The 139,691-nt window shown below is 52.7% G+C and overlaps 5 protein-coding genes across 14 annotated transcripts in view; 4 read left to right on the forward strand and 1 right to left on the reverse strand.

The window, feature by feature from the left end:
• Tom1 (target of myb1 membrane trafficking protein) overlaps positions 1-3,195 on the forward strand; it is a 12,952-nt gene extending 9,757 nt beyond the window's left edge. For 3 of the 5 annotated variants that reach the window (XM_063244538.1, XM_063244539.1, XM_063244540.1), the window contains exons 11-13: positions 948-1,023; positions 1,952-2,011; positions 2,577-3,195. In XM_063244538.1, the coding sequence (XP_063100608.1) occupies positions 948-1,023; positions 1,952-2,011; positions 2,577-2,834 (394 nt within the window). In that variant the 3' untranslated portion in view covers positions 2,835-3,195. The remainder of the gene's footprint in view (positions 1-947; positions 1,024-1,951; positions 2,012-2,576) is intronic. The other 2 variants (XM_063244541.1, XM_023561268.2) reach the window with 2 other exon arrangements.
• A 10,242-nt stretch (positions 3,196-13,437) lies between these two features.
• On the forward strand, positions 13,438-18,339 carry Hmox1 (heme oxygenase 1). Of its 2 annotated transcripts, none has more exons than XM_063244543.1 (5): positions 13,438-13,612; positions 15,038-15,153; positions 16,117-16,608; positions 16,985-17,084; positions 17,732-18,339. In XM_063244543.1, the coding sequence occupies exons 1-5, from the start codon at positions 13,561-13,563 to the stop codon at positions 17,863-17,865; spliced, it is 894 nt and encodes a 297-aa protein (XP_063100613.1). In that variant the 5' UTR covers positions 13,438-13,560; the 3' UTR covers positions 17,866-18,339. The 2 variants fall into 2 exon arrangements, with proteins under 2 accessions (XP_063100613.1, XP_023417043.2); XM_023561275.2 differs by lacking the exon at positions 13,438-13,612 and adding an exon at positions 14,813-14,946 and having other exon boundaries at positions 15,033-15,153.
• Positions 18,340-20,796: 2,457 nt separating this feature from the next.
• Mcm5 (minichromosome maintenance complex component 5) lies at positions 20,797-33,435 on the forward strand. Of its 3 annotated transcripts, none has more exons than XM_063244536.1 (16): positions 20,797-21,122; positions 21,888-22,014; positions 22,088-22,216; positions 22,872-23,044; positions 24,766-24,921; positions 25,974-26,140; positions 26,298-26,469; positions 27,079-27,190; positions 27,769-27,912; positions 28,162-28,227; positions 28,383-28,559; positions 29,172-29,284; positions 30,192-30,320; positions 30,626-30,768; positions 31,687-31,814; positions 32,579-33,435. In XM_063244536.1, the coding sequence occupies exons 1-16, from the start codon at positions 20,965-20,967 to the stop codon at positions 32,858-32,860; spliced, it is 2,376 nt and encodes a 791-aa protein (XP_063100606.1). In that variant the 5' UTR covers positions 20,797-20,964; the 3' UTR covers positions 32,861-33,435. The 3 variants fall into 3 exon arrangements, with proteins under 3 accessions (XP_063100606.1, XP_003462366.1, XP_063100607.1); XM_003462318.5 differs by having other exon boundaries at positions 20,799-21,122; positions 32,686-33,435; XM_063244537.1 differs by lacking the exon at positions 20,797-21,122 and adding an exon at positions 21,202-21,690.
• Positions 33,436-68,096: 34,661 nt separating this feature from the next.
• On the forward strand, positions 68,097-76,390 carry Rasd2 (RASD family member 2). Of its 3 annotated transcripts, none has more exons than XM_005000145.4 (3): positions 68,097-68,169; positions 71,737-72,016; positions 74,520-76,390. In XM_005000145.4, exons 2-3 carry the CDS (start codon positions 71,746-71,748, stop codon positions 75,047-75,049), a joined length of 801 nt encoding a protein of 266 aa, XP_005000202.2. In that variant the 5' UTR covers positions 68,097-68,169; positions 71,737-71,745; the 3' UTR covers positions 75,050-76,390. The 3 variants fall into 3 exon arrangements, with proteins under 3 accessions (XP_005000202.2, XP_003462367.2, XP_063100614.1); XM_003462319.5 differs by having other exon boundaries at positions 68,157-68,539; XM_063244544.1 differs by lacking the exon at positions 68,097-68,169 and adding an exon at positions 70,407-70,430.
• Positions 76,391-95,723: 19,333 nt separating this feature from the next.
• Positions 95,724-102,380, reverse strand: Mb (myoglobin). The gene is made up of 3 exons (XM_003462320.3): positions 102,168-102,380; positions 98,284-98,506; positions 95,724-96,171 (listed from the first exon to the last, which is right to left on the reverse strand). Exons 1-3 carry the CDS (start codon positions 102,260-102,262, stop codon positions 96,025-96,027), a joined length of 465 nt encoding a protein of 154 aa, XP_003462368.1. The 5' UTR covers positions 102,263-102,380; the 3' UTR covers positions 95,724-96,024.
• Between the last annotated feature and the right edge of the window lie 37,311 nt (positions 102,381-139,691).

Raw genomic sequence — 139,691 nt, forward strand, 5'->3', positions numbered from 1 at the left:
CACTTGCTTGGCTTGCAGACCTCCAGGATGGGCATAATGTCCACCTTCGGCCTTGCTCCCCCACCAGCCCTCGACATGCAGATGGCTCTGCCCTGCTCAGCAGCCCACTTGTCAAACTGGGAGCCAGTAACAGGTGACATCCATCATGTTCACAGCATGGGGTAACAGCTGTGCTCCTGCCTGGCTACCTGGGGATGTGTGGTGTCCTCATGGAACCCTAGTGAGAGCTTCTTGCACCCTGGGGAATGCACTGTGTGGCTCCACCCCTGACTGCCGGCCTTCCTCTTCTCCACACTGCCCTGTAGCCATTCAGAGCAAGAACAGGGTTTTGCTAGCACTGGGCTAGGTCCCACTGCAGGGCGGGCGGACAGATACCTGGGCCCCAGTGACTTGTATGCTACACTCTGGATGGTCTCCTGCTGCCCAAGTCAGCCTCCACCTGCATACACCACCTTCCCTACCTGTCAGCAGCCAAAGGCCAGCCCCACCTCCCACCTGTGGCTCTCTCCTCGGGACATCCCTGAAGAGGGGCCATGGACCAGAATCTCTCCCCCAAGTGCAGCTCCTGCAGAGCACAGTTGTAACATCTCAGCTGGGGATGGGGCAGCAAGGGTCCCCAGAGCCATCTGCATGAGGATGTGGCCACTGAGTACTCTCTTGAGTCCCTCTGCCTGCCCAAATCTGGTCACAACCATTGGCAGTCTGGTGCCTGTTTCCAACCAAGTCCTCTCCAGATGCTCGTAGCCTTTGCTGGTGTCTATCCTACTATTGTGTGCCAGGCCCAGTTCCCGGCACCAGAGCTGGCCCTTGTGTGCAGGCCTGGCCAGTAGGAGTGCTGGACTGAGCCTATCCCACTCCGGGTTCTCGCCCTACCTCTGCCCTGCATCCCCAGTCTAGCTTGCTTTGCAAGAGCAGCACCTGATAGCTACATGGCCTCTGTGTTTCAGGGTCAAATATGAAGCCCCCCAGGCAACAGATGGACTGGCTGGGGCCCTGGATGCACGGCAGCAAAGCACCGGAGCAGTAAGCAGAGTACCACATTTCCCTAGGGGACACCAGGGGAAGGCGGGGCTCAAGTCAGACCTGGGATTCGCCATCCGGCAGAGCACCCAAGACTTCTCCTGAGCCACTGGAGCCGCTCAGAGGAAGGCACTTGAGGGCACATGGCTTTCAGGTGTGACGGGTCAGGGGCCAGCTCTTCTGGCTCCCACACCACCACAAAGCAAACCACAGGGGCACAGGTGTGCACAGCTACAGGTGCATGTGAGCACACGCATACAGCTCCACCTGCACACCTGAGTACCCCCATAACACCACCTGTACATGGACACGCCCGCCTGGCTCTACCTGCACACAGACACACTTGTGTGGCTCCATTTGCACACAAAGGCACACAGAACTCTACTTACACATGTGTGTGCTCATATAACCCCCTGCAGACACACATGCACACATGGAGCCAGGACCTAGGGTATACCCGCTGCTTCCCTGGCTGCTGAAAGTGTTGCCTGCCTGGTGCTAGGGAGCAGGCCGTGTCCTTTCCAGCCCTGGTCCACATGGAAAAGGACCCACTATCTTCCCATAGGGTTGCAGGTGCCCTCTACATCTTGCTCTGCCCTCACCTCACCACTGTGCTGGGTACCAATGCAGAAGCCATCAGGGAAGGAGGCCTAGCCTTGCCCAAGAGGCAGCCATCATGACAGAGGCCATGTCTCTGGGGAGCCTGCTGCTGGGGCCACCCCACCTTGCCACCCGGAGGAGACACTGGTCCTTGCTTGGAGCCCCTTGGAGACCTCAGCCCCCACCCATCTCTGCCTGAGCTGTGCACCCTCACATACAGCCAAGCCCCACAGTCAGAATGGAGTCTGAGGTCTGCATCCCAGCAGTACAAGTACAGGGCTTCTGCAGGAGGAGGGGCACTGACCTCTTGCTTCACCCTGTCTTCCTCCAGATCCCTGCTACCCAGGCCAGCCTCATGGAGGACATTGAGCAGTGGCTATCCACGGACGTGGTGAGTCAGGCATATTCTTGTCCATCTGGGAATGAGCTGCTAGGAGGCCAGACTGGCTCATCCCTGCACATAGCACACTGCCTGTGAGCTGCTTGCCACTCTGAGACACTGTGGCTGGTTGTGTCCCATCAGAAGCCAGGTGGCTGCTCTGTGGGCGCTGTCCCCTCTGGGAGGAGACGGCAGGAGGTGCCTGGAGACAGGTGCTGCAGGATAGGCAGCCCCCAGACCTAGCCTCAGGGAAAAGGGCACGGCAGGGTCTAAGGGGTTCTCCGAGGCCCCTGCCCCAGCTCTAGCACCACAGCCGTGGGGGGGGGGGCTCGCCTCTGTAGGGCCACACCAGGATTGAGGGTGCACTGGGGCCCATGAGTCAGGTCCAGCCTTCACATGGTAAAGGAAGGACCAGCTGAGGCTTGAGGGTATCAGAATGCACAGCTCAGAAAGGGGCCAGGTCCGGCCATCCGGGGTCAACCTTACATAGTGTCAGCCCTAGTTCAGTTGCCTGAGCCCTGCGTCAGTCCCATGAGAACCATCACCCTGAGCTGCAGCCATTCCTTCTGCGTTCTAGGGAAACAATGCAGAGGAGTCCACCGGGGGTGTCACCAGCGAAGGTAGTGACCAGTCTGTCTGCCCACCCCACCCCGGCCCTGGCCCCAGCCCACCACCGTCTTTCCCCTCAGAGTTCGACAAGTTCCTGGAAGAACGGGCCAGAGCTGCCGACCGGCTGCCCAGCCTTGCCAGCCCCTCGGTGCCAGGGCCCCCTGCAGGTGTGGCCCCAGGCAAGAAAGCCCAGGGGAAGGAAGAGGACTCGCTGTTTACCCTGTGAGCTGGCAGGCTGCTGAGGGGTTGGGCTGTGCAAGGAACTTGGGGGCCCACCACTCCTGCCTCCTCTCCATCCCAACCCAAGACTGCTGAGAACTGGAGGCTTCTGGGGGCTACCCCCCCCCAGCCTGGTCCAAGGAAGCCACATTTGATACAAAGCTTCTCGTGGTGCCCCCATGGCAGGAGGCCTCCAGGATGCCAGGCTGCTCCTGCCACTGCCCTCACCCCTCTCCTAGGGGTTCCCGCTGCCCACCGAGCCTTGGAGGCAGAGTCTCTCAGACATGGACAGGTGCCTTTTGTACCCTAAATAAAAGTAGAAAGCCATCCGCCAGCAGGGGTAGGCTGTGGCTGGTAAGGAAAGCCAATTTCCCAGCTGATCACATCCTATTACTGCCCTCTCTAGTCTTGGGGTACCAGCCTTCTGAGTCAACTGTGCCTAAGACTCTGGAGCCATAGCTGGGGTGGTGGTAAGCCCCCAGGTGTGAAGACCAGGGCTGCCCAGGCCCCCAGGTGAGACCTGGGCTGCAGGCAGTTGTGACAGAGGCCCCGGTGGCCCAGGTGGTGACGCATCAGTGCTGGGGCCAACCCACCCATAGCCAGGCCAGGTGCATACCCAGCCTCGCCCTTCAGCCCTGCCCCTTCACCCCTTATCACAGCCCCATTCTGTCTGTTGTTTGATAACAGGGAAAATGAGGTTTAGGCAGGGGCCAAACTGGCCACTCCTTGTGTCATGAAAGAGCAAGTGTGAGTTCCCAAGAGCCCTGAGACTGTCCTTGTGCCGTGGCTCTGCCTGGGACAGATGAGGCCAGAGGGTGTTCCAGGAGGGGCCCAGAGTCCCCAGATTGTCATGACCACTACAGTACCCCAGCTGTGTTCCCAGACTAGTTACCTGACCATTCTGTGCCTTGGTTTCCTGTGTGTGAAGTGGACTGCTCCTGGCCTCAGCCTCCAGGGTCCTGGAGGTTGTGAGAGGCCTGGGCGGCAGCTGCAGAACAGCCTGAGAGCTGTCCCTCTGGCGCCCACTGCTCCAGCACGCCCATGTCCCTAGTGACCATAAGGTGGCAGCAGCGATGGCAAGTGCGGAGCCGGTTTCCCACCCAGCCTCCAGCGGCCCCATCCCCTCTGCGCTCCACACTCTGCCAGACTCCCAAGCTGGATGGGGTGGGGTTCCGAGAGCTTGGGGACCACATGTTCCTTGGGAGGGCTCCTTCCTCCAGACATAAGTGGATGCCTAGCCGCTTGTCTTTGCCTATGTCCCCAGCATCCAAGTTCCCCGGGCTGGGCTCGTACTTTTTTTTTTTTTTTTTTTTTTTTGCTGTGAAAGGCTTTATTTTCTTTTGGTCCAAGATTTGGGAGGAGACTCTAAAGAAGTGAAAAAATTGCCTAGTGGCTGGAGGGAGAGGGTCCAGCCAAAGCCCTGATGCCAGTGATGCAGGAGCGCCTCAAAGACTGTCAGGCTCTTGGGCCTCCTAGTCGTGCTTAAGGGTGAGCCTTTCAAAGAGGTACTCATCCAGCCCAGCCTGGGGACCGTCCAGCCTGCGGAGGTTAGGAGGTTAGAGAGGTGGTCACCTATCTTATTGATGAGCTTCACTTCCTCATCTAGGAAGTGGTTCTCCAGAAAATCACAGACATGGGGGTCTGTCTTGGCAGAGCCCAAGGCATTAAGATCCAGAAGAGCTTGGTTCAGGCTCTTCTCCAGAGTCAGGACACTTCCATAGCATCCAAGGTTTTACCCCACTCATCCTTAGAAGGCTTCTGCATGTCCTAGAAGAGCGCACGGCCACCGCGCTGGTTTTGCATTTTCAGGAGATGCTCGGTGGCTGGGCTCATACTTGTGACTCCCCTCCCTCAGCCTCCCTGAGTACTGATGCTGGCTTGCTGCTCCTCTCACCCTCCTTCAGGCTCCCATAGGCTGCCCTGATTGACACCCCCCACAACTGGAAGCAAGGTCTGTGCCCTGCCATCCACATGCATACCCAGTGCCCACACAGTCCTGGACCTGGCACCTCCCATAACCCCCATCCTGGACACTCATGGGTGAGGCCCAGATGGGCCTGGCCTGCAAGGGAGACTCCCCACTGTGTGTCCTTTGACCTCAGTTTCTCTCCAGTGCCTGAGAGCTCTGCCCTCCAAGGTCCTGATGGTAGGGCCTCTAAACAGCTCTGGGGACACAGCAGGTGGTCAGTCCCCACAGTCTGCTCAGGGGGTTGTGGACAGGAGGAACAGTGGAGAGAGTCCCCACAGCTGCTGCCATGGCTTGGGGTGACAACAGATCTCTGTGCCCCAAACCCAGGCAAGTTACATGCACCCCCAGAATCTGTACAGAGGTGGGAACCAGAACTGGGGTGCCCAACCAGGGCACCCTCTGGTTTGGGGCTACACACCACTAGGCAGCATGCAGCCACCTTCTGGCACACTCCTCAGTTTGGCCAAGCCTTTACCAACTCAGCCTCGGTTTCCTTGGTCCCTCAACTCTACCATGGTGGCCACTGGGCCCCTGACCTCCACATCCTCCCATCTGGAAAAGAGTAAAATGCAAGTGAAATGGCATCAAAAAGAGAAAGAGAGAAATAGCATCTCCAGACAGAACAGGGGCTGAGAGGCCATGCCAGGAGCACTCTGCTTCCAGCACCCACAGCCTGGAGCAAGTTAGCACTGCTTAACTGCACAGAACATTAGTTAGCTCTGAACCAGTACCACTCCACCCACAGAGGAGAAGCCTGGGGCCAGAGCTCAGGCCGGCAGCCAGGCCCCTCACTGTCCCCCAAACTGCTGACAGCTCAGGCCTCTGCATCACCCCCAGTAAGGGGAAAGTCCTGGCTGCTCTACTACCCTAGCTGTCTGTGGCATCCGATCCTGTGACCCCCTTTTCCAGTGGCAGAGTAAACTGCCCATGGTACAGAGGCTGGGCCCAACTCAGCCCCACCCTGTGCCTGAGCCCACCTTCCCAGCCTGCCACACCACACGGGACAAGACCAAATGCTTCTTGGGTCTCAAGTGGGCACCCTGCACCCACAGAGGTCACGACCTGTCCCAGTACACCCCAGCAGATCATGAGCAGGTTCAGAGTGGAGAAAGGAGAAGTGGTTGGGCTTGTCCTGGCCTCCACAGACCTCAGTTTCCCCAACAGTGCTGGGTAGAGGTGGGCCATCTCCAAGGTCCAGGGCAGACTGTGACAGGAGCTGTGCAGTCCCCATGCTCACCTGTCTGGTCCCCAGGGCAGGGCAGGACCTTTTGTAGGTCAGCAGTCATGGAATTGCCAACCATCACTTCATTTACTTTTTCTTCTTCTTTTTTTTTTTTTTTGGTACTGGGAATCCAACTCAGGACCTTGTGCTTACCGGGCAGGCATTGTGTCACTGAGCTATATCCCCAAACCCTGAACTTTTAAGTTTTAAAATAACACTTTTAAAATTTTTTAGACAGGCCCTTGCTATGGAGTTGAGTAGGTCCATGAACTCACCATGTAGGCCAGGCAGGTCTTGAACTCATGAAAATCCTCCTAGCTCAGCCTCCCAGGTGCTGGGATTACAGGTATGTGCTACTACTCTTGACTAAAAATAACATTTATAACCTACAGCTATGCCAGAGACATAGCAGACATAGCACAGTGCCTGCCTGGCAAGCTCAAGATAGTGAGTTTGATCCCAGTACAAAAAAAAAAAATGTAGTTATGAAATTAAGGCATGAGCCATTGTCCAACATTTAAACCAATAACCCCTAAACCAAGAGACAGCTCTGCTGACACTTCAGGTGTCCCTCAGGTAGAGCCACTGGCATTGTGGTCCTACCTCTTAACACAGCTTTTCTTTAGTCGACATGTTTCCCCAGATTACTAAAAGCTCTTGGTGGACATTTCAGAAGTGCTGTCCGGGAATCTACTGAAGGATCATTTCTCTGCACAGTGCTTTGGCTTTTCTGTCACCCTGGAAATACTTTATTTTTTTAGTTTTTTGAGACAGCATCTCTCTGTGTAGTCCAGGCTAGCCTTGAACTCACTGTGTAGCCCAGGGTAGGCTTGAACTGTGGAGATCCACCTAACTCAGCCCTGAGTGGTGGGATTACAGGTCCCAGTATCACTTTTCTGTCTGTGCCCCGCCTTTTGTTGGCATGGACTTTCCCGAGCACAGCTTCCCACAATCTTCAGTAAATGCTGCTACCAGCTGTGCCATGACAACCCTTTGCTCACCTTACAGCGCCCGGGGCTACGCTCTCCCATTACTGGGTGACAGGGCTGCGAAGGTTGGATGGCGGTTTTGGACAGGCTGGGGTGCAGCTCAGAGCTCTGGCCACACACACCTGGGACCCTCACTCCTCCAGCACCACAGGAGAAAGTGAAAAGGTGTCTGCTTCGGGGCTGCTCCGTGAGAAGTGACAGGGCCAGGATATAATACACGTGGTAACAGAGGACGTCACAAAGCAGAAGCAGAGTCTTCGGGGTTTTTATTCATGCTGGTGCTGGGGACTGACCCCAAGCCCCTCTACCCCGGACTACATTCCCACATGGGGACACTGGGCCTCAGAGGTGACCCTGTGTGCTCATCGAGATGCGGGCCACGGTACCATCAGGCAGGCAGCTGCTACCTTGCTGTGTGCAGAAGGCCTAGAGACCACCCCACTCGGGATCCCCTGACCCGCCCCATCTCCGTGCCTTCCAGGCGGCCCGTCCCCCCTCGGAGGAGCCATATGCAGTGCAGGATGGGCCAGACAGCGCCCCCTGCCTGTCTCTAGCCCTGGGCAGCTGCAGCTGAGGGGCCTCGCCTTCCTGCTGAGTCACGGTCAGTCCGCACCTGCTGAGTCACGGTTGTCCACCCCGCTGAGTCAGTCTAACCCAGGAAGTGGGGCCTGCTGACGTGTGGGGCCACACGTCGCGTGTTGCCAGGCCACGGCTGCGGCCCAGCCCAGCCCCACTCCCGCTCTAGGGAGCTGGAGAGCCGAGCCAGCTACAGGTCTGTATCAGTCCTCCAAGCTCCTCTGAGCCTTTGCAGTTGCTTTAAACAGAAGTTCACTTTTCCTTAGTGAACAGTAAAGATGAGGACCCTGAGGTTCCCAAATCCTGGTGGAGAGTAAGGCTCCAGGTTCATCAGATGTCAGGGCGACCCTACCCCCACCCCGGAGCCCCAGAGAGGGCTCCACAGGAAGTTGGCAGGGTCCGGAAGGGGAACTAGGGATCAGCCCGGCACAGAGCTGTCACCAGCCTGCCGTCCCTGCACTGTGTCCCCAGCCCATCCTGTTTTTAATTCTCCTTTTGTCAAATGAGGAAACAACCGTGGGGGTTCGGGGTGCACAGCTGGTCAGGCTGCAGCCAGCACTGCAAGGTGGAACTTGAACAGATTTTTTCCTTCAAAGCTAAGTGGCTGCCAGCTTCCTCAGGCAAAGGCATGAGCAGCTGCCCCACTTCTCCTCTCACCCAAGGACTGGACACAGAGGTCTGGGTCCAGGAAGGATGGAAGTAGCCGGAAAATGTTCATAGTTTTGTTCTCTTCCCTCCCACACTGTTCCTTGTTTCTTTTCCTTTTTCCCTTTTTTGAGAGAGGCTATCACTATGCAGTGCAGGCTGCCTTGAACTTACTATGTAGCCCAGACTGACCTTCAACTCACAGAATCCCCCTGCCTCAGCCTCCTGAGTGCTGGGATTACAGGTGTTCGCCACCACGCCCAGCATATCGTTTGTTTGTATGTTTTGTTACCAGGAATCAAACTCAGGAATTGGCACTTGCCAGGCAAGTGCTGTGCTGCTGAGCTGTGTCCTCAGCCCCTTTGCCCTTGTAAAGGGACAGACCCAACCACCTAGACAGGTGAGAGGCTGATTTGAGCCCATCTTGCCATAGCTTTGGGTAAATCCTTTGTCCTGTTGACTCAAGTATCTGGCCTCCGACTTGGTCCTGGGGACAGGACAAACCTGAGTGCCTGAACCCAAGAGCCCTAACATGTTGGGGCCACTGCTGTCTCTGCCGCAGCCACTCCTTCAGCAGCCTCCATTCCGCTGGGGACCCTCAGGTGGCTCAGGTGGCCCCAATGACCGAGGCCTCAGGGTAGTGGCCAGGCTCCATCCAGAGGGCCAGCTGGGAGGTCTGAACCTCCTGCACCCTGTCTGGCTGTGCCCCCTGACTGCCTTACCCTGGGGTCACAGGGTGCCAACGGCACATACCTGGCTTGGGGTCATGGGAATGTGGGGCCCTGGCTGGGGTACAACCCCCAACCGGCCCCCTTTGTTAACTAGGTGGGGCCTGGGCCTTCGCCTTCAGGATCTTGTGGCACAGCCGGGGCAGCTCAGAGCCACAGGCAAAGAGGACCAGGCTGGGTCTGCCTCACAGTCTTCTGGAGACCGGAGTGGCACAAGACACCCTATTTGTGCAAAGTACACAGCATGCTGAGCTTTAACATACACACACACACACACACACACACACACACCACGTCAAAATCCACAGTCCCATCCCCAGGCTGGCCTGTGACACCTGAAGCTCTCCCAAGGCTTCAAGGCCCAGCCTCCACCTAGAGCCCATTATCTGGAATTTTACTTAATTTTTAAATTTTTACCTGTTTATTTATGTACTTACTTTTTAAATTTTTTTATTGGTACCAGGGATTGAACTCACGACCACGCACTTGCAAGGCAGGTGCTTATGCCGCTGAGCTAAATCTTCACGTGCCCCCCCCCCCCCGTGTGTACTTACTTTTTGAGACAAGGTCTCACTATGTAACCAGACTGGCCTCAAATGTGCTGTGTAGCCCAAGCTGGCCTGGTATTTGAGGGGTCCTTCTGCCTGTGCCTCCAGGGTGCTGGAGTTACTGGCATGGCCACCACACCCAACTCCATTATCTGGCATTTTAAGACAACACTAGACTTTCTATGTTTTATGCATAATCTCCCAGACAGGGAGTTTACAGTGGGTTTGTAGCTGTGACAGCTGCATGACACGGTGGCACAGATCAGTTGCTCTCCTTAGCACTGAATTTCTTAGCCATTCACACTACAAAGCATTGTCCACGTGCCTGCCCCCGGACACACTAGGACTCTCACCGTCTAGGACATCCTGCACACGTCCACTGTGGAACTTGCCTCTTACTTCCCATAGGTAAACACAGAGGTGCAGGATCCTGTCCCCACACTGGGCATTTGCTTAGCCTTTCAAAGGACTGCCACATGTCTACGCAGCAGTTCCACTCCAGGAAACTGCCCCTTGGCCTCCCAGCTCTCTGGCTAAAAGCCATGAAATTGTACTGACAAAACACATGAGAAGGCTGGGGATACAGCTCAGTGCTACAATGCTGCCTGGCAAGCATGAGGTCCTCAATTTGATTCTTGGTACCAAAAAAAAAAAAAAAAAAAAAAAAAAAAAACTTAAAAAGACATGAAAAGTTCAATTCCCAATACCAGAAAAAAATAAAATACAAAAATTTTTTAAAAGGTGTGAAAAGGCCAAGTCCTGCCTAGGCAACTTCCTGAGACCTTGTCTTCAAAAAAACAAAGTAAATAAAGAAGGCCTGGTGGCCAGGCTGGACGGTACACACCTGTAATCCCAGCATTTGGGAAGCTGAGACAGAAGAATCACTGAGTTTGAGGCCAGCCATTACTACACAGCAAAACTCTGTCTCAAACAACAACAAAACCACTGCAGAAGTACCTCAGTGTGAAGGTCTTGGGGTCAGTCAATGAACACCTAAACAGGACCAGGGATCTGTCCCTGCCTACTCCTGGGAATAGCTGAAATGGGGGCATACCGGCTGAGCAGGTCCTCCTCCCAGAAACGACAAATAGCAGGGCCCATAGCTTTGGGGTCTGCTGCTCCTCACTCAAAATAACCCTTGTGCCAAGGAGGATCCCTTAGGGCAGCTGCCCTGATGGGGAGGCACAGTGTGCAGCCCGAGGCCCTCTCCACTTTGTCCACCAGGTGCACAGTGCTGGAACTACAGCTGTGCAGTACTGTACCTAGCTGTTGGACCTAAGTTTTTTTTTTTTTTTTCCCTTTTTGACTTTCCTTTTTGACTTTTTTTTTTTTTTTTTTTTGTCTTTTTCTTTTTATCGGTACCGGGGATCAAACTCACGACCACACACTTGCAGGGCAGGAACTTAATGACACTGAGCTAAATCCCCAGCCCCTGAGTCAGGATCTTGCTCTGTAGTTTGGGCTGGCCTTGAACTCACTTTGTAGGTTGGTCTCAAACTCCCCACAATCCTCCTGCCTCAGCCTCCCGAGGGCTGGGATTACAGGTGTCCGCCACGATGCTCAGCTCCATTGGATATAAATTTTGCAAACATTTTCTCCTAGTCTCTGGCTTGCTTGTTCTCTGTAACAGTGTGTTTTCAAGAGCAAGAAATTTTCATTTTCTATTTTCTGATGTGTTGTGTTAGAGAAATCTTTGACCGATAGACAGCCCCTGAGATTTCTCTTGTGAGCACCTGTAGTCTGCTCTAGGCCGTAGAGCCAGAGCCCAGGGGCCAGGCTCTGAGCCGCCTTGGTCCAAGGCTGTGGGGCTTTGGCCATGGTCTCTGCGTTCTCCGAAGCGATAACCGATGAAGAGGAAGACCAGGGCCCACATTCAGGACAACATCTCCTAGGCACCGCCAGGGCCCTTTGGCTGGGACTTCTGCCCAGCCACGGGCCCTGGGCTCCGAGTGGACTCTGCTGTGGAAGGCGAACTGTTTCCCCTGCCCCCCTCCCCGTCTGTGCGTGGCCAGGCTTTCCCAAGCCCATTCAGGTCCTCCCTCTGTAGCCCCACCACCCTGCCCGGCAGGCCCCACCCCCACTGAGGCCCCTTTGTCTTCTTTTGTTGTTGTTTTTTGATTTTTTTTTTGTCTTTGTCTCCCCTCCCCCCACCCTGCCCCAGGCTGGGAGCACAGCTGGCCCCTCCCACAGCCAAACCACTTCTGTTTTCCAGCCACAGTGCTGAGTCGCGATTTCCACACCAGATGCTGTGTCATGCTTGGGGGGGGGGGAAGCAAGATTTTGCTGAGTCACGGCAGCGCCTGCTTGGCTGGAGTGGGTGAGAGGGCAGTCCTGCAGGGGTCAGGAGCCAGGCTTCTGGACGACCCAGCTCTGTGTGCATGGTGGCTGAGCCCTGTCCCCTGCCCCCAGGGCTTGGCCTGGCCTTGCAGCTGACCTGTTCCTCCTTCTTGAGCCTTTCCTGCCAGCTACACCTTCCATACATGAGATGCGTGTGACCATCCCCCAGCCACAGAGCCTTCTGCCCAGTGCTGGGTGGACCTGGGTCATGAGCACCCTGAACACATGTGCATGTGCACACACATACACTTGAACCCAGCAGGACTGTGCACTTCCCAGGCTGGGGTCCCTGACTTGCAGCCCCCACCCCTACCTCCTGGAGCCCCTGTGAGGGGCCAGGCAGGTGGACAGTGAGCGGGTGGGGCCGGCCTCCAGTGGCTTTGTCTGGGACTAGCTCTGCTGCCCTCAGCTGTGTGATATAGGGAAGTGTCTCAGCCTCTCAGTGCCATGGTGCTGATGTGGAGAACAAGGAGGGGAAGTGACAGCTGTGCCCATTGCCCAAGGCCACAGGAGGCCAGCTCTCAGCCATGATAGCCTTACTGGTCTGGATCCCCAGCAGAAGGCCCTGTGACCTGCAGCCCTGGGTTGAAACGCCAAACCAGCGGGCCCTGACCTGTGCTCTCCTTGCCACCCTGTGCAGAAGAGTACTTACAGGCCATGCCCACAGCGGGCAGTGGGGTAGTGACTCGTCTGTGTCAGCCCAGAGGGATCAAGCAGCTGCCTGCTCCCCAGGAAGGTTGAAGTCCCTCCACCGGGCGGCTGCCCAGGCCTTTGCTGAGCCTCTCCACCTGGCTTCCTCACCCATACAGCCACGAGGGAATGGTGCAGCCCTTGGACTGCTGGGAGTCTCCAGCTCGTGCCTGGGGTGCTGAGCTGAAACCCCTGGCTGCCCACTGCTTGTGGGTTTGGAGGAGGCTGTGTGTATGACCCCAGGGGTATGTGGGGGCAGCGGGCCCTTGTCCTCCCAATGGGGGCCCTGCTCTGTCCTGGGCCTTTGCTCCGCAGTACCTCGACTGCACTTGCACCTCCACTCCCAAGCAGGGCTGGTCCCTGTGGAAACCGCCTCTCCAGGCAGGGAGCCTTGTGGACTGCAGCAGCTCAGCCTTGCCTTTCTACCTAGCCCTCTGGGGGGGGGGTGGTGAGGGCCCAGGTGAGAAGGTGCCTCACTATGCCCTGACAGAGCATCCAGTGTCCCAGCAGCCATCCTGCCTCCGCCCAGGAGCCAGGTGCTAGGAACATGTGCAGGACAAAGGCAAAGACTTCCTGCCAGGCCTCAGTTTCCCTGTTAGCTGTGTGACCCAGGGCAGACCTGGTGTAGCTATGGGCTTCAAGAGTCTGCAGCCTTTACGACTGCTTCAACCCAGCCCACGTGATGTGTGGGGCGCAGGGTGCAGCCCCTTCCTTGGGGTGTGGGAAGGAGAGACCCCTGTGGTGGGCACTGGGGAACTTAGGGTGCTGAGGATGCATCCGTCCCACCCACCCGGCTGGCTGAGATTTCCTGCCAGCCGGTGCTCCGGGTCATATGACCTCCCCTCTCCCCTCACTGCTGGGCGGTCCCAGTGTCGCAACGTAGGCGGCGGGGAGGGACATGGGCCTCCCTGGAGCAGGCGCCACGTGATCTGCCAGGCTTAAAAGACCGCACCGCTCGACCCTGACACCAGCACCCCAGCTGCCACCTCCAGAGCTTCTGAGCCCAGGGAGCCAGCCGGAGCCACTTCGATGGAGATGGAGACGGGGACCAAGCTGCAGTGCCCGCAGCCCAGCAGGCAAGCTCACCCTGGCGGGACGGGAACAAGGACTGGACTGAGGACAGGAAGGGGCCGGGGCAGAACAGCTGTGTGTTCAGGCAGCTGGAGGCAGGGGAGGTGTCCTTTGGCCGCACCTCAGGTGATCAGGCAGGAGTGTCTGTCCCTCTGGGAACTTTGGGACGACTCCACACTTGCCCGGGGCTGGCCCCCAGCCTGGATGGGTGCTGGCTCTCTTTGGGCTCACACAGTTCACCACCTGCCAGACCCCTGAGCAGACGTCCCTGTCTCAGACCCGGGTCCCAAGTGCCCAGGGCTGCTGGCTGCTGGCTGCTGGCAGGTGAACAACCCAGTCCGAACCTGGGTTCTTCTCTTGTCTCACGAGTGCCATTGTCTCAGAAGGACTGGGGAGAGGAGGGAGAAATGACCATAGGCGCTGGAGTGAGATACTCCCAGAGGGATTCTTCCTTCCTTCAGGAAAGCAGAATTTTGGGGGCTTTTTAATGGAAGCAGCTTGATAACTAGCATAACATTGGAGTCATGAAATTTGATCTGAAACCAGCAAAAGAAATGAGTTAAATATTGAGTCAAATCAAAGCTGGGTGTAGTGCCGTGCATTTATGATCTCAGCACTGCAGGAGGCTGAGGCAGGAGAATGGCAAGTTTGAGTCTAGCCTGGGCAACTCAGTGAGATCCTGTCTCGTCAAAAATGAAAAGGGTTAGGGGTGCAGTCAAAGGTAGAGGCCCTGGGTTGGATGCTCAGGTGGAAAGCGACTCAGTGCTGCACCAGGGTCCCCAGGGTCCCCTTTTGTGGAATGACAAGGCAGTAGACTCCCTGGCTTGTTTGTGAGATGGGTTCGTGAATAACAATATAGGAATCCTGGCAGCCAAACTGATAAATTTGGAATTTAATTAACTGAGCTCAGGACCACTTGTATACAGAGACACCCCCCCACCCGAGCCCACCCCCACTTCAGTGGCCCCCACCCGAGCCCATCCCCAAACAAGTGGCCCCGAACTGGAAAGTTATAGTTTATACAAGAGGGAATCACAAAAGGCCCCCTGTTGGAAACAGTTTAGTTAGAATCTTACATTAATTTTCAGTTGACACCTGTATCCTGCTTCTTTTGTTGAGCAGGTTTATTTTTCTCCTGTGGGTACAGCTCATTCTGCTTTTCTCATGGGACTTATTCCCTGAGTAATTTCCCACTTTCTTGGGTCAAATATAGGGCACTAGTTAAATGCAGGGCTCAAGATGGGGTCAGTCATGCCAGGCTACAACAGTTTGTTGGTGCTGTTTTTACAGATCTGGGTATGGAGTTCAGAACCCGACCCCTCAGTTCCTCACTGCCCTGCCTAGGTTTGGAGAGACTGTACCTCAAGAGCGTGTGGGGACTGCTGCCCCTGGTCTCACCCATCCCCCACTCACCCCGCCCCTCCATACAGGGCACCTCAGGATCTGTCTGAGGCCATCAAGGAGGCCACCAAGGAGGTGCACACCCAGGCAGAGAACACTGAGTTCATGCGGAATTTTCAGAAGGGCCAAGTGACTCCAGAGGCCTTCAAGGTAGGTACTGTGCACAGCACAGGGTGAAGGACCAACAGTGTGACACCCCCAGGCCACATGGCGAGGCAAGGCCTCCATGCTGGTGACCGAACAGCGCAGAGAGGTTCATCTCCAGCAGGATGTCACACAGCCACACGCAGGAAGAGCTGTACCCCACCCTAAGTGTCCTTAAGCCTAATGTGGTATGGCCAGTAGGACCCCTGGCAGACAGTGGGTGCTGATTCTGCTGTCTCCAGGAGGGGCTGTAAGACTCACTCCCAGACAGCCTGCATGGCCAAGCCTGGCAGTGCTGTGTCTGCTGCCAGCTGAGCTGGGGTTTAGGTCCCCCTGCACCTCTACCCCAGCCCAACCTTGCACCCCACACATGCCATTGTGGCACGATGGAAGTCTCCACTGCCCTCTCAGAGTTCAAAACCAGCACCCAGAACTGGGGCCACAGTGGCTGGCCCCTCTGGCGGGAGCACCCTATGGACCAGGTCCTGAGCTGGCCCTTGACCTGTGCCAGCCAGGGCAGAGGGTTAATTTCCCTTCCACAGAGGAGGGCTGACCGCTGACACCAGAGAGGGTGTGATGCACCCTCAGCCACACAGCCCAGGGTGGCTCTGCCTCTGAGAGCCGTGTGCTCTGTGCCAGCTTCCTGCTGTCTGCCCTCAGGAATGGGCCTTCCACGGCTGGCCTCTGAGTCAGAGTCACCTGGCACCCACCCGGCCTGGAATGTGTGACTTTGTCCTGTGTGCAGGCTGCGGGGTTAATGTGCTAAGGGTGTCCCTGAGCCAGTAGGGTGGGGCCAGTTCGGCCTGGAGCCCCCAGCTGGTGTCTACAGGAACAGCAAGGCTGTGGGTATTCCTGCAAAGTGCTTGAGTTAGGCAGAGCAGCATGGGCTGACTTTCCTCCTCTGGGAGTGCCATGCTGGGGAGATGGGTTGGGCAGCCGCGGTCTGACGCTGTGGCACCTGCCCCGCAGCTGGTGATGGCCTCACTGTACCACATCTATGCCGCGCTGGAGGAGGAGATTGAGCGCAGCAGGGACAGTCCTTCCTTCGCACCTGTCTACTTCCCTGAAGAGCTGCACCGGCGTGAGGCACTGGAGCAGGACATGGCCTTCTGGTACGGGCCACAGTGGCGCCTGGCCGTGCCCTGCTCGCCCGCCACCAGCCGCTACGTGCAGCGGCTCCACGAGGTGGGGCGTGCAGAGCCGGAGCTGCTGGTGGCCCATGCCTACACCCGCTACCTGGGAGACCTGTCAGGCGGCCAGGTCCTCAAGAAGATTGCCCAGAAGGCCCTGGGGCTGCCGGCCTCTGGTGAGGGCCTGGCTTTCTTCACTTTCCCTGGAGTCCCCAACGCCACCAAGTTCAAGCAGCTGTACCGTGCTCGCATGAACTCCCTGGAGATGACGCCCGAGGTGCGGCACAGGGTGCTGGCCGAGGCCAAGGCCGCCTTCCTGCTCAACATCCAGGTGAGGCCTGGCCTCATCCTCCTTTCTCCGTCTGTGCACAGGAACCACAGCAGCAGCCCACCTTGGCACTGTGTGTGGGTGGGGTGGAAGCCCAAGTGGTCCCCAGGGAAAGCCAGGCCATGGTGACTGCAGGGCCCAACAGCCACGGTCTGTGTGGGAGGACATTACGGAGGGGAGTACACCTGACCTGGGGGAGTCCGGGATGCACCTTGGGCACTGACGCACGAATGGGGTCTCAGCCACCCTGTTCCCCTGGGTGCAACCCTGGCTGGGTGGTCACAAGGGCTGTGTGTGTCCTCATGTGGGGCGTTTCCAGAACCTTACACAGCCCTGCCCAGGCCCCACGTCATGCAACACCTGGACTCTTGTCTTCTAGCTGTTCGAGGAGCTACAGGGGCTGCTGACCCCCAAGTCTCAGGACCAGAGTCCTCCCCAGACACTGGGGCTCCACCACCGGGCCAGCAGCCAGGGACAAGGTGAGAGCTCGGGGTGCAGGCTGGTGGATTGCTCACTCTGTCTTCTGAGTGCTTCTAAGTGAGAAGAGGGCCAGGCACTGTGGCACAGGCCTGTAACTCAGCACTCAGAAGGTTGAGGCAGGAGGGTTCCTCTGAGACTGAGGATAGCCTGGGTCATATAGTGAGTAATGCAAGGCTAGTCTGGACTACATATCGAGACCCTGTCTCAAAAAACAAACAACTGGCCTGGCACGGTGGTAAAAGCCTGTGTAATCCCAGCACTTGGGAGGCTGAGGCAGGAGGATTGAACTGTTTTAAGTTTGAGGCCAGCCTGGGCTATAAAGTGAGATTAAGGCCAGCATAAACTGCATAGTGAGACCTTCTCTCAAAAAGACAAAAAAGGGCTGGGGATTTAGCTCAGCAGCATAAGTGCCTGCCTGGCAAGAGCGAGGCCATGAGTTCAATCCCTAGTACCAAAAAAAAAAAGTAAGTGGGAAGTGGGGCTAACCTTTTGTGGGTGGCTCTGGTCACCAAGAAGCTCCCTCAGCCCACGGCTCATGGGACCCTTGTGAGGAAGCCTCATGTAAGAGGGACTGGGCTGGAGGTGCAGGGCCTTGGCCTCATGACCCCCCCACAGCCCACTGAGCCCACTTCTCTTGCTCTTACAGAACCCAGCCTGGACGAGGTGCCCCAGGGCAAGGCCCAGCTCCCCAGCCAATCCTCTGGGCCCCTGCTGCCATGGGTGCTGACCCTCCTCACCTTCCTGGTGGCCACGGTGGCCATGAGTCTTTATGCCTTGTGAATGCTGGGGCGCTGGCCTTGTGGCCGTGAACTGCATCTGGGATGCCGGAGTGGCGTTCGCCCTGTCCTGGCTCAGCATGGGCCTCTCAGTCCCTGTCCTCCTCCACGTCCCTCTTGGAGCAGAAGGCGCCCCAGCCTCTGCCCACCAAGAGCGTGTGCAGCAGCTGGACTCCCCGACTCAGCACCCTTCCTGCAGCTGAGCCTGGAGGTCACAGCCAACAGGCCATGACCTGAGCCTCTGGTTCAGTGACCACACACCTGTGGGCATGGACATTTTTATATCAGTGTTGTCTTGTGTCTCTGTCTTGTTTCTGTGTGAGCCACTCCTCGATCCTGGTTCATCCTGAACTGGGGACTTTATTGTGTGGGTTTTTTTATAACAGGGGTAGGGCCTTTGCGGGTGGGGTGGGATTCACCACACTGTGGCCTTGGTGGCACTTCTGTGTGGAACAATAAAAGCTGTGGAGTGATGGTAGCCCAGAGTATTTTTTTCAGTACCAGGAATCAAATGCATGCCAGGCAGGCCCTTTTCTCATGGCTCCATTGCCTTCGGGCTCAGCCCTCCCCTCTGTTCTCTGGAGGTGGGGATATACGGTCACATGTATACATGTGTGTGCTCAATGTGTGTAATGGGGCTGGCAGGGGCTCTGCGGGCCTCCAAGGGTTGAGTGTGGACACAGTGGCAAACCACTGTGTGGACCTAAGCCCATCCTCCAGAGGCTGGGATGGCCCTTCAGGTCCACAGCAGATTCTGGGGAAATGGAAGCATTTCAGGGTCTGGGACAGATCCTTGAATTTCAGTTCCTGGTAGGCCCCTGAGACCCTGTCTTACCACCTGTCACAAGACACAGGACACCTCCCTCGGCCCCGCCCTGGCTGTCCTTCAGTCAGTCCACAGAAGCAAATGTGGTGTCAGCCCCTTAAGGCGGGGAGGCGGAGCTCTGTGGCTCCTGTCCCATGGGAGCTCCCTTGGCTGTGGCAGCTGGTGGCTGCTCTCTGAGGGTTCCACCTGGTACATCCCCTAACCCTAACCCTACCCCAAAGCAAGGCTTTCCTGTGCCCTGCAGCCCTCAATGTGGGGTGCAGGGTATGCCAGGCAGTGTCGTGACAGGCTGCAGGGGCTCTTTCTAGTGCCACTGCATCCCCGGGTCTCAACGCAGCGGACCACACTATGTCTAGGAGGATGAGGGGGTGCTAGCGGGTGCCTGGAGACACAGCCTGGGACCTGGGTCTGTGAGAGGCCTTGTACACAGCCGGTTGCCTGTGTGCACAGTTCTGGTACCAGGGGTTCCCTGGGCTTTCATGCTGAGTTCCACCCCCCCCCCCATCTTTACTTTGAGACAGGGTCTCACCAAGTTGCTAGGCTGGTACTTGGGATATTCCTGTTTCAGCTTTTCAGAGTGCTGGGACTTGGCCTTCAGTCACACGGGGCAAAGCCAAGGGTTTGTTTTTTTTTTTTTAAATTGGTACCGGGGATCGAACTCATGACTGCCTACCTGCAAGGCAGGTGCTTATGCCGCTGAGCTAAATCCCCAGCCCAAAGCCAAGGTTTTAGAATTGTAGCAATTTATGGGAGGGACAAGTCCAGTATTTGTACAAAGGCAAATGGATGTTATTTGGTGTGGTACCATGGTTTGAACCAGAGCCTTCACACTGAGCTACCCCTTCAGTCCTTTCATGTATTTGAGACAGGGTCTTATGGCATAGCCCAGGCTGCCTCCAACTCCTGCAATAGCATCCTTAAGAGCTGGGATTACAGGTGTGTGACACCATGCCTGGCTCCTACCTGATATTTTGAGACAGGGACTCACTAATTTGCTAGATCATCCAGGCTGGGCTTGAACTAGTGATCCTCTTGCCTCAGCCTCCTGAGTGCTGGGATTACAGGTATGAGCCAATTTTTCTTGCTTCCTGGGGTAGTGGAGTAGGGTCCCAGGGCAGTAGCTAGAAGTGCTTTACCCAAGTTGCACCAAACTGAGTGGGCATCTCAAAGGATGCAGGGGTGCGGGACGGAGGGTACAGGTAAGGGTCCATACAGAGAACGAGGCAGAGGCTCAGCAGCTTCACAGCAAGGGCTCAGCCTCGCTCAGTCCCCCAGCCTTGCCCACCCTTGGGTGCTGGCCTGAAGTAGCAGCGGTGTGGCACTTGGTGGGGTCAGACAGATGTATCCTTGATTGATAGCCAAGGTCAGACGTGTCACTCGAGGCCTCAGCTGGGGCTCCAGGGGACCTTGCTGAGGCTGATGGCCTGTCCCCTCCTCCTGCTTGAGCTCCCCTGGTCTGCCCTCTGCAGGCGGTCCCAGGTCCCAGGGCGCTGCTGGCCAGGCCTACCAGTCACCCCGTCTGCGGGTGGCAAAGGGACAGCTGTCCTTGCCACCCACTGTCCACTGAAGGCCACAGAGCCGCGGTCTCTTCTAGCTTTCAGCACTGCTGAAAAATTAATTTGCTCCCCTGGGGATGGAACTCGGGGCCTCCACACCAAGCTCTACACTTTAGTTTTTATCTTGAGACTGAGTTACTAGCTGCCCAGGCTGGGCTGGAGCTTGCAGTCCTCCTGCCTCAGCCTCCCAGTGCTGGGGTGACAGACCTGCAGCCTCATGCGCCGCCCCCGCCCCCGTCTCCGTCTCCTTTTCTCCTGCAGACTGAGATTGGCGTCACTGCTCAGGAGCCTGGAAGCCCCAGGCCAGCCCACTTTCCGCCATCTTTGCTCCTCCAGGCTGTTGCCCGGAAGCTTCCCTCCCTAAGTTTCGCGCCAAATTGTTCCACGCACAAAATGGAGCCCAGAAGGGGGCGTGACCTGATATCACGCACACCATAGCCAATCCGCCTCGGCATTCGGCCCGGGAGGTGGGACTCGTGGGATGCAGAGCGGCCCAATCGCCGGCTGCGGGCCCCGGCGGACCAATGGGAGCGCGCGGCTCGGGAGCCCACACACACACACACTCTAGGTTTTCCCGCGAAAGTCTGCAGCGCGGAGGCGCGGAGTGGCAGTGCGCTGGTGCAAGAGCGCGTGAGCGCGAGTGTGGGCATCGGCGTGAGCGTCTGGACGCCGAGCTCCGTCCCCCGGCAGTGCTCACAGCCCTCCCATCCGCAGACGCGGCATGTCGGGCTTCGATGACCCTGGCGTCTTCTACAGCGACAGCTTCGGAGCCGAGCCGGGCGGCGACGACGGGCGGGCGCGCAGGGCGCAGCTGCAGCGGCGCTTCCGGGAGTTCCTGCGGCAGTTCCGGGCAGGCGCGGGCTGCTCCTTCACCTATCGGTTCGCAGGCCGTCGGGGTCCCGGGGGGCGGGGCGGGGCGGGGTGGTGTGTCGAGACCCCAAGGTGGCGGGCTAACTGCATGGTCTCGCTGATCTCGGGTGCGGGGCATGGGGCACATCCGCCCGGCCGGGACTCTGTGTCCCGGCCCCTCCATCTCGCCTCTCCAGCCTCCCCCCGCGGCCTTGGGTTCCTGTAAACCGGCGCTCTGGTGCTAGCTGTGAAGGGGCGCCCTTATCAACTCGTTTCCTGTTTTTTCGTTCATGCGTACCCCCCACATACGTCCTCAGTGGGGGGACTGAGCACCTGTTGTGCCCCAGCTAGCTGTGCTTCGATGCCAAGTTGCAGCCCTGCAGTTTGTAAGGCCTCCTCCTATCGGGTGGAGGGACAGGAATCATGAGGGCTCTGGGACAGCAGCGTGAGATGCTCTGTGTGAAAGCTCCGCAGCATCCAGGAGGCAAATATGGTCTGTGCTTGAGACTGTAGACTGGAGGAGGCCTGAGCGTTTGGTTTCCAGGAGGCAGTGAAGGGAGGAGCATCCTGCAGTAAAAGCACTGGCTGCTGTCCTGAGGTTTGAGTCCCTCTGCTGCCTGTGATGCCCTGGTGTCCATAAAGCTGTCCTGGAGGATGCTTAGCGCAGTAGAGCAGCTCCGAAGTAGGGCAGCACTATCAACTGTCCTGGAACCCATGTAGGTTGGGGGAGTGGTGGCTGGGTGAGGGCATGGCAGTCAGTGGGGCTTTCCCCTCTGCCCCTCCCCTACCCTGCAGAGATGAGCTTAAGCGCCATTACAACCTGGGAGAGTACTGGATTGAGGTGGAGATGGAGGACCTGGCCAGCTTTGATGAGGACCTGGCTGATTCTTTGTACAAGCAACCAGCTGAGCACCTGGAGCTGGTGAGTAGGGCCCAGCCCAAGACCCCTGTAATATACCCTGACCGTCACTCATGGCTTGTGTCCTCCTGTGCAGCTAGAGGAAGCGGCCAAGGAGGTGGCTGACGAGGTGACTCGGCCCCGGCCTGCTGGGGAGGAGGTACTCCAAGACATCCAGGTCATGCTCAAGTCGGACGCCAGCCCCTCTAGCATTCGGAGCCTGAAGGTGAGTCCAGTGGAGGTTGCTGCATGAGCAGAAGGCTTTCAGACAGCCCAGGCACCAATTGGGTGGCCCTGGCCCAAACACACCAGCTTTCCCAACCTGCTTTGTTCTCTGAGTTAATCAGCTCGCTTGGGCAGGTGTTTACTGAGCTCACTCCTGGGTACAGCCTGAGTTGGTCCTTGAAGAACACCCACTTAGGGTGAACTTTTCTGAGTCTGTGTCTAGCAGGGAAGACCAAGAAGGCGGTGGCAGCATGGATGGACATGAAAGTGGCACAGGATGTGCATAGTGGGGAGAGAGCTTTCTAGGCAGGAGAGGGGCCTTTGCTGGTGTAGAGCCTGGTGTGTGGAGGCATGGTGCTTGCAAGGCCCCACTTAGGCTACCACATGGGCTGAAGGTCAGGCAGGAGTAGGAAAGGTGGATGGGACAGTCTTGTTTACAGGTGGGTGGGATCTGCGTGCCTGGTACTGGTCCAGATCCTCAGTGTGAGGAATAAGCAGCTAGCCCTTGTTCTCAGGGTGACACCTGGAGAGAGACAGGAACAGTTGGGTGATCCAGGTGGTATGAAAAGGGACAGGATAGAAAGAGACAGGATAGATAGGTGCCTGAGGGTGTCCCCAGGTGCCCTTTTACCAGAGCTGCCTCCTGGCTCTTGCAGTCGGACATGATGTCCCACCTGGTGAAGATCCCTGGCATCATCATTGCAGCCTCTGCGGTCCGGGCCAAGGCCACACGCATCTCCATCCAGTGCCGCAGCTGCCGAAACACCCTCACCAACATCGCTATGCGCCCAGGCCTGGAGGGCTATGCCCTGCCCAGGAAATGCAATGCGTGAGTAGGCAGTGAGCACAACCCGAGGTTGCTGTGGGCATCCTGGACCCAGCTCAGGATCACTGGTGGGCACCATGTCCTTGCCAGGGTGCCCAGGACCTGCGTGGGGGGTTGTAGGTTTGGGAAGCATCCTGTGTGTGACTGCTTCACCTGAGAACAGAACCAGACCCTGTGCTACAGGAGCAGCCTGGCTGGTGAAGCTGAGCACATGGCACTCAGCTTGCAGGACCTAGGACGCTCCATGTCTGGCCCCTTATAGGGCACTTGTCACCCTCCTGAACTAGAGGGCACCGCTGTCTCTGCTTCCCTGGCATAGTCTTGCCACCCTTCCTCTTGACCTTCCCGGCCATCCACACTGTATACCTTGTTCCACGTTCCTGAGTCTGCCCTTCCCAGGCAGCCAGTGGCAGGCAGATGGCTCTTGACGTGCCCTGTGTGGCCTGTCATGGGGTCTCCTCCGGATCTTGCTTGTCCATGGCCATGCTGCTACCACCCCTCTCCTGAAGGGCTTCCTTGCCCCAGACCACTCAGTCATCCTCACCTGTCCTTCAGGATCGTCACCACCTCCTGTCTCACGCTGACATGCGCATCACATGCGTGGCAGTCTCTTCATTGAGTTTTGTTTTTTGTTTTTTTTTTTTTTTGGTACCAGGTGTTGAACTCAGGACCTTGCAGGCCCTTGTTCTGCTGAGTAAATCCCCTGCCTTGCCTAGCACCTACCTGTCATTTATTACTTAGTACAAAGGTGGTCAAAATGTTTCATTTGAAGTTTTGTTAAAGAAACTCTCTCTTTGAGAGAAGCTTTGCTACAAATACATTTCAGAACATTATAGGTTTGTGTGCTTGGAGCAGTTCTGAGGTGTGACTAAAAAGTACGGTGAATGCCGCTTGTGAGCGCCATCCAGCACAGAGGTGAGCTCCAGGAATATGATGCTGTGTCCTCTTCCCCCTTACTGACCTGGCTCTGTGGCTTAGACTTGCAGACTCACAATAGCCCTGAAAGGTGAATGTCTTGAATTGGTTCAGGACATGGAGGCAGCCATGGCAGCACAGCTAAAGATCAGGAAAGGACTTCCAGATCAGCTGCCAGAAGTGGCATAAGTGTTCAAACGGGGAGGGTCCTCGGGGGTTAATGAGAGTGTTATGCAGTATAATGGTTTTTTTTGAGACAGTCTGTAGCCCAGGCTGACCTCAGGCTCTCAGCATTCTCCTGCCTCACCCAGCCTCCCAAGTGCTTTGGGATTTTGGGTTTGCGCCATCAAGCCTTGCCCTGAAATACATTTGAAAAAGAACATTCACTGTATATGTTGGCCATGTAGCGTATTTTTTTTTTTTTTTTTTTTTTCATGTAGCGTATTTTTTAAGTGCTCTGACTGGAAGCTAGCTCTATGAAGCAGGGCCTTGGCGTGGTGTCCTGACACCCAGAGGGGCACCTGGCTTTGCTCTACTGTTGCATGTGTCACTCTGTGTTGTGGATGGAGACTTGTACATAGGGTGTTGTGGCCTTGAACCTTGGTAGTCCAGAGGGCCTAGGGTCTTTCTGGGAGGGATCCTAATGAGAGTGGGTTAGTGAGAACTTTCCTTGGGGGATTTGCTCACTTCTCCTGGCCCCATCATGGAGGAGCCCCACCTGCTTGCCACTCTGTCCACACCTCTCCCTGGCCTGTCCAGGACCTCACTTGCTGACTCTGGGACAGATGGCTCTGGGCCTTCCCCTGCAGGGACCAGGCTGGCCGCCTCCGGTGCCCACTGGACCCATACTTCATCATGCCCGACAAGTGCAAGTGTGTGGACTTCCAGACCCTGAAGCTGCAGGAGCTGCCAGACGCTGTGCCACATGGTGAGATGCCCCGGCACATGCAGCTCTACTGCGACAGGTGAGGCTCCCGCTCCTGCTTTGCCCTCGAGACTGAGCAGCCTGGGGAGTGTGGGGCCAGGCTGTATTCCCACGTCACTGTGTGGCTAGGGAAGCCACTGCCCAGCACCTGGGTTGCCTGCCCTTGTGTTTTTTGGACACAGTGCCTACCTGTGTAGCTCAGGCTGGCGTTGAATGCATGGCGATCTTATGCCTCAGCCTGAGGGCTGGGATTGTGGTTGTGTGCCAGCACACTGGGTCCCTGTGTGTTCTGTGGGAACATTTTTTTTTTTTTTAAGACTAGTCAAGTGTAGTAGTGAGAAGGGGGGAAAGAGTAGAACAAGGAGTTCAATCTGTACTGACTGTGAACACTCAATTGAGATAACTCACTACCTTCGGACCAGCCTGTGGGAACATTTTTTGGGGAGTAATCTGCAGCATTCTAATTTCCCTGGGGAAGTGGAGCATGGGGCTGTTTCCTGTCCACATAGGATAGCAGATGAGGATGGTCTCAGTCTTCAGCTAGACCAACATCTTAAGAAGCTGCCGTGGTTTGGAAACCAGTAGGGCCAGGTAGTTAGGTGACAGTGATGGCATCGCACAGAGATGGGCCTCTTCATCATCCCACTGGTTCTGCAGCAGTCAGGGCAGGCTGGGTGCTATTGCCTTTCCAGGCTCAGAGAGGTGCAGTGCCTTCTCTGAGATCACGCAGGCTCCCCACCCTAGGCTCTCCGTGCTGCGGGTTGGGGGCCTTGGGGACCCCTCTGTGAAAGATGAGCCGAGAACCCAGAGGCCAAGGTGGGATGGGGTGAGCAGGAAAACTTCATCTGAGTGGCATAGAACCTGGGCCAAGTGTCTCTGGGGATGGTGGGGTCTGAGCCGTGGTGGGCTGGGTGGGCTGCTGGCTGCCTTGCCACAGGTGTGGCCAGGGCCTGTCCCCATTGTAGGCCTGTGGCGGGAGCTAGCCTGGGGTGATGCTTACTTAGGGTAGGAATGCTGAGGTGACCAGAGCATTCTGAACATAGCTGGCCACGCCCACAGGACCTCATTACTATGTTCCTCTCCTTGTTTCAGGTACCTGTGTGACAGAGTTGTCCCTGGGAACAGGGTCACCATCATGGGCATCTACTCCATCAAGAAGTTTGGCCTGAACCCCAGCAGGGGTCGAGACAAGGTGGGCGTGGGTATCCGGAGTGCCTATGTCCGTGTACTGGGAATCCAAGTGGACACCGATGGCTCTGGTGAGTCAGGCAGCCGACCACTCCTGTTGTCTTGGCGTGTGCATCTTGGTTCTGCCTGTGGCCCTGCCCTGAGGGTGTTTGTGGAACTCTGGTCCAGGGTCAGAGAACTTGTGGGCCAAGTGGTACCCTCGGCCTCACCCAGCTCCCTCCCATGCAGGCCGCAGCTTTGCCGGCTCTGTGAGTCCGCAGGAGGAAGAGGAGTTCCGCCGCCTGGCCGCCCTCCCCAACGTCTATGAGGTCATCTCCAAGAGCATCGCACCCTCCATCTTTGGGGGTGCAGACATGAAGAAGGCCATTGCCTGCCTGCTCTTCGGGGGTTCACGGAAGAGGTGAGAACCAGGGGACTGGTGACCTGGCACACACAGGATGGTGGCCAGGCCCTTATCCTGCTGTGTTCCTAGGCAGCCTTCCCCAATTTTATGTCTGTCTCAGATAATACATAAGGGCAGCAAGAATGTGGGCTGGGGACCTGCTTACTGGGTGGCTTTGGGAAACAGAGGGACACCATTGTGCTCATTCCCTGGGAGTGAGGTGGCTGGAAGACTTTGGCGTCCAAGGAAGCCTTGAAGTAGAAGTGATAGTAACAGGGATAGTAACACATCCCCATGGTGCTCAGTTTGTGGTTGGGGTGGCAGCTGTGGGGGCCCTGATCCTGGGGACGTTTGGGGACTGAAACATTCGGGGACTGGGAGCCTGTACGCGGCATTCTCCTTGCTGCAGGAGGCGCGCCCGTTGCTTGTTTGATGGGCACCTTCTCGAGGCCTCAGGTTCCTGCTGCCTGACCCTCTTTGCCTGGGTGGCAGGCACCGTCCTTGGTTACCCTCCGTCACTCTGCAGAGCCATAGCCACTGAGCCCAGCTGTGCTAGGGAGGAGAGGCTGCTGGTACCATCAGATCACTGCTAAGTCTTGGCCTCCTGTTCTTTCCCTCCCCACCCAGGCTCCCTGATGGACTCACTCGCCGAGGGGACATCAACCTGCTAATGCTGGGGGACCCGGGGACAGCTAAGTCCCAGCTCCTGAAATTTGTGGAGAAGTGCTCTCCCATTGGGGTGAGTGGACAGCGCGCTAGGACAGTTTTCTCACCCTGTACTGATGATCTGGGTGTAAGGGGGAGGGGCTGCAGTTCACAGGCTTGTGTGAGTGTGGGGGCAGGAGCACTGGGCCAGAGTCAGCCTGGGGTTTACATCTTGCCTGACCAAGCTGTCAGAGGGCCTTGGTCTCCCTGAGCAGCAGTGGGTCCTTCTGGATGTGGCATCGATGATGTGCCTCAACCCTGCCGTGGCATCCTGGCTGGGTTGTACACAGTGGTAAGAGCAGTGAGGTGGGGCCCTGAGCAGGGCCCAGTGTTGACCCTGGTGGGGGCTGGGAGCTCTGTGGAGAGCAGGCACCCCGATCAGAACCAGCAGGGCAGGGCGGCAGAGGCTGAGCCAGGTAAGAATTAAACAGGAGACAGCTGGCATTGGCTGTCATCTCCCGCTCTGTCGGACCTGTGCTTTGTGTGTTTATCACTGTGGAGTGCTGGGGTGAGCCCAGTACTGCATTCCTGTGTGCCTGCTCTGCCACTGAACTGTATCCTTAGCTCCAGAGTTGGAGCTGGCGCACCCCTGATCCCGGCCTCCCTCTCTAGGTCTATACATCTGGGAAGGGCAGCAGTGCGGCTGGACTCACCGCCTCCGTGATGCGGGACCCATCCTCCCGGAACTTCATCATGGAGGGCGGAGCCATGGTCTTGGCTGACGGCGGGGTTGTCTGCATTGATGAGTTTGACAAGGTGAGCGAGGGGGTTGTGTGGCCCCCAGTGTGTGCTTTACAAGCCAGCTCTGGGGGGAAGACTGGGCTTTTACTCACGTGGCTGGCAAGCCCCTTGGCCTCTCTTGAGCCTCAGTTTCCATGCCTGTGGATGGGAGAGGCTGGCCACGCTCCCAGCTGGAGGTGACCCGGCGTATCGGTTGCTGCTGATTTTTCTGCCACCACCACCCCAACCTGGGTGGGTCTGACGATGTTTCTTTGTGTCCTGCAGATGCGAGAAGATGACCGTGTGGCAATCCACGAGGCCATGGAGCAGCAGACCATTTCCATCGCCAAGGTGAGCCTGCCCTGCCCGGTCCTCCCCTGGGGCTGCCATGGGCTGCAGTCTGTCCTGCTGGCCCAGGCACGTGCTGGTGTGTGTGTGTGTGTGTGTGTGTGTGTGTATGCGTGTGTGTGTGCTTGTGTGGTGACCTTGACCTCCTCTCCTTTCAGGCTGGAATCACCACCACCTTAAATTCACGCTGCTCTGTCCTGGCTGCTGCCAACTCGGTGTTTGGCCGCTGGGATGAGACCAAGGGGGAGGACAACATCGACTTCATGCCCACCATCCTGTCCCGCTTTGACATGATCTTCATTGTCAAGGACGAGCACAACGAGGAGAGGGATGTGGTGCGTTCCCAGCAGGGCTGGGGACAGCCAACGAGCCTTGGCCAGCACAGTTTGAAGGCTGAGTTGGCTGGCAGTAGGCGCAGAAGATGTGGCAGTGGTGGCTGGGTAGAGCCGTGGTTGCAGAGAGGCCTGTGGGGCTCTGGCCTGAGGAGTGAGAGCAGTGTGGTGGGCTCAGCCCTCCTCTGGGCCTTCACCTTCACAGGGGTCAAGGGGTCAGTGAGGGGCCAGGTTCTGGTTACCACAGGTGTGCTGAGAACGTGAGGCCTGGAGGGAGGGTGGAGCAGGCATTCCATGAAGACAGTGCTGCTGCCTGGCTTCCCCAAGCGGAGGTGACGGAGGCCTTGTCCCTGAACATCCATTGCCCATTTTGCCTCATGTCCACCTGCTCAGCTGCTGCTGCTTACAGCAGGCCTCCCCTTCCTGGGTGGTTCCAGCAGCAGCCCCAGGGTTCATGCTGCCTAGGGTGCGGTCCCATGTACATCCTTCCGCAGACCTCTTTGCTCTGAGTGGCCAGGTTGCAGGGAGGCGAGCAGGGCGAGTGCCTGAGACCCAAGGGCCTTCCTGCCTCTGGGGACCTGTGACCAAGCCGGCATCCCTCCCCCTGCCTCACAGATGCTGGCCAAACACGTCCTCACGCTGCACGTGAGCGCGCTGACACAGACACAGGCTGTGGAGGGCGAGGTCGACCTGGCCACGTTGAAGAAGTTCATTGCGTACTGCCGCGCGTGAGTGCGGGATGTGACTGCCCTGTCCTGGGTTCTGCCCACAGAGCTCGCTCTGGCTCGGTCAGCTTTTGCGTCTCCATGGCCTCGCCCTCCTTGACACACAGGGAGCTTGTTGTGGATGTGGCTCCGTTGTGTGACTCTGGGCAGGTCATTCAGTCTTCCCGAGTCTGTTTGCCCAGTTGAGGTTCTCAGGGTTTCAAGTGGATAACGAGTGAGCGCCCGATGTCCTGAGTTGTGATTGCCGTTGCACATTTCCTTAGGCATCTTGTGCATAGCACTTCTGTTGTACCAGGACGGTGTTGAGTGTTCTGTGTGTATAGAACTTCAACTGTCTTCTCAGACCGAGGTTAGGTGGCTAGGAGTACTGTGTCTGTTCAGCAGGCAAGGGAGGCAGTAAGTCGTGGGCAGCAGTGGAGACAGGCTGGAGATGGACTTGGGTGCCCTGTGCTGTGCACGTCCCTGTGACACTACAGCCCCAGGGGAGAGACCACACCCCTTCCCAGAACAGGCAGGTGCTGGAGTCCAGGTTCCCCTCTGCCAGGGCCCCAGTGGCCTCATTTTTAGGGTTTCTCCCACATCCCCTCATCCTATCCCTGGGTTTCCCTCATCCTATCATGAGTCCCAGGCTGGGTGGGGCGGCTGGGGCAGGGGACGGAAGAAGGAGGCACTGCTCACCAGACCTGCTAGAGGCTGTGGCCGCCTGGTAGCTGATGGTAGCAGCAGGGTCCCTTTTTGCCCTGCAGCAGGCGCCTGGCTTCTCAACCCACTTTCTACCCATGGCCCTGCTGTCTCCTCCTTGTTGATCTCTGGAGCCTGCCAGGCAGGTGCTCTGTGGGGGAGGCATTGTGGCTGTGGTGAGTACCCCAGTGCCCACACCTCACTCTGGGTGCTCCCTATCTGCCTGCAGGAAGTGTGGCCCTCGGTTGTCTGCAGAGGCCGCGGAGAAGCTGAAGAACCGCTACATCATTATGCGGAGCGGAGCCCGGCAACATGAGAGGGACAGCGACCGCCGCTCCAGCATCCCCATCACCGTGCGGTGAGCCCTGGGCCCAACCCGGCCCACTTCACACCTGCCTGTGACTACAGGAAATGCTGTCCGGCTCTCGAAGTTCCCTCGTGGGGACAGAGCCGTAGTGCAGAGGCATAGGAGCTTCCAGGTTGAGCCCGCCTCCAGTGCCAGTGAGTGGCTCTGGATGTGGAGGGGCAGACTTGAAGTTGCTTGTGTAGCAGATAAGGCTCTGCTGCCAAGAGGGCAGGGCGATGGGTTTGCGGGCATGGCCAGGAGACCCCTTGCTCCGATGAGGTGGGCAGAAGCTGCCCTGAGTGCCTGTCATCCCGCAGGCAGCTGGAGGCCATCGTGCGCATTGCAGAGGCCCTCAGCAAGATGAAACTTCAGCCTTTCGCCACCGAGGTGGACGTGGAGGAGGCCCTGAGGCTCTTCCAAGTGTCCACATTGGATGCTGCCATGTCGGGCACCCTGTCTGGTGAGTAGATGGTGCTGCTTTGGCCTTGGGTGCCACTGAGGTATGGTGCAGAAGCACAGGAGACTTCTAACCTCAGCCCACCCCAAACCCCAGGGCTGCCCTGGGCCATGGCCCTGCTGCTGGGTCCACAGCTTGGGGCACAGTGGTCAGCCCCCTGGGTGCTGGCTCAGCCTTTTTAGGGCTTCCCAGCCACAGCTGTGGTCCTCACTGATCCTCCCACCCTCAGGGAACATGCTGGCATGCGGAGCCCTCACACAGACAGTCTCCCCACCCCAGGCACCTGGTTTTGGAAGCATGGCCTCTGCCCAGGGGAGCATGGCGTGCGCAGCACCTCTGCGCTGAATCCACCGCTTCCTGGCAGATGGACTCTGATTCTCCAGGTGCCATGTGGTGCTGAGGCCTAAGCTGGCAAATGGCGGCAGAGCCCCGTTGCAGCTGATGTTGACTGTGGCCAGAGTGGAGATGATGCAGGGTGGCCCTCGAGGAGAGGCCAAGTGTGTACTTTCTCTTCTCTGGGGAGCAGCCTGGTCAACAGGGAGGCCACCACAGCTGGGGCTGGGAATCCTAGCCCTGTGTGCCAACAGTTCTGGGGTGGATACCTCCCTCCTATCACTCACAGTCCTGAGCTCCCATCCAGTTGACCCCAGGAAGTTGTTGCTGTGGCCACCTGGCTGGGCCCCACGTGTCAGCCTGCCTGGCCTGCTAGTTGGTGACTGTCACCCAGAGATACATGTGTCCTCTCAGAGTTAGTGCAGCCTTGCTAGGGTCGCCCCACTTATCCCTTGGGCCCTGGCTTCCCTTAGCTTTCGAGGCTGCTGTGTGTCCTTGCCTTTACCGCTGCTAGAGTCTTTTGCCCTTGCTGTCCCCTGGTACCACGTTCCTTCTCTGAGTCTGGGGCCCTGGCCTCTCCCTTCCCAGGGGTGGAGGGCTTCACCAGCCAAGAGGACCAGGAGATGCTGAGCCGCATAGAGAAGCAGCTCAAGCGCCGCTTTGCCATCGGCTCCCAGGTGTCTGAGCACAGCATTGTCCAGGACTTCATCAAGCAGGTGAGCCCTGCCCCGGACATGGACTGGGATGGGGCAGTTGTGGTCCTTTGACTTGGCTGGTGGCCCCAGGTTGGGGGGCAACCGTCCCTTCTTGTCCTGACTTCCCCAAGGCACGTTTCCTGTGGGGCCTGGAGGATTGGTTGTTACTGTGGTGGTACTGGCCCAGGACCTTTTTGGGCACTGAGCTGCATCCCTAAGCTTTTTTATTTTTGGTCTTTCACGAGGTAGTTCAGGATGGCCCTGAACTTGGTGATCCTTCTTGGCCTTCCAAGTGTGTGTACCACCAAGTCCAGTTGTGGTCTTTTTTATTTTTTTAATGATGAGACAGGGTCCTAAGTTACCGAGTGGCTCAAGCTGGGCTTGAATTCGGCTTTCTCCTGGCTTAGCCTCCTGGAGTCCAGGGATTCCATGTGGAAGGGAGAAGGGAAGGTGGCCAGATTCTTTTGAAGCTGGTGCTGTCCCCCCAGCCTTGCCGGCTCTCTCCCCCATTGCCCGGCTTCCTGTAGGGCAGGCATGCGTTCTGGGTGCCCTGGGGAGCCTGCATCTTTGAAGTCATGGGCTCCCTTGGCTTCTAGTTCCTGCTCTGCCTCTGTGCGTCTCCTGGCCTAGCCCTGCAGCAGTGGTTGCCAAGCCAGACTGATGAGCTTAGACATTTGGGGCTGACCAGGGTCAGTGATGGGGACTGGGCTCCTCTCTAGTTCTGCCTGACTGCTGTGTGACCCCAGGCCAGCGGCTGGGCTCCGTGCCTGTTTTTTCTTCACTAGAATGGAGAGTCCTGTGCTGGCTGCAGTGTGCTCCCAGTGATGGCACTCAATACCCTTCAATGGGTGGGTGCGGGGCCCTGTGTCTACCCCATGCTCTGCACCCACAGAAGTACCCGGAGCACGCCATCTACAAGGTGCTGCAGCTCATGCTGCGCCGCGGCGAGGTCCAGCACCGCCTGCAGCGCAAGGTCCTCTACCGCCTCAAGTGAGGAAACCCACGCCTGCTGTCTCCACATCACCGCCTGGGTGCCTGCTGGAACATGTGCCTTGGAGTCCCCGTGATAAAGACTGCTGTGTTGGTTCTTGGTGACCTCTGCACCTGGGGGCATCCCCATCTGTGCTCTGGCAGGATGGGTCCGGGGCAGCAGCTGCTCGAAGCTGAGAGTGCAGGCGAGGCCCCCACACTCATGCCCAGTGCAGAGCCTCTGTGTACTTTCTCGTGCCTTGGCATCCAGATCTGAGGGCAGCTGGCACCATCCCTGCCTCAGGGGTGGCACTAAAGGTCCCTGACAGCTCATTGAGGGGCCTCTTGGCAGGGGGAGTGCAATAGGGTGCGGTGACATTTGGGTGGCTTTTGGTGTCTCGGGGACACGCAGGTTCTGGTGAGCCTCAAAGCAGAGGGCTGGGGCTCCTGCTGCTGCCTTCCTGCAGGGCACCTCCAAGCCCTTGGGGCCCACCAGGTCTTCTCCCTGAGCCCAGGAGGGCCAGGGTTAGAGGAAATCACCAATGCTTTGCTTTGGTTAGATTTGTAGTTTAGAAATGCAGTCCTTGGATTGAGTTTGTGTTCTGTTTTTAGAAATCTAGAATTTGTGAAATTAAGAAAAAGTCAGCAAAATAAAATATTTGACATTTAGAAATGCAGTCTTAAAAACCTGAATTTAGAAACGTTCGAACCCATAAACTTTCAACAGTAGTCTTTTTTTTTTTTTTTTTAATTTTTTGTCTTTTTGAGACAGAGTCTCCCTATGCAGTTCAGGCTGGCCTTGAGCTCACTTGGTAGCCCAGGCTGGTCTCGAACTCGCAACCATCCTCCTGCCTCAGTCTCCTGAGTGCTGGGATTACAGGCGTGAGCCACCACGCCCGGCATCTTTATTTTTTTTAATTGTCTTTATTTTTTGGGTACCAGGAGTTAAACTCAGGACTTTGCACTTGCCAGGCAGATGCTTCTGCTGCTGAGCTACATTGGCCCACAATAGGTAGTCTTTAAAAAGGGGGACCAGCATGCCTGTAATCCCTGCAGGAGGGTTGCCATGAGTTTCAGGTCAGCTGAACTAGTGAGAACTTGTCTCAAAAAATAAACCTAGAAAAGACCCTGGAGGAACGCAAAGTGGGTTTGTGTCTCAGCACTGACGTGTGGGCAGTGTTCACCCCAGTGTGCAGCATGGCCTGCTCCTCAGATTCCTGCTTTCCTTGGTGCTTGTCTGGTGGGAGCCTGCGCCTCTGCATCTAGGGCGTTTCTGGTTCCTGTTAGCCTTCTGTCATGTCCAACTCAGCCCTGGGGTCTCCTGTTCATGTGGGGTGCGGCACTGTGTGACCCTGGAGGGGGAGGGCACGTGGGGCCTGGGAATGCAGAGGCCAGGCCGGTTCAGGTGGTCCTAGCCTGGGCAGGCCAGCTGTAGGCTCGCTGTGCCCAGCCACGTGCTTCTCCATAGGCTTCAAGGAGTCCTCAGGCCCAGGTCCCAGTCAGAACTTGGCCCTGAGATGACACCCCAGAAAGTCAGTTTCTTTGTGCCCCTTGGATCCTGTGTCTCAGCTGCCCCTCTCCTCAGGCCTCTCTTGATGAGCCTGCATGAGGCAGTGTTGCCATCGGGGACCGGAGGAGGACAAGGGGAGGAAAGCCTGGTGAGCCTGGCAAACCTGTGCTCTGCGGGAGCCATCTGCTGGGAGTGGGGTGGACTAGGAATCTCGAGGCAGGCCTTGGACTTAGGACTGTCCCCTGTGCTCGATTTCTAATGAGGCAGCTGACGCCTCAGTCACCATGTGCTGACCCCCAGGCACCCAGTGAGCCTCCTCTCCAGCGTTCAGCTAGGTCCTTACAAACTAGCAGGAGCCCCAGTGCGGTATATGCCTGCTATCCCAGCAATCAGGAGACTGAGGCAGGGAGATTCTTGTGAGTTCCAGGCTATTCTGGGGTATAGTGAGTTCAAGGTCACCTTGAACTGTATATTGGAAGTCTTGTCTTAAAAAAAAAGAGGGCCAGGGATTTAGCTCAGTGGCCTAAATGCCTGCCTGTCAAGTGCAAGGTTGTGAGCCGCCCCCCCCCCCCAAATAGAATGACAAAATCTCAGCAGGATTTGGCTAGGAAAGGGGCTCTAGGGTGTGTGTGGGGGACAGTGCCCACAAGGGGGCGCCAGATACCAGGCTCTGCGGGTGGGGACCTGGGCCAAGTCCCAAAATGCTCTGGCTCAGCCTGGGTGTGTGCAGATGTGTAGGTGCATCTGTCCTCTGCAGTACACTACCCTCTGTGTAGATGGCTTATTGCCTTGGTAGCGCGTGGGCAAGAGAGAAGATAGCAGCCTCGCCTGCCCCTGCCCAGCCTCCTGGCTTTCTTCACTGATGGCCACTGAGTGACAGTCTTGAGTCTTCTGATGAAGATACAGGCATTCTGGATTCAGGGGGCTTCCCCTGCTGGGGCTGCTGGCCTTGTGATGGTTGGAGTGACTTCGAGATTGTTCTCTGCTCCCCTCTGCAGCAGGAGCTGGTGACACTGGGGGATTTCCTTGGGTTTGTTCCCCACTGTTCCCTTCATGGAGGCCTGGCTGCTTGGGAGACCACATCGTTTGTCTCAGGAGTTGGGAGCAGGGATGTGAGGTCCTGGGAGATGTGGGCTCCATGGCCAGGCGCCGGGGAGGACAAGGCCCTAACCAGAACCTTTGACAGAAGGTGTGACGGCAGCTTTACGTGGCATGGTCTCTTACAGCTCTCTCTGGTCACAGTGGCTGGGCTGCTGGCCCTGCTGGGTGAAGTTTCCTTTTACTTGTTTAGCAGCAGGCCTCTGGAAGAGTCTCTTCCCTGTGCCCCGCCAGCCCTGCAGGTTACTGGCACCTTTGGTTAAAACATGGTCCCCTTTTGGGCCACTGAGGGTCACTGACTCCAGGGAAGCCTGCAGAGTATGTGGTTGCCTTCATGACTGGCTCCGTTCCCTTAGCTGCTGGCATGCAGTGCTGGGTTGGCAGAGCAGCCTGGATGAGCAGATCCCTCCCCACCCGGAGTAAGGGGCCAGTGACGGGGCACCCTTCTCAGCTCGGACTCTTGTCTCGGTCTTGTGTGTCCTGACTGGGGTTGGGGAGGGGGATTGGGACGATGCCTTTCCTTCCCTGGACCTGCAGGGGTCAGGAGAGGGGACAGAGAGCATTCTGGCCACCACCCGCCCTTCCTGCTTCCTGCCTGCCGACCGGTGGGTGTGCCCCATGTTGGTGCCTCCCAGGGGCAGGCCATGGTGGCATCCATGGTGACGTCCTCAACGGGACGGAGGGCATCACTACGGCAGGCTGTGGGCATCTTAACTGCGGAGTGCAGTGGAGCCCCTGGAGGACTGCCTGGGATGGGCATGTTCTCCGCAAGAAGGCACCAAGCAGCCGGTGGTTCCCAAACACTGCTGGAGAGTGTGGTGTGGGGAGGGACTAGTGGGGAGGTCCGGCTAGCCAAGGGGCGCTATGGGGGTGGTGGGCCCAGTGTGGCTCAGCAGAGTGCAGTATGTGGGTGTGGGGGTGCCGGCTCTTACATAAGCGCGCCTGGGAGCCTAGTGCTGTTCTGACAGCTCTGCGTTCGGCCCCCACAGGAAGGTGCTCCTCACAGCAGGGCAGGAGGAGAGTGCAGCTGGGTGTGGAAGCCTCTGCCTGGTGCGCGGCACTACTGTCCACCTAGTCTGGCCCAGCCCAGGCCAGCTTGTTGGGCTGTGAGCTCCATGAGTACAGAGCTGGTGCGTCAGGGAGAGCGGCCAGGGCCTGCTGGGAAGGGGCTTGGCAGGCACCCTGGTCCTCTAAGAGGAAGGGCTCAAAGGCCTGCTGGGTGGGCCCAGGGCTGCCCTCGGCAGGATGTGGATGGCCACCCCGTGTCATACACAGCACGACTTGCTCAGACAGCCACTCAGGGCTCCCTTTTTCCTTGTGTGGCACCATGCTTCCTGGATGCAGGGCCTCTGGTTGATGGTGGGGTGGTGAGGAAGTGGTTGCTGTTGCTGGGCATGTAACTGTACTTGTGCATCCTGTCTACTCCCCCCCCCCCCCATTCATGGTGGAATGGACCCACGGGATAGGACGGTGGCCGAGGTGGGGCACAGTGCCCACAACTTAAAGCAGGAGAGGTTCAAAGGCAGGATGCCATGGAAAGGTCTGGGAGGAGAGCTGTACAGGGGATCTGGGGGTAGGGAATCGAGGAAGGAAAGGCACCTAGCTACACCCCAGTGATGACTCTCCAGCTAGTGCTCCACCACCTCCTAGCAAGCCAGCCTCAAGCCTGCAAGCAGTGCCTCCCAGAACCTCACTGGCCAGCATGCATGGCCTGGGGGACACCTTTCCCACAACCTCCTAGCTTCCCCCTTTGTCTGTAGGCGTGGCCCAGGTCTGGGGCCCAGGGCAATTCTGTAAGCCCCAGTGGTCCCCTGCCCTGTGTAGGAGTGCACGATAGCCCCAGGACTGCCTTCCCTCTCCCAGTTTCCCTTTCTCCCTCCCCCTGTGTCCTGCTTCCCTCCTTCCTTAAGCCTCCATCTCCCTCTCTGGAGCTAGCTGTTGGCAAGTGGGTCCTGCCCACCCTCAGGGAGGCTGGGGGTACTGCAGCCCAGATTAGAACCTTGTGGGAGACCCTGAACCGGGGATTTGAGCTAATCTGTGCCAGAATCCAACCTGCAGGGCCCGGGAGACAGTGGCTGCTTGCTGGTTTTTTTTTTTTTTTTTTTTTTTTTTTTTTGCTTTTTGAGACAGGGTCTTGTTCTATAGCCCAGGCTGGCCTCAAGCTCAGGGCAATCCTGCTTCAACCTTGAGCGCTAGGATTATAAATGTGTGCCATTCCATCCTGCCTTGTCTTGACCTTTGTGCCACCCTGGGTTAAAGTGAGGACAGATCTGACAACCGAGGTGGCATATCAGACAGGACATGGGGAAGAGCAGGGACAGGGCTGGCCCGGGTTCCCCAGCTGTGAGGCCACATGGGCAGTGAAGGGTCGGCTAGGATAGGGGCTGTGAGGCCACTGCTGCCAAGTTGTGCTCTCCTTAGCATGCAGCTGTATGCTGAGGCGGAAAGCTCCATGGCTACCTGTCCCCACTGTCCTGTAGCTCACATAGTTGCCATCAAGTCCCTGGCCTGGGCTGGATGGGGACACGTCTGAGTAGGGCTGGGTAGGCCTTGGGAGGCTGTGCACAGGGTCCCTGGCACCTGGCTCTCTGGGAGCTTAGTGTGGGTCTCCAACACTCAGATGCTTCCTAGGCTGCTTCAGCCTGGATCTTGTGGGCCCGTAGCCTTCACAGTGTGGGATGGGGCCACTGGACATCCCATGTGGCTATCCTTGCCTCAGTGGTGTGGACAGGCCTGGGGTTCCACTGTTGTGTGGCTTCTGCTCGCTCTGCCTCGCTCCAGCTGCTGGGTGGCCGGAGAGATGAGTCTCAGTGGTGCCCGGATCCAGTCTGGGTCACTTCTTGATGTGTGCAGGCAGGACAGAGCCTGTCCCAGAGGAAGTGGGACCACAAATATTAACTGCCACTCAGTGGGGAGGAGACATTGACAGGCTACAGAGGCCAAGGCTGGGAAGGACACAGAGTTGTCCTGTCTTCACCCCAACAATGCTGCAGGTGGAGAAGGAGCAGGGCTCAGGGAGATGGGGTTTGGACCCTGGCCTCCCTGTGCTGCTGGTCAGAGCTGGGCTGCGTTGGGCCCCTGCAGCATGCAGCCCAGCAGGTAAAAAGTGTGTGCGTGGCTATGTGTGGTGCCCATTGCCAGTACCAAGCCCGAGCCCTCACTGCTGGTGGGTGTGGGGTGGGTCTTTGTGGGGAGCAGAGCTGGCAGGCAGCTTTTCAGGCTCTGCAGAACAAATTCTTGTTGCCATGGTGACCAGACTCTCCTTCAGCTGGGCCTGTTTTGGAACTTGGTCTACTTGGCAGGGCTTTGTCCTGTGGCTGACCCGGTGCCTTCCCAGTCAGTCTCCCTGCCTGGGCCTCCCTGAGGAGAGAGGCACAGGTGCCAGGGAACCTGGAGCTATCACCTGGGTTGAGGGTTTCAGCCGCCCCTTGCCCTCCCCAGGATCGAGCTCCTGATGTCCTTCTGTGTCTCCCTGCCTCTTCAGTGCTGGCACACAGGGGCTTCTGCACTGCCCATCAGGTGTCCACACTGGAAGCCTGCCAAGTGTGAGGCCCAGGTCTAGCAGAGCTGATGACCGGGAGTGGCAATGGGAGTTGGGATAACTGGTCTTCCCAGAAAACTGTCTCTAGCTGTAGGAGAGGCAGCCCCAGGGCAACACCAGGTCACCTGGAGGGGAACCCAGGGCTGCACCTGCGTAAGGACCCTGTTCCCTGGGCTTCCCCACCCTGGGTGCTGGATATGGAGCTCCTCAGGGAGCCAAGGCCCTGCCTGGAGCCTGCCCAACCTGGGGGAGTTGGGACCTCCTAGAGCTCCCACCCTGGGACAAGTGGCCCCCCTATGAACGAGCTCAGTGGCAGCAGTTGTCCCAGCTTCCAGGCTGCCCACCCCACTGGGGCACCCCTTCCAGGGCTGGCTGGGCTGGCCCTGGCTGCTGGGTGCAGGAGGCTGTGTCTGTAGGGTTGCATCTGAGCCCTGCCTGAGCCCTAGGGTAGCTATGGCAGCTGATGAGTGGATTTTGTGATGGACAGAGCACCCTCCAATCTTCATGGTGTGGTCAGGGAGGAATGGAGCAGGCTGGTGGAGTAAGCAGGGGGAGGCCCCGCAGTTAGGTCCTGTCTCCCCTGCCCAGGGGAAGGTGGGTGCTGGCACTTGTGCCCAGCAGACCATTCAGGATGCCCGACAGGTCAATGAGGCCACAGGAGGCCACCACTCTCATGCCCCCACTATGTGCCACTGTGTCCTGTGGTGTCCACACTGAATGTGCAGGCGTTGGTGAGACCGTCCTCCATAACTGGTGACTGGGAGAGTTGCTGGCGTGCACCTCAATTTCCTCCAGAAAGCAGATTTCTCATTTGGCAGCCATGAGGTTTCCTGGGTGCAGCAGGGCTGGTGGCTGGGCTGTGTCCTCACACCCTCGTCGTTCCGCTTTCCTTCTGCTCTCCTGGAGCTCCTCACACCCCTTCCTCCATTCTGCCTCCGATTCCTCTCCAGCATCCACAGGTCTGAGCCCTCACGTCTGCTGCAGCCATGCACTCACCTGTGAGACCCTGAGGACCAGTGGGTGCCGTGATGGTGAGGGCCAAACGTTCAGTGCTATGTGCTGGTCATTGACGACCAGGGCCATACCACATAGCATGCAGCCTAAGGCCAATGGCCAAGCAACAGGCCAGCAGAGCAGCAGAGGGAGCTGGGCCCCTGGGGCTCTATGACCACCATGAAGCAGAGTGAGGGCAATGCCCTGACTCACTGGGACCGGGGTTTACACACAACCGTTCATCCTGTGATCACAGCTAGCACGTGTTCCCCAAGGGACTTCTGGTAAAAAGCCCAGCTGAGAGAGGCCTGCTGCACCTGGGGACCACCAGATGGATACAGGGACAGGAGCACTGGCACCCTGTGGCCCGGACTTCTGGCCTCCCACCGTCTGCCCTAGGTCCCTACTAAGCACCCCAGTTGGAGCACATTTTCCCGAGCCTAGTCCTGAACAGCGCTGACCCTGGCTGTGCTGTTCTCTGCCCCAAGAACCCCCTGCCTGAATCCCTCTCAGCTGCCTCCTTGGCAGCACCTTTCCCAGAGGCCAAGGCCACAAGCAGCCTAGGACATGGGCCACCTCCTAGGGACATCACAAGGGCACACATGAGGGAGAGAACGATGGTGGGGGTGGCACAGTGCTGAGATCTGCTCAGTGCGGAGACCTTATGTTTAGCAAGGGGACAGCAGGCCTTTGTCCCTCTCCGTGGCTGTGGAGTTTAAGCGGTGGGCAGTGCTGGGGACTGGCTCAGCACTCAGGCCCACCCTGTCATCTTGCGCAGATCTGTTTTTTTCTGTCAGAGAGTGGAACAATGGAATCCGCCTCCTGGGACTCTGGTGAGAGTCAAATGGGGAAATTGTGCAGCATACCAGCCCACGGGTGAGTTCAGGATCAGCGTGTGCTTTGGGACGACCTTGTTCACCTCGGGACCTCTGTTTCCTCAGCTTCGGGAGCTGGCGCAGACTTCCTGTGGGGTTGTTGGGGCAACCTGAGCTGTCTGGTGGCTGCAGGGTGGACTTGGGGCATCCTGTCCATCTCCTGCCTGGCCTTCACATCCCTCTCTCTCCCCCCATCTCTGCCCAAAAGAGGCTACCCCCCCCCCTCCCAGAGAGTCTGTCTGCAAGTTTGTGTGGGGACTTGGTCCGCGGAGAAGCCAGGTGCCTGGTGCCCTATCTTGCAGACAGAGCTGCTCTAAGTATTCTGCCCTTGGGCTTTGTCCTTGTGGAGCAAGTGCTCCTGCCCCATGGAGCTCCAGCTGGGGGCCTCTCTCCTGCTGCCTCCTTGAGCCCAAGAGAGCTGTGCTGTCCCCATGTGGCCCAGGAGAATTGGGGATGAAGATGCACCAGGGCTAGCACCTAGGGCCGAGCTGTGTCTGTGAGTGTAGCTCTGCAAGGGTGTGACTGGGCACGGGGGTGCCCTTCTCCCCTGCGGGGTCCCCCAGTGCCACTATCTGCTGTGCTGTAGTACTGTCCTTTCTAGTGGGGCAACAGAGGGCCAAGGGGATGAAAGGATGCGTTGAAGACAGGAGATGGAAGGGAGAACAGAGACAAGAAGGGAGGAGGAGGTGGCGAGTCCTGGATGATGCTGGTCATTATGGACATGGACAGGGACATGGACATGGGCAGAGTAGTAGGGGCTCTGTGGAAGTGGCCCATGCTGGCAGCCACCTGAACCTTATCCTCTGCTTGCCTGCCCACCGAGATGCTCCTGCCTCTGCCACCCATGGGATGGTGCCTGATGGGGACAGGCTAGACCCCTCTCCAGCCTCTGTGAGGTTTGGCTCTTAGAGTGAACTCCCCTCTTTACCATCACCCCCTGCCCTCCCTGCTCCAGCCGTGACCCAGGGAGGCCTTGGGGACCTGGGTTCTGGCTTGTGATGGGTCAGTATTTATACCACAGGGGTGTCCTGGGGACTGTTAGTGTCCCCCACTGCACAAACAAAAGTCACTGGAGTGTCCCCAGCACTGTTCTCTTCTGCACCTTGGCCTGTAAGGGAGCAGGAGGCAGAGGAGGCTCAGGACTCCTGGGCACCCAGTCCTTAGCAGGATCCCATGGACACAGAACCTGTCTGGAACCCCTCCTACAGAAGGATGGGCAGAAATCCTTGCCATGGTCCTGATCAGCGGAATGACATGGATGTGGCCCTTGGCTGCTCTCAGCCAGAGCTGTCTCCTCCTGCTCGATGTTGTCAGTGGCAGAGTTATGGCAAGGTCTGGAGATGACTAGGGAGCAGTGAAGGTGCACCCAGCTCTCACTCTGCACACTGTGGGCATCAGGCCATGTGTCCTCTGCCACAGCCAGAGCTGCGTCCTGGCCTTTACCCTCGGGTGCCAACAGCAGCCCTCAACTGTGACCATAGGAAATGCTGCAAGCCTTGACAGATGTCCACAGAGGTGGACAAACTGACCTGCACTGCAGGGCCAGCTGTACCTGTCACTACCCTCCATGAGAACGACTTTGAAGGCTAGCCCTGCTCCGAGGGGCTGGTGTGATCTGGAGATGGAGTGACCTCTTTTCTAGCAGCCAGGCTACCCTGGCACTTGCATTGGCCACTCATACTCCTCAAGGACAATGGGATCTGGCGCTCTGTCCTGTGGTCACGGGCAGTGTCTGGGATCTCTGTCTTGCTGTGATGATGGCCATATAGTGGCACAGACGTTGCCTGTCCACACCGTATCCCTGGAGAGCAGGTGCCCCTGTGCATGTCTGGCCAGACTGTGGAGGGCAGGGCTTGGGTTCCTCCTCAGGATGTGAGGACGGGCCCTGCGCCCTCAGCTGCCCACACTCTCAGGGCTGTCAACGTCTCGTGGTCACCTAGTCTCTGCCTCTCCTGCAGTGTGTTGGACAGTCAGAAGCCCAGTGGAACCTGGTGCTTGAGAGGCCTTTGGTGCCTGGCAGGGACTAAAGAGCTGATGCTGGGCAGGAGCAGGGAGCTGCAGAGGGGTCTTGAGCAAGGTTAGGATGGAAACAGTGCCAGTGTTTTGTGGAAAAAGCCTCCAGCAGCTGGGTTGGACACAGTGCGGGGGAAGGTAGATGGGGATAGGACCACTGTACAGAGGGTACTGGGCAAGGGCAGAGAGGGCACCATGGGGAACCCAGGCCTCATGCAGTGGGACAGGTAGGATGCTGGAGCACAGTTGCTAGGCGCCCCTTGTTGACCTCTGTCCTGTGGAGGCATGACCTGTGCTGGTGGTCCCAGTGGGTGGGGCCCTGATAGTACCCCCTGTTCCCCACCATACACCTCCTGTCACCCGGTGTGGATAAGTGCAGGTTGCCAGCCAGCTGGGGTTGCTTCCAGGAGATGCATGGTGACAACTGATGCCCTGTTGTCACTATACTGGAAAGGCAGGAGGCTCTGTAGTCACAATCTGGCTGTATTATGGTTGATACATTGTGTCAACTTGAGCAGTTTAGAAGTTTAAGAGACTCATCAGGGAGCCAGAGTTCTTTATAAATATTCTCATCCTGTGCAAGAGGAGGGCACAGAGGTGGTGTGAGTGCTACACCTGCCCTGGAGGTCGGGATGGGGTGACCTGTGTGCAACATGAGGGAGGAAGAGAGCAGGCTCTGCGCTTTTGCTCTGGCTGCTTTTGCTGGCTGCTGCCTTAAAGTATTACCCCAGTGCCATGCCACCCTGCCTTGGAGCCAGCTGATTATGGACTGAAACCTCCACTAACTGAAGGTAAATAAATCTTTTCTTCCTTCATTTTGGGTGAGTTGTATTTTGTCCCAGCAAAGGGAAAAGTAACCAAGACAGGCTGTTGGGAGCAGTTAAACTGCAGCAGGAGGTGGTACCTGGCCCCTCTGCAGGCCCCACTGCTGCTGTTCAGGGCCTCTGTCACCACAGCCTGGGGCATCTCTGGGAGCGAAGGAGCTCCTGCAGGCGTGTGGTGCCCTACTGCCTCTTGCCTCCCTCTCCTGGGTACAGGCTCCTGGGCCTTGGGATGGCCCCCATCAAGCCTGTGCCTGCGATTCAGCCTGCCCTGGCCACCATCAGAAGTGAGCTCCAGGCCCCGCAGCCATGGCCCTCCCATGGCCTCCTGCCCGCCGTAGGGAAGTTCCTGCACAGAATGGAGAGGAACTGGAGTCCTGGCAATGTCACTGAGGACCCTGAGGAGCTAGGCTTGAAGCCCACACTGAGATATTCACACTCATGTTTCCTCAGGCATTTCAGTTCTGTGAGATCTGTGAGCCAGAAGGATCTGTGGGTTACAGCTACAAGGAGGCGTGGAGGAGGAAGAGAGGAGGAAGAGGGGAAGAGGAGGGGAGCGGGGAGTACTCGGAGAATGGGGTGGAACGACCTAGAATTCCTGCACACGTGTGGTTTAGGGCTCTGCAGGTGCCAGGGCGAATGCAGGGCCTCAGGCCAGCCTCTGTGTCTCCAGGGCCTGCAAAGACCTGAGTTGGTGCAGTTCCGATGCCAGAGTCTTATGGCTGGCGTGAGGTCCAGTCGGAGGTGCTGCGGGCTGCTCTGAGGACCTGTAGAGGGCCTGCCTATAGCCCCCCACCTCATCTCCTCTCACCTCCTCCCGGGCACTGTCTGCTCCAGACTTTTGGGGCTGCCCTGTTCTGGTCTTCATTCTCATTCTTTTTTCTTTCATGTGGGCAGGTATATCTGTGTGTGTAACATATTTTGATCATTTTCACCCCCATCATTCCCACCCCAATCTCACAAATTTTGGGTTCCCCTTCTTGTCTTTATCCTCTGCCATGGCTACTTGTGCCTGTTGGGTAGTCAGGGACTGAACAACTATTTGCAGGACCAAGGCTTTTAATGAGATCTGTAGAGAAGGTACCACAGACCTCAGCCTGGGAGCATGGGAAGGGATGTATATCTCTTTGCGATAACCCCAGATTTTTGGGATTTTATGCCACTCATCCACCATACACCTATACATCCATCTGTCCATCCATCTATCTGCCCACCCACCTTCCATCCATCTATCAAGCTATCCATCCACTCCCTCCCCATCAGTCCATCCATTCATCCACCCTTCTGTGCATCCACCTATGCATCCACCTATCCTCACTTGCTCTGCATGCTGGGCTGGGGAGACACAGTCATGAACATGAGCAGCACAGTCCTGTTCCCTCTCACTTAAAAGATGACCCTTAATAGCTGCACACTTAGCTCCACTCTGGTGAGGCAGGTTTGGATGGTGGCTGCAGGTGAAGAAGGAGTCTAGCAAAGGCAGGGAAGTGTGGAGCAAGCCTGGCTCTCCTGGGGATGTCCTTCCTGGGGACAGACCTCCCATGCAGGGTTTGCTAACCCTGCCTGCACCCCCAACCCCTGCAGCAGCAGAGGAAAGGAGGCACAGACAGGGATGGGTAGGGCCCTCCCCCCGGAAGGAGCAGATATGGCTGCCTTCTCTCCTCCCTCATGTGGTGGTGACTGACTGAGGGAGTCAGGATACCTCTGGGAGCTGACATGTCGTGGCACAGCGTCTAGTCCTACACACATTCCCTTGGAGAACCCCCGCAGCCCAGGATGGGGTCAACTGTCGCAGCACAGGGAGGCCTGAGGCAGAAGCAGGCAAGGCTTTCAGCTGGGGCGATGCTAGAAGGGCCCTGGCCACTACCACGCAGGACAGACCTGCCTGCTCTGGGCTGCCCTGAGAGAGGAGGAAGCGAACTGGTGGGACCTGACTTCTGGCTCCCAGTTTGGAGTCCGCACTGTGCTGCATGCTGTGTGTAGGTCCAAGCCTATCTGTGAACTTCTCTGCCCTGCAGGACAGTGGTGGTGCTGTCCTTAGGCACAGCCAGGAGCTCAGCCCTCACAGGCACTGCTCCTGGGCTTCACTCTCCATGGCTGGTCTCATCTGGACCATCTCAGCCTCTCACAGGAAGTGCTTTGTGGTGGCAGAGGCCTGGGGAGAAGGTGCCAGCTCTGAGGGAGTGCGTATAAACAGTGGAAAAGGAGCAATGCAGGAGAGGACCCCATCCTGTTGTCAGGACCCTCCCTGCCTGCGTGCCCCAGGGGCTCAGGGGCTGAGGCATGCTGCGCTCCCTGTGTGGGGAAACAGGCCCTTTCTCTGTTTCACATTTCTGTGTATTTACTTATTTGTCTTTTTAGATAGGATTTTTTTTTTTCATTTTTCGTAGTGTGGGGATGAGGCAGGTACTAGAACACTGAACTACACTCCAACCCTTTCTGTTTTAAGTTGCTCAGGCTGGGCTTGAACATGTGATCTTTCTGCCTCAGCCTCCTGAGGGTTGAGACGAGAGGTGTTTGTTCCTGTGTGGTCTTGCCCTGCACAGCCACATGTCCCGCTCTGTCCAGGTATGGCAGTCTGTGCTGCTCTCCCCGGCTCTGCTGCCCCAGGCAGGGCTGCATCTCCTCTTCTCGTGGAGTCTGGGTGCCTCGCCAAGCCTCTGTCCATCACCCGGCAGTCCTGCCCACTGGTAGCCCTGGGCAGTGCTTGATCTTTCTGACCATGGATTGAAACCACAAGACCCAGGGCACCGCACACTGGGGCAGGACTGTGAGCACACCGCTGTCCCTGCTGAACCCAGTGCCTCCTTGTCCCAAAGGCACCAAGATGGCCATGGCGATGAGGCTTGCCAGAAGAAACAGTCCATGCCCAGGACACTGTCATCCTGAAGAGGCTGTGCTGGAGGCTTTGGACACTGACAGAAGGGCCGGGGCCACTGTGGGGGGTCGCAGTTGCTACTCTGCCAGGCCAGGCTGTGGGTGCAGATTTGGGGTCAGCAGGGGGGCTGGACTACCCTGAGCAGGGTGCTCTGTGACCCGGGCAGGTCTCCACCCCTCTCTGGCCTAGGGCTGGAGGAGGCTGCAGGTGGAGGAGGCCAAAGGTGGACTGTGCTGCCCCCGGGGCTTGGAGGGCAGGCAGTGGCACCTCTTGTGTGTGGCAGGCTGGGGACTGGGGAAAGGAGTTGCAGGGGGGTGGCTCTTGCTAGGCCCTGTGGCCTCTGGTGGCCCTGAACTGGTGGGCCATCCTCTTCTTGGGACGAGGGACAGATAGTTTCCTCCTCACCTCCCGCCCCTGGACAGCGAGTCTGAAAAGCAGGAGGAGGGCACAGGGCCCAGCCCACTGGGTAAGTGGCCAAGCCAGGATGCAGCTTGAGGCTGTGGGGATAGGTAGGGCAGAGGTGGCTTGGTGCTGGGGAGGATGAGGACACCTACCCTCTGTCTATCACAGAGTTGGCCTGGGGCCATGTCCTGGCTTAAGTCCCCCGTGCCTCCTTGCCGCGTGGTCCCTTCCATCCTCTCCCACCCTGGTTCACATGATGCAGCCAGCAGCTTCCTCCAGGGCCTCAGCACCATGGCCAACGCCTGACACTCAGCACAGTTCATAACCACTGTGTTTGTCGGTCACTACGCCGTCATCTGAAAGGGCCATCAGGTACTCGACAGATGTTTGCTGACAATCAGCAAGCAAGACAGTGGCTGGCCTGGCTTTGGGAGGTGAGCAGGAGGCACAAAATGGATGAAGGTGATAATTGTAGGTGCAGAACACTGAGTGTGGCCTGTGTGTTGGCTGCTCACCCAGCAAAACCCCAGGTGTGGACTGTCCTCAGTCATCTGAGTCCTTCTGCTTGGTGCCTGGGTTGGCTAAGCCTCATCCTCACATTTGATGCTTCATGGTCACAGGGCGGCTGCCACTGCTTCCGGCATGGAATCCCTTATCATGGAGTCTAGAAGAGGAGGGAGGGAGCAGAAGAGCCTCTCTTCATATGGCTTTCACATCCATTGAGCAAACTCTTGACCACCACTGCCCCTGCTTCTGGGGGCTGAGCCTTGTGGTGGCATGAGAGTGATTTTGGAGATGACATGGCCTACCCATGGTGGACCTCTGGTTCTCCACATCCTTTGGCCATTGGCTGTCCAGGAGACTGTGTCTCCCCCAAGCCAATGGACGGGGAAACGGCCCATGGCAGTGCAGTGGCCAGGATTGGGGCCAAGTGGGCACCTGCCTTCCCAGCCCCTCACCCTCCACGCAGGGCTCTCATGAGTGCTGCAGCCACACTGCACTGCCAGTGTCCTGGGCTGGGGACCCTCAAGTGGGCACTGTGTCCTGTGTTGCCAGGGCCCCTCACTCTGGCCCCGCCTAGCACACCCCAGTGGTCCTGCTGAGCCTGGGGTGAGGAAGAGTCCAGGTGTGGATGACAGGGGCTTCGTCCAGCAGTGATGGTACCCACTGGGAGCAGAGTCCACAGCACTGCCATGTCCAGGAGCTATGAAGTGGTCAGTGGCAAAAGCCTGAGGAGACCAAGTGGCCAGCTTCCGACTGACTCATTTGGGCTGGCACAGGAGTGAGCTGGCCCTGGATGCGAACCCACACTAAATAAAGGCTGGAACAACATGTACTGCCCTCCCAGCCCGGCGCATCCCAAGGCTGATGACAGCATCTGTTTTTTAAAATGTATTTTCACTGAGCTACAAAGCAAGCACACTTTTCTCTGGAGTGTCCAGAAGTTGGTGTGGCCTCAGTATCCTCGTCTGCAAAGTGAGGGACGTCCTCTGCCAACCCCTCCTTAGGCTGGCAGGCTGGCTGGGGCTGAGGCAACGGGGTGTTGTGGGTAACCCTGCCCCAACACCAGGGCCACCAGGAACACAAGAGATGGGGACATGGCCGCCGTGTCTTTCATGCTGGAGCTCCCTGGCATGGGGGTTGCTGAGTGGCAGTTGCCTCACTAGCCCCTGCCCAATGAGCTGCCTGACCACAGGCAGCACCCTGCCCAGTGTCCAATCAGTGGCAACTGGGAATGGGGCCGCCCATTGGCCACACCCCTTTGTTAATAATAGGCACAGGCAGTGCCTGGCAGCTCCCAGAACTGCCCTGTTCACTAATGGGGAGACTGAGGCACAGAGTGGCAATGTGACTCATAATGCAGGGTAAGTTATTACAATCACGACTCAAAAGCTGGCTTTCTGACCTCAGTCCCAGGTGTGGTCACCTCCATCTCCCCCTGTATCACACTACTGCACAGAACTCGGGCTCCACAAGTCACTGGTGGTGGGTGCTCCTCTCCAAACCCTTCCCAACACAGCAGGCCCAGGTTTGCTGGCCTCCTTGCCTCCACTCACTGCCAACTCTGACACTCTACCCAGAGCGCCAGAGAATCACTGACCCAGCAAGGGTTAGGGCTAGGGTTTAGGGCCTCTAAAGTTAGGGTCAGAGGAGAAGGGATAAGGTCAGAAAGTTAGGGTCAGAGTTAGGAAGGGGCCAGGGCTTGGGCTAGGGTTAAGATTAGGGTTAGGGTTAGGTTGCAGTTAGTGCTGTGCTTAGGGGCAAGGACAGGGTTAAGTTTAGGCCGAGGTCATAGTTAGATGAAGGTTAGCACTGGGGTAGGTTTCAGTTAGGATTGGAGTCACCATTCTGCAAAGGTAAGCACTTGGGTCTGGTTAGGGTTAGGATTATGGATAGGCTGGGGTTGGGGTTGGGGTTGGGTTAGGGTTAGCACTGGGGCTGTCTTGGGCAGAGTTAGGGTTAGAGTTATGCTGGGGTCTCGGTTAGGTGAAGGTTAGCAGCAGGACAGGGGCTGGGTTATTGTCCTCAGGATGTGGTAGCTCAATGGGTTCCTCTCTCTGTCCGGCTATTCTCCCCTTCAGATTCCTCTCCTGGGTGGCTTGTGGAGGGTCTGCTCAGAGCCAGAGCTTGGCGTCCTGGAGGAGGAGGCTGGCTCTGCTTCCAGGGGCCTTTTCTGGGACGATGTGATCAGAGTCACCTAACAGTGGGGATATGGAGTGCGTTTCCTGAGTTACCTGTGCTGGGAAATCAATGAGGAGCTCAGAGGCCTTGCCTGCAGAGTGCAGCTCACACTCGTGGGCGCACTGCTCTGTGGGCTGAACACATTCGCTGTCATGTGATGCTGCCAGTCTCAGTTTGGGACATTTCCATGACCTTGAATATTCCCCGGTGCATTTCCACCCCCAGTGACTGGCAAAGGTGGTTTAAATTAAAGATAATTCACCTGTCATAGTTTAATTTCTGTCCTTATAGTTTGGCTTTTTCCGGGATGACAGCCCAGGCCTTCAGTGTCAACCTTACGAATTCACTTTCCTGTGTTCATGGCTCAGTGCTATTCCACCACTGCAGAGATCCTATTGACATTCATTCACCTGCCTGCCTGCTGGCAGTTGCAATTTCTCATGAGGCCATGAGTGTGAATGTGGAAGGCTTTGTGCATGTGCATGGCTTCCAAGTGCAGCTCCTCAGGTCAGGTCACCCACAATCTTCTCTGGGTAGCTGTGTTCCTCTGTGGTGCATCTGTGTGCCTGAGCCAGGACTGCCCCTGCAAGCAGGCTGTACTGCTGAGTGAGCTGCATCAATCAAGCTTCCGGCCACTGGCACTGCACCTGAGGCCCACAGTCCCCATAGAGGAAAGGTCTGTGTGGTGGCAGCTTTAGGGACGTCTGTGCATGTGAGCCCGGTGCACTGGGGTAAGCATGAGAGGGGAAGGTGCCAGTGTTTTACACATGGGGCAAAGAGGATAGAACAACCCTTGTCCTCTCCATGGGCGCACCCCAGCCACCTGCCTGTCTCACCAGGCCACACCTCCCATCACTCCCCAGCCTCCCATGGAGCCTAAGGGACATCCGGGCCAGACCTTGCTGCAGCCGCTCCCCACTGCCTCCCCAAGGACGCTCGTTGTCCTCTCCCCTATGTGAGCATCACCAGGCTGAAGGCAGGAAGAACTGCCCATGTTCTCTTTTAAGTGGCCATGTTTCTGGCTGTGAATAGACATACCATCATTTGTGTCCATGTTTCTGAATGCAGGTGTTTAGCTTGTCTCTAAGCTCTTTGAAGTACAACAATTAGGTTATTTCCCTAATTTGTTGTTGTTTAGTTTTTGAGATAGGGTCTTGCTATGTTGTCCAGGCTGGCTTGAACTCACTGAGTAGCTCAGCCTGGTCTCCTTGCTGAATTCCTCCTTCTTCAGCCCCTCAAGTGCCAGAATTACAGACCTGTGCCACGATGCCCACTGTCAGTCCCTGCTTTGAGCCAGTTAATAGCTTTTAAGGCTCTGTGGATAAAATGCCAAGTTTGTAATGAAGCGCCGGCTCAGCCACTGCTGCCCCAACTCAGAAGACCTTGGATCTCAGGCCTCCCTGGATTCTCCACTGCGTGCACTGTGAGACTGGACGCATGTGCTCTGGGCATCCCCAGGGGCTGCTGTCGGGAGGTGCAGGGGCTGAGAGGCAGGGCTGGAGGGGAGCTGCCTCTGACCCCCTGGGCCCTTTCTCTCGGCCACACCCTCTCTCACTGCCCACACCAGGGTCTCAGACTCAAACCCTCAGCCTCACAAGCCTTTTCTTCCTCAGGTAATCCTTTGGGTGTTTTGACCCAGCACAGAGAGCTGTGTGACCTATGGCGTCCCTGGGTCTGGGGTTCTCCAGGGAACCTCTCTTGTAGGTCCCTCTGAGCCCTGCACACATGGGCTGTGGCTGTTGGCCCTGTGACTGCCTTGACTCTGTGCCATGTGGTGGTAACTGTGCAGTCTGTGCTGCTCGGTGCCCGCCTGCCAGACCCTGTGGTGAGCACAGTGCAGGCCAGAGCAGGCACAGCGAGGATCTTGTCACAGACCAGCCGCTAGGGCCCAGGCCCAGCCTGAGAGTGCCAGGACCGGCAGACTGCCTCTCGCCTCTGCACACAGGTACTGGCAAGGACCTGGGGCAGGAGTCTGGAGCATGGCAAGGAGGATGGAGGCCAGTGACACCCACTATATAGGCAGGGAAGCCACAGTGCTCAGACCGGCACCAGCACCTGGCCTGGGTAAAAGGCAAGGGAACCAAACATGCTGCCAGTGGAGGGCAGGTCACCTGCTGCCCCACCTGGCTGGCTTCATCTGGCACCTTTCCACTCAGGCCCCCTGCCCTCCTTCCCTAGAGCTCTCCAGCTTGCTGTGCCCACAGCCCCATCCCAACCCCAGCACAGCTGCCTGCAGGGCACGGGCAGCAGAGCTGTTCCTGCACCTCCCTCCCCAAGGCTCCTCAGCCTGCTCTGTCTGTCCTTAGCATGAAGTCCCTGGGGTGTGATGGTCCCCCCATAGCTGACAGAGAAGGGCTGTCTGTTTTCTCTTTTCTCACTGTCTCTGTCTCTATCCCTGTCTGTCAGTCTCTGTCTCTTTTGTCTCTGTCTGCCTGCTCTGTCTCTACCTGTCTGTCTGTCTCTACCTGTCTCTGTCTCTTTGTGTCTCTATCTCTGCCTGTCTCTGTTTCTCTGTCTCTGCCTGTCTCTGTCTCTGTCTGTCTGTTTCTGTCTCTGTCTCTCTCAATGGCTCAGTGCTCCCCGCTGAGCTATGTCCCCAGACCTGGATGCTTGTCTCTGAAAGCAATTTCTCCCTGACCAGGTACCTACTTCAAATGTCTTCGTTTCTGAACAAGAAGGCCGACATTCCTAGCTCCTGTGGGAGCAGTGTTTCTTTTGGTGACCCAGGGTTCCCCATGGGACTAGAAATGGTCCTCATGACACTTGGGCACTCCACACCACAATGCCATCTAGGCAGCCCCGTCCCTGTGTTCCCTTCTGCCAGTGACTGGGGCAAGGTGACATTGGCCTGGCTCTGGCTGGCAACAAGCAAGGGAAATGTCCCTCCTCACGGAATAGAAGGCCATTAGGGAGACAGCCATGTTGGAGGAATGGAGGAAACTCCTATTTTTGATACTAAGATTTTATATCCAGTACTATGGCAGCCATTCTGTGGCATGAGGCAGCAGGCTTGAGGCTGAGGAGTCAAAGTGCCAGGACAGCAAATCAGAGAGGACCTGGGAGACAGATGCCCTCCCTCTGGACAGACCATGGTGGAGACACTGATGTCCTTGTAGCCAAGCAGTTGTCCCCTTGGTCTCTGGCGCTTGGAGCTGAGAATGTCTTCCCTGGTACAGTGAGGAGTCTCCCATCCTGCAGGAATTGTGGGCTTGAAAGTCCCCACCTCTGGCCCTGGACTGTGGGGTATGGGTTCTCTCGAGCCCATGGGTGTCAGCACCACAGCCACAGACACCTACACATATGCACGTACACTGAGGGCCTCTCCTGCAGCTCCCTCCCATGCCCCAGTTTCAGGTGTATTTTTAGAGGCAGCAAGCTGCACAGTGTATCACACACTGCTGTGGCATCTCCATGAGTGCACTGCAGGCACGGACCCCAGGTCAGGAGCCACTGCTGTGCTGGGACCCACACCTTCCACCCCGGGAGCTGGTTTGACCAGGATACAGAGTCATGCGACACCTTCCAGGCTCACAGCTCCTCGGAGGAGAGCAAAGCTGCTGGGGAGGGAGACCAGGCCTCCCTGCCAGACCTGACTGAGCCTCTTGCTAGTATTGCAAAGCTGACTTGGGAAGCTGAGGCAGGAGGGTCACAAATTCCAGGCCAGCCTAGGCAACTAAGCAGACCCTATCTCAAAAAATTAAAAGATCCAAGGATGTAGCTCAATGGTAGAGATCCCTGTGTCTTCTCTCAGTTTCCCAAACACACAAGTGCACACAGAGATATACATGCACACACACACACACACACACACACACACACACACACACCTACAAACACGCACACACATACATGCAAAGTCCTCTAAGAGCAGTGAAGCTTTCAGTGTCTGGGCTGGTGGAGGAATAGTGCTGTGGATACTGTTGGTGGCTGGCCAGGCCCTGGTGGCCCTGCTGTGGCTTGGGCACGGGGCTTGGCAGCTACCCTTGGCCACGCGGGCCATGGTGGCTGGTGTAGGACTTGGCTCAGGAGCTCTGTGGATGTTGCCAGGCCTGTGGCAGCCTTGCCCAGCTGGGCCCATGTCCCTTGCACAGCTTCTCTGTCTACTGGGACACTGTGGCCCTCTGGCTTCTGATGGCTTCAGAGCTGTCCCTGGCCAGTGCACCCCAAAGAGCCCCTGCTTTGCCACTGTGGCCCCAGGGACCCCTCTCCTCCCAAGCAGCTCTCTCTCACTGCAGGCTCTCTCTAGGGTCGTCCTGGGCCCTGTCGTCCTGGGCCCCGTCTTCTGTGACCACTGTCCTCCTTGCTCTGTGGGTGGTTCAGGACACACGGTGTGGGCAGGAGGTACAGGGTGGGTGCACTCCTCCAGCTGCCCCCCTGCCCCACATCCTGCATGTCTAGGGGGGTGGGGACCTCGTCATGGGGGGTGGTGTGCAGCTCCTCCTGGCTTGGTGCCGCAGTGTCACCCACACAGACAGAAACAGAAGTGTTTATTTTACTTTCCCGAGGGCTAATTTGGACTTATTGTTTGTGCAGCTTTTATAATGTTTTGATTTTGAATTCTTCTTACAACAAAGCAGCTGTTCAAGTGGAGGAAGCCCCGCACTGTGCAATCCCCGTTCCCTTGGGTCTCGAGTTCCTGAGGCATTTGATCCACACTAGGGTGAATGCCTGCGCCCCAACAAAGTGCCCTCCAGGTCAGCATGGCTGGCACCGGAGGTGGCATCTGGGCTGGTGATGTGCAGGGTGGTGCTGGTATGGTCTCTGCCTCGGTGGTTGGCAGTAATAAGAGGAAAGACTGAGGCAGACAGGTGACCGGACAGGGCCCTTTGCAAATGGTGACAATGACTCTGAGCTCAGCACAGGGCAGTGAGACTGCCAGGTGAGGGATGAGTGTGGCCTATGGGGACTGGCAGGGGAGGCTGGGGTCTCATGGATGGTGAAGGGGCCAGGATGACCCTGTGCAGGGTGAGGAGCACCAGGGCCACGTGGTGATCCAGGCAGGGGCCCCGTGGGCATGGACTCAGGGGATGCAGGTAGCTTCAGCTCTCACCTGGTCAGCCACTCTTGCTCTGGGCAGGGGAGGCCAAAGAGCCGGGGAGGATGGGCAAGATGCCCCCAGGGCCAGTGGTGTCTAACTGGGCCACCTCCTGCCAGCTGATCTGCCTCAGGAGATCACTTCGTGGCCTGCTCAGGTAGCTGGTGTCATGGGAGACACTGCTTGACACTCAGAGGTGCTGCTTGAGCATCTGCAGGTCAGGGGTGCCCAGGTTACACAGGACAGGAAGGAGCCATGTAGCTCCCACTGTGGGACCCATCCTGGCAGGCAGCTCCCACAGACAGGTAGAGGCAGTGTTGGCTGTGGCATTCAGCTCTCCAGAGGTGGGCAGGGGCTCCTGTGGGCTCCTGTTTTCTTGGTTTCTTCCCTGCAGTGACCGTTCCCATGACGCTCCACCGCTGGAGTATCCAGCCCTCAAGAGCCTCGAAGGCAGAGCGTGAGCCCCAGCCCCACGTCCTGCAGGTCACACAGAAACCTCTCTGTGAACTTGGGAGGGAGGCTGGGGCCACCTTCCAGATGCAGCTCCAGGATCCTGGGTCGTCTTTGTCCTGTGCCACACCATTGTGATCAGAGTCTTGGCTGCCACCCAAGCCTTTCTGTATTAGAAGCAAGGGCCTCACTGTGTGGCCCAGCGTCAGGCGGAGAGGTCTGCAAGAGGGAGACTTCTGGAGAAGGAGGAGAGCTGGGAGCCTGGCCTGGCACACACAAGGGCCTGAGTCCTGCCTACAGCATTGCAAGTGCACATAGGAAGGAATTCCAGTCTCTGTCCCACACTTTGAACGGAACTGACAGGGCCCCACCCATGAGCTCCACAGTGTCCTGTCCCAAAGCTGTCTTCTTCACCCTACAGTTCCTGTTCAAGATCTTGTGTATCCCTTGCCCACAAACCTGCCCGACTCCTCCCCCCAAGTCCAGCCCTTTCCTTTGGGCCTGGAAAGTCTGTCTGTTTCTATTTTTAAAAAAGCACAAACAGCTTTAAAACCAGCTGCCAAAGGGTGGACTTGTTTGTGTGAACGTGTGTGCATGTGTGCACACATGTGGCAGAAGTGAGCTCTTTTTCTTCAGTATGGGAGATTAAACCCAGGGCCTCCACGTTGAGCCACATCCGGCCCTTTTTGCATTTTTATTCTGGAATAGGGCCTTGCTAAGTCCTTAAGTTGTCCAATCTGGAACTTGTAATACTCCTGCCTCAGCCTCCTAACTTGCTGGGGTGACAGGTGTGTGCCAGCACCCAGGCTTCGGTTTGGATCTCTCCATCCCCCAGGTGGAACCTGCGTGCATAATTCCCTGCGGGTGCGGGTCAGAACGACCTTAAGCAAGTACTTTGGGAAGCACCTGCCGCACAGCAGGTACTTTCCATGTCTCAGCTCTGGGACTCAGTTTCCTGGGCTCCTGGGCCCATGTTGCCTTCCAGCAGAGATGTACCAGAGTCTCTTCCGCCATTCCCACTCAGGAAGGAGTTGCGGCCTGGCCACCCATGCTGTTTCCTGTGTGGCTTCCACAATGAGCCTTGGATCCACGAACCTCTCCTGTTTCCTTCTCCTCCCTTCTCTCCCCTCCCCCCTCCTCTCCTCCTCTTCCTTCTCCTCTCCTCTCCTCTCCTCTCCTCTCCTCTCCTCTCCTCTCCTCTCCTCTCCTCTCCTCTCCTCTTTTTCTCTCTTCCCTCTGCTAGAGGTCTGTGGGCTGCGGCTGTCCTATGGCACTTGAGCCCCCGGAGTCTGCATCGTAGAGCCTCTCGCCAGCTTGTGGGAGCCGAGCATCCCCAGCCCCTTGCCTGGGTTTTTCTGGCTAGGACCAAGCAATGTGGGGATGGCGTTGATCGGGAGGGACCAGTCCAGGGAGCAAGCTTGGCCCTTTCCAGCCAAGTCTGGGGTTGCCATGGCAACACCATCCTCCATGGGCAGTTTTGGGTGTGCAGGTTTCAGGTGTGCTAGCGCTGCTGTACACAGCGCCTAGTGGTTATTCTGACCCAGGTAGGTACTGGTTGCCACACAGTCCTGGTCCAGTGGCTGGGCACAGTGACAAGCATGGGCCTGAAGTCCTAGTGTAGCCCCTCTCCTCTACTCTGTTTCTCCAGTGACAGCAGTTTCAGGGCAGGGCCTGGGCTCAGAGCTCCTCTCTCTCACCTTGCATGGAGTCTCTGTGGTAGGCAGCATGCATTTGGAGGGAATCTTAGCAGATGAGGTGCCCCTTTCCCAGATGGGTGACTGAGGTCTGGTAGGGGCAAGGCCACGTGGGATGACAGTACTACTGGTACCCTTGTCCTGTCCCTCCCAGCTGGTCAAGCTCAGCCCAACATAGCCCCAGGCTTTGAACACCAGGGCAAAATGGGGAGCCCTGTGGTCTCTGTGGGGTCAAGAGGCCCCACCGTCTCCTCCCTTGACTGACAGCATGAGGCCCCTTTCAGATGACATTGGTGCCTCTGGGCTAGAAGAAGGGCAAGGAGAACGAGGTCTAACTTCTCAGGCTTGTTTGCTCCCTCACTTTCCAAACTAGGGGAGGATGGCAGGTCCTCTGAGGCCCCTGAGCCGGGGCCAGGAGAGGGACAGGCCCTGCTGCTTTCCCCAGGGCAGGAACACCATGAGGACAGGGCTATCCCCTACCCTGGAAAAGCCCTGCTCCTCAAGACCTGAGAGGAGACTGCATCTCACAGGCTAGGGGTGCAAGGACTAGCACCAGTGCTTTTAGGAGTGCCCTCCAGCGTGTCGAGTGTTCTCTCCGGACCTCTGCTGCTCTGTCTACTTCAGGGACTGCCTCATCCACCTCCAGGAAGACCACTGCCATCTTGCCCACCTCCTGTACTAGTTGTGGAGCTGAAAGCCCCTGGGCAGACTCTTCTCAGTCAGACTTGGTCTGCCTGTCCCCGTCATGCCACGCACTCCTCTAGAGGTGAGTCACGTTGGCTCTGTCCTTATCTGTTCCTCTCAGATTTTGTTACTTTTGGCCCAAGAATACTCAGAGATGTGATATCCAGAGTGAGCTACTGCATTTAACAGAGTCTGTCTGATATGCGATGCCCCGGGGGGTAATTTTACCAGGGATTCCCTGCATTCGCGTGATGCTGTGCCACAGAGGCAACGTGGGCTGTGACAGAGTCAGTGCCACTTGTGCCAGGCTTCAAGGGCTCCCCTCCCGGAACAGTCAGGGCTGTATCTACAGAGGCACAGCCCACGACCGGTGCAGGAGATGGGCACACAGAGGCATCTGGGTCCTGGCTCCCGTGTGGCCAATCATACGTCCATCTCTCATTTGTTCCCTTCACTTTAGGATCCGCATTCATTCCTCTAGGCCAGGGGTCAGGAGAGGAGAACCTTGTGGGAAGGGCATGGCCTGCTTCCTTGAGCTCTGGGCTGGTGACACTGGCTGGGGATGCAGTTAGGGTGGAGGGCATGCAGATCTTGTCTTGAGCTGGCAGAGCTACTGCCAGCTTGGGAAATGTAAGAAGCCAGGTGGAAGGCTCGGCCTGCTTGCCATCTGTTGAGAAGGTCGCACAGGTACTGCCTGGCTTCCTGGACAGATAGCATCTGCGTGGCTGAGCCGCCTCTGGGGAGATGCTTGGCTGGGCTCTGTCATGACTTATTCAGCACCCAGACACCTGCACCATGGGCCTTGGGCCCTGTCCAGTGTGCTCTTGCCCAGTTGCCTGTCCCTCTGCCAGAAATGGGGATGGAGGTCCTGGGGGGCCGCCCTGCCCAAGCCCCAGGGGCACAGGAACAGTGCAGCATCCTTGACTCCTAGCTCACTTGGGTGCTGTGCTGTCCTGTGCTGCCTCTTTTTGGCCACTGAGGCAGAGCCAACCCCAGTGCCAGCTGCCCTGTGACCCAGAGGCAGCTGCATTTCCAGGGACCTGAAAGCCCCCATCCTCTGATGGTGACAGCCAAGGGAGTCATCTGGGAAGCCATCGAAGGCCTGGGTGCCAGGCTGCTCTCAGCTCTCAGGTCAGCATCATCTCTTCTGGCTGCCAGAGCTCAGAGTATGTCCTGCTGCCCAGGGTGGCTACCGGTGATGCTGACTGAGTGGGGACTTCGAGACTGTCACTTGACTCCAGGTTATAGGAAGTGGGGAACTCGGCCGCCATCTGGCTGTTGTCTATGCTCATTCTGGCGGGTTGCTTCCCTCAGAGGTGTTTCACTGGTGACAGGGCCTTTCTATTTTTATGTTTTGAGCAACCCTAAGCTAAGCACCAGGCATCCAGAATCTCAATAAATGGCAACCACAGACCTGTGTCACTTCCATTTGCAGATGAGGAGATCGAGCCTTAAGGACGTACTTCCTGTTCTTGTCAGGAAGCCTCTGTCCCCAGGGCTGGGACAACAGACATCAGGCTCCCTTGCCTCCTCTTCCCAGCTTCTCTGCTACATTAGCTCCTCTTCCATTGTCAATGCTACAGATAGGAGGACCCTGGATTTTAGGGTGGGAGGAGGGCAAGGCTGTGCCCTGGTTCAGGACTTTGGGCTTTGGGCTCATGGTTTTCTGCTGTTTCTCCTCCAGCTCCTGGAGGGTTTCAGGAGGAGCCACTCTGCCTCCTGGCACCATAGCACAGTTTTTGTGTTTATGACACAGAGAAGAAATTAAAAGACCCTGGAGGAAATGAAGGCAGCTAGGAGGGATAGGGCCACTGGCCAGGAGGAGGGAAAGCCAGGCAGGGCTGGGTCCCAGGTCGGTGCAGGGGCCTCTTGGGCATGGCTGTCCTACCCAGGACCCTGAGATTAAAGAGGAGCTGAGTTCCCTCCTTGGAAGGAAAATGACAAGGAGATGAGGGGGTGCTGGTGCTGCCCTCACGTGACTTGCAGGGGGAAAGCGAGGCTAGGAGGGACTCAGTCAGAGCACAGACATGAGATCAGGCTGCACCAGCACCAGTCCATCCCACTCATGCCTGAGGCCTCAGGGTCTTCTACATGGTATCTCTTGGTCCCTGGCTCCACTAGTCCCAGGGCGTTCTTAGCCCTAGAATAGTGCTGGAAGAACCTCAGGGCTGGTCACAGGGCTGGCAGGTTCTGCCTAAGCCACTGGCTCTTCTATGCAGAAGTGCCCACAGTGGTCTCTGGAGATCCTGGGGTGGCCTGGTGCCTGGCCAAGCTCCAGTGGGCTTGTCTCCTGGTGGTGGCTGCCACTTCTTCTCTAATCATGTGTACCAGGGCCACTGAGGAGAACAAGGTGCAGCAGGGAGAGAGAGACGCGGATAGGAGCTTGGGTTCTGTGGTGCCTGCTCCTTGCAGGCCAGTGAGCTCTGTGGCGATGCCTGCTCTGATCCATCACCTCAGGGGGACTCTGGGCCTCACAGGGCTCTGGGCCATCACTGCTTTCCTCAATAGTACAGCAAGAAGCAGGTGGGGACCAGGTCTTAGGAGGGAAAAAGGGGCAGTCCCCGGCCCCACCCACAGCCTGATGAGCTGTGTGAGCACTCTGGTGACACTGAGTCTGCAGTATAAACCACTGTACGAGGTCTTGAACCAGCATCCAGCTTGGAACAAGCTGGAGACAAGGAGACCAGGGCTCGAGGATCCTGATGCCCACTACAGTCAGAGCCAGAGGGAGGATAGCCAAGCACACCCTGCCCAGGGGGAGCCTGATATTGCCCCTGTGATGTCCCTGCCAGGTGCTTCCTGCAGCAGTCCCCACGTCCTCACTCCACACCTCATCCCATCGCTTTTGCCTCACCTGTGCAGTCGCCCCTGTGCCCACTTTGCCTAGCTGCTGGCCAGCTGTCTGCTGTCCCCTGAATCCCAGCTCTGGTACAGGGTGTGTCTCTCAGCCAGGTCAGGGTCAGTGAAGCACACAGTAGGTGTGGAGTGTCTTCCCATGTTCTGAATGCACAAGACCTATCACATGACCTGCACAGGAGCCTAGTGAGCTCAGGACATCCAGGGTTGGTGGTCTGGGGTCCCCAGGTGGACACACAGGCTGAGGAGCTCTGCTCCTTTCTCTTCGTCGCAGAAGTCTCACTGTAGATCCCCTTGCAGCCTCACGTGGCCTGGATTCAGTTCTGACCAATTTTCCTTAGGGAAAAGGCAGCCTGCTTTCCTTCTTTCTTTCCACTGCTCGTGGAATGTGAAGTGATGGCTGCTCCACTTCAGCCATCCTGGGTTAGAAGGATGGAGTGGCGTCCCTAGAGTTTGCAGCAGAAAGCCTGGCCTCAGTCCTGCTCAATACCAGCCCTTTCCTCCAGAATTGTTTCATCTGAGCATGAAGTAAACTCCTGGGTCAAATCTACTGGGTTTCCATGGAAGCATCCTTGGGCCTGGTGTCTTTTCCAGAATCAGGCAGGACCTAGGCAGTGAGGTCACAGGGTGGCTGGGGGCCACAGGGAGGCAGAGGGAGGCCACATGCTCTCCATGACAGCCTTGCTGTAAAATGGGTGACTTGGTGCACAAATCATGGATGCTGGAACTTGTGGTTAGACGGGCTCAGCTGTCTTGGTCATCTTCTGTGACACCACAGTTCTGTGTTGCTAGAGTGAGACATCTTAAAGGGGAAAGAGCTGCATCCCAGGGTCAAAGGGAGTCACAGCATCCCCAGGCCCAGTAAGGAGGGGATGAACTGTCTCTTACTTTCTATTTTTATTCTTGATATTTTGAGGCTGGGATTTGGCTATGCAGTTCAGGCTGGCCTTGAACTCACTGTGTAGCCCAGGCTGACCTCAAACTCACAGTGATCCTCTTGCCTAAGCCTCCCGAGTGCTGGGATTACAGGAAATGCCAGCCACCATGCCCTGCTCGAATCCTGTCTCTTGATGGAGGAGCCTTAGGTGGCTGAGTTTCAAATCTGCATAGGAGGAGGGCAGGCTCATGAAACCCAGGAACTCCAGCCGTGACTTCCATGTGTTGGATTTCCATGCAGTATTGTGCACGTGCAGGCTTGTACACCAGGGTGCTGACTCTGCCTCCTTCCACCAGCTGCTTCCCTTTTCTAATGGCCTCTTGGCTGGAGACCACTGAGCAGGAGGAAATAACTGGGGCTGTAGTCATCAGCTTCTGGCATAGTGCACCCTACTTGGGAGGCATCTGAGGTCCCCAGCTTCTCTGTCCCCTCTGGCACCAAGGTAACAGGCCTGCCACATTCTGGGCATGGCCACAGGTGGGAATCTGGCAAGGACACGGATGCTCATGCCCCTGTACTGTTGCACCTGAGGCTCGACCAGCAGCCCTGGTTCAGAGATGCCATTCACTTCTTTAATACCCGCTGTATGCCAGTTCCTTTGCTCTTCCCCAGCCCCATCCTGTCCACACTCCATTACTCTGCTGTGAACAGTGTGGGTGTGTCATGGCCTCCAAACTGGCACCCTTCCTTTTCCAGCCTTGGCATGCCCCAATTTGTCTGCTTGGAAAAGCCTCCCATGGCCTCCAGCCGTGGGTTGCTGCCTTTTCTGTCAGATTCTGTGCTCCGCAGGCAGGGCCTCCCTTGAGTGCTATTAGACTCCAGGCTGGTTCTCTATGAGCAACTGCTGAATGACTGAATGAGGGATGGATGCGCCTGAGCCTGTCCAGGCTATGACTGGGGGAGAGGCAAAGCAGCTTTGAACTCAGGCCTGTTTGGTGGCAGGCTGGTGCTGTCTACCACACCTGGCTCTCGAGGCCATAGGAGTGGACAGCAGCAACAGGGGACCAGAGAAGGCGCTGGAACATGTGAGGCTCTACTCTGTCAGCTGTTTGCCAGGCAGATGTCAGGCTGGTCCTGCTGCCCTGCTGTACCAGGCTGAGCCTCCCTGGTCTGGTCTCCCAGCTGCTCTCTCTTCTGTGTAGTGCTGGGATGGACTAGCTCTGCACTGAGCTGTGCCCAAGGACTGGAGGTCTAAGGTGCTTGCTGTGGGTTAGTAAGCTCAGGCCAGCTGCCTGGGGGCTGACAGTTTCCAGGGGCTGCCCTAGCTCCCTGGTCCTCAGCAAATAGTGCTGAAAGGGGGTGAGGAAAGACTCAGCCAGAAACAGACAATATTAACCCCAAAAGCTATGTGCGAGGCAGCTTTCATGGTGAAATGGTATCTTCACAGTCTGATAGAAAAGTAAAGCTCCTAGCTCTACCAATGACAGCTTGCATACAGCTCAGCCATCTCATCTTTCTGGCCTCAGCCTCCTTCTCTGGGAAATGAGGAAGAAAATCACTCTTCTCAGCATTGTTGAGAAAGCCAAAGGTTGCTGCATACTGCGTGTTGAGAAGCCTGTGTCCCTAGCTTGGGCCTGGCATAAGAAAAGCAGCTGTCTTCTTGTTCCTCCATTGTTGCCAAACCAACAGTTTTCTCTACATGCTTCTCAGGACTGTTAGGAGCACCAGGTGTGATGGAAGAGGGAGTATACACCTACACAGCCTTGTCCAAACAATGACACTTAAGGAAGTGTGTTCCCTTGTGCCTCTACCTGGAGGACACCAGGCCAAGGTCATGGGCCTAAGAAACACCCTGGGAGGGACAGAAGTTCCCTGGGATGGGATGATGATGATGATGATGGTGATAGAGAAGATGAAAATGAAGATGATGGAGGAGATGATAGAGATGGTGATGATGATGGAGAAGATGATGGCAATGATGATAGTGATGGTGACAGAGGTGACAGTGATAGAGGAGATGATAATGAAGATGATGGGGATGATGGAGATGGTGATGATGATGGTGGTGATAATGATAGTGATAGAGATGATGATAAAGAAGATGATGATGATCATAGTGGTAATGATGACAGAAGAAATGATGGAGATGGTGATGGAGATGGAGATGATAAGGATGATGATGGAGACGATGGATATTATGGTGGTGATGGTAAAGATTGCAGTGATGATAGAGGAGGTGATAGAGAAAATGGTGGTGATGATGGTATTGATAGTGATGGTGATGTTCATGTTGATGGAGATGATCATGATGGAGAATATGATGGAGAATATTATGGAGGTGATGGTGGGGATAGTGATGGAGGTGATGGTGGTGGTGAAGATGGTGGTGATGATAGAGGTGGTGATGATGGTGTTGATAGTGATGGTGACGTGGTGATGGCGGTGATGGTGATGGAAGTGATAGTGGTGATGATGAGGTGGTGGTGATGATAGAGGAGGTGATGGAGACGGTGATGGTAGTATGATGATGGGGGATGGATGATGGAAGGATAGACAATGAGGGGCCTGTTATGGAATATTCAGGCTCAGCCTTAAGATGACAATGGAGTGGCACAGAAAGATCAGAGGGTTGGTCATTAAAGGACCCAGGTATTTTCAGTCAAGGATCTGTCTGTTGCTAGTCAATGACTGGACAGGTCCTTGACTGACCAAGAGCTTTGGTTCTGGGACTTGCCCTGTCCTGCCTCCTGTGCAAGGTCCTCTTTCAAGACCCTGCCAGGAGCAGATGGTGTGGCTGCAGTGTTTGAGAGCCACTGGCAGGTCACACTCTTGGGCAGCCTCTGCCACCCACTTGCCAGATGTCCTAGTGTGGTTGGACCCTTCTTGGCATCAGTTCCTCCCCTCCAACTGAGGCCAATGATGCAGCTCCATATTGCAATCTCCAGGACCACCCAAGCCTTCGAGGAGGGGTCACTAGGTTTAGAGCCTCTGGTTCACTAGGATTAGAGCCTCTGGTTCACCCTGCCCCTGCCTTTTGTGAGTGCTCCACCATCTTGGCCAAACCTACTGCAATGCTCACAACCTCCTGGTCATCGCTGCTCCTTGCCAGCCTGTCTGTGTGCCTTTCAGGGACTAGATGGCATTGCAATGGTAGCTTTGTATGGTTTTGCAGGTCACTTAGCACTTAATGGCACTCGGATGAGGAAATCCAGCTTGTGCTTTTCCTGCTGAAGTTGTGGGCCTCAAAGCGGGAGGGCTGCCCCTACCTGAAGATAGCACTGTTCCCTAACTTGCATGAAACTATCTCTGTGCTGGAAGGGCTCTTGGCCACCTGAGGTGGATTTACCTGGCTCAGGAGTGAGGTAAGGTGTGCCTCAGAAAACATCTGACCTGACACTCTTGCTGGACAGGGGAGGATACTGACCATGAGTCCTGTAGCTGAGTTCTACTGTGTACTCAGCGAGTGGTAAGCACCACTTCAGCCCTCAACAATCAAGGACTCCATGACATTCAGGGCTGTGTCCTGCTTCCCAGATCCACTTGGACACTGACTCTGGAGATGGGGAACCAAGACAGCAAGTCCACAGATGAAGTGTGAGGCATTGTCCTGCATATCTGGATCTTGAGTGTTAGGTCTGCCTTACTAGAGTTCAGACAGCAAGGGGGACAGCCAGGGAGGGGGGATGCCAGGACCTTCAGTAGCCCAGGGACGAGGGTCCTGGGCACAGGCTCCAGTGTGAGCTAAGGCCAGGAGGCAGAGCTGAGCAAGTTCAGGGAGCTGAGTCAGGCTTGTTGGGACATGAGGATCAGAAGCGCTGGGCAGCCCACTCCATGAACACCAGTGCTCTTCCAGTCTGTGTGGGATCAGGATCCAGATTCCTAGCGGGGTGGGGCTACTCAGATGTGAAGGCTCATGAGGTGAAGGGAGGGGCAGGAGGTAGATGTGGGAGGAAGATGAGAGGGTGTAGGGTTTGACTTGCTCCTGCTGATCTTCCCTCTGTCCTCACCACTTTGCTCAGAAGTATCTGTGTGGCCCTGTGATGGTGCAGGTTCCTGCATAGCTGGAGTCTGACACCAGGCCCCAGCCAGTACTGGGGCTCCTCAGTTCCACCAATGCTGACCCTGACTCCACCCGGGCCTGGTTGGGAATGGTCCCACTGGAGCCACGTGCGCTCCGCAGAGGCACCCAGGCATGGGCAGTGGGCTGGCCTGTTCCTGGCAGGTGCTGAACCTGGTTGAGCCACAACTGTCCCATCTGAGAATGAGGAAGGTTGGGCCTTGGGCCCTCTGAGCTGCTGTACCTCTAGTCTCCTAGTTGGTGAGTGGTTCTCAGTATCCGGCCGGAGAATCCAGACGCCTTGGGAGGTGAGCAGAGCTGCATCTCTAGCAATCCAGGGAACACACTGACCAGCATGGAGCAGGCCTGGATGTGCACTTGTGTCCCCCAGTCCAGCCTGGGGCAGGTGACTTGGCATTGGTGGGGTTGTTTCCTTCTAAAGCTGCCCCGAAGGCCAGAGGGCCTACAGGCAAGTTAAGTCACTGCCAGGGACAGGAGCCACTGTTCAGGAAAGCAGCTGTGGAGCTGATGGACACCAGCAAAGGCCGTATTCCTTCTGGAGAAATCCACTGTGGCTGCCGGTTCTGCTTTTCTCTGCTCCTCAGAGTCTGCTTCCCTTTTATCAGAGGGTGCTGGGAAGATGGAAGGAATCTCTGCCCCTGTCACCATCAGGTCTCTCTGTTCCCAAGGCAATCCCCAGGCATTTCCTCCCCACAGCAACTCAATATTTATTAGAAATGGACAGCATACAAAACACTGCCTTCGTGACAGGGGAAAGTGAACACGAATCTGGCTCAGTCCTGCTCCCAGACTCACATGCTGACAGGGATGGTGACTCGGGCTTGAGAGGATCCACAATGACAGCTGCTTCACACAAGGCACTACACAGTTATTTAAGTTTTTTTTTGTACTGGGGATCGAACTCACGACCTTGCATTTGCCAGGCAGGCACTTATGCCACTGAGCTAAATCCTCGGCCGTTATTTTACTTTTTACACTCCACAAAGTAGCTACTCTTGTGACGCTCACTTTATAGGCAAAGAAACTGAGGCATAAGGGGTAAGGCTTCAGTGCCCAGGGAACTCAGAGGACAAGGTTCACACCATTAAAAAGGCTGGGGGAAAGCTTTTTGAGGAGAAATGTGATCACCATGCTTTGAAGGATGTGCAGAAGTTTGAAGGGTAAAGAAAAAGATGTCCCGGATTGAAGCATAAAACTGCAGGAGGAGCGGTCCAACTTCTTCATAGACTTAGGAAGTGTTTGATTTGGACAGAATGCAGGCTTGCTCAGGGCACAGGGAGAGTCAGGACCTGGTAGAAGGAGTTACATTTTATGTGTTGGGCACTAGGGAGCCTTGAAACCTCTTGAGCAGGGATAGCATTTGTATCAGAAATTTTAAGTGGTCACAAGTGATGCGACAGCAGGCAACAAGGAGCCCAGCAAGGAAGGACACGGGCAGCTATAGCATACAGTCTATGTGGAGACAAATGGGGTGCAGGAAAGTGCGAAGGGGGAAGCAGTGTACCTGCTCACTGACAGCCATCCTGTACCAGGAGCAAGGCCCCTGTCCTTCTGAGGGGTGTGGCCAGTGGGTTATGAGCCCTGCCTGTGGTAGGAGGAAGAGGCTCCCATGGTGGCCACGGGGATGACAGCCTGGTTTGCAGTGACGTGTTTGAGCCTGGCTCCAGTCACACAGTGCAAGCTAAGCACAGTGCTCTGAGCGAAGCCAGCTCCTCAAAGAGCACAGGTTGCTGGCAGTGGCACATGTGCAGCCCTGAGCCTCTGTGATTCCTAAATCCGGACACTGAGCACTGTCACACAGGACAAGGCATGGCTTTCCGCACACTGGGTTCCTCCACCTGGACAGCCTCGTTGTCCCCGGAGAGCCCTGAGGTGACAGAGGAAAGGCTGTTTCTGAAGGCAGAGTCAACGTCATCTGAGGGGGTCTGCCACCCTGCAGGTCTATGGCATTGTATCCATCTCACAGGGGACTCAGCCCAGCCTGGCACCTTCCTGAGGCTGAGTCTCTCTTCAATGGGGCTGGACGGTCAGCAGGGCGAGACAGCCCAGAGTCCCCACGGTGGCAGGGGTACTGAGCCAGGAGCCTCCCTGGCCCCAACCCCTAACACCAGGCCTGGGCTCTGCCACGTGGGCTAAGGACATGTCCACCTCTCCCAACCCAGCCTACTCCCTGTCTACTGAGGACCCAGCTCCAGCCTTGACGGCCACGGTCTTGAGCCAGAATGTAACCTTGCTGTTTTCTTTGTGCTAGTTTTACTCTTACCTTCCGTTTATGGCAAGTGACACCGGCTCCCCATTTAAGGCAGTGATGTTAATCATTCTCTGGAAGTGTCGGGGCAGTGGGTCTTGGATTTAAAGGAAACATTAAGTAGCCAATTGATGGAAGTAAGCTCCGGAGAACTCCTGATGTCTGACTCCCTTCACTCCTACACTGACTTGCAGGCACGCGGGGCCAAGGTTACTGCAGGGTTCCTCGAGGCAGCACGTGCACTGCACACGTGCACAGCCCCCGCGCCCCGCGCGCCCAGACCTCGGGAAGGCAGCGAGGCTCGGAGAGGCAGGTGGAGGAGGGCTCCGGGACCCAGCGGGGCCTCATCGGCTGGACAGCCGTGGGCATGAGCGCGTGGTGGAGGCGGCCTCCACGTTGCGCTGAAACGCCTTCCAGTCCCAGGGCACGCGCCCGCACCCGGCCAGTCCCCGTGCCCCGGCCCGCCGAGCGCCCGGGCACGCAGAGAGTGGACCGCAGATACCCCCGAGGGCGTGAACGGGGTGGGGCTGGGACCGGCAGGGGCGGGGCCGAGCCGCAGAGCCCGCCGCCCATTGGCCGGGAGAGGCGCGGGAGGGGAGCGGGCGGGGCGCGGCGCTGGAGGAGCGCAGACGCTGGTACCGGGCGGGACGGGCTCCCAGGAGGCCGAGGCAGGTGGGCACCGCTGGCGCGGAGAGGGACGCGTGTCTTCGCTGCGGCCGGAGAAAGTTCTGCTCCTCGGGAGAAGCGCGGGGCGGCTCTAGGCTCCGCGCGGACTGTCGGCGTCCCCGCGCGCGGGCCCTCCGTGGGGACCCGGGTCGCGCAGCCCGCGCCCCTGGCTCAGCACGAGGCCCCCGGGGCGGGGGCGGGACCGGGTCGGGCAGGCGATAGCGAGCCGGACCCCGTCCCGCGCCCAGGCCCCGCCACGCGCGCCCATGGATGCTCCGCGCCCATTGCCGAGGGCGGATCCCGCGCTGGGACCCCGGAGCCGCCACGCACACCCGGACGCTCGGCCGGAGCTGCGGGGGGTGCGCGCCGGGCGCAGGTAGTGGGGCCGGGCATTGGGGGCGGGGGCTGGGGGGCGGAGGCCGAATTTGAGTGGGTAGGGGAGTCGGGGCTGCGCGGGCTGTTGCGTGCCTGCTGAACCCATGCCACCCGCGGCTCGTTACCCAAGCGCGTCCTTCTCTTGGTCGGGGTGGGGGTGGGGGGCGGCTTCCTGGTTTGTCCCTGTAGGTGCGGCACCACAGCTCCGGGTTTGGAGACCTGGGTCTGGCCTGCTTCACCGGCCCTGGGCTTAGAAGAAGGGACCGCGCCCTCCTGGCTCCCTGGAAGAAGGGCCAGGAGGGCCGTGGTCCCTGGTCCAGTGTTGGGAGTCTGCTATCTGCAGTCCAAGCTTCTGTCTCATTGCTGCAGAGGGAGTGACCCCTTGCCAGGACACCTCTGTGCTCAGTTGGGGGCCCTGCTTTCTCCCTCCGCGGGAGGTGAGAGGTCCAAACCCAGAGCGCAGGCCTCCCCAGGCTTTGGAGACAGAAGGGCCCTTGCAGGACCTGTCGCAACGTGACAGCTAAAAGCGCGGGTTTGGAGGACCTGTTACTTGTGCGTGCTAGCATGTGTGGATGTGGCTGTGTGTGGGTGCGTGCGTCCGTTTGTGTGCTGGGTCAGTAGGAGCCTGAAGTCCCTTGGTGTGCTTCTGCTGTCCCACAGCAGAGGGAAGGCCGAGCCCCAAAGGATCTTGGGGTTGTAGCTGAGGGAGCAGAGGTGGCCCTCCAGGTGCCTAGCATCTGGAGGCTGGAGTTGGGCTTACAAAGTCCCTAGCCGGAGCGTCTGACCTATGCACCTCCCACCCGCAGCCCTGGAGACCAGTGAGGCAGATGAGGGGCCTCAGAGCTGCTGGCAGGAGAGCCCTGGACAGGCACCTGCCCCTGCTAGCTGGAGGGGCTAAGGATGAGGACGTGAGCCGCTTGGGCCATTGCCCTGTCCAGTGCCAGATGAGCCCTCTGAGTCACATGCCAGGCACCTCAGTTTTCACAGAGTGGGGCTTTGCAGCCAGACAGCCTGATTCAGATTCTAGCCTAGCCAGTCACTTGTTTGTGAAGAGAGAGCAGCTTGACCTCTCTGAGCCTCAGTGTCCATATCAGATGAGGGGGTCCCTGTGGATCTTCCCTGTGGGCTGGGGTGAATAGGATATGGTATGCACAGCACTGGTGAGCTGGATCCCTGTGACAGTGCCTCTTGTTCCTGGAAGGGCCCTGCCCCGTCTTCGGCCTCCTGGTTGCTCTTGGAACAGCCTGGGGTGGGTCAGCAGCCTGCACCTATGTTTGGCACCTAGTTTGGTTTTCTTGCTCTGGCTTTCTGGGTTTTGCGTGAAGTTCTGTCTGCTCCTGCTCTGCAGTCCTGGGCCAAGCCTAGGGACTTGAGAGACAAAGTCCAGGGTTTCCTCAGGGAAGATATGGGGCAGGGGTTGTTGCCACAGTGCTGTCACCTGGTGTCCAGGTGCTGCACAGCCCACATGGCTGGGGCCACATGAAGATCACGGAGGACTTTCCCTGGTAACTTCTCTGACTCCAGCTCTTATTACTTATTCTCTGTCTCCTCCCTCTCACTTCCTCAAATCCATCAATGCTCTTATTACTTATTCTCTGTCTCCTCCCTCTCACTTCCTCAAATCCATCAATGCTGGTGCTAGCCTGCCTGCCCCAGTGGCTCTGGCTAGAGGCTGAGGACAGTGCTGGAAACAGGTGCTGTCTGGTCTGGACAGAGGGACCCCAGAACTTGGGGGTGGGGCCTCTTTTTGCATCTTCTCTGAAGCTGCCTAGTCAGCTGCATGGGAGGCAGAGAGGCAACTGTCCCTAGCATTATGACCCTTCCTCTCCCCCCTAAAGCTGTGCTTAGCCTGCTCCATGGGCTGCCTGGAGACCCTTCACCTGGCCAGCCAGGTGAGTTGGATTGAGCAGAGAAGGTGCTGGAATGGGACTTTGCCATTCTTTTTCTTCATGGCTCATTTATTGAGAACCTGCTGTGTACATGGTGCTGTAGCCCCTTGGCATGGGTTCATGGACGGTATTTTTGTGTCAGAGGCCTTAGGCCTGGTGTTTCCTGAGGGCCCTCATTGCCTGAATGGGCAAGTTCCATAATGTTTTGATTGTCAGGGTCTTCATATGAGAAGTGGAAGTGGTGTCCTAGCATGAGGCAGAGTACCTGGGTCCATCTTGCTCGCTGGTCTTGGTTGGGTGAGCACGTGGCGTCACTTGTGTGTCTCTAGCTCTTGCTGTTGAGGGCTGTGCAAAGTGATGTGTGGAAAGCATTCGGCATACCCCAGCACATGTCAGCTACAAAGCAGGCAGTGGCTGCCGTGACTGTTCTGTGCCTAGCACCATTCTTGGCACACAGAGGCTCAGCCAGGGCTTGCTCAGTGGCGGTCGTGCTGCTCTGGTGGCCAGCTGAGTGTTGAGATGCCTGTTGTCCAGATCCCTCTGAGTATTCATCAAGGCCCTGTTGCTGTCCAGAACCTGGGCATGGTGGGAGTGTTCATCATAGACAAGTGTGCGGGCCTCAGCAGAGAGCAGAGGTGGCCATAGGCCAGGGGATCTGTGCCCAGAAGTCTCCACAGGAGTGGCCACGAAAGTCTCCCCGAGATGGAGATCTTAGATCTGTCTCAGGCCTCTTTGGTGGCCCAAGAGGAACCCCGGGGAAGTCTGGGCTCTTCTGGAGTTGGCAGGGAGGCTGAGTTGCCTGTGGCCATGCCCTGCCCTCATCCTTTGGCCAAGGCCTCCTGGGGACAGATCCTGGGCAGGCCAGAGCCTTCCTCAGACCAGGGTGTGTCCTCCATAGTGGCCACAGGAGCAGTCTGGACATATGGGTGCAAGGGTTAGGACATAGCTTTCTCTCCTTTCTGGGGGACTGAAGGGTCACAGCACCCTTGTCTTAGAAATGCATGCAGACCTATGTCCTGTCCCAGCCCCTGGGCCCATTCTGTCACTCTCAGGAGAAACTTTGCAGGGGTCCCAGTGTCCTGCCAGGAGCTAGACCCACTGGAGCTCCCCTAGATGAGGGGTTGGCGAACAGGGGTAGAAAAGTGAGCAGGTGAAGGAGGTGTGGGCAAGTGTGGGCTGGGGCTCCACACCCACATTTCATAGGTGAAAATGAGGCCAAGCTGTGCGCAGGAGGCCCAGGCCTTCTGGTGGGGCTTAGACAGGTGGGTGGCGGTGCCTGACATTGGCTGCCCCTTTGCTTTTTCGGCAGCCGCGCGCCATGATGAAGACGCTGAGCAGTGGAAACTGTGCCCTGAGCGTGCCGGCCAAGAACTCCTACCGCATGGTGGTGCTGGGTGCCTCGCGTGTGGGCAAGAGCGCCATTGTCTCACGTTTCCTCAACGGCCGCTTTGAGGACCAGTACACGCCCACCATTGAGGACTTCCACCGCAAGGTGTACAACATCCGTGGCGACATGTACCAGCTGGACATCCTGGACACCTCCGGCAACCACCCTTTCCCCGCCATGCGCCGGCTGTCCATTCTCACAGGTGCAGCTGGGGCTGGGGCTGGGGCTTGCCAGCTTAGGGGTACTGCCCCAGTTTCAGTCCACCCAACCAGGTACCAAGGTACCACAGGTACCAAGGGGTCGATGGCTGCTTCTATAGGCAGGAGACCCAGCAGAGCTCAGAGCCCCTGCATCTTGGCCACCTCTAGAGAGGATGGGGGGAGCTGGGGATGCACAGGGAGGGGCTTTGTGTTGGCAGTAATGGCAGTGGCTGAGGGCCTGATCCTGTTCTTAGAGCCTGGTGTGTGTTTATTTGATGCTCACAACTGCACGAGTGGGGAAACTGAGGTAGAGGTCAGCAACTCATGCTAGGCAGAAGCATGGTGAGAAACCTGGTATGGTGGCGCATGCCTGTAATGCCAGCACTCAGGAGGCTAAGATGAGAGGATTACTGAGAGTTTCAAAACAGCCTGGGCTGCAAAGAGTTGAAGGCCAGCCCTGAAACCCTATCTCAAAAAGACCAAGGGGGGAAAAAAAGCATGGTGGAGAGGCAGCAGCCAGTTCTCTTGCATCCCACTAAGTTTCCAGCAGCCTCCTGGCCTGCTGAGAGCACAGGGAAGGACAAGAGACTGGAGGGGACGCCAGGGGTTCTTGGACATAGCCCGTGCCAGCCTCACTGCCAGCCACTGCCTTTGTTGCTGTGCCTGCGTTTGCTCTTCTGGAAAAGGGGCACGGACTGCATCCTGGGAGCTCAGCTAATGCACAGAAGGTGCTGGTGAGCAGGGAGCCTTGACCGTAAGCTGCGATGGCATTTCTGGTGTGCCCGCTGTGGCTGCTGCCACCTCCCCAGCTGGTCCCTCCCATGCCTGGCAGAGCTGAGGCGGCATACAGGTGACTCTCCTTAGTGCTAAGGTGCCCCTAGACCAGACACCACACCTGCCCACACTGCTCTCACCCTGCCAGGACCCAGGCTTTCCAGGCCTGGATGTTCCTGGGCACCCGTGTCTGGAGAGGGAGTGTTTGTCTGGAAGACCCTTGATAGATCTGAGTCCTGGCTCTGCCATTTGGCAGCTTAGATGTGGGCTGGAGGTGGGTGTGTTGGACTCCTGGCTTCCACAGTGGGTGTGGTGTGGGGTCAGCTCTCCCAGCATGGGGGACCTGGGTATCACAGACACAAAGAGTGCTCAGGTAGAGGAGAAGGGGTGTATAGTCCACATGTGTGCTTTTAGTCACACAAATAATACTAGATGAGTTCTACAGGTGAGGCCGGAGCCCCTTGCACCGTGTCCCCTGTTGCAGGCTCTGCTTCCCCAAGGTGGCCACCCTGGGGCCTGTTGTGGGCTTTTCTGGCCTTACGAGCACATTCTCATTCAGATTTGTGTCCTAGCAATGGCAAGAGCTTTTTCTGTCTGTGTTCTGTGCATGTAGCATTCTGAGCACATCTGTCTGCTCTTGCTTTATTCCATCACCAGCCCAGCCTTGCTTTCTGGTGCTGGGTGCAGAGGATTCTGAAGCCATTCCGGCTGCTACCAGCCTTCTTTCAACTGCCTCCAAGGGACTGGTGCTTGGCATCAGTCTCACATTTGGGGGCTGAGATCAGACTAACAGGACAGTGAGGTCTGACCCTCTCCGAGCAGCTTATGCTGAGGCTGCCATCTGTGCCACCTGCAGCAGCCTCCCTGTGCATCCACTGTGTGAGCCTGGGTGGGGTTTGTGCTGACCCTGCTGCCAGAGCTCACATACTGGGACGTCCATTTGTGGAGACTGTAGAAGGTGGTGGATTCCTGCTGGATTCTCCTGCAGACTTGGTCTGTGGCCAGCACCCCTGAGCCTCAGTTTCCTTGCCTGTGAGATGAAGAGCCTAATCTACTCACAGCTCCAAGAGCTCAGCAAAGTGAGGAAAGGGCATCCGGATGGGGTAGAGGTACACACCCTGCTGCCCTCCTGAACCCACGTGGCTCCCTATTCTGATTTAGAGCCCATCTCACAGGTGTTCAGGAAGCAGGCAGCTGAGAACAGGTTTAGGTGCAGTCCCAGCCAAGCCCCACTTGTGCTGTGTGACCTTGGGATGGCTGCATGTGCTTTCTGGGCATAGGCATGTGCACCTGGAGCAGGGAGGAGGAGTGCCAGCAAGGGTTTTGGGCCCATCCTTGTCTTTGCTCACATGGAGCAACACAGGGCGAGATGAGGGGCATTCGAACCACCCGAGGCCCAGTGGCTGGTGAGCATGCCTGGCCATTGTGCATCCACTGTGGGTCCGGCTGTCACAGATGGGGATGCCCAAAGCAGGTGCAGGCTCCTGTGCATGTGGAAAGATGATTCTAGCACTGTCTGGGCCAGTCCATGGTCGTTCTCTTCTGCCCAAGAAGAAGCATGGTGTGGGCGAGCATGTTTGAGCATGGCCGAGATATTAGGCTCAGAGCCTGAGCTTCCTGCCCCAGACACAGGGAGGCTGACACCAGGTCCCCAAGAGCCCCATGGTGTCTCAGTCCCCATCCCAGGCCCTGGGCAGAGGTGCTTGGGACTCATGCCCACCCTCCCTGCAGGCGATGTCTTCATCCTGGTGTTCAGCCTGGATAGCCGCGAGTCCTTTGATGAGGTCAAGCGGCTGCAAAAGCAGATCCTGGAGGTCAAGTCCTGCCTGAAGAACAGGACCAAGGAGGCTGCAGAGCTGCCCATGGTGATCTGCGGCAATAAGAGCGACCACGGGGAGCCATGCCGCCAAGTGCCCAGCACCGAGGCTGAGCTGCTAGTGTCAGGCGATGAGCACTGCGCCTACTTTGAGGTGTCAGCCAAGAAGAACACCAACGTGGACGAGATGTTCTACGTGCTCTTCAGCATGGCCAAGCTGCCACACGAGATGAGCCCTGCACTGCACCGCAAGATCTCTGTGCAGTATGGCGATGCCTTCCACACCCGGCCCTTGTGCATGCGGCGTGGCAAGGACGTGGATGCCTATGGCATGGTCTCGCCCTTTGCCCGGCGGCCCAGTGTCAACAGTGACCTCAAGTACATCAAGGCCAAGGTCCTGCGGGAGGGCCAGGCCCGTGAGAGGGACAAGTGCACTGTCCAGTGAGCTGGGCATGCGGAGGACAAGGGGACTGAGGCAGCACCTTAGGGAGGTGGCCTAGGTTGCCCCCTCACTGCCCATGTTTCCTGCCAGGAGCCCAATGTGGGCCCTTGGCACAGCTGGGAGGCCCCCTGACGCACTAAGATCTTTGAGTTATGCCTTCCTGCTTGCCCCCCAAGTCCTTTCACCTCTGCCGTCTCCTGACCTCAACTTCCCCAGGACAATGTGTCTCTGAGCACAGGGGACAGTGGGGAGATTCAGGGACCAAGCTGGTGGCATCTCTTGCCAGCAGTGCAGCTTTTGGAACAAGTTGCTGGACAGGTCACGAGTGCTCTCCCTGAGTGGGGTTGGCATGGTGGGTACATATGGGGACCCTACCCTGCTCTGCAGTGCCCACTCTGGGTTCTGTTTTGTCCACCCAGTGGCCTGTCTACTCCTCGGCTCTGCCCGTAATGCAGCTTCCCGGCCTCCCCCTAGCTTCCTCTACTCCATGGAGGCGCCAAGTGTTTGCTACTGTGCCTCATCTTGAGGGCAGTGGACATGGTGGCCCCTGGCCCGTACACTGTGGTGCAGACCTGGCATCTTGGCCAGTGATTGCTCCCTCCTGTCCAGATAGCACCTGCCGCTGCCTTCCACTGAGCCCTACACTGAGCCAGTCTGTCCCTTCAGTCGGCACAGGACAGAGCTCTGTGAGAGCCAGGCTGCCCGTAGTGTCCATCCTCATGCATTTACTGAGTGCCACCATGTGCTAAGAAATGAGTGAGGCGCACGTCCCACCAGCACCCTCTGTGCATGACTGTCAGAAGGAGTGGTGGTGGCTGGGCTGTGCCAGGCAAGTGTGGGCACCACATGCCTGCCCTGGTAGCTCTGTGCCTACAGTCCATATCAGTCTGAACTGCCACAGCTCTTGTCAAGAGACCTTAGAGATGCAGGGCTTAGGATTTCAAGAAGCCACGACCTCATCTCCAGAGTGTTTCTAAGGCCGAGAGCTGAGCCATGGCCTGGCTCCCTCTGCAGCCTGTAAGAGGCAAAGCAGGGCAGCCCTGCTGGGGAGGTGCCCTTATCCTGTCGCTCTGTACCCTGCCCCTGTTCCAAGCAGTGATGAGGCCCTGACATCCAGTGTACACACACGGATACACAGGCGACTGTCTGGCTCAGCCAGCTCTCCGCACCTGGACTCCGCCCACTGCTTACCACCCCAGACCCTACCTTCTGTCTGTCTGCTCCCTGTGTGGACCCTCAGAACAGACTAGGGGCTTTGTCCAGGTGGGTGGCAGTTTGCTTTTCTCTGCCCCCTGCCTGGCACCCTGATCTCTGTACACGTGCATTAAAGTGGGTTTGTATGCACTGGAGCCTGGCGTGGGCTGTTCCGGGAGGAGGGGGCTGCCTCCCCGAACCCTGAGAGCTTGCTGCAGGAAGACTGAGTTGTCTCCACTTGGACATTTGAGGTCTCCTCTCCAGTGTGGTGGGTTGTACAGCGTCTGGTCTGGCTCTTCAGGGCCTCTGGAGTGCAGGCGCAGATGCCTCCCTCCTGGATCTGGGTTGGGGACATCGACAATGTTTGAAGTCATTTCTGCTTGACAAGACCAGTTGGAGAGCTGGGTCCCAGGAGGCTGAGGCAGGAAGATCAGAGTCCAAAGCCAGCCCAGTCAACTTAGCAATGGACAGAACTCAGCAAGCTGGCAGGGTGGGAAGTGCAACTCATACCTGATGAGCAGGAAAGGGTGCTATTTTGGACCCCAGTGCACAGTACACCCCTGACAGTGTTCTTTAGCTGTGTCTGGCTGCAGCTTCACGGGGACAGCAGCCTTGTGGGGCAGGGCCAGCTCATGATGCTGTGTGCTCAGTGGATGGTAAGCATCCTAAGCTTGAGTCACAGCCAGGGGGTGCCCCTTGAGTGGTGTTTCTTGGGCAAGTAGGGTCCCCGAGAAACCTGCTTCCCATGCACTCTGCTTCTTGAGCGGGCATGAGGCTCAGACAGGCAGGTCAGGGCCCTAGAGAGCCAGTCTGTCGTGGGCAGCTGCCAGTGAGCTAGGGCCTATACTGCCTGTGGGGCTCCTTGCCCACTGGAGGGGTCATGAGAGGGGGAGGAGGAAGCCTCTGCCCACTGGGTACTGGTGCCCATGGAAAGTTGGTGTGGGATACAGATCCCTGTGGCATCTGGTTCATCCCAGCATGTCCACTCCCACCTCCTTGTGAACATCTTTGCATTTTCTACCTGGGACACAGTTTTGGCTGTACCAAGCACAGCTCATGGTGATGACCTCTCTGGCTCTGCACCTCTTTTGTCCCTGTCACCTGCAAGGGTGGGTCAGATTTGTGGGGTGAGGGGTGGCCCAGACACTGTGGTGCAGGGATGCTGCCCTTCAGTGTGCTGGGAGCATGGACATCTTGTCTCGGGCTCTTGGGACTCTGCAGGGATGGTCAAGGGCTTTGTGGGTGGTGGTGTCTTCCTTCTGATGGATGCAAGGGGTGCTGGTGATGGTGGAAGGGAGGAACGGACTGCAGCCAGGGAATGGTGACTGTCCCGGAGGAGGCAGAGCACTGCAGGAGCCTCTGACCTGCCTTCAAGGGCTGTTGGCTTCCTGCAGTATGGCCTGTTGAGGACAGGAGCTGGTCTCCAGAGAGCACGTTCTCAACTTCCAGTGTTTTCATAAAAAATTATATCGGAAGCAAAAAGCTGGGATCTGTATTATCCATGATGAGACAAACAGAGACCGATTCCGGGCTTAGGGCTGGCTGGAGGGAGGGGCCAATGGGACAGCTAGTATTCATTCTGCAAACAGAGCTATCTCTGCCCTGAGGGCCCAGGTAAACAGCTACCAACTGCCCTGCAGTTGGGGAGTAATTGGTGACATGGGAGGAAGCTTCTCAGCGGTGGTGACAATCTGAGCTGCCTGTGAAAGCTCTGCAGTCTTACCAAGAAGTACTTCCTGGAGGCGGGGAATGGCATTATCCTACTTAACAGAAATGTAATTATGCTTAATATAAATGCCCAGCTCAGTGCCAGGCGTATCATCAACTTTCAGAACTGATGAGCCATGACAAGATTATTAGTAATTTTCATTTGCCTATAGGTGACTCCCCCAAGCCTCCTCAAGTGTTTGGATGCACACAGGTGCTGGAAGGCCCGGCTGTCACTGGAAAGTAGGATCTGTAGAGTGAAGGAGTTGCCCGGAAAGGAGCCACATGGCCAGCCAAGAAGGCCAGCACAGCCCTGGCCTAACCCCCATCACTCGGACTCCCAGCTCTCATCAGCCCCATTCTAACAATGCCCACACATTTTTAGCTCTTGTCATCTTTCTTTCCCACTGCTCGCACTTGCAGATGGAGCTCTGTTGAGGCTACTTTCCAGAAAGAACTGTGCCTGTGGGTAGTCAGTGAGCCCAGCTTGCACTGACATTTTGGCCCTGTAAATTATTTCTGCCAAGGACCTTGAGGTCATGGATGGTCCCAAATTGCATGTTTAATCCTCAGTTTTCAAGAGTTTCCTGGGCTTTCCAATCCCCCTTCTCCTCCTAAATATAGCCTTTATGTCACCTGAGATTCCACACACACCTTTGCGCATGCACACATGAGTGCACAGGCACCTAGCATGTGTAGACATGGGCATACATGTGCATACATATACTAGATAAATGGACATATGTGCATATATCACTCAACACATGCATGGTGTGCACCTTACGTGCACACACGCAAACAGCAATACATACATGTGCAGGCTCCTGTATGGACACCTAAACACTTGCATGCATGCACACAGCAGGCACACAGCAGGCACACAGGCCCAGGAATGCACACATTCTGCCAAGAACAAGTGAGGAGGAGGAGGAGGAGCCATGACATTCTTCCCCTTGTTCAGTAGCTTCTTTCCCTTGGCACAAACTTTTGTTTTGGTTCTTTTTTATTTTTATAGATCATAAAGACCTGGCCTGGAACCAAGTCCCCAACATTTGCAAATAGGATATGTGATTTTTAGCAGTGTGCCTGCAAGAACAAAATTGTGTGCAGGGGAGCTGGAGTCTTTTGGGGTTCCTCCAGCTATAGTTTTGTTTGAGACAGGGTCTTGCTGTGTAGCAAGGCTGGCTTCAAACTGATGTTGCTCCTCCACCTCAGGCTCCCAAGTGCTGAGATTAAGGTCTGCACCCCATGCCCAACTTTCGATCTTCCTTCAGTTTGCAGCAGTCCAGCTCTCCTGCAAGCCCATGGGGTTCTGCCAGTTTGTTCTCCAGCTAGGACTGTCCAGCTCACACACTTTAGGGCCCAGTTGTCCCATGTCATGGGTGGAGGGGCTGTGGCTGGAGTTCAGTTTCCCAAGAGACTGCCTTTGCACCCTGTTGTCATTTCCTCCCAGGGCCTTACTCTAGAGCTTTTGGGCTCCTGGGCCCTTCCTTGTGGTGCTCAGAGCTGCAGCTGCCTTTGTGGCATTCGCTGGAAAGTCATGCACCTTCTGCCACTTCCAGGAGGGGGCAAGGCTGAGATATAGCCTGCTCTGCCCTGTGTGCCCACCCCTGGCCCTTGGCCCCACTTTTTAAACAGCGTCCCCTCTGCCTCTGGATGCCCAGAGTCACTTGCCTCCCCTTTCAAGCCATCTGAAGCTTCGGTGGCCAGTGGGACGGAGAAATCCTGGTCCTAGAAGCTGCTTACGACCAGGGCCTGAGATGGCTCCCCTCTTCTTTGGGAGCTTGTTTCCCCATCTGTACAAAGAGGAGTGTAGTGGTATCCCCAGCATGAGTGCATGTCAGAACCCTGGTTTTTGCAAACCACCTGGTCTGGGCACCTGTCTCAGAGCTGTTCATAATAAGACATTTCTAACACCACCTGGGTGACCACAGTGGGATGCTAGGTGGAGAACCAGATATCTGACAGTCACTACAGTTTAGCCCAGTGTCCATGCTCAGCATGAAGGCTATGCTTCCTGGTGGGGAGAGCTATGGAGTGCTCAAGGCACGGCTTCTGCAGAAGAGACTTGGGAAGTTTCTCAGGGTGAAGACCTTAGTTCAGGGCTGATCTCTGACTGGCATCTGTGCACGTTTTAATTAGAGACTCAACCCCACATGTCAGTCATGAGGCCTCCTCCACAGCATCGCTCCCATAGGTGGGAGCTTCTCCGTCACTGGAGTGCACCTGCCTCATGGCTGGGGGCCTGGAGAGCTGGAGCCTCAGGAGCTGTGGGAAGGTCTCCTGAAAGCCAGCAGTCTGCAGCCCAGGGTCCCCAGTATCCATGGTGACCCACCTCTTCTCATGGTTGACAAAAGCCTGTCATCAGGGAGGTTTGGGGTGTGGGATCACAGCCCTCTGAGCCTGGGGGAGGGCATCCTTTTGGAGAGGGCCCTGTCCTCAGCCACCAATTGATGGGGAGCAGCAGATGGGGACAAGTTGGTCCCTCTCTCCATGGTCCTGGCACAGTTGGGTGGGGACTAGGCACCTTGTGGCTGGGTAGCTATATGCCTCAGACTCCCTGTTTGTGACACAAGAATCTGGATACTGTCCTGTAGGACTCTTCCATGGGTGAGACCTTGCCACACTGTCTGGCTTTCTCTAGTTCTGGCAGCTTGCAGCCCAGATGGAGGGCAGTCTCCATCATGTGGGCATCAGCCAGAGCAAGCTGTCGTCACCCCAACACCCAGGGTATGCAGCGTGCACCAGGCACAGTGGTTCCAGCTCTTGGCCAATGGCATGCTTGAAGTTCATGGCTGCTTGACCCAGTTTCTGTGTCCACATGGAGCTCCTGAAGTCAGCAGCACTGGCCTCAGATCCCATGACGGCTTTTGCTGCATTATGCAACATTTGAGTAGCAAAGCCTCTATGCGTTGAGTTTAGTAGATCCAAGGCTGAAGGCCTTTGTGGGAGGGAGATGCTGTGGATTTCTTGCACACATGAGGGGATCACTCAAGGGTGGTCAGGGAAGGCTGCCCCTTCCAGGTAAGACCATGGCCACGTAGCAGGTAGCGGGGAACATGGTCCAGCACACTTCCCACCCTGGGCACTGCAGCCAGAGACCAGAGACCAAAGGGCAGCTGTGTGCCAGGCAGGAAGGGCTGAGCCAGATGTACCTTCATCCATGGTGCAGCAGTGACAGGATCAGATTTACAAAGATCCTCCTACGGGCTGGGGATTTAGCTCAGCGGCATAAGCGTCTACCTTGCAAGCAGGCAGTCGTGAGTTCGATCTCTGGTACCGATAAAAAGGAAAAAGACAAAAAAAAAAAAAAAAAAAAAAAAAAAGATCCTCCTGCTGCCACTGGGGAACAGACTGTCAGCCAAACCTCTCAGACAAATGGGGAGCTCTAGGGGCTGTATCACTGTGGAGTTGCCCTCTTCCTTCTGGGGCCCTGTCCTACCCTGCTATCTGTTTCTGGCTGGCTTACGGATCCCCTCCGTCTCATCCTGAAGCCCAGGCTCCTATGACATCAGGGATTCACCTCTTGGAACTGTCTCCATTCCCTGGGGAGTGGGCTGATTTTGAGACCCAGCTGAGGCCCTGGATGTCCAGCTTGGTTGAGGAGGCAGGGGTCTTAGTCATTACTCACTGTTGCCCTAAAGCACAACACCTTGAAACAACAACAGATGTTAGCTGTGTGGTGTCTTCTGGGCCTGTCCTTCCTGGGGTCTGAGTTTCCCTAGGTATAAAGCAGGGAGGGAGCCGGAAGCAGATCCTGATCTCTGGCCTGGCTTGGCCACTCCAGGCCACGTTTTCTTCTCTACTCCACCAGCTGCCCTCCCTCTTCCCAACTGCTTTCCTTCTTCAGGCTCAGCCCCCAGCAGAGCACAGCTGGGATGGGCTTCCCAGAGCTTCCTCTACTTTGCAGGAAGGGCACCAGTCACAGGTTTCCTTTCTCAGTGCGTTAATTCACCCAGGTTTTAAACAAGGCCCACGGATACAGTGGAGCCTGTGCACTTGAGCTCTCGTCCCCTCCTTTACTGTGGCCCAGGGGGTCCCTAGAAACCCCCACTGTTTCCCAGGACAGTTTAGAACTCACTGGCTCCTCACAGACAATCACGGCAGTAAATATTCAGCACAGGTTTAGCACCTGTTCCACCCAGGGATGTTGAGCTTGGCTATGTGACTTTGTTTCCCCATATGTGGGCCTAAGTAGCAGTGTGGTCATTTCTGGTGGAGGGCTCTAGAAGCATCACAAGTATCCCTCCTGCTTGGGCCATGGGAACTTGACATCATCTAAGAGCTTCGCCTGTAGCTCAGCTCCTGGTAGAGACATCTGGCCTGACCTGGCCACGTGGATGAATTGCAGCAGCAGCTGATGCCCAGCCCAGCCACAAAAAAATGGCTGTTTCTCCAAGAAACAGGCCCAAGGTGCTTGTTCTGCAGCACTCACTGATGAAGACTGACTGACACAGATGCTGCTGTCTCTGGTGTGACTGTCTCTGGCCCTGGAAAGGGTGCTGACTTCTTTAGAGTGTAAGAGTTCAAGTTTGGAATTTTTTCTGTCAACATTTTGGCTGTTTTCTTACCTTGTAACCTTTTTTTTTTCTTATTTGGTTCCGGGGATCGATTTCATGACCTTGTGCTTCTCAGGCAAGCACTTACGCCACTGAGCTACTCCCGGCCTGTTTTCTTGCTTTGTGGTGCTCTCTGAGAACACCTCTGCTCATCCTGATGCAGAGCTCTCATGCTGTGCTTCCTGGCCAGATGTGGCTGTAGAAAAGGCCTCCTTGGGCTTCTCCGGTCAAGCACACTAAGGTCTGTCTACCAGAGTGCAGAGGTCTTCTGCAGATGTTCACAGCGTTCCTGTTCCACAAGTCCTGCTTAAATGGAATGGACGCAGTCCCTGCCTCCTTGTGGTTTGAGAAATTATACTAAGGAACAAGCGTCTGATGCAGGTGAGCTATAATCAGTACTCACCCTTCCTCCACCACATTCAAAAGCCCCTCACCATTTCTCCTTAGAGACGCTGGGTAACTTTTGAAACTGATGGGTAGCACACACAGGAGGAGCCTTTCTGCAACCAAAGCACCTTTCATCTGGCAGAAAGCATCCTCAGCCCATCCTTTTCAGCTGTCTTTACTGGGACCAGTTTTTACAAATATCATCGTGAAGAGCCTTGAGTGCCGTGGGGGGTGGGGGTGGGGCTGGGTGTCCAGGCTCTTCTCTGGGACTCAGTCTCCTCACATGCAGGTGGTGATGTAAACAGAGCGCTAGACTCTTCAGCAATGGGGTCCTGTACATCTGTGAAGCACAGGGGCCCCACTGCCCTTGGGGCCCCTGAGGGAGGCTCTTGGCCAGGAGTTAGGTCACCGCTGCCCCACACAGGTCCAGGGGCACAGCCTCAGGCTCCGCTCCTAACTGGCCTCCCTGGCTCCCCTGGAAGAGGCTTCAGAGCCTCCTGTCTGCCCAGCTGTCAGTTTCCACAGCTTCTCCTGCAGAGTTTTTCTCCCTGGTGGTCAACACAAGCCACCACAGCTCCTGCATTGGAACACTTGGGAGCAGAAGGTTCCAGATCTGCAGAGCAGAGCGGAGCCATGGATGGCAGCCCAAATGCATGGCTCACACCCATAGCACACTCCCAAGTCACTGTGCATGGCGGTGCTGTGCGTGTGCCTGCATCTTACCTTGACCGGCCTGCGCAGTCAGGCTGGGGTTCTCCACTGAGAATGTCACACTGATATTCAGAAAGCTTCAGTTGCAGACATTTTGGATTTTGCATCTTCACATGAAGGCACAGCCTTTGAGACTTACTCTTGTCCCTGCAGGATCTTGCTTCCTAAGTTTTCCTACACTGCTCTCTCCCTGCAACCCCAGCACTCAGTGAGTGTTCAGCAGGGCTTCGTGATAAGTGGACAGATGGAGCTGTGGAGAGCCCTCCTCCCCTCATCAGCCCCAATCCAAGGCTCTCACATACTGGCAGAGCCTTGGGGAGCCCTGCAGGGCAAGAGATGCTCGCTCTCCTGGGAAGGCATCTTGGAGCCATCCTAACCACTGGAACCTGGGTTTCTTTGGGGCTGACCCTGATCTCAGCCCGCTCAGGTCAGTCCCTGCCCCTCCTTCCTGCCACAGCCCTAAATGCCTGCTGCCTCAGGGAGTGGGATGGGTGGGTCTGGGGTTGTGTGTCCTGCTCTTCGTGACCTTCACCTCAGGCCAGGACGGCACAGAAGACCTGCAGAGTGGTGATGCAGCCCTGCTTGACTGAGCCAGGAAACAACACAGGGCATCTGTGCTGTGAGCTGCGGGGGTGCAGTGCCTGCCTGGAGCTGCCAGTCAGTCAGAGTGGCTCCTCCTCCCCCATGCCACCCACGCTGTCACTCAACACCTGGGGAGCAGGGCTGGTGCCCCAGAACTGTGCATCGTGTGGAGTGAGGCATATGGTGCACATGTCCCCCAGCAACTTCCCTGAGGGGTCAGCAAGTGACGTGCTGTTCCCAGGCAGATGTGGCAGGGACCTTGTTGGTTCCCAAGTGGGGTGAGAAAGCTCAGCAGGGGAGTGAGGTCTGGCCCTTCAGAAATACAGCTCAGGCACACATCTGCCCTGTGCTAGGGCTCAGAGCCCCAGGCGTGCCTCCTGCTGTGCAGCTCCATCTCTTCCCTGCATCAACAGAGCCATGGGCAGAACCTCAAGCAGCAGCAGTGTGGCCTGACTGTTGTGCCTGCTGAGCCCACCCAGGCCCCATGTGACGAACTGAGGAAACTGAGGTCCAGAGTACCACGCTGCCTGCCTGAGGCCTCACCATGGAAGCAATGGAGCAGAACTCAGCCTGGGATATGAGGCCCAGTACACCTGTACCGCCACACACCACCGACTATGCTGCTTGTGGGATGTGGAGACTTCTCCACGCCCTGTGGCCCAGATGGTCAGTGCAGCTCAGGCCTGTGCACAGAAGTCCACACGCAAGATCAGGCCTGCCTGTCCACGTGGGGACCCCTGCTCAGGCACCCGCAGCTTCCTGCCAGGACAAGATGATATAGGCATGGTTCTACTCAGACTGAAGGCCCAGGTGACTGCCCAGCCCCCTCCCCTAGCTGTGCCACTAGTCTATGAGGCCATCCCGCTGGAAGTAAAGGAGGAAAGGTTTGCCTCACAGTTTGTAGAGGCATCAGTCCATAATCTGCTGGCTCCAAGGCAGGGTGGCTTGGCAGAGGGGCATCACAGAGGAGAACAGTCTATGGCAGACACACGATAGCACAAGCAACGAATAAGAAAAAACCAAGATTCTTTCTGTCCCTTATTGCATGCAGGCTACTTGCCCTAGAGCGAGTGTAGCACTCATACCCTTAATCCTAGCCAGAACTATGCCAAACCAATCAGAGGATTGATTTACTACTCACATGCCCTTAATCCCAGCACCGCACACTAGATACAGCCAGCTCTGAAAGCCTGCATCCTATGACTGCATGAAGCTTTGGGGACGTATCTGTTTCTCTTTTCGTTTCTTTTTAAATTTAAGGTTAAAAAGACACAGAAAAGAAAAAAGCAATACAGACAGACAAACAACAAAAAGGAACCAAATACAATAACAGTATAGGTTTCAAAACAAGATTATAGGAATTTGACAATGGTTGTACTATTGCACATTGTTACCTTCAAGAGGATTGCTTAGATTAACAGATATAGAAATGTAAAATTGATCTAAACATATATTAACTATTCTTTTCCAATAACTAATACAATTAGTGATACAATCAGTTTAGCTGTCCTATACACAGATATACACACGCACACATTCATCTCTTTTTCCTCTTTTCTTCCTTCTTTCGTCCTTTCCCTTATTCCAATTATTTTTCCTTTGTGAGCAGTTTCTTACCCTTAGACAGTATGTAGATTTTGAAACATATATAATTTTTCAGTTTCTTCTTTCAGTTGGGAGACAACATGGTATTTATGCATATGAGTTTGATTTATTTCACTTACTAGTATCGTCTCCAGATGCGTCCATTTACTTATAAAAGTCTCCACGCAGTCTTTTTTATAGCTGAGTAGTATTCCATTGTATAAAAATACCACATTTTTTATCCATTCCTTGATTGATGGGCACTGTTTCCAAGATCTAGCTATTACAAATTGTGCTGCTCTAAACATGGGTGCACATATATCACTATGGTATGATGTTTTTAATTCTTTTGGGAAAATGCCCAGAAGCAGGATTGTTGGGTCAAATGGAATCTCTAATTTTAGCTTTTTGAAAATCTCCACACTGATTTCCACAGTAGCTGCACCAGTCTACACTCCCAACAACAATGGAGAAGAAGAGTTCTTTTTTCCCCATACCTGCTCCAGCATCTGTTATTGGTTGATTTCTTGATCTTGGCCATTCCTTCTGGGGTGAGATGGAATTTCAGTGTTGTTTTATTTGCATTTTCTGAATGACCACTGATGTTGAACATTTTTTCATATATGTACTTGCCATTTGTATTTCTTCAGCTGAGAAGTATGTATTCATCTCAGATGCCAATTTTTGGACTGGGCCTTTGAATTTTGGGGGCCTAATTTTAAAAAATTCTTTATAAGTTCTAGATAGAAGTCCTTTGTCTGAGGGACAGTTGGCTAAGATATTTTCCCAATTTGTGGGTTTCCTTTTCACTTTGTTGGAGATTTTCATTGACATGCGAAAACTTTTTAATAAGGTAAGATCCTAGTTTTTGATTCTGAGAAGTGTTTCCTGTGCAGTTTGAGGTCATATTTACAAACAAACGTAAAAGAGGGACAGGCTAGCAAATGGGCAGAGAAGTAACTTCTGGGGCTGACTGATGGCGGGTGAGAGAGAGAGTGTGTAAGATGGATGCATGGAGTGAAGACCGGGGGAATGGCTGGTAGACAGCTGGGTGAGTAGATGCATGGGTAGATGGGTGGTTGACAGATGGGTGGTCAGCTGGATAAAAGGATGAGAAGATGGACCAACAGCAACTAGAAAGATTTGGAGTTGTTCAGGTCAGTAGGCAGATGGGTGGGGACATGGAGGCAGACAGGGGATAGGTGAAGATAGGGCTGTGGTCAGAGACAGAGACCTTCCCTTTGGGCTAGCACTGAAGAGCTGACATGGCTGCTGTGGAACTCCTTGGGTGTCTTTGAGGTCAGGAGCTGCTGGCTCCTCTGGGCCTACTGTGGAAGTGTCTCGAGTATTGCTTATCATGTCGAAGTGTTCATGCTTGGGGCAGAACTTGGGATGAGCTCACTCATGGGCCCAGTCCTCCTATCTACCCCAGCACTGGGGCAGGGGCAGCTGAGCAGATGGATGACAGCAAGAGAGGGGGACCCATGCCAAGAGGTCTTAGCTGAGGCCAGCAGCGACACAGTCCTGGGGATGCCCTGGCCCAGAAGGACAAGGCATAGTGTTCTTGTGAGCTCCAAGCAGGAGGGGATCTGCTGGCAGAGATGAGCCCAGCACCTGGGTGCAGCCACCAGAGCCTGCTGGCCAGACACCCTGGCCCTCCAGCCTCTTCTCCTGTGGGTGGAGCCAGGCTTCCTGCCAGTCCTCTTCCATGGTGACCCTGCAGACAACATCCTTGGGTTCCAGGAGGCGAGAGTGAATGGGGTGGCTGTCCCACTCCTCAGACAGCCACCAGGTCTGTGGACAATGAGGTCACCTTGCTGTGCCTCAGGTCACTCCAGTGAAGGCCAAAGCCCAGCCGTGACCACCCCACCCTCTCCAGCTTCTACCATGACCTGACCCAAGGGACAGGGCAGCAGGATGCAGGCAGCAATGCGTCACTTCTGATCTGCTCCATGGTGCTGCCTCTGGGGAGCTTCGAGCAGCTGTGGGGATGGGGATTGGAGGCGGACTGGGGACAGGAAGCTGGGTGTTTTCCCAGGCTGGAGGCCGCTAAGGAACTGTTCCCCATGCCCTCACGGTTGGGCTGTGTCCCGATGTGGTTTCCCAGGTCCCCTGGTTTGGTGCATGGAGGAGCCTGCTCAGAGCAGAGGGATGGAGTGCAGGCATGCGGCGATGTGGGTTAGGGTTTGAAATAGGTTCTGACCAGATGCCCCACCCCAGGCTGCCTGGTACTCATGGCCGGGACAGAAGGTGCCCCAGGACTATACACAGCAGTGCCTGGCACCAAGGCTGGAGGTGCAGGAGGTCCTGAGGGAGAGAGGGAGGCTCCAGGAAAGGGGCTGCAGGGGCTTCAGGTCACAGGCTTAGGTGCTCACCATTGGCCAGCTTTGCGGGTCATTTTGGCTCAGGTTCAGAAGTTTCAGCTCACAGTCACTGGCTCCAGGGCTGAGGCATCCAAGAGAAGCAGGAGCACCACCCATGTCACCTCAGCACCTCCTCCTGCCGACACATGGCTCCCCCACAACAGCCCCTGCATTGTGAGACTCAGCACCCTGTGACCCCCACCCCCCACCCATGCTGCACTGAAGTCCAGCCTCAATATGAGGTATGTTCAGAACTTTGGCCAGTGTTGAAATAAAGAATGACTACGGCAGGAGACACATCACCGGAGACCTCCCTCAGCACCTCCCCCTTGATCCAGTCACCCCGCTGCTCTGGTCACTTTCTGAAGCAGTTTATAGTTTATAGCATTTTTTTTTTTTGAGACAAGGTTTTGCTATGTAGTTTTGTTCAAGCTGACCTTGAACTCACTATGTATCCCAGGCTGGCCTCAAACTCATGATGATCCTCCTGCCCCAGTCTCCTGAGTGCTAGAATTCAAAGTGTGCACAACCATGCTTAGCTGTTTATGGCAATTTTTTTTTTTTAACCAGGGATCATGATCCAGCACTCGCCAGGCAGGTGCTTATACCACTGAACTAAATTCCTGGCCCTGTTTATGGCAATTTCTGTCAAGTAAAAACTTGATGCTGTGTCTTCATTCATCTTATTCACTGAATCTGGAACTGTGTGATTTCTGGCTCTTCCATAAAGTCAGAAAGACTGTGGAAGGCCAGTGTTTTGAATGGATTCAGGACATTGAGGCAATCAGGACAGCACAACTAAAGACACTTAGGAAAGAGGACTCCAGAGCTGCTGCAGCAAGCGGCACAGATAAGGGGAGGAACGTGTCCAAAGTGCGAGGGAAGGATTTTGAGAGGATTAATGCCAATGTGCCTTTTAGTGTAATTGAAAACAATTTTAAACATCGTTGTATTTTGTGGTCATACTTCTTGCGTGAGTCCTGGGGACACTTCATTTTCATATCTAAACCCAAAGAGTCAGTGAGTGGGTTTCCTCTGCTGCTTGCCATGGCAAACATCTACCAGCTTGGTAGCTTACAGCAATACACACTCTGACCCAACACTATTCTCTCATCCACCTTTCTCCAGAGAGGATGCTGTCCTGCACCCTGGACATGGTCTTTTCCCTTTGGCCTCCATGGCCCTGTTCCTAGCTCTCTCCCAAGGATCCTTGGGAGTTTGTAGGCCTGCCTGGATAATGAGGTCCTTGAATCCAGACTCTTAATGGCACCTACAACGTCCCCTTTGCCATAGGAAGTAGCTCTGGAGCTTGGATGTGGGTCCCTGACTGGGCAGCACTCCATTCCTCCACACCCCCGTGTAACGCTCAGTCTCAGGCCCCAGCCTTGGTGCTGTGAAATGGCTCTGTGATCTCAGGCAAGGACCCAGATTCTCTGGGCCTGGGTTTCCTCTTCTGTATGATTGGGTGGTGTGAGGGGCGAGGTCTGCTGCCACTGTATGTGTGTGAGTGTGCGAGTGGATGGACTAGTGATTGTGCCATGTTATGTTCATGCCGGCACCAAGTGGCATGTTGTCTGTGAGCTACACAGACACAAGTGTGCCCTTATGGAACTCACAGTGGAGCCAAGCAGACAGATTCAGAACGAGCCCTTGCACGGGTAATTACATTTCCAGAGAGACCCAGGGTCACACAGCTGGGAAAAGGATCCGGAGTGGGGTTACTACCCAAGCCTTCCTGATTCCCAGGCCCTTATTTTCCACGATGCTGTCAGCCTCTCAAGGCTGGTTGGGCTGAGCAGAGGAACAGAGACAGGAAGTGACTCACAAGAGGCCGTAGGGTAAGCGAGCTCTCAAGTGCAGACCATGTTTCCTGGGAGCAGAGGGGTCCTGGAGTCACCAGGGACAGACTATGCTCACGAAGCATGCCTTGTGCTGGAGAAGGGTGGGGGACTCACTCTGTGGACCTCCCCTGGATTTCAGAGGTCTCAGAAGGGCTCCATGCCAATCCAGCTCCGTTAGCTTTCATCACCACAGAGACACATGGTGCTCACTGAGGAGACCCTGGTTGGAACCTCCAAGTTCAGATTTGCCTGACCCCCAGCTCGCCCTCAGCCTGTGTCTCCTGCTCAGCTGGCTGTGTTTCCTCTGGGCTCGGGCTGCAGGAGGTGAGTCCACCGGAAATGTCTCCTGTGGCCCCAGCAGAAGTGGGGTGACCTGCTAGTGCCATCTAGTGGCCCAGAAGAGCCACGCCACTTCTCTTCTGGAGTCTGGGACCCAGAGATGCAGGGACAGCCTGCAGGAAGTCCTGTCCTCATAGTCAGCTGCAAAATCGATCTGAAAGTGGGAAAGTGACCACCACATTTGTAGTAGGAAAACTGGGGGTCAGAAAGGGGAGTGACACATTCAACCAGACCCAGGAAACCAGAGAGACTTGTGGGGAGTGGAGGGACACAGTACAGGCTCCCAGGACCCCATGTGTTCCTTCTGCAGTGACTTTGTGGTATCCAGCGCCTCAAGACTGGGAAATAGCTGGGATCAAGGGGAGGGTATGGCTGGTAGGAGTCAGATGACAGGCCAGGTATAAGGAGGGGAGGAGGGCCAGGAGTTTAGCTTAGCAGCATGAGCGCCTGCCTGGCAAGCACAAGGTCATGAGTTTGATCCCTGGTACTAAAAAAAAAAAAAAAAAAAAGGAGAGGAGGCTGCAGGGGAGACAGACTGTCCTGGTAAGCCTTTCTCCCTGCCCCTGCCAGGAGCAGGCAGAGGTGAGAACTGCAGGGCGGGTGAGGCAGGACCTGTGACCCAGAGAAGAGGGTGTGGGTCCAGCCTTCCAGGGACCCTCTTTCCCACCTCTCCCTGTTTCTTCCATTCTTTCCCTGTCTCTTTCTTCTCCATCTTTTTCTTCTCTCTCTCCATCTGTCTGCCTTTCTTGCTCTCTCTTTTCCTCCCTGCCTCAGCCGAGTGGCTGAGAGGCTATGTGTAACTCAGGCCTGTGGAACATGGTCCTGCTGGGGCCATGGGAATGGTCTTGGATGCTGCTATAGGGGAGACACAGTGACCAGCTCTGACCAGTCGTGCCCAGATAGTGTTGGGCTTGGTTTCAGTCTTCAGCCATCCCTGTCTTACCTTGGGCTGCAAGGATGAGGCCAGGGACGAGGACAGGGAAGGGGGGTTCCATGCTGGCATCCCCCTCTCCTTTCTGGTGACCTCAAGCAGAGACCTGGTTGCCGGTCTGTCCTTTGCAGTGGGGTGGTCTTGGACGAGGTCAAACTTTTTTTGTCTTTTTGAGACAGGTCTCTCTATGCAGTTCAGGCTGGCCTTGAGCTCACTTTGTAGCCCAGGCTGGTCTCCAACTTTCTTTTTTCTTTTTTTTTTTTTTTTTTTTGTCTTTTTTGTTTTTATCGGTACCCAGGATCGAACTCATGACTGCCTGCTTGCAAGGCAGGCGCTTATGCTGCCGAGCTAAATCCCCAGCCCCTAGGTCTCCAACTTTCAATAATCCTCCTGCCTCAGCCTCCCAAGTGCTGGGATTACAGGCATGAGCCATCACGCCTGGCTTGAGATCAAACTTTTGTGCCAGCTTCTCCATTCATGCACAGTATGAAGATCATGCCAACCAGTGTTTCCTGTGGGAAACAGAGTCGTGGGGATGTATATGGAAGGTTTATTTAAGGACTGGTTATCACAGTTTCAGGGACAGCAAGACAAGGTCTGTAGAGACCAGGAGGAGTCATTGCTTCTGCCTGGGACTCAAAGGCCATCTGGAGGCTCAGTGTTCCTTCCTCAGGAAATTTGAATCTCTTCTCTCTAGCACTTTGATCGATGGGACAAGGCCCACCTGTACTACCATCTGCCTCACTCAGGGTCTTTTGCCTAAATGCTAGTCACACTTGGCCAAGGCCTCCACAGTCTGAGATGGTTTGATTACACAGTTGGGCACTACAGTCTGATCAGGGGTGTCAGGGCCCTGCCATAGGACCGCTGATCTCCTGCTCACGGATACAATGACAATAAGACACAGACAAGATATAACTTAGTTGCAAAAGGGAATTGGTATGTCAGAAGACCTGTATGAAGAAGGACTAAGACCTCAAGGTACAGTGTCCCTGGTCTTTATTAAGTGTACAGCTTGATTGGGAGTGTGTTGGTGGGCTGCAGGAAGTGATGGGTTGAATTGCTGACATAGGCAGGGCTCAAGGATTGAGGCTCAAAGGATTTTTGCAAAAAGTGCAGATCATGGTTAACTAGGAACTGGCTTATCTGCTGACTGCAGCTCCTGAGATGGAAGAGGAATGAAAGTGGAAAAGGCTTCAGTGGTGATTGTTACCTGGCTTTGAGGCACCAGGACTGTTTGCTGGCTCCAGCAGTGGCTGTTAGCTTAGGGATTAAGCCAGCTAAGGCTCTTGCCACAGTTGAGTAGGCCTAGGACAGACTCTCAATTTACTTTCTGCCAGTTTGCTAATATCAGTCACTACCTGCTCTGCACCATATCCAGTGGGTCCCCAGCACAGGTCCATGCAGAGGTGATGATGGTGCCATGAGGGTCACCTGGTGGGGCTCCAGAGGCATCAGCACAAGAAAGTGAGGCTCATTCTGAATGTCCTGAGCCCTCTTGTCCCTACAGCACCATCACCAAACTCTCCCTCAGCATCCAAAGCCCACAGGGACATGGATCCCACTGAGGGCATGAGAAGAGGAGCTCTGCCTGGCTTCTCTGGGACCCTCTTTGAACCCTGGAGACACAGGGCACCAAGCTCCACACCCTGCAGGGCCCACAGTCTCTGTGCAGTGTCCCTGATGCTGGAATCAAAGCTCTGAGTATTCGGTGCATGATTCCTGGGGTCACACAGTCATCCTTGTCCCTGGCCATGAGGTAACTAGGAGACCAGGAGGCTCTGGGTGAAGGGTGTGGGTCTGCGTGTGCTGTGTTGGGGAGCAGTGCCCTCGGGGAACAGGGGTGCTGCCTACCAGCCCTGTTGTCCAGTGAGGCAGCACAGGCATGTGTCTTGCGCTGTTTCTCTGCCAGGCTGGTTTAGACAGTGTTTTCATGTGTGGATTCCCTGCAGCACGACAGAAGTCACTGACCAAAGATGAAGGTTGTATAGTTTTTGTTTTAGAGATGTTTTTCACTTGTCTGGTAGCCCAAAAGGAATGGTGTGTGCACATATATATGCATGTGTGATATGTGTTGTGTGTGTAACTTGTTCGTGTGTAGTGTGTTTGGCTGCGTGCACAGGTAAATGTGGTTATGTACTGTGCATGTGCATGTGTGCAGTGTGTGTGGTACGCATGTGTGTGTGTATGTGAGGTAATAGAAATCCCAAGGTCCAACCTAGGGACCAGTTGGGGCAGAAGTTTGAGTGCACACAGTCTCTGTCACAGCACCTTGTCACTTTGAGACCAGAACTCTGTCAGTCACATTGGCCTGACACCTCTGAGACCTGGGACTCTTGTCAGTGACAGTGGCCTGTTACTTCCAACACCCAGGACCCTATCAGTCTTAGTAGCTTGTCGCTTCAGAGACTTAGGACTCTGTCTGTCACAGAGGCCTGTTGCTTCTGAGACCTGGGGGTCATTTCAGTGATAGCAGCCTGTCACTTCAAAGACCTAGAACCCTGTCAGTCACAGAGGCCTGTCACTTCAGAGACCCGGGACCCTCTCTGTCACAGTGGCCTGTTGCTTCCGAGGCCTGGGACCCTGTCTGTCACAGTAGCCTGTCACTTCTGAGGCCCCGCTGCCTGTGTGACAACTGGTTAGGCCAGCTTAGGTGCACCAGTATGATTTGTTAGTTGTCACTGGAATCACTTGAGCTGACCTCATATCCTCTGTATTGCTCACCTCCGGCCCCAGAGCCATGGTCCTGGCATGCCTCAGATAGCTGGTGACAGAAGCCAGTGGTGTGGTCCTGGGGTTCGTGTGGCCTGCAAGAAATGATCATGTGGCTGGATGCCTGTCACACTGACAGCAGGAGTTGGGCAGAGGTACACATGCTCTCCATGTCTTCCAAGGGACATCTCCCCAAGGATACACATGCAAACACATGGGCGTACACCACACACACATGCACATGTGTGTACACATACATATGTGCATGTGTGCAGCCACATGGAGCTCTATTTCATGATCATACTCCTCTCTAGGCCCCCTGTATCCATCATGGCCTAAATCCACACGTAGGCCTTGCTATAGCACACTCTCCTCTATGAAGCCACAATCTGTACAGCTGCACAGTGCTATCTGCCAAGCCCTGGGCCCTGAGCACAAGGACCTGGTCTTTGTCAGGGCATTCTTGTGAGCAGCCCCTGGAAACACGGGATGGCCACGCCTAGCCCATGGCACATACAGATGCCCTCAGAATTGACCAAGTCCCAGCTGGGATGGAGGGCCCTGAAATAAACCAAGAGGAAGGACTCAGAACAGAAGCTAGGCTGCATCACAGATGAAGACCACCGAATTTCTTTACCCTGCTGCGCTAAAAGAGTGTTAGCTGGACAAATGTGGAACAGATGAAGGCTGGTTCTTCTCTGTGATGTGCTGGTGTCTTGGTTACTTTTCCCTTGTTACTGAGACAAAATACCTGACACCCAAAGTTAAGGAAGGAAAGGTTTGCTTAGCTCACAGTTTGTGGAGGTTTCAGTCCATACTCAGCTGGCTCCAGGGCAGGGTAGAGTGGGACAGGGGCAACAGTTCATGGAGGCAGGATGACGGCAGAAGCAGCAAGAGCAAAAAAGGGAGGAGCATGAGATAAAACTCTCTGTCCCTTATATTGATGCAGGCCACCCACCCTCAGGTGGGTGTAATACACTCACAATCCCAGCATTGGGTCATGAATCAATCATGAACTCTAGAAGCCTGCCCCCTATGACTACATGGGGCTTTAAGGGGACATCTAGACACAAACTACAACAGTTGGATTCAGGGTCAGGACATAGTCACCTCAGGCTGGGGTTCCACAGGCACATGGCCTGAGTCACTGGTGAGACGGCAGTGTGACCTTCAGGGAAGGCACAAGATCATGTGGTCCTGAACACGTGACAGCCTCCCAGAGGTGATCCCAAGTGATGGTGGCATCTGGCTGGCCAGCCCCCACGTTTTTTTTGCCCTGGCTCCTGCCAGCCACCACTGCTCACCAAGGCCCTAGATCTGTATAGGTTCATGACCATCTCTGCCCCTAGGGCTGTGGTAGCTTCAAGGCCACTGTTGGTGATAAAACCTGACATTTTCCTGGGGCCAGAAGGTCCTTGCTGGCCACCAAGGCTGCCGGGTTTGTGGTGTCCCTGCCAGAGTCCCAGCCACCTTCTGGGCTGTGGTCCGAGTCCTAGCTGTGCCATTTGCTGGTGACCTTCTCATGTTGCTAGCTTTGTGGTGACCACAATGACCCTGTGTTTCCACCTGTCCCCCTCCCCTGGGTCCTATAGCCCTGTGCAACTGGCCTGGGCCATCACATGCCCATGCCCATCCTGGGCCCTGCCACTTATGTCATGGAAAGGTGGCCAAAGGATGGAGGCCCTACCCTCTCCCAGTGCCTTCTCCCTTTGTTTTCTGGGGTGGGTTAGGTGGTTGTGTCCCTGTTCCAATGCAGGCAGACACCGGGAAGCTGCAGAGCCTTTTATTGAAACCACAAGTCACCCAACACTCATCATAGCACACGCGTGTTCCTCAGGCAGGGAGGGATGGGAGGATGCTGGTCAGGAGGGAAATGGCCAGGATTCGGGAACAGATAAGGCTGGAAGGTGGGAGGAGGTGAGTGGTTTAGATGGGGAGAGCTGGGCAGAGCAGTGGGACAGTGTGGAGACAGAGGGATGGGATGACAGGGGCTGGTCCTACCCTGCCACCTCTCCAAGCACGCAAACACTTGCCACACACCACACGGCTCGCTGGGATCCAGGGAGGCTCAGCCCTGGAAGCCCAGTTCCTTGTACTTGGCGGCGATATCATTCCGGAAGAGCTCCAGTGCCTTGCTCATGGCGCCCTGTGCATCGGCACCGAAGTCCCCGGGGTGCTTGCTCTGCAGGACCTGGATAATGGCCTCTGAGATGAACTGCAGAACAAGGAGGCACAGGTCACTGAGGCAGGACAAGCACAGTCAGAGCCCTGCCCGTGCACTAGTGGTATTGCCTGCCTCACAGGGGGAGCTGGTGCTGGGGCTGCAGATGAGGCATTTGCTGCTTGGTGTTGGCTGTTGCCATGGGGTGGTGGTGGTGCCCCGTTTTACTACTGTGTCAACTGCACTGTTGGGAGGTTTCAAGGGAAAATGTTCCCTGTTGTGTGCACTGAATGACAGCACAGTCAGTGCTGTGAGGACTGATGGGAACCAGATGTGGCGGCCATATCCAGCCTCCCCAGCTCTCTGGGAGGCTGAGACAGGAGAATGGCAAATTCAAGTCCAGCCTGGGCAGCTTAGTGAGACCTTGTCTCAAAATAAATAAAAAAGGGTTGGAGTATAACTCAATGTGAATGCCCTGGGTTATAGCAGCAGTACTTTAAAAAATGCTGATTTAGGGGCAGTATGACACTGTCCATGTTTGAAACTAGGGTGGGAGTGAGGGAGAGGAGAGGAAGGGGCTTCCGGCCAAGCTTTGCTGCACTGGTGATGGAGATGCTGTGTGTTTCTCAACTGTGGACAGGGCTGGATCCTAACCACCACCAGGCTGTTTACCAAGTGGTGACATTTTATAGGGGTGACAACCAAGTGCCAGACTGTGGTCATGTAGCAGGTGATGGCAGGACTGGACCTATGCCCAGAGACAGTAGACCAGCTGCCACCAGAGCAAGGATCAGAGCTGGGTCTGAGCTGATTTCTCATCATCTCTGTGTTCCAAAGGTAAGCAACACAGATGGGAGAGGGCAGGGACAGATCAGGGAGGGTCAGCCCCTGACATTCAGTCTCAGCAGGCTGCCTTCGCCTTCAAGATCACAAATGCAGCAGACCAGAGTGGGGTCTGCGCAGGCACTGCTGTCCTTATGCACGACGTCACTGACCCACAGGGCTTGAGGATCTGCCAGGTGCCACATCTGCTGGTCCTCAAGAGTCTATGGCAGAGCCCCAGCCTTCAGGTGGTGAGGAAAACTCAGCCACCCTCATCCAGGCCTCTGTCCCAGTGCCAAGAGGGACAACTGGCCACAGAATGTGGAGGCCGCAGGACATCTGTGGCTGCCGAGTCCTCTTGCACAGGGGTCAGATCCCAAAAGGCACAGAACCCATTCTGTGCTGGGCCAGAACTGAGTCCCCAAGCCAGGCTCTGCATGAGGAGCCTCCTACCTGGCACACAGCTGGGGAAGAGATGGAAGACTACCCAGCTGGGCAGGCACCATGACAGGGCCCGGATGGGGGCAGTCAGGGCAGGAGGGTTGCACAGTGCTGGGGACCAAGGATGCGTGTGACAGCAGGGTTTCAGGTGTGCTGGGTGGGGCTGAGAGAGGTGGAGACAGTCTTGGTGGGGAAGCTAAGCCTGTGGATTAGGCAGTGGAATCTGATGCAGCCTGCCCTACCAGCGGCTTCTATCCTTGGAACCCTGTTTCTAGTCAGAAAATGAGGAACTCCTGCCCCTTCCATACTCTTTCTCCTCCTTGGTATGAAACACCAGTGTGCTTGGAGTGAGAACAATTGTCTCCCTGCTTCTGCATATACATGAGCTCATAGACTGGCCAACTCAATGCATGTGAAATTACTAGATGGACTCCTCCAAAGGGTCCTCTCACTTCCTATTTGGAGTGGTGCTGAGTTGACTAGAGTTCCCATAGCCACCCTGAACCACTATGCAGCTCTGAGGCTGGACACAGAGTCCATGTACCTGGTGACTGGGCACTGGGCCTGGACCCCACCCAGCCTTACCACTACCCACGAGCTGTCCCTGGGCTCCTGTGAGTATCCCTCATCTGCACCCCAGGGTCAGAGAGCACTGCACAGCCTGCTGTCTCTCTCCCTATCTGCTTCTGCATGAGAATCCTGCATGCCACCTTCCCACCCCAACTTGCCTCCACATGGGCTCCTCAGCCTGTCTTGGTGTTCATTGAACATCTGTGCAGACAGGGTCAAAGGCAGTGCCTGACCTCCCCATGAACTGCTGAGGCCCAAGCAGAGTGAGCTCGACCTGAGGCCAGCACAGGTGGGGAAACTGAGGAAGGGAGGGGCACACTGTGACCTGCTTACCTCCAGGTACTTGACTGGGATCTTGTGCTTGGTGGCATGTGACTGGGCCAGGGGTGCGAGCTCAGCCGCATGCTGCCCCTTCTTCTTGAGGATGCCGCCCAGTGCGGTGAGCACGGTGTTGCCATGCTTCTTCAGGTCCTCACTTGCCCGCATCTCATCCTCGCCTTTCAGGTGCTTGAACTTGTCAAACTTCTCCAGAGTCTCAGGATGGGCCTTAAAGAGCCTGCAGCACAGAGGGCATGGGTCAGAGGGAATGGCCAGAGGGCACAGGAGGCAGGTCTTGCTGCCCTGCTGGCCCACTGGTAGGTTCTGTGACTGTAGCCATCCTCTGGCCCTTTCTGCACCTATCATCCTTCAAGGGACAGACACAGGGGAGGGAGTGGGGCAGGCTTTGGGCATCAACAATGGTTGGGCATGAGTGTAGCAGATTGCTGCTGCAGTCCAGGTCCTCATCAGCATCCCTGCCACGCCTCTTCCTGCTGCTGTGAGGAGCAGGGCACAAGGGGTGCAACTATACAACTACGTCACCTGAGCTGGGGGCTTCATGGAGGGCACAGGACCTGGGTCCCCACTGTGCGGGGCAGAGCACTGTTCCCAGGCAGATGTGAGCCCAGGCTGAGAGGAGGTGTTGTCCTACTAGGGCTGTGGTGCAGCTTCCTGCCAGGACCTTATCCCTGCTGCAGGGATCCTCATCCCTGCTGGTGACCAGGCATTGTGAGTGTCCAGAAGACTGTGCCCAAGACCTGGGCAGCCATCTCCAGGCATTGGCATGAGATGGCTTCTAAATTTGGGGAGAACCCTAGCTGTGGAGCCCTGGCCAGGTGGCAGTTAACACTGGAAGGTCCACAGTCCTTAGGAGGCCCAAGAGAGGGGCCCAGAGGATACAGTGGAGCCCTTGTACCTGGTCATGTGGGGATCTGGAGGACCTCACAGTGGGGCATGAAGAACCCCAGGGACAGAGGGACATAGGGACAGGCAGATCTGCCCCCTCCATGCACAGCACTCTTGCCCTGCAGAAATGCTCTCACTCTGGCCCAACCATCCAGGGCTCCCTGCCTGATGTCACACATAGGGAAACATGCATCCTGTGTTAAAAGCAGGTTTTGTAACACAGTCCCACATAGGTTCTCAACATGCCGACACACGTCAGCTTGTGGGAAAAACCCAGAGAGGGTAGGAAATGGGCAGGAGTCCAACGGCCCCAAAAGGTTTAAATCCCAGCCTCCATCTTATTAGTGACTGCCTACATCTGTCTCTGTTGCACACTCAGATGACACAGACACAAGTACTCAAGCAGTTGCAGATGTGTGTGCTCCTGCAGGGGCTCACAGGGTGGGGCTCCAAGTCCCCTGGGCTGGCCTGTCCTCTGCCATGACCCCAGGACTGCAGCCAAGCTGCCTGCGTCACTGCCAGTATCTCTGCCACCTCCCCTCCCAGGGTCTCCGGCGCCTGACTATTATTATCTGGTGACAATGATCCCTGAGTTCCAGCTGACAGGTGCAAGACCACAGGCGAAGCCAAGGTCAGAACTGGAGGAGATGGATGGGAGGGGCTGAGGACAGGACCAGACCTGTGGGATTCAGCCGTCTGGGGCCTCTGGGAATCTCGAGACATGAACCAAGTACCTTGGTCTGGAAGACACTGGCCCCTGCACTCACAGTCCCACATAGGGACTTAATGCAGTACAGCCCGGGAGCCCAGGCTAGTCTATCCAGGGAGGTCATCATGCCCTCATCCCTGGTGCAGCCCTGGGAGGGGATAGTGGGTAGGGAGCTGCAGCCTGCAGGTACGGAGGCCCTGGACCTCTCCAGAGTTTGTCCCAGTTCTGCCTCTAGCAGTCCAGTGTTCCAGATGGTCTCAGGGAAGTCAGTGAGCAATGCCAACCCAATATCCCCTGCACAGAGGCCTAGCTGGACACCAAATGAGGCCTGAGGACTCTGCCCCCTGCTGAGCACCCTTTAAGTTCTGCAGCAGAGACCCTGAGGGCCATGTGTGTGGGGTGCTGGTGTCCTTCCTACTGCAGCTGTGTGACTTTGGGTCAGTCCCTCAACCTCTCTGTTCAGGACAGTGATGATGATGACTTTGAGAGGCTGGAAGGTGCACTTGAGCCGGCCTGGGCCTGTATACAGTGTGCTCCTGAGTGTCTGCTGCCTCCTCCTCAGCCCCACCCACCTTCTTCACCACTGACACCCTCTTGAGGAGCCTGTGGCTGATGGGGACTCTTCTTCCTGGAGTGGGGGAGGTCTTGGCCACTGGCGTCAGCTTCCAAACTTCATAGTCCAAGGAGCCACGTGTCTGGAAATGACGCAATGTGACCTGCCTCAGCCTTCCAAGCTCTGGGAACCTGCCCTTGGAGTGAGGCCTTGTGTCATGTAAGTCACCCCCTCTCAGTGACAATCAGGGCCAGGGGAGGTGACCTTACCAGGATCCCTGGAGCAGAGAGGCCACCCCCACTTGGGAGGCCCCTCTGCACCCCACACTCGGTGAGCAGGAGCAGTGTGTGGGCACATGTCTTGCTGCCTGACACATGACAGAGCAGTGCTCCCTGTCCCTCCTGTCCCCACCTGCAAGGCAGGAGACACTGTGACGTCTGCCCACCTAGGGGATCCCAGGATCCCAGGGCACTGCCAGTGGCTGGCTTTCCCCAATCACCTGCAAGGTGCCTACTCTGTGCTTTGTGTCCCTCCTGTGCCCACTATCCCATCCCTCTCCTCCAGCAAGGGAGGGATGAGGGGCTCAAGGACCCTCACTCCATCCAGATTTCATGAAGTGCTCAGAGCCACACAGGAAGCTGGTGGCTTGGGGCTGATGCCAAGTTGGGGTTTGGGTTTTGTCCTGTGAGATGGGGCCCGGTGCAGCCCTGCAGCCAGACATGGGCAGAGGACAGGTCCACCTCAAGATGCTAGGGAGTCAAGAGAACACATGTAGCCTCCCTGGCTTCTCCCTGCCATGCCTCTCATGGTGGGGCCCAAGGGAGATGATGAGTCTGTGTGTGGGGGCTCCTGAAGGAGCCTTAAGGACACCCTCTCCTGTGACCACAGAGACCCACTCCCTCCCCAAGGCAGACAGGATCCAGTAGGATGGTAGGAAGGGCCAAGAGAGGGCAGCATTACCACTGTCACCATTGGGAGGGTAGTGGGGGCCAGTGGGGGCTTTGTACCAGCTGTGTGCCCATCACCAAGCTCTGTATTCAGGATCTGCTTCTGACCGCAGGTGGGAGGAGCTGGGTGGAGATCCAGTTCCTGAGTGTCCCATTCAGGGGCACAAAAGGCCCTGTTTCTCAATGGCAGGGTGCGAAGGTGGCATCACTCTGACTGTCACTAATGTTTCAGGAGCTTGCCACACCTTGGCAGCCACCCTCAGCCCCTGGGCATTTGTCTTCACCCTCACTCCTCTGATGTAGGTGACAGGAGTCCCTTCTGTACAGAGAGAACATCAAGGTCAGAAAGGAGGCCCCCTTCCCAGAAGTCACACACTGCTGGGCTGCAGAGCCGACTCCAGATCTTGATCTGCCGGCCTTGAAGGCCACATCTTAGCCGTGAGGTTTTATGCACCTTCTCTGGTTTGTGGTTCTGGAGACCCTGCTCCCCTCTGGTTCCTTTTGTTCTCATCCAATAACTAAGTAGCTGGACAATGCCTGCGTGATGCTGACTGTAATTCTAGGGCTCCTCCTGGTGGGCTCCAGGTACCTTCCTTGGACCTCTGCTTCCTCCCGGGGTGGTCACCTGGAGGTACCCTTTCCCTTTCTTGGACATGGAGGTGAGAGGGGACAAGTGGAGGTGGCAGCCTCCCCATTGCAGCTGGTTGGTTCCCCTGGCCAGGTTCCCACCCGGCAGCCCAATGCCTGGAGTCTGAGGGTGGGTAAGGGGACCCAGCTCCTTTACCTGATGAGGACCTCCTGCCCGTGGCCACCGAGGTCCCCTTCCACCTTGCCCCAGACGTTCAGCACCAGCTGCCACTCCCCATCACTGAGTCCCATGGTGTCTGAGAGCAGAGGAGAGAGAGAGAGAGAGAGAGAAAGAGAGAGAGAGAGAGCGAGAGAGCAGGTTGTGGGGTTGGGGACAGTTGGTGGTGGAGGCTGCCGGACCAGGTTTTATACCTGCTGGGTCCTGACGTGGTTATTTGATGCCATGCTCCCCCTCCTGTCTGTCTTTCTGGGGTCTAATCTGCCCTCACATGGGTGCTATTTTGGGGCCGGTGCCATTGTGGGGAAGCAGGACAACTCGGGCCATAAGGGTGGGGGAGTAGGACATAGGCAGAAAGGGCACCGCCCAGGCCCTGCCAGCGCCTGAAACCCAACCCTGCCAGTGCCCTGCCCGGGAGGACCTGCGTGACTCTCCTGCACACAGGCACCCTGCTGGCCCCAGGAGTGTGACCACCATCTCTTGTTTACACCGCCCAGTTCCCTGGTGTCCTCCACCAGTTTGGACTGGTACTGAGTGAACCTGAGCATGTCCCCAGCCCCTGCAGAGTCCCAGCTCTGTGACCCTGCTCCTGAGTTCTGCTGGGAGAGTGGCGCCTAACTCGCCCTGCAGGCACAGTCTCTCCTGCTGTCCTTTGATTTATAAACACTCCTGCTGTGTTTCTTGCCACTGCCATGGGCCATGTTCCCTTGTTTCCATGCCGGCTCCTCTGTGGACTGTGGCCAACGCTCCAGAGCCCATGCCTGTCCTGGGCCCTGGGCCAAGAGCTTACACCAGGTAACTCATTTAACCCCAACAACCTGAGGAGATGGATCGTGGCACTGTCCCCTCCAGTTAGGGGAGCTGAGGAAGTATACCACGGTCACACAGCTGCCAACTAGGAGGTCAGGCCCCAAGTCCTGCCCTTGGAACCTTCATCTGATTCCCATGAAGCAGGCATTCTGTTTGATTCACTTGTGTCTCTTGGGTCTTTCCCAGTGCCCTTTACCCATTTTCAACAGAACAAACATTTGTCTGTCTACCCTTCCATTCATCTACTTGCTTACCTGTCCACGTACTATCCATCCATTAGTGATTCATCAATCCTCCTCATGCATTTCTTATCCTTCCCTTCCTCACTTCATCCATCATCTATCCATCCGTTTACTCATTCTGTCATTCATCTATCCATTTAGCATACATCCAGTGTCCATTCGTCTATCCATGTGCATCCCTTCCCTCCCCCTCTCTCCCTTTCTGCTTCCACCTCTCCACCCATCACGTCTATCATTCATCTATCCACCATTCACCATCCATCCATCCACCCATCACCCATCCATCTCACAAACACAGTATGTCAGACATGATGCAACATGCTGAAGATAACAAAACAAAACTCACAGCGTCTTTGGGGAGATGAGTAAGAGGCATGAGTGTACCATGCAGTTAGGCTGGTGCTGGGAGGAAAGTGCTCACAGACCTCTTCTTCCACCTGCTTAGGGTCTATAGTTCATCAGGGCCTTGCCAGCTGGGTCTCAGCTGACCTTGCCAGCTCCCTGTGAGTGTAACTGGGACTGGAGTGGGGCCTTCAGCCCTAGGGGAACAGTTGGGTAGAGCTGACATCTCTACCATCATTTTGTATCAGTCTTTTCATCGCCTCACCCTCTGGGTCAGATCCCTGCTTGGCCCAGCACACAATCTGTTAATTGCTTGAGATCGTCTGCTAGAGACTGATAATGTGAGGCGTCTTAATCCCAAACATACCCACCCCACCTCACCTCCTTCAAGGCTGAGGCAGGGTTCACAGGAATACTCAGTTGCCAGTTTTTACAATATCCTGTTCCAAACACCTGGAGTGATGCCTGGGAGTCTCCAACTACCGTCCCAAACCCACAGACACACAGACACTCGGACTCCAGGACAGCAGGGCCTCGCAGACGCCCCCACCCCCACCCTGCACATGCAGTTGTCTCCTGGTGACTGATGGCCCTCAACCCATCAGAATGTGCCTGGGACCCTCGAAAGACGAGTCCTGAGGCGGCAGCCAGCCGGACCCCCGATTGAACAGGATCACCTCCACCAACAGCTGCATGAATCATAGCCCTTGCCCCATGCCCTTTTCTGTAAACTTCAAAGCTCCTATGCCCAGGAAGACAGGCCTGGAGCCTTTCCATCTGTGTCCCCAGTTTAGAAGCCCTGATGAAAGCGCCCTCCCACTTGCCCCACTGCTGCCTGCTTGCTGGGCAACAGGGGCAGGTGGCCAAGCCTGGTTCCTTGGGATCAGGGCCAGGGCTTGTCCTAAGACTCTGTAACATGAGCTGTCTTGTTGACAGCTGAGGCTCTGGAGGGATGAGGAAGTGTCTGGCTGTCCATGACTGCACAGGACAGCTCCTACTGAGGCATCACATTTGACGGCCCCATGATTCTCCATGAGCCCACCTCCAGGGCCAGCATGGGACCTATCACCACACCAAGAGATGTGGGGTTGCAGCAGGCACTGTGAGGTCACCTTCCACCGGGTCCTCAGGCTTAGATCTTCACCTGCTCGCTCCTTGTAGGGTCACCATGAATGGCATTTCCCTTGTGACCCGTAGGTGACCTCTCTATGAATCTTACATAAGCAGATTCCCAGAAGCCAGGGGTCCTGCAGGGCCGGGACGCCCCTCCTGACATCCAGGAGGCAGATCAGCATGGCAAGTCTTCTCTCTGTCTGTACCTAGGGCCAGCATTTGTGGGGGACAGGTAGCCTGGAGGTCAGCTCTGGTCCTGGGGCCACAGCCACAGCCCAGGCTGGCTGGGCCACTGTCCTGTGTGCTGGGTCACAGCCTTCATGCCCCAGCCAGGATCAGCTGTGTGGGGCTCTGGTCTCTGCCTCCACACTGGCTAGCACTTGAGACATAGCATTTGGCTTCCCCAGGGCTGGTGGTAGGGCTCTTCAGGGACTGCTGAGGTGTTTAAAATGTCATCAGGTTCTAGCAGGAGTGCTGAGGAATTTAATGTAGAGCTCGGCAGGGGCCCCATTAAGCCTTGAAGTTGATGAGCTTGTCAGGGCTTCCAGTTAGACTAGTGAGAGGACCCCCTGTTAGACTAGTGGAGGACCTTCCAGTTAGACTAGTGAGAGGACCCACTAGACAGCCAGGGGAACTACTGGCTGTCTCTGATGGCTTCACCACTGCTGGGTAGGGAGGCAGTGGACCTCTGGGAACACCAAGGTCGTTCTGGCCTCACAGGCTCATATCACACAGGTGTGTGGCTAGTGCAACCCTTGTGGGCAAACTGGACCTTGGTGGGCTGGTCTCCTTATTTCCCAGGTTGCTTCCAGTCCCCAAACCTGAGCATGCAGAATCAGCTTCCGACCTTTACATTCTGGATCCTCAGGTCCAGGACAAAAATTCTGCAGAGCCAAAGACTTCAACTGTCACCTTGTCAGCAGCTTGGGTTCTGAGTTCCTGAGTCCTGGAAAGCTGGAGATGGCAACGTCTGCACTATGGGGTCCTGGGGTCCTGAGGCTGCGAGGGCTTATGTAGTGTCTCATCCAGTTCTGTGTAGCTGTTATGCTTTCTTGGACCCTCTGAGGGATCTGCTTGAATACTCCTAAGATCAGTGTGATGGTTTATGTTCAGGATGCCCCCACCCCACTTTATGCAATCATGAATGTGACCAAATCTAGTGTTTGTGATTGGTTTGTTGTCTTGCTCTCAGATTGGTGGTGTGAGTGCTACACCCACCTAGGGATAGAGCCAGCGTACAGTGTAAGGAAGGGAAGAAAGCATGGCTTCTCTTTCTTTCTGGGTTCATACTTGCTGTTTGCAGCTGGCCATGAAGGGCTGCTCTGCCATGTCATTTTGCCCTGGAGCCAACTGAGTATGGACCGAAACCTCCAACCTATAAGAAATAAACCTTTCCTTCTCTAGCTTTTGGCATCAGGTATTTTGTCTCAACGAGAAAGAAAAGTAACCAAGACAATGAGTAAGCTCATTACCCAATCCTTGAAGGATTCTTATTTATACAGAGCTGAAACATGCCTTCCTGCCATACTTCTGCTCCTGGGCCACCAGTTCTCTTGAGTGAGGGAAACCAAGCCTCACCAGAGACTTTTCTGTGCAGCCTGAACATTTGTAGTACCTCTGAGCTCCGCTGGGGGAGGCCAGAAGGAGCTGAGTCACTGCAGGGACAGCTGCCCTCTTGCCTTTGCCACTGCACACGAGGGAGCCCTGGCAAGGCCTCTGGTGCCTGCCAGCCATGAGCCCCAGGCCATACTCTTGGAGGATGGGAGGTCTAGACTCTGACCAATGATGCCCTTGGTGAGACTGGGAGACTTTTTCTTAAGTCTCCCCAATGGGACCAATATGTGCAGGGAAGGTGACCACTTTGACTCCTACAGCTGGGAACTGTTCAGGGGACCCTCTTTCTGGAACTGGCCCTGGGGATCTGGGGTGGGGCCCCACTACTGCTCAAGGCCTGGAGTTGGTGGGCAAAGTCTGACAAGATCCATGCTATGGCTCCACCTCTGACTCTTGTATGACTAAGTCTCCTGCCCTAGGACTGAAGAGACCAAGAAAGCTCGTTCCACCTGGTGCTTCCCCTCCCCTTCTCCCTTCAAATCTAACTAGGTTAAGTTTTAACTTCCTAAAGGCCATAAAACAAAGGCCTGAGGTAATAGCTCCTGACATCCTGGGTCTTCCCTATCCGGTAGCCCCGTCACAAATTGTGTTAATTGCATCAGATTGTATTAGATTGTACATTCTTCACAAAAATAGCTTCGTTTATATCATAGTAATACCTGTAACTGTAAATGTGTGTCTTCCTTTTCCCCTGGGTAAAAGATTGATATGTTAATCAATGCTCTCTTCTGTAAAGAATTGTAAAATCTTACCTAATTGATATGCTAACCATTGTTGCCCTCTACAAATAGAACGGTTGTGGTGCTAAAGTAAGGTAATTATGTCAGGAAACTCAGAGATAAAGTCTGCTGACTAACAATGCTTGCTTTGCAGTTTTCATCCTTAAAAACACCAGCCTTGTCCCAACTCAGGGTTCTCCGTTTCCACCTGTTTGGAGGACCCCGTGTACACGGAATAATAAAAACCCCATTGTTTTTACATGAGAGCGAGGCCCTTGGAGTCTTCCTTGCGACACCGGTCTAACAGGACCTCTCAGCATCCCTGACACCAAAGTTGGGGCCGGGTGGGGAGAGAGGAGAGGTGGTTCATGGTTGTGGGACCTACCAAAAGTGGTGTTCTGAGCAGGACCCTGGAGTCCCCACAGGCCTGGGTGAGCATTTTACCAAGAAGGGCTGGCAGGACATGGTCCTTGCAGAATGGGTGACATTTCCATCTTTTTTTCCTCTGCCTCCCAGGGCTCTTTGTGAAGATCCTGCACTCCACTTTCTGCTGTCACCTTGAACCCTGACTATCCCTTTCTTCTGGGTCCCCCTGGCAGGAATAGTGCTCTGGAAACCCCATTCTGCTCTAATCCACAAAATGCTCCTGGCTTTCTCTTTGGGGTGCAGCCATCCAGAGTGACTCCTCTCAACCCACAGGCTCTGCAGAAGCAGGTGGGTGGACATCAGTGTCCAGCATAATTCTGCACACCAGGCATTGTGCTTCCTGCTACTGGAGTTTGGGGGCAAATGTGCTGGCTCCAAGAGCCCCAGAAGATCAGGCTTGGTCCTCTTGCCCTGTTGCCCAGCGAGCAGGCAGCAGTGGGGCAGGTGGGAAGGTGCTTTCATCAGTGCTACCAAACTAGGGACCCAAATGGAAAGGCTCCAGCCCTGTTTTCCTGGGCACAGGAGCTTTAGGGTTTACAGAAAAGGCACAGGGCAAGGGCTGTGGTTCATATAGCTGTTGGTGGAGGCGATCCTGCTCAAGCCGGGGTCTGGCTGGCTGCTGCCTCAGGACTCGTCTTGCGAGGGTCCCAGGCACATTCTGATGGGCTAAGGGCTATCAGTCACTGGGAGATGATTGCCTGTGCAAGGTGGGGGCGTCTGCAAGGCCCTGCTGTCCTGGAGTCTGAGGGTCTGTGGGTTTGGGACGGTGACTGGAGACTACAAGTCATAGTTTGGAGATGGCTGCAGGAAGAGCTGCTGTGTCCCTGAGAGCCTCGGGAATGTGTTAGTTACCCTCATCTTGCTGTCTTGGGTCTTGAAGGGGGATGAGGGGTTAATTTAGGTTCGATGCCCTGTATAATCAGTCTAGGCAGACATTGCTATGGTGGCTGACAGGCTGGGCCAGCATGCAGAGCAGAGCAGGTCTTGCTCAGAGCACAGGTGACAAGGGAGACAGAGGCGATGAAGCCACTGATGTCCTACACATCCCTGCAGATCTGTTTCCCGTAGAAGGGTTTACAGTAGCTTAGCTGTGGAAGTAGCTGAGGTGCCATCAACAGATGAACAGATAAAGAGATGTGGTGCCTACACACAGTGAAGCACTGCACTACTCAGCCAAAAACAAAGAAGGCATTGTGTCATTCAGCAGGAGGAATGCGGGCGGAGCTGGAGGTGTCACAGTGAGTGAAATAAGCTAGACTAAGAAAGTCAAATGTATGTTTTTCCTTTTCCTTCCTTCCTTCTTCCTTTTTTTTTTTTTTTTTTTTTTTTTTTGAGACAGGGTCTCACTGCTTAGTTCAGGCTAGGCTTGAGTTCACTATGTAGCCCAGGCTGGCCCTGAACTTGCAACAATTCTGCCTCTGCCTCCTGTGTGCTGAGATTACAGGCATTTGCCACAAGATTTGGCCTCTTGTGTTTTTTCTCATATGAAGAATCTTGAAAAAGAATGTTAAAAAGAAATAAAGAGAAGGATGATGTAAAAGTAGGAGAAAGACTATGAGAGAGAGAGAAGGAGACCTGAAAGGGAGAAGAGGCAGAAGTGGATGATCAGCGTGCTTTGCGCAGGAGATGCCAGAGTGAGGCACATGCATCTGGTGCCACTCACGTGCGCTGTGGAAACAAAACCTGGTGGGTTGTGAGAGTCGACCCCCCTGCTACAACCCCCTCCCCAGAGCGGGGAATGAAAGGGTTAACTCCCTAACTCCCCAGAGCGGGGAATGAAAGGGTTAACTCCCTAACTCCCCAGAGCGGGGAATGAAAGGGTTAACTCCCTAACTCCCCAGAGCGGGGAATAAAAGAGTTGACTCCCTAACTTCCCAGAGCTATCAAAACAGAGCAGTAAAGAGTGCTTCACTCCCTAAACCTTTTCCCAGGAGATAGTCAGAGCGGGGCCAAAAGGAATGTCTCTGCTAGTCATTAGCCACTAGATGTTCTGTTCTTTGTAAAGATAGAGATAAGCAAAAGAATGTACTGTATAAACAGGACCAGGGAGCACCTGGCACTCTAAGGTCAACCCAAGACCCTCGGTCTCCATGGTTACTCAGCCCCAGACCCTCAAATCAGCATTAGCCAGGTCCTGCACCGCTCAAAATTAACCAATGCGATTTGCTTCTGTAAACTTGCTTGCCTCCTGCGTGTACCTTTAAAAACCCTGCACAAATTCCCCTCGGGGCCCCTCCGCACACGTTTGCCTGAGGGACCCCATGCGCATGGAAATAAACTTTCTTTTCCTCACCAAGAGCTGAGTCCTTGGGGTCTCTTTCCCTGCGGCGTTGGCCCTAACAGGTGACGGAGTGAGAGCACTCAGCTCTCACTGTTTAGTCCCCCGGGCATCTGTAGGCCCTCCTATCTCCTAGTTTCCCACTAGGCTCACTTTATAACCAAGAAAGCCAAGGGCAAAGAGGGTGAGCAACTTGCCGAAGCCACATAGCTAGGACCCTGGGCCGTGGGACTTGCTTTTGATCCTCATCGTCTCATCTTGAAAGAGCAGCCAGTAAGTGCTGTGTCCCTGACTTCCAGGGCTCTGTCCTACCCCAAAGCCCAAGATGACCTTTCCGAGTAGACGGTGGGCCCTTCTGCCATCTAGTGGCAAAAAGAGGAACACTCTCCCCGGTAGGTCTCCCCTGCTTCAGTCCTTCAGCCATCTGTGTCCTTGCTCTGGAGTTTTGAGGAACTGTACAGGGGATGCCCTGCGCCAGGTGGGTGGGGGCTATGAAGGCTGTGCCCAGGTTGGAGCCCTCTGCTCAGCAATGCCTGTCTCAGTGGGGCTGGGTCCTGGGAGGGACAAGGTTTTGCAGAGACCCTGGATGTGGTGCCTGACTCTCCTGTCTCTCTGTGGCCCTGGAAAGTGGCATGAAATTCTCAGCACTTTGTTTTCCTCATTTGTAAAATAGGAATTTAAAAAATACTACCAAACTTTGGTGCTCTCCAGGGTCACTGTGAGGATGAAATGGAAGTGGATGGACAGCACTTGGCCAGGAGCCAGATGTGCATCAGATCACCCATGTGTGGGGAGAGGATGATTAATCCATCAGGGACTAATGACAGAGATGATGCCTGAGCAGGGCTTTGAAGATTCAGTAGGAGTTTCTTATGAGCAGAGTGAGGAAAAGATAGGGTAGAGAAAATGTTCCAAGATATCCTGAATCTGATTACAATGGCCAGAAGATGGCAGGGAGGAGGAGAGGGAAGGAATCAATTGGGAGCTATCAACTTTCCAAGAATTCTCCGTAGTACCCAGAGGCAGGAGGTCATGGACAGAAAAAAAGGGCAAGAAGGAAGTCACATGGTCCCCTGCCCACCCTGCCATGAACTGTTTCTCCTCTGCAGTGCCTCTCAGGCTGCACATCTTGGAGCCAGACAACTATGGCCTAAAACTTCTATATCTGTGCGCTACAACATCCTTTCCTCCTTTAACCTGTGGGTGTCAGGTATTGTGTCCCATCGAGGAGAAGGTTACCAAGACATAGGTGTTGTCTTTGACGTCATGTAGCCTTGTGTTTTGGGAGTGAATCCGAGGAGACCTCTGTAGCATGAGGGTATAGGGCAGTCTGCCAGACCATGCCTGCCTCTCTTGGGTCACCATGCTAGTAGGAAGGGGGTGATCAGGCAGGAAGACAGTAAATAAATCCTAAAAATGACAGCATGCCAGTTTATGATCAGTGATCTAGAGAAAGCACGGATCTGCACTAAAGCAGAAGAGCATAAAGAATTTTGAGCTGGAAGAGGGAGTACATTTGTCAATTAAACTAATAGTCTTTAGACTTAATTTTCTTCTTTTTTCTTTTTATTAGATTTAATTTTCAAATGTGAATTAAATAGTTTGATGAAGACCCATAGAGACCCATGAGGCAACATGGCACTCTGAAGGATGTGTTCAGCAGAGGGTAGTGCAAAGGTCCTGAGGTCTAACTGCATCCTGCTTTTTCATCCACAACAATTGTCACAGGCACATAAACATCCAGATTTGTGCACCAAAAACTTTCACTTGGTTTTCTGTCTCCTGCTTCATGAGCTCCCTGTTACCCCTGCAGGCCACCCTATTCCCCACGTCTCTCATTTGTTTCATGTGAGTTGCCTGACTACTGTGTTCTAAGGAAGGCCCATTCTGACCATAAGTTCCCCGCCTGGCATGGATGTTCTACCCCTTGTGGATGTGTAGGACAGTTCAGAGAGGGCAAGGAACTTCAAAAGAAGTCAGGGCAGAACAGGGTTTATACCTAGGCCGGCCTGCCCCAGGCCCTCATTTGCAGACCTAGGACTCAGCAAAGGACTTCTCTATAGCTCAAGCATTGTGCGATCCATAATTTTACCTGTACAGCATTTCCTGAACCCCGGAGAGGCCAGGCCTATGCTGTGGCTGCTACCAAGACATCCTTGTTGCAGCTTGGGCCCCTGGTGCTAGACAGCTCTGGCCACTAACGCTCCATGCCATGCTCTTGCCCACTTGGAAGGTCCTGCTCCTGCCCTGCAAGGGATGCCAGCAGTTGGCTGTGTGGTTAGGAAACATTACATCCTTGCAGAATGCTGTTGCCCTCATGTACACCGAGGGGCCCCCACCCTATGCTCGGCCATGGTACCCCAGACCCTGCTGTGATCTGAGCCACAGTTCTGGCCTAGGCTGGTCCTCACTGGCACACCTTCTTTTTCCAGGCCACAATGCACTTTCAGCCCCCATGGCTCTGTTGTCCTGTGCAAATCAGAATCAGGGTCTTTCATTCTAAAAAAAAAATACCAAGATTCCAGAAACAGTGGCAGAGAGGCCACAATGAATGGAGCAGAAAGCGAAATGAGGAAGACAAACTGACAACTAATGACAGAAAAAGAGCTTAACAGAAATGAGGCAGAGAAGGTTGGATGGTAGGAACAGCTATTTTGGAGAAAAAAAGACATCATAATAGCTAGTGCTGATTTAATATCATCTTGTTTTGAAGTCCCATCAAGCTTTTGTTCTTTTGTCTCCATCGATCTTAACATGTATCTTATTGGATTTTATTATATGTGATAATATAAACAAAAACTTTTATAGACAAGGAGATTATATAGAAACAATCGTTCATTTTCTGTTAGTTGGTTCTAAATACCCTGCAATACTGTCATTCTCTTGAATGGTTTTACCTTGTCTTGATATGTTTGATGCTACAGTATATGAAGTTATATTCAAAGATTTCAAGGAAAGAGACACTATGGTAACTACTTTTATGTCAGGATATCTTGTGGTGAAACACTATTTTGCTTTAATGGTTATGTTCTGATCTATGCTGTTTCATTGTTGTGTCCTCTTTTATCTCAATCTCCTTTTTTATTATTTATTTTTATCTTTTTAATTAAGGGAAAAAATAAATAAAAAATAGCAGGATACATTATAGTAACCCACTTCGATTTCCTATTAACTTGATTTGAAACCCTGTATTGCTTTCACCATCTTGTTTTGACTGATTTTTCTCTATTCTGTTTTGCTTGACAGTACCAAGTTTGAGAGTATAGGCAACAACTGTGAAGACAATAAGATTCACTATGACGCCCATTCTGGTTTGACTATTGTAATCTTCTTTTGAAGTCCTGTAATGTCTCCAGTGTTTTGGTTTTATTGGTTTTGTTCTTTACTGTTTTGTTCAATTTTATTATAACTGATGATATAGGCAATTCTTTTTAAGATAGCAAGAGGCACTATGATCACCTTGTATTCTGTTTTTACATTATGTACTATGTCCATCCTTTTGATTTGACTGACTCTGTTTTGTTATGTCACATTTGGTTTTATTCTCTTCAAAAAAAAGTAATAAGAACTGTGGGAGTAATAAAAACCAAAATGTGTAATTGTCATTGTAAAAAAGAGAGGAAAAGAAAGTGCTCTAAAGGACATAACTGCATGTATATTTAAGCGTATAAGATAGATAACCATATTACTGAGTTTTTGTTGGATCATTGAACACAACTGTTTGCAGTCTCACTGTTTGAATGTCCACTTTATATGCTTTAATTTTGTAACTTGAACAAGTATTTCTAAGATGACAATATGTAATCTATTAACCAGTGATTTCCTACTGTTTATTTTTTTTGAAATTCTGTATAACTTGTACCCTTTTTCTGTTTTTTTTCCCTTTTTCTCCTTAAATAAAATTAAAAAAAAAAAAAAGAATCAGGGTCCCTTCCCATTTAGGTGAAAGATTGTGGAGGATGGGCCTGGGACTAAGAACTTGGCAGAGAAAGAGGGAGGAGCCCATTTCAGGCTGCTGCATCATTGGCATTCAGTACTGCTCATTTGGGTATGACCCACAAAGCCCCCTGTAAATCACCCTAGGCCAGATGGCAGCAGTCCCCAAGGCCAGCCAAGCTCTTTGCTTTGGCAGTCTACGTGGCAGCCCAGCTCTGTGGGACAAGGTCTGATCCCATATGCAAGCTCTGTGTGGAGCAGGGCAGGGTGGAGCGGATGACGTCATGTGGGGCAAGACACCTGGCCCTCTTGCTAAGGGTTTTCAGAGCCTGAGCTCTGAAGAGTTTCAGAGGCTGGAAGAAGGAGAACCTGGAATGCCACCTTCAATCACTTTTCCAAGTGCTGTCCCCATCCTCCCCACCAGACCCCACTCTGGCACCCAGCATTTCCCAGGTTGATGGCACTTCCAGGAGGGGGATGATGGGGGAAGGGAGACCTCTGGGGTGCCCCAGAAGAGTAACGGGAGCCTGCTGTGCTTACTTTGCTTCCTTGCAGCTGCAAGATGAGTGAGCTCCTCTTCTGTGACTTCAGAGCTAAAAGAAACCTCTCTAACCTGTGGGTTGCTTATCTCAGGTTTTTGGTTGCAACATGGAAGCTGGTATGTTTAACTCTTGGTACATGTTTTCCCACAGCTGCACTTGCCCTGTGTTCATGCAGGACTACCTTGTCCAGCTGCCCAGTCAACTTCACCCCTTCTGGATGGTCTTCTCCTTCTTGATAGACTTGTGAACTGTGGAACTTAGGTCCCTTTGGACCAAGAAAGGCTCCATCTACTGGAAGCCATCTGGCAAAGAGAAAAGGTGAAAATGATTCAGGGCTTGCCCTGGTGCCACTTTGCAATGGGTACAAAAATGGGAGAGCTCAGCCAGGTGTGGTGACACACACAATCCTGTAATAGAAAATGCTCCCCACCTCCCAAGCCAGTATATTTCAGCTTGTTAGTTTTCTAGGTAACAGCTCCTTGTGCTCCAGTTACTTCTGTGCCCTAAAAATGGTTGGTCAGTGTGAAGCATAGCTGGTCACTGTGATACACATTGTATAAACCAACCCCTAATTGACAAGCCATTCTTCTCCTGTACTTCCTGCTTGCTTGTCCCACATAAGCACTAGCAGAGATCAGGGCCTGACACTTTGGTAATAACCCCAATAAGTGGCCATCCAACATAAAATCCTGGTTGTTATTTTGGTGTTTCTGTTTGCCATTACCTCTAGTGTATTAACCAGGAAGACTGACCATGCTGACCTTTTTGGTCACTGGTTGTGACCCTAACAGACAGAGCAAGGACCTCTTCAGATTCCAATAAGAAGCTGTGCCCTCAAGATTTCTGAGTCCACTCAGATTCTGGAGGAGATTCCTGGTTCTCCACTCAAGTGGCTCTCATCAGACCCCAAAGAGAAGAGAACATAATCTGTCTGTCTGTTTGCTTGCCCATCTAATTCTGGTAAGATCCTCAGGAGTACCAAAGTTAATTTGTCAACAGAAGAGCTTGATCAACTCTTGTTAGTTAAGGCCACTCTCAATGGAAGGGGAGTTGGAATGTTTAACTTCTGCACACCTGTTGAATGAATGTGTGTGTGTGAGTGGCACAGAGAGCATAAGCAATAGGTTGCTCCATCTGTGCATCAAGTCTGGGGAGCACTGATCATGCTGCCTGGGCCATCACCTGTGGTTCTCTGGTGATCGACATATGGCATAATAGAGGCCTAGTACCTCCTTCGCTAGGACAGGCCTAAGTCACTATGAGGAGTGCAGCCAGACGGGCATCTGAATGGTCTTTCTTTGAGGGACATCCACCCTTTGTCTGTTGTACACAATATACACCATAGGGAGATAGAATGGGAACTAATTAGTTAAAACCCACAGTCCCTGACTGCAGGAAGAAGGGTTTTTGTGGAGTTAAAAATGAAATCAAACACTACCTGACTCTCAAAGAAAAGGAGATGAAAAGAAGAGGCCCATTTTTCCTGAGAATTCCAACTTGGCACTCTCCTTGGCCACCACAGTTGCTGCCAGCACCTATAGCTTCAATTTCTTTTCTTTTTTGGTCTTTTTCCTTTTTTATTGGTACCAGGGATCAAACTCACGACTGCACTTGCAAGGCAGGTGCTTATGCTTCTGAGCTAAGCCCCCAGCCCCCATAGCTTCAGTTTCTGCTCCCAACTTGTTTATATTTACAGCAAATTGAATTGGTTCCAACTAGCTGTTGCCTTCATTTCTCTATAGAGACCCTCCCTCCCACATCTTCTGCTTCATGCCTATCCTGGTCAGGTGACATCATCTAATACCCACCCTAAATGACTGTCAACAATTTTTTCTGAGTTCCACATTTTGACTGAGGAAAAATTGGACTGTCAGCTCTGATGAATGAATTTCCATGGTTTTTCCAAAGGTTGCCTTGCCTAGAAACAACCCAGTCAAGTGCTTCTCAAAGACATAAAAAAGGAGAAAAAAAAAATCCATTAACTATTATTACCCAAAAACATGATAAAAAGTGCCTGATTTCTATAAGAAACTTCAGTCTGGTGAGTGACCATATCCTCTGGCTATGAGTTATAAGGACTATGAACACTAAAAAAAAATAAATAAAAAGATAAGAACTCTCAAAAGTTGCAACCCGGATCAGATGACAATGCTTTTGTTGGTCTGTCTAATGGGCTCAGACTAGACCAGACTGGGGTCCTTGCTTCATCTGGGCCACTAGGAGCCCACAGTACCACCATCAGGGGAATTCAGATTTTTGCCTCTCACCCTTTCTTGGTTTTAAAATTTTATTTAAAGAACAACTAAACAAAACAGAAAATGGGTAGAAATAATACATACTTACAAAGAAAAAATAAACAGTAAGAAATCACTAGTTGATGATTACATATTGTCCTCTTAGAAATAGTTGTTCAAGATACAAAAGTGAAACATAGAGGTGCAGAGGAAGGGCTGGGCGGATCTGGGGTGCCTGCATCAGCCTCCCTATGTGTCTGGAGGACTGTGGATATCTCAGCAATCAGGGAAGGATCACAGGTTCCAGAGGCACCGCAGCCTGTGGTGAGTGCTAAGTGCACTCTGCCCAAATACCAGACTGTTTGGGACCCTCCAGGCTTCCGGGTGCAGTGAAGTGGAGAAGTGGGTTTGAGGCCTCTGCATCCACCTCCCCATCCCGGCTGCACTTGGAGAACTGCTGAGCTTCCAACGGGTGGGCAGGTCCACGCTATCCCTGGAGCCCAGCCTGTCTGGGACTCCTGCACCTAGCCATCGGTGTGCAGAGGAGGGGCTGGGCAGATCTGGGGCACCTGCATCAGCCTCCCCGTGTGTCTGGAGGACGGTGGATGTCTCAGCGGGCAGTGGAGCATCGCAGGTTCCAGAGGCCCTGCAGCCTGTGGTGAGTGCTTAGCACATTCTGCCCAAAGCCCAGACTGTTTGGGTCCCTCCAGGCTTCCGGGTGCAGTGAAGTGGAGAGGTGTGTTTGAGGCATCTACATCCACCTCCACATCCCAGCTGTGCTTGGAGAGCTGTGGAGCTTCCAACGGGCAGGTGGGTGCACAGTGTCCCTGAGGCCCAGCTTATCTGAAACTGCAGAGTTCTGAACAGGCAGAGGAGGGCCATTGGTTCTGCAGGCCCAGTGGCTTGGGGTAATGTGGTGCCAGAGTCTCAGTAGCTGCAAACATAGAAGGGGATTTCCAACAGATACTGAGGAAGCTTTCAAATAACACTTGAAACACAGAAATATAGGAAAATGACAAAACGAAAGACCAAATTGCAAACTCAAACCTCCAGCCCATCTCAAGAAACCCTAGGAGCAATGTATATAGAAGAAAATATATGCCATTCACCTCAAATATTAAACACAATAGCTACTGAAATTAACAAGCAACTCCAGGAAGATTTAAAGAAATTCAAACTCGAAATAATCTCCCAGATAAAAGAAGAAATGATAAAAGAAATGAAAGAGATTCTAAATATATCTAAAGAAAACACAGATAAAAAATTGGAGGAACTAAACAAAAAGATAGAATCCCTAGATGAGCAATATAAAAAACAAACAGAATACATAATGCAGATACACAGAGATATACAGGAAATAAAAAACTCCACTGAAAGTTGTAAAAAGTGCCTTAATGAAAGTCAAGATACAATTTCAGACCTTGAAGACAGGATTGCAGCTAGTGAACAGGAAAGGAAAGATCTTTTAAAAATAACAAGGAATCAGGAAACAACAATTCAACAACTGCAAGATGATGCAAAGAAAAATAACATAAGAATGGTAGGGATTAATGAAAAAGAAGGAGACAACATAAAGGATGTCAAGAGGATATTTAGAGAAGTAATAGCTGAAAATTTCCCAAGCATGAGATCAGAAACCGACATCAGGATCAGTGAAGCATATAGAACTCCAAATAGTGATAATCAAAATAAAACTACACCCAGACATACAATAATCACCATCCGAGAAATCCAACACAAGAATAGATTATTAAAAGCTGTCAGAGAGAAAAGACAGATCACTTATAAAGGAAAAGCTATCAGAATCACAGCAGACTTCTCAGCACAAACAATAAAGTCAAGAAGAGCATGGAGTGAAATATTCCAGATCCTAAAGCAAAAGGATTTCCAACCTAGACTGATGTACCCTGCAAAACTATCATTCAAAATTGATGGTGAAATACGATAATTCAATGACAAAGAACAGCTGAAGAACTTCATGAACATGAAGCTAACCCTGCAAAAAATATTGAAAGACAGTTTAGATACACAAAGGAAAAAAACCACTAAGCAAAGCAGAAAATTAAACAGAACAGAAAGATAAAGATGCAACAGCAGAGAGATAACATGTCAACAATAAACCAGCATTTAACAGTAATAACCATTAATGTAAATGGTCTCAATGCACCAATCAAAAGAAACAGGCTAGCAGAATGGATCAAGAAACAAAATCCAACCATATGCTGTTTACAGGAAACCCATCTAACCCAGAAGGACACTCACAGACTGAAAGTCAAAGGATGGAAAACAATACTTCATGTAGCAGGAATCCAAAAAAAGGCAGGAGTAGCCATTCTGTTTGCAGACAACGTGAACTTTAAACCAACAATAACCATAAAGGCCAAAGAAGGTCACTACATACTCGTTAGGGGAAAACTCCAAGAGGAAGAGATAACTATCTTAAATATATATGCAGCAAACTCCAGAGCACCCAGTTATATAAAACAACTATTAACAGAAATGAAAACTTAAATTATCAGTAACACAATTGTAACAGGAGACCTTAATATGCCATTGACACCAAGGGACAGATCAACCAGACAGAAAATGAGCAAAGAAATAACAGAAGTGAATCACACCTGCGAACAAATGTATTTGACAGACATATACAGAATGTTCCACCCAACAACATCAGAATACACATTCTTCTCAGCAGTACATGGATCATTCTCTAAAATAGACCATGTATTAGCTCACAGAACATATTTAAACAAATGCAAAAGAGTTGAAATCATCCCTTGCATGTTATCGGATCATAGCGCTCTGAAATTAGAAATTAATGATAAAAGATACTGCAAAAATCCCACAAACACATGGAAACTGAATAACACACTCTTGAGTAATCAGTGGGTCACAGAAGAAACTAAAGAAGAAATTAAACAATACCTAAAAGAAAATGTAGGTACAACTTACCAGAATTTGTGGGATGCAATGAAAGCCATCCTCAGAGGAAAATTTATTGCACTGAGTTCCCACATCAGGAAAACAGAACAAATACAAATAAATAACTTGATGCTACACCTCAAACAGCTAGAAAAAGAAGAGCAAGTCAAGCCCAAAGCCAAAAGAAGAGAGGAAATTATAAAAATCAGAGCAGAAATCAATGCAATAGAGAGTAAGAAAACAATCCAAAGAATCAACGAATCAAAGAGTTGGTTCTTTGAAAGAATAAATAAAATCGATAAGCCCCTAGCCAACCTTATTTAAAAAAAGGGAAGAAAAAGCTCACATTCATGTAATAAGAAATGAAAAAGGTCAAATCACTACAGACCCAATAGAAATACAGAGGATCGTCAACACCTATTTTGAAAACCTCTACTCTCAAAAGTTTGATAACACAGAAGAAATAGACAGATTCTTAGAAACATATGAAGTACCAAAGCTAGATCAAGAGGATGTAAAACTGTTGAATGACCCAATCTCTGTTAATGAAATTGAAAATGTAATTAAGTCCTTACTTACAAAGAAGAGCCCAGGGCCAGATGGATTCACTGCAGAATTCTACAAGAAATACAAAGAAGACCTAGTGCCAATACTCCTCAAACTATTCAATGAAATTGAAAGGGAAGCAATCCTTCCTAAGTCATTCCTGGAAGCAAATATTACTCTAGTACCAAAACCTGAGAAAGACCCAACTAAAAAAGAGAACTATAGACCAATCTCCCTAATGAACACAGATGCAAAAATCCTCAATAAAATATTGGCAAATAGGATGCAGCAAATCATCAAGAAGATTATACACCATGATCAAGTGGGATTCATCCCAGGAATGCAAGGATGGTTCAACATACGCAAATCAATAAATGTATTCCACCCTATCAATAAAGCCAAAAGTAAGAATCACATGATCATTTCTACGGATGCAGAAAAACTCTTCGATAAGGTCCATCATTTGTTCATGATAAGAACTTTACAGGAAATTGGAATAGATGGTCTTTACCTCAATATAATAAAGGCCATTTATGACAAACCAACAGCCAGCATCATACTAAATGGTCAAAAATTGAAAGCCTTTACTTTAAAATCAGGCACAAGATAAGGATGTCCTTTATCACCACTCCTATTTAATATAGTACAGAAGTACTAGCCAGAGCAATTAGGCAAGAAAGAGAAATAAAAAGGGTAAAGATAGGAAAAGAAGAAGTTAAATTATCATTGTTTGCAGATGACATGATACTCTACATAGAAGACCCCCTAAACTGCATTGAAAGACTCTTAGATACAATAAATAAATTCAGTAATGTGGTTGGATACAAAATCAATACTCAGAAATCAGTAGCATTCCTATACACAAACAACAAAATCACAGAGAGGGAAATAAGAGAAACTACACTCCTCACATTAGCAAGCAAAAAAATGAAATATTTAGGAATTACTGTTACGAAAGGTGTGAAAGACTTATACAGTGAAAATTATAATACACCGAAAAAAGAAATTGAAGATGATCTCAGAAAATGGAAAGACATCCCTTGCTCATGGATAGGAAGAACAAACATTGTGAAAATGGCCAATCTCCCAAAACTGTTATACAGATTCAATGCAATCCCAATAAAAATACCATCAACATACCTTATAAATCTGGAGAAATCACTCCTAAATTTCATCTGGAACCAGAAGAGATCTAGAATAGCAAAGGCAATTCTAAGCAGCAAAGACAAAGCAGGAGGCATCACAATCCCTGACTTGAAGTTATACTACAAAGCAACAGTAGTAAAATCAACATGGTATTGGGATCAAAACAGAGCCGAAGATCAATGGAATAGATTAGAAGATACAACCACAACTACAAACAGACTCAACCACCTTATCTTTGATAAAGGAGCCAAGCAGGTTCACTGGAAGAACGACAGTCTCTCTAATAAATGGTGCTGGAAAAGCTGGCTCTCCATTTGCCGGAAACTAAAGGTAGACCCATGCCTATCACCATGTACTAAATTAAAATCTAAATGGATCAAAGAACTGAATATTAAAACAGAAACACTAAATCTATTGGAAGACAAATTAGGTAGAAACCTTGAAGACATAGGAGTAGGTAGAGAATTCATGAACAGGACTCAAACCACACAGGAAATACTTCCCAGAATCAATAACTGGCACCACTTCTTATTAAAAAGTTTCTGCATGTCAAAAGAAATCTCCAGCATAGTGAAAAGAAAACCCACAAACTGGGAAAAGATTTTAGTGAACTATCTCTCAGACAAGGGACTCTTGTCTAAAACATGTAAAGAATTAAAAAGACTCAGACCCCCAAAATTCAAAGATCCAATCCAAAAACGGGCATCTGAGATGAATACACATTTCTCAGATGAAGAAATACAAATGGCAAATAAATACATGAAAAAATGTTCATCATCATTGGTCAATAGAGAAATGCAAATTAAAACCACACTGAGATTCTGTCTCACTCCTGAAAGAATGGCCAGGATCAAGAAAACCAACAACAACAAATGCTGGAGAGGCTGTGGGGAAAAAGGAACTCTCCTACAGTGTTGGTGGGAGTGTAGACTGGTGCAGCCTTTGTGGAGGTCAGTCTGGAGATTTCTCAAAAAGCTGGGATTGGAAGTCCCATTTATTCCAGCTATTCCACTTCTAGGCATATTCCCAGAAGAACTGAAAGCATCATACCACAGTGATATATGTGCACCTATGTTTGTAGCATCACAATTTGTAATCGCCAGATCTTGGAAACAACCCAAGTGTCCATCAACTGAGGAATGGATAAAAAAGTTGTGGCATTTCTATACAATGGAGTATTATTCAGCTATAAAGAAGGATCACATTGAGATATTTATCAATAAATGGGCGCAGCTTGAGACCATACTCACAAGTGAAATAAATCAGTATCTCATGTGTGAATACCGAATAGTTTCCCTAATGTAAGTAATGATTCAAATATATAAAAATATGTGGTAATCATAATTCCCCATTATGTGGCCTTGAAGCCTTATAAAGTTTTCACTTATTAATTGGAAAGGCTTTATTCTGGGCTTCTTGATATGGAAATATTTGAAGCTATAGTATATGAAGTTATATTCAAATATTTCAAGGAAAAAGACAGACACTATGGTAACTACTATTAAGTCGGGTTATTTGGTGGTGAAGCACTAGGTTGCTGAAACAGTCATGCTTTGACCTGTATTGTTATATTGTTATGTCCTCTTTTATCTCAATCTCTCCCTTATTCATTAAAATTTTTTTAGTTATTTCTTATGTTTGTTTTAATTAAGGGGAAAAATTTTAAAAAAATAGCAGGATATATAATAGTAACTTTTTTTGATTTCCTATTAACTTCTTTTGAAGTCCTGTAATACTCCCACGATATTGTTTTGACTGATTAGACTCTGTTCCATTCTGTATGATAATATCAAGTTTGAGGGTATAGGCAACTACTTTGAAGGCAATAAGATTCACTAAGATGCCCATTCTGGTTTGACTATTATCTCCTTTGGAAGTCCTGTAATGTTTACAATGTTTAAGTTTTATTGGTCTTGTTCTCTACTGTTTTGTTCAACTTTATAATACTTAATGAGATAGACAATTCTTTTTAAGGAAACAAGGGACATTGTTGATAACCATTGTTGATAACCTTGTACTCTGTTGTACATCATGTGCTATGTCTATCCTTAGTTTTGACTGACAGCTTTGTTTTGCCATATTTGACTTTATTCTCTTCCAAAAAAAAGTAATAAGAACTAAGGAGTAATAAAACCCAAAATGTATAAATTTTGTTGTAAAAAAGAGAGGGGAAAAAAAGAGCTCTAAAGGATACAACAGCAAGTGTGTTTAGGGGTGTTAAATAGCTGATCATATTAATGTTTTTGGTTGGATCATTGAACACAATTGTTTTCAGTCTCACTGTTTGAATGTCCACTTTGTATGCTTTGATACTGTGATTTGAGCAACTATCTCTAAGATTATAATATGTAATCTATTAACTGGTGATTTCTTACTGCTTTTTTTTTTGTAGTTCTGTATTACTTGTACCCTTACACCGCTTTGTTTTGTTTTGTTTATTTTCTCTTTTTCCTTTTAAATAAAAAAAACAAAAAACAAACAAACAAACAAAAAAACAAAAGTGAAACACAAAATGGGGATTCAAACAGAGAGACTGCAAACAGTTCTGTTCAACTATCCAACAAAAACTAAGCGTACACTTAAACATACATGCAGTTATCCATATCTTCCTTTATGTTGAGATTAAACAAACCAAAGCAGGCTAAAATAACTCTGAACAAAGAATAACAGCATTGCTGGATTTCACATCATGACACTACAGGATCAGCCCTGGGTACTGTAGTGTCTCTTTTTCTTCAAAGTAGTTGTTCATTTCATCATGAGTTATAAGATCAGTTCTCGAGTCCTGAAGATGGTGGATGGATAACAGCAAGCAACAGAGGCTCTCTGAGATAGTCAATTTAAATTCCAAAAATAATACAGGGTGGGGAGTCCCAAACAGAGGGAGATACACCCTCCTGATCCAGGAACAAATTAAGCTGAGAAAAACCAATTAAAAATACAGTCCCAGTGATACAATTGCAACAGCTACAGTCTCAGCACTGCCACTTGAACTCCCTGGTTGGACTTGCTGCCACTGATGTGCTTGAACTGGTGCAGCCAGGATAGCCTGCCAACTTCAACTCACTGGAGAGGCATTTGCACCCAGGGTGGGAGTTGGTGAAGTGAAGTGAGAGCAGAGCTGGTGGGCAACCCTGTATCAACCTGCAGTGAGTGAGTGAGTGGAATCAAATCCTTTCCATAGAGAAGGGGAGCTCCAAAAGATGACATTCTGGGACACGGAAGATAGGCTAGAACAAGGAGCAGTGGTGACTTTAGCCAGCTCCTCCCTTCTCAAGTGGGATTGGTGGGGTGCATTCAACCTGGGTAGCGCCATGGACTAAGACCCAATAGGCTAGCCCAAATCAAGTCCCCACGCCTGGCAGTGCACCCTAACACAGTGAAGCTTTCAGCAGGTTGACTGACCTGGAGGGGTGGGTCCATCATAGGCTGCCCTAGTCTGTGTCTCCCTAGTACACTACAGTGGGTGGGAACACCTAGTCAGCATGATTCAAACAAACTGTAATCACCAAAGAAAGAAACTGGGCCTCCTATATATTCTTGTATGGAGGGAACAAAAAGTGTGGGAAGAGGGGCTGGGGATTTAGCTCAGTGGCATAAGCACCTGCCTTGCAAGCAGGTGGTTGTGAGTTCGATTCCTGGTACCGGAAAAAAGAAAAAAAAAAAGTGTGGGAAGAGGGAGCAACAAGAAAGGGTCCTCAGTCCCCAATCCTGAGAATATTGATTCAGGAAAGGTAAATGCAAAGGAGAATGAGGACAGCACACATGCAATATCAGACAAGGCACCAATAAACATAAAACAATATCTTCAGGACCTCATAGATGAGTTAAAAAGTGAAGCATTTAACCAAATAAAGCAAGATATAAGTAGAATAGTTAAAGAAATGCTAAGCACCTTTCAAGAAAAAACAGATGGAAGAATGGAAGAACAAAAAAAGGTGGAGAATTGTTTGATGGAGAAAATAGAGAAAAACATAGACTATATGAAGCAGGTTCAAAGAGATGACCAGGAAATTAAAAACTCCATCGAAAGCCAGCAAAACTGCTTGAAAGAAACCAAGGATAGACTATATGAACTGGAGGACAGGTTTGCAGTGTGGGAACATAAAAGGAAAAATTTCTTAAAAATAACAAAGAAACAAGCAGTAACAATACAAAGGCTACAAGATGACAAGAGGATCTATAACTTAAGAATAAAAAATGTGAATGAAGAAGCAGGGGTACAAACAAAGGAACTACAAAGGTTACTCGTGGAAATAATTAAGGAAAACTTCCCAAACAGGAAAAGGAAAAGACACTCAGATGTATGAGGCATACAGAACTCCAGCCACATACAACCAAAACAGAGCTACACCCAGGCATATAATAATCAAGATCCCAGAAATTCAATATAAGAACAGAATATTAAAAGGTGTTAGAGACAAGAAACAGATAACCTATAGAGGAATGCCCATCAGAATAATGGCAGACTTCTTGACACAAATCCTTAAGTCAAGAAGAGCCTGGAGTGAAATATTACAAGCCCTGAAGGAAAATAACCTCCAGCCAAGGTTGATCTATCCTGCACAATTATTCCTAGAAATTAATGGAGAAGCAAGATGCTTCGAAGATAAAGAGGAACTGGAGGAATTTCAACCACCAATCCAACTCTACAGAGAATACTGCAGGACATTCTAGAGAGAGAGCAAAGCACCAAGATTTCAGGAACAGTGGCAGAGAGGCCCTAGTGAATGAAACAAAAAGTGAAATGAAGAAGACCAACAGACAACTAATGATGGAAAAAGAACAACAGAAATGAGACAGAGAAGGTTGGATATAATTTCTAATATAGATGACCTAGATACACTAACTTAAGGGAAAAAAGGGAGAATCACAGGCAAAGTGGATCAAGAGATAGGGTCCACCAAGATGCTCTTTATAGGGAATATAATTAACCTGAAGAAGAGTATATGGACCAAAATCAAACATGAGAAAACAGAACTCAATGTGATAGGGAACCAGAGAGTAATAGGGGCAAATAGATCAGTACTTATGGATAGGTTGAAAAGACAGGCTTTAATAGGTGAAGAAATACAACTAGAGATCAAGTCCAGGAGTGAGAAAGTTTGGAAACACTTAGGTAAATAGCAGGTTGTCCCCCTAACATAAAACCAAGAGTGTTGGGGAGACCCAAAAATACTAGCACATCCTGGGGGAGTGAAAGGGGTGGAATAGTCTTTAAAAAAACAGCAGAAGATATTGCTAATAGTGTATCAGGAATTAAAACCCATATTACCCACACTACTCTGCTTGGATAGAACTTGTTTAGTCCCAGTTTGTATATAAGCACGATCTGAAGCTATAGACAGCTATCCCGAAGATATCAGGATATAGCACAGTGGTCATCTTTAAGTTCCTATTAACTTAATCCCAATCCCTGTATGACTTATACTGTTGTATCTTGACTGATCTTAGTTAAATCTGAGTTGTTTGATTGCTGCTTATTATTGACAGATTTTACTCAAAACTGATTGGTTGATGGTATCAAGTCGTAGAGTATAGACAACTATACTGAAAATGACAATAATTCACTACGATACCCATTCTGATTTGACTACTACCTGTTTTTCTAGTTCTACACTATCTACAAAGTTGTATTTCTATTAATTCTGTAATGCACTGATATATTTAATTATACTTTATCTGATAATATAGCCAATTTTGTTGATGATAACAAGAGATAGCACAGTAACTATGATAGAACTCCTTGTACAGCAGTTTATATGTCTTTTTAGTTTTATGTGTCTATAGGAATATATTTTCTGTCCTGTTCTGTTCTGTTTCGCCCTCTAGTATAGAAAGGATAGAAATACATGTTAAGACTCATGCTTGTGTAAAACCTATAAACAGTTTATGATAACTGATTTTATGACACAAGATGAAATGAACAAATACTTTGAAGGAAAAAAAGGGGCACTGCAGTACCCACTGCTGATTCTGGAGTGTCATGATGTGAAATCCAGCAATACTATTAAGCTTTGTTCAGAATGATTTTAATCTGCTATGTTTTGTTTGGTCTCAACATAAATGAAGATATGGATAAATGTGTACGTGTCTAAGTGTATAGGATTGATAGCCATATTACTTAGTTTTTGTTGGATAGTTGAACAGAATGGTTTGCAGTCTCCCTGGCTGAATTCCCATTTATATGCTCCACTTTTGTATTTTAAACAATTATTGGTGGGGGGATAATATGTAAACATTAACTAGTGATTTATTACTGTTTATTTTTTTCTTTGAAAGTATGTACTATTTCTGCCCATTTTCTGTTTTGTTTTATCTTTCTTTAAATAAAAAAAGATCAGTTCTCGTAAATAGTTTATAGTTATACACATTCATGAGTCTTAACATGTATTTCTATCTTTTCTATATTAGAGGGAGAAACAAAACAAAGCAAGACAAAACAAAACAAATTCCTATAAACACATGAAATGAAAAAGACACATAAAACCACTGTACAAGGAGTTCTACTATGGTTACTGTGTTGTCTCTTTGTGGAGGATGAAGAGTTACTTTGAGGCTCTGGCCCCCTCGTGACCTGCAATAAACAATAGCCCCTGGTATGCAGGACAGAGACGGGACGGGAAGGCCCGCCCCCAGTGAGGGAACAAGTTCCCCCCTCTAACTCATACTGTGTGACTTGGCTTTGTTTGCAGAGTCATGAGGAGGTGGCCGACCTTCAGGTGGCTAGAAAAAACAAACATAATTAAGAGCATTCTTGGGCTAATGGAGTGCATTCTTGGGCTAATGGATTCCTCCTGGGTTAGAGGGGCTAGAAGAACTGTTTTTGCTTGTTTAACTTAGAGAGTAGAGATAAACATTGTAGTTAGTCACAAATCTTGTCACAAAAAATGCTTTTTCAAGATAATTGTCAGTGCTCTGTGAGTTGACCTGGTTTACTATATAGGAGCCCTGGAATAAAGACTTAGTGTGCAGTTGCAATTGCTGTTTCTCTCTGCTGCTTCTTTTCTGTGCGCTGCACCCCCCGTGTCCCAACTTGGTGTGTGTGTGCCTCTTCCCGGGGTCCAGAGTGCACTAGACACTCGTGACATCTCTTGTTATCTTCAATAGAATTGTCTATATCATCAGACAGTATAATTGAATATAGCAGTACATAACAACATTAATAAAAAAATTTTCTCTCACCCTTTCCTTCAGGCACAAATTTGCAGCCTGAGAGAACATATCTAAAAGTGAATTTCTGTGTAAACCAGTCCCTAAACCTGAGAAGAGACCTCCTCTTCAAGTTAGAAGTGATTGTTTCCTCTGTACTGCCTACTGTTCCCTGAGAGGAAGATGACATTGGCATCAGCATGAGACAAATAACTGAAGTCCTGAAGTTCTGAAAACTCTCCCCCCAGAGGTATGATGGAAATACCTTCCTCTGGGCCTGGCCATCAATCTTGCTGCCTCACTGTGACCCACCCCCATTTATGTCAGATGGCCCAGAAAGTGCAAACAGGCATTAGCCATGTATCAGCCTGATAGACTGTTAATCACTTTGGACAAGATCTCTGTGTCATCAATAATGCAGCCATTACTTTGCACTCTGTGGTTCCCTATACATGCACCCTTTTTAGACTATTCTGGATTTGAAAGATGCTTTCCTATATTTGCAAGTTGCTCCCGTAAGCCCTTCAACTGAGAAGATCTTGACATAAAAGGCAGTTAACCTGGATTCAATTGGGACAAGGGGTTAAAGACTGTTCCCCTATTTTGGGGGAGGCTCTAACAACAGATTTGGCCAAGCCACAGCACCTTTTCTCTGTCCCTTCTAGGTCCATCATGGTCTCCTACGAGCAAACAGTATGGACTTTAAAAACATCTGACACACACCTTTTCCTGCCAGTTCAAGATCTCTGAGCTGCCAATGCTGCTGTGATTACCCTCCACATACATTGGTTCAGTCTTCTCCCACCCATAGCCTGCTGTTACACTTGGCTAGGCCTAAAGAATGACTTCTTCTGCCTTTTATTGGCTCCCATCAGCCAGCTCCTCTTTGTAACTGACCTGGACCCAACATTCCAGAGGTTCAAAAACTTGTTCCTTCTTTAAAAAACATATCTGGGAGGAGAAGCAAAGATGGTGGATAGATAACAACTGGCTACAGACACTCCCTGAGACAGTTAATTTCAAATTCAACATAATACAGAATGGGGAGCCCCAAACAGAGGGAGATGAATTCTCTTGTTTCTAGAAGAAATTAAGGAGACTTGCCGACCATCCAAGGTCCCGCTGCTTTGACACTGAATTTGGGGATCAGTGAGCCAAAAGGAGAGCTGAGTTGGCAGGGTGCTTACATTGACCTGTGGTGAGTGACGGGAGTGGAGCTATTCCATAAATAGGGGGCTCCGGCAGATGACATTCTGGGGCTGGGCAGCTCTGGCAAGTACAAGGGGCAGCAGTCACTTCAGTCAATTGTTCCCTTTCTGAACAGAATTGGTGGAGTGAGCTAGGCCTGGGTCACATGACTAGGCTGAGACCCAATAGGTTATCCAAAATCAAGTCCCCACAGTGGTGGCACACACTAACCACACTAACTGAGTGAAACTTCAGAAGTTTGACTGACAGTGCAGGTCACAGCAGCTTGATTGACTTGGAAGGGAGGCAGCACAAAGAAATATAGTGCATGCCTCAGCAACTTGACTGATCCCCATGCTGCCACACTCCAGGCACCACCTCTGGCACCTCTGGGCTGACAGTGAGACCTGTCACCCTGGGCCTGCCAGAGGCGGGAGGGGCTGAGTGACTCGGTGCCCAATGGCTGCCCTGGCCACTGCCTCTGCTGCTGATCCAAGGGGAGGGGTTGCAAAGGCCGCTGCTGCTACTGCCACTTCCACCGCCGTGCTCCAGCTGCTGCCACCCAGAGGAGAGGCGTGCAAATTAATACAGTGCATGCCACAGCAGATTGACTGATCTGGAGGGGAGAGGCCAGCATACACCGTCCCTGTATGCAACACCCTAGCACACGGCAGTGTGAAGGGTCATCTAGCTAAAACGCTTCAGAAGAATTGTAACCAACAATGAAAGAAACTGGGGCTTCCTGGAAGAAGCAAAAAAGATGGGAAGAGGAAGCAACAACAAAAGTCCCTAGGTCCCAACCCTGAGAACATTGACCCAGGACAGGTAAATATAAAGGAGAACAAGAACAGCAAACATACAATATCAGACACAGCACCAGTGGACATAAAGAGATATATTTGGGACCTCATAGATGAGTTCAAAAGTGAAATATTTAGCCAAATAAAGCAAGATATAAGAAGATTAATAAAAGGGATACTAAGCACCCCTCAAGCAGATACAGACAGAAGAAGGGAGGAACTCAAACGAAGGAGAGAACCATTTGATGAAGAATATAAAAAAATATAGAATACATGAAACAGATTCAAAGAGATCATCAGGAAAGTAAAAACTCTATGGAAAGATGGCAAATCTGCCTGAAAGAAACTAAGGATAGATTATCCAAACTGGAGGACAATTTTGCGATGTGGGAGTATGAAAGGGAAAACTTTTAAAAAATAACAAGGAAACAAGCAATAACAATACAAAGGCTAGAAGATGACAAAAGGATCTATAACTTGAGAATAAAGAATGTGAATGAAGAAACTGGGGTATAAAGAAAGGAACTGCAAAGGTTAGTCACAGAATAATTAAGGAAATCTTCCCAAACATAAGAAAAGGAAATGATATTCTGATATATTAGGCATACAGAACTCCAGCCACCTGCAACCAAAACAGAGATACACCCAGGCTTATAATAATCAAAATCCCAGAAATTCAATATAAGAACATAATATTAAAAGCTATTAGAGACAAGAAACAGATAACCTATAGAGGAATGCCCATCAGAATAACGGCAGACTTCTTGACACAAATCATTAAGTCAAGAAGAGCTTGGAGTGAAATATTCCAAGCCCTGAAAGAAAATAACCTCCATCCCAGATTGATATACCCTGCTAAACTGCCTCTAGAAATTAATGGAGAAAGAAGATGCTTCCTAGACAAACAAAAACTTGGAAAATTTGCAGCCACCAATCCAAGTCTATAGAGAATACTGCAGGGCATTCTAGCGAGGGAGAAAAGTACTAGGATTCCAGGAACAGTGGCAGAGAGGCCTTAATGAATGGAGCAGAAAACAGAATGAAGAAGATAAGCAAACAACTGATGGCAAACAAAGGCATAACAGAAATGAGGCAGAGAAGATTTTATTCAAAACTGATATGATTGATAGTATCAAGTCTGAGAGTATAGGCAACTACACTGAAGATGACAAGACTACGATACACATTCTGGTTTAGTAACTGCCGGTTTTTGAAGTTCTATACTATATACAAAGTTGTGTTTTTATTAATACTGTTATGTACTGATATATTCAATTATACTATGTCTGATGATACAGCCAATTCTATTGGAGATAGCAAGAGACAACACAGGAACCAAGGGAACTCTTTGTACAATGGTCTTATATGTTTATTTCATTTCATGTGTTTATAGGGATATGTTTTGTTTTACCATGCTTTGTTTTGTTTCTCCCTCTAATGTAGAAAGGATATACATATATGTTAAGACTCATGCATGTGTAGAATCTGTAAACAGTTTATGAGAACATATCTTATGACACATGATGAAATGAACAGGTACTCTGAAGAAAAAGAGACACTAAAGTACCCAGCGCTGATCCTGGAGCATCATAATGTGAAACCCAGCAATAGTATTATTTTTTGCTCAGAGTGATATGGGACTGCCTGGGTTTATTCAATCTCAACATAATTGATGATATGGATAACTGCATGTATGTTTAAGTGTATAGGATAGATAACCATATTTCTAAGTTTTTATTGGATAGTTGAACAGAACTGGTTGAAATCTCACTGTTTGAATCCCCACTTTATATACTCCATTTTTGTGTCTTGAATAACTGTTTGTAAGAAGACAATCTGTAATCATCAACTAGTGATTTCTTACTGTTTATTTTTTTTGAAATTATGTATTATTTCTACCCATCTTCTGTTTTGTTTAGTTTTTATTTAAATTAAAATTTTTTAAAAAAGGCACTACAGTACCCAGTGCTGTTCACAGAGTGACATGTGAAATCCAGCAATACTATTATTTTTTTTCAGAATGTTTTTAACCTGCTTTAGTTTGTTTAATCTAACATCATGACACTACAGGATCAGCACTGGGTACTGTAGTGTCTCTTTCTTCAAAGTAGTTGTTCATTTCATCATGTGTTATAAGATCATTTCTCATATGTTGTCTTTTCAAAGTGAGCCTTGGAAAAGCTGTCCAGGTAAATTTCTCAATGGATCTAAGCCTAGATTTGTTGGGCACAAGAATTTAAAATAGCTAGCAGGGGGTGGAGAAGCAGGGACTAAGGTAAGCAGCTTGAAAAGACAAAAATCAGGGGCGAATAGGTATGGAGTAATTCCACGAACTGTGTCCTCATGCTTCAGTCATGCATGAACTGCTCAGTGTATGTTGTCTTTTCTTTTTTTCTGAATTTTATTTAAAGAAAGAATAAACAAAAGAGAAAAAGGGTAGAAATAATGTAGAATTTCAAAGAAAAAATAAACAGTAAGAAATCACTAGTTGATAATTACATATTGTCCTCTTACAAATAGTTGTTCAAGTTACAAAAGTGAAGCATACAAAGTGGACATTCAAACAGTGAGACTGCAAACAGTTCTGTTCAACTATCCAACAAAAACTTAGTAATATGGTTAACAATCTTATACACTTAAATATACATGCGGTTTCCATATCTTCATGTCTGTTAAGATTAAACAAACCAAAGCAGGCTAAAATCACTCTGAACAAAGAATAATAGTATTGCCGGATTTCACATCATGACAGTACAGGATCAGCACTGGGTACTGTAGTGTCTCTTTTTCTTCAAAGTAGTTGTTCATTTCATCATGCATTATAAGATCATTTCTCGTATGTTGTCTTTTCAAAGTGAGCCTTGGAAAAGCTGTCCAGGTAAATTTCTCAATGGATGTAAGGCTAGATTTCTGAAACTTGTAGAGGTTGTTAATATGTACCTGGGTCATATGTATATGCAGGAATGCCTATGGGTATAGCTGGTCTTTTAACTGCTTACAAGCTACATGTTGTTTTAATTTAATCTAGTGTTTAAGTTACCGTGACTATAAATATAGGCCTTTTATCATTGCCAGTGATCAAGGGTAGGTCATATCAGGAATGATTTTTTACAGAAGGGCCCTACAAACTTTTATTGCCTTCTTAGTATGGGTAGAGAATGAGAGGTCAAGACTGGTGACATAGATGCTGAAGTTTGATATGGCTGCAGGGATACAGGTGCCAGAGCAATTGTTTGAGCTTGCAGAACGTATGATAGGGACAGGTCTGGTTCTGTATCATTGTTGGAAGGTTTCTTTTCTTTTCTTTTTTTTTCATACCAGGGATTGAACTCATAACCCTGTGCTTGCCAAGAAGGCACCTTACCTTGCTGAACTACACCCCCTGCCCTCTTGACAGGTTTCTAAAGAGCAGCAGGAAGCAGTAGCAGGAACATTTTGACCAATGTAACTTTTTCCAAGGTGACCGTAGCATATCTAGTCTGTTGAACTCCATTCCTAACAGAGCTACTTACATGTACAAACAAGGTGTTCTTCACATCTGTCAGGGGCTTCATTTTTAGAACAGCTTATCCCAGTACAGCATGACACACATGGACAGTTAGGTCTTGGTCTAAGGTGAGCTTGTCAGCATTGTTTTTGTGAATTCAAGGATCCAGATTTTATAGAAGCCAGCAGATCCAAGAAATTTGTGGAGTTTTTTTTTCTTGTAAGCAGTTTCTGCTAGATATTTTAGCAGAGCTTTTGTGTCTTTCCAGCTGGCAGCTTGAATGTTGTTAATCAGAAATTCTTTTTAAAAAGGGAGCAAGTTTTTCAACCTCTGAAAGGTTGATCCCTAGTCAGTTGTGAAGAGAGACTGGCTGACAGGAGCTAATTGAAGACAAAAGAGGGCATTTTTAGATGTAGGCAGATGTATCAGCAGACTGTAGGTGACAGAAGACTGACACAGTATATACAGAAGGCAGTTGCAGTGACAGTGGAGGCTTGAAGATTTTGAACTGGATTTACAGGTAGGAGAGATGTACTGTTTGATGCAGGTGGGAATCACCTTGGGACAGAGCTTGATAACAAAAAGGGCATGATTGTTAGCAAGCTCCAGGGGTCAGTTGTTTATCGATCAGGGTTATGATTATCAGGCATTTCAGGCTTGTATGGGCACTATTATTCCTCCTGGGGTATAATCAGAATCAATACGAAATTCAGTATAGTGGACCTGAGTGTGAGGAAGATAACTTCAGTAATGTTAGACATGTTTATCAGCTTCCTGCCTCTCTCCTTGTCTGCCAGGAAAGTAATGTAGTAGTGATCTAAGGATTCATGGCCCTCTGTCATATTACAGTCCCAGTTTGGACATGCTTGGGAGTTGACTGAGTTTACCTAAGCATTAGGATCAACTACAGGGTCAGGGATTTTTCACTTTAACCAGGTTTGGGACCCACCTAAAATACAGCAGAATTCTTCAGTATCAAACAGAGTCAGAAGGAGTTGCTGACAGTAGCACAGGAGGCTCTGGTGTAGGAGACAGAGCTGGCAGTGATGGCCTCGCTGTTGGCTGAGCATCTTGGGGTTGATAGAACTCAGTCTGTCCTAACTATTTGGGCCCAACAAGGTGCAACTCATTTGTCAGGGGTGACAGTTCAATTTTTTCCTCAATCAAAATGTGGAACTCAGAAGGAATTGCTGACAGTCATCTCAGGTGGGCATTAGATGATGCCATCTGACCAGGATAGGTGTATCTCTGAGGGGAGCATCTGTGACTGAATGCAGTCAATGAACTGCAATTAGTTCAATTGACTGGAAGTAGATGAGACAAGAGTAGGGGGTGCAACTGAGGCAGCCAATGAGGGTGCCAAGGTAGAATTCTCAGAAAGAATGGGTCTCTTTTCCTTTTTTTTCTTTGAGATAGAGGGAGTGGTTTGGTCTCAATTTTAACTCCATAGAAGTATCTTTTCCACAGTCAGGGGTTGTGAGTTTTAACTAACTAGTTCCCATTCTGTCTCCCTATGGTGTATGTTGTATACCATTGAATGATGGCACAACAGACCAAGGGTGGATGTCCCTCAGAAAGAGACCATTCAGATGACCAACGTAGCCACACCCATCACAGTGATATAGGCCTGACTTAGCTAAGGAGGTGCTAGGCCTCCATATGTCGATCACCACAGAACCACAAGTGATGGCCCAATCAGTCAGCATGACCAGTGCTTCCTAGACTTGGTGTACAGATGGAGCAGCCTATTGCTTATTCTATCTGTTCTACATACACATTCATTCAACAGGCACTCAGCACTTAAACATTACAACTCCCCTTCCCTTGAAAATGGCCTTAACCAACAAGAGTTGATGGAGTTCTTCTCCAGCTCAAACTGAGCAGAAGTGACAGACTGACTAACTGAGGTGCCTTCAGGGATCTTACCAGAATCAGGCAAGCAGGCAGACAGACAGACATACTGTGTCCTCCTCCTTATTGGGCCTGATGTGAGATGCTCAAGCAGGGAGCTAGGAATCCTCCTCCAGACCTCTGAGTGAACTTCAGAAATCTTGAGGGTGCACCTTCCTTTTGAGACCTGACGAGGTCCTTGTTCCATCCACTAGGTCAATGACCAATGACCAAAGAGGTCAGCACAGTCAGATTTCCTGGCCAATGAATCAGATGCTATGGAAAACAAAAACATCAAATTGACACCCAGAATTTGGAGGCATATTTATTTAACATTTTGTAAGGCACTGATTGAAATCATTCCCATAATATCAGGTCCTGATCTCTGGTGCTCTAGGGATTAAATGGGATAAGTAAGCAGGAAGGACAGAGACAGAATGGCTTGTTGATTGAGGATTGGTTTGTACAATGTGCATCATAGTGACCAGCTATGCACCACAATGACCTGCTATTTCTAAGAGACAGGAGCAACTGGATCTGGAACAGGAACCATTACCTGGGAAAGTAAATACAATAGTGTGGGAAACCCTGCAATTGGCTATGATATTATGTTAAAAAGACAATGGGCATCTTAATGTTAAGTTTCTATTTAGTAGTTAAGTTTCTATCTTTCCTCACCTAGCCTGTCACATCCCTCTGTGGTTTGGCCTGTACAGTGAACATGCTAATTAGCCTGACTTATAGGCCCTTGCACAGGAGACTCAAAGTACCCTATAGCCCTCAGCCTCGTTAGAACTTCCCACTGTTGAGCTGCCGTGCCTGGCCATAGGTCTGCAGAGGAGGAGCTGGGCAGCTCTGGGGTGCCCTCACTGGCCTCTCTGCGTGTCTGGAGGACTCTGGATATCTGCGCCCAGACTGCTGGAGTTCCCTCAGGCTTCCAGGTGCAGTGAAGGAGAGAGGTGGGTTTGAGGCTTCCACATCAGCCTCCCCATTCCCGGCTTCATTTGGAGACCTGCTGAGCTCCCCATAGGTGGGCTGGCCCACACTACCAGCCTAGCCCAGCCTGTTTAGCTGCCGTGCCTGACCATAGGTCTGCAGAGGAGGAGCTGGGCAGATCTGGGGTGCCCTCACTGGCCCCTCGGCATGTCTGGAGGACTCTGGATATCTCTGCAACCAGGGAGGGTCCACAGGTTCCTGAAGCACTGCGGCCTGTGGTGAGTACCCTAACCCGGCTGCGACTGAAGAGCTGTGGAGCTTCCAAGGGGCAGGTGGGCGCACAGTGTCCCTGAGGCCCAGCTTGTCTGGAACTGCAGAGTTCTGAGCAGGCAGAGGAGGGCCACTGGTTCTGTAGGCCTAATGGCTTGGGGTAGCGCGGCACCAGAGTCTCAGTAGCTCCAAACATAGAAGGGGATTTTCAACAGATCCTGAGGAAGCTTTCAAATAACACTTGAAACACAGAAATATAGGAAAATGACAAAACGAAAGACCAAATTACAACCTCAAACCTCCAGCCCATCTCAAGAAACCCTAGGAGCGATGTATATAGAAGAAAATATATCCCATCTACCTCATATATCGGACACAATAGCCACTGAAATTGACAAGCAACTCCAGGAAGATTTAAAGAAATTCAAACTCGAAATAATCTCCCAGATAAAAGAAGAAATGATAAAAGAAATGAAAGAGATTCTAAATATATCTAAAGAAAACACAGATAAAAAATTGGAGGAACTAAACAAAAAGATAGAATCCCTAGACGAGCAATATAAGAAACAAACAGAATACATAATGCAGATGCACAGAGATATACAGGAAATAAAAAACTCCACTGAAAGTTGTAAAAACCGCCTTAATGAAAGTGAAGATAGAATTTCAGACCTTGAAGACAGGATTGCAGCTAGTGAACAGGAAAGGAAAGATCTTTTGAAAATAACAAGGAACCAGGAAACAACAATTCAACAACTGCAAGACGATGCAAAGAAGAATAACATAAGAATGATAGGGATTAATGAAAGAGAGGGAGACAACATGAAGGATGTCAGGAGGATATTTAGAGAAGTAAAAGCTGAAAATTTCCCAAGCATGAGATCAGAAACTGACATCAGGATCAGTGAAGCATATAGAACTCCAAACAGTCATAACCAAAATAAAACTACACCCAGACATATAATAATCACCATCCCAGAAATCCAACACAAGAATAGATTATTAAAAGCTGTCAGAGAGAAAAGACAAATCACTTATAAAGGAAAACCTATCAGAATCACAGCAGACTTCTCAGCAAAAACGATAAAGTCAAGAAGAGCATGGAGTGAAGTATTCCAGATCCTAAAGCAAAATGATTTCCAACCAAGACTGATATATCCTGCAAAACTATCATTCAAAATAGATGGTGCAATATGATACTTCCATGACAAAGAACAGCTGAAGAACTTCATGAACACCAAACCAACCCTGCAAAAAATATTGAAAGACAGTTTAGATACACAAAGGAAAAAACCACTAAGCAAAGCAAATAGTTAAACAGAACCGAAAGATAAAGATGCAACAGCAGAGAGATAACATTCCTACAATTAACCAGCATTTAACAGTAATTACCATTAATGTAAATGGTCTCAATGCACCAATCAAAAGGAACAGACTAGCAGAATGAATCAAGAAACAAAATCCAACCATATGATGTTTACAGGAAACCCATCTAACCCAGAAAGATACTCACAGACTGAAAGTCAAAGGATGGAAAACAATTCTTCATGCAGCAGGAATCCAAAAAAAGGCAGGAGTAGCCATTCTGTTTGCAGACAACGTGAACTTTAAACCAACAATGACCATAAAGGACAAAGAAGGTCACTACATACTCGTAAGGGGAAAACTCCAAGAGGAAGAGATAACTATCTTAAATATATATGCACCAAACTCCAGAGCACCCAGTTATATAAAACAATTATTAACAGAAATGAAAACTCAAATTATCAGTAACACAATTGTAACAGGAGACCTTAATACACCACTGACACCAAGCGACAGATCAACCAGACAGAAAATGAGCAAAGAAATAACAGAACTGAATCACACCTGTGAACAAATGGGTTTGATAGACATATACAGAATGTTCCACCCAACAACATCAGAATACACATTCTTCTCAGCAGTACATGGATCATTTTCTAAAATAGACCATATATTAGCTCACAGAACATATTTAAGCAAATGCAAAAGAGTTGAAATCATCCCTTGCATATTATCGGATCATAGCGCTCTGAAATTAGAAATTAATGACAAAGGATACTGCAAAAATTCCACAAACACATGGAAACTAAATAACACACTCTTGAGTAATCAGTGGGTCACAGAAGAAATTAAAGAAGAAATTAAACAATACCTAAAAGAAAATGAAAATGCAGATACAACTTACCGGAATCTGTGGGATGCAATGAAAGCCGTTCTGAGAGGAAAATTTATTGCACTGAGTTCCCACATCAGGAAAACAGAACGAATACAAATAAATAACTTGATGCTACACCTCAAACAGCTAGAAAAAGAAGAGCAAGTCAAGCCCAAAGCCAAAAGAAGAGAGGAAATTATAAAAATCAGAGCAGAAATCAATGCAATAGAGACTAAGAAAACAATCCAAAGAATCAATGAATCAAAGAGTTGGTTCTTTGAAAGAATAAATAAAATCGATAAGCCCCTAGCCAACCTTATTAAAAAAAGGGAAGAAAAAGCTCAAATTCATGCAATAAGAAATGAAAAAGGAGATATCACTACAGACCCAATAGAAATACAGAGGATCATCAACACCTATTTCGAAAACCTCTACTCTCAAAAGTTTGATAACACAGAAGAAATAGACAGATTCTTAGAAGCATATGAAGTACCAAAGCTAGATCAAGAGGATATAAAACTGTTGAATAACCCAATCTCTGCTAATGAAATTGAGAATGTAATTGGGTCCTTACCCACCAAGAAGAGCCCAGGCCCAGATGGATTCACTGCAGAATTCTACAAAAAATATAAAGAAGACCTAATGCCGACACTCCTCAAACTATTCAATGAAATTGAAAGGGAAGCAATCCTTCCTAAGTCATTCCTGGAAGCAAATATTACTCTAGTACC

This window comes from Cavia porcellus, unplaced genomic scaffold (genome assembly GCF_034190915.1).
Source record: "Cavia porcellus strain 051 isolate PalLab524CR breed Dunkin Hartley unplaced genomic scaffold, mCavPor4.1 scaffold_177, whole genome shotgun sequence".
Taxonomy (NCBI): domain Eukaryota; kingdom Metazoa; phylum Chordata; class Mammalia; order Rodentia; family Caviidae; genus Cavia; species Cavia porcellus.

Excerpts from the sequence above, each read along its gene's own strand:
- Hmox1 (XM_023561275.2), top strand. The coding sequence starts at position 14,828 with ATGCAGGGCTCAAGATGGGGTCAGTCATGCCAGGCTACAACAGTTTGT. Across the intron at positions 14,947-15,032 it reads TTCCTCACTGCCCTGCCTAG|GGCACCTCAGGATCTGTCTG; the intron begins GTTTGGAGAGAC and ends CCCTCCATACAG. Across the intron at positions 15,154-16,116 it reads TGACTCCAGAGGCCTTCAAG|CTGGTGATGGCCTCACTGTA; the intron begins GTAGGTACTGTG and ends CCTGCCCCGCAG.
- Mcm5 (XM_063244536.1), top strand. The coding sequence starts at position 20,965 with ATGTCGGGCTTCGATGACCCTGGCGTCTTCTACAGCGACAGCTTCGGA. Across the intron at positions 23,045-24,765 it reads CTGCCCAGGAAATGCAATGC|GGACCAGGCTGGCCGCCTCC; the intron begins GTGAGTAGGCAG and ends CTTCCCCTGCAG. Across the intron at positions 30,769-31,686 it reads CATGTCGGGCACCCTGTCTG|GGGTGGAGGGCTTCACCAGC; the intron begins GTGAGTAGATGG and ends CTCCCTTCCCAG.
- Rasd2 (XM_005000145.4), top strand. The coding sequence starts at position 71,746 with ATGATGAAGACGCTGAGCAGTGGAAACTGTGCCCTGAGCGTGCCGGCC. Across the intron at positions 72,017-74,519 it reads CCGGCTGTCCATTCTCACAG|GCGATGTCTTCATCCTGGTG; the intron begins GTGCAGCTGGGG and ends CCCTCCCTGCAG.
- Mb (XM_003462320.3), bottom strand. The coding sequence starts at position 102,262 with ATGGGACTCAGTGATGGGGAGTGGCAGCTGGTGCTGAACGTCTGGGGC. Across the intron at positions 98,507-102,167 it reads GGGCAGGAGGTCCTCATCAG|GCTCTTTAAGGCCCATCCTG; the intron begins GTAAAGGAGCTG and ends TCTGTGCTGCAG. Across the intron at positions 96,172-98,283 it reads TCCCAGTCAAGTACCTGGAG|TTCATCTCAGAGGCCATTAT; the intron begins GTAAGCAGGTCA and ends CTTGTTCTGCAG.